This window comes from Equus asinus, chromosome 3, assembly GCF_041296235.1.
Source record: "Equus asinus isolate D_3611 breed Donkey chromosome 3, EquAss-T2T_v2, whole genome shotgun sequence".
NCBI lineage: Eukaryota > Metazoa > Chordata > Mammalia > Perissodactyla > Equidae > Equus > Equus asinus.
In genome coordinates, this window is record NC_091792.1 from 61,669,476 (window position 1) to 61,813,654 (window position 144,179).

General features: G+C 41.5%; 2 protein-coding genes across 4 annotated transcripts; both read left to right on the forward strand.

The window, feature by feature from the left end:
- Positions 1-10,570: 10,570 nt before the first annotated feature.
- On the forward strand, positions 10,571-102,813 carry PINX1 (PIN2 (TERF1) interacting telomerase inhibitor 1). Of its 3 annotated transcripts, none has more exons than XM_014852092.3 (7): positions 10,571-10,736; positions 16,863-16,972; positions 18,722-18,814; positions 20,791-20,869; positions 33,024-33,113; positions 39,146-39,222; positions 102,107-102,813. In XM_014852092.3, the coding sequence occupies exons 1-7, from the start codon at positions 10,718-10,720 to the stop codon at positions 102,578-102,580; spliced, it is 942 nt and encodes a 313-aa protein (XP_014707578.1). In that variant the 5' UTR covers positions 10,571-10,717; the 3' UTR covers positions 102,581-102,813. The 3 variants fall into 3 exon arrangements, with proteins under 3 accessions (XP_014707578.1, XP_070361204.1, XP_070361205.1); XM_070505103.1 differs by having other exon boundaries at positions 10,641-10,977; XM_070505104.1 differs by lacking the exons at positions 10,571-10,736; positions 102,107-102,813 and adding exons at positions 10,764-10,977; positions 42,162-42,540.
- A 34,679-nt stretch (positions 102,814-137,492) lies between these two features.
- Positions 137,493-144,089, forward strand: SOX7 (SRY-box transcription factor 7). The gene is made up of 2 exons (XM_070505105.1): positions 137,493-137,733; positions 141,281-144,089. Exons 1-2 carry the CDS (start codon positions 137,496-137,498, stop codon positions 142,204-142,206), a joined length of 1,164 nt encoding a protein of 387 aa, XP_070361206.1. The 5' UTR covers positions 137,493-137,495; the 3' UTR covers positions 142,207-144,089.
- Positions 144,090-144,179: the final 90 nt, after the last annotated feature.

Here is a 144,179-nt window from a genome sequence, read left to right on the forward strand (position 1 = left end):
CTGCCGGGAAGCCAGAAGGCATTTCTGGACCGGGATCAATGGAGAGCCTTCCCTTCACACTGCTCTTGGCTAGGGTTTGTCTTCCCATTTGAGCTTCCGAATATACAAAGATGGCAAGACAGAACAAGAAAAACTACTACAGGAGGCTTAGAAGATGAGAGTCCTGAGTTGGTATTAACTGGGCGTGCAGACTTCAAAAACAACAGGATCACGGACACATTCTCCTGACTCAAAGGCAGAAGCAACAGACGTCAGGTGGAGTTGAAAGCAAATCGCAGATGGAACAACCTAGCAAAATGGCATACCTTCCCCCCAGGGAATGAGTAAATAAATCCTATCCAGTGTCCATTTCTAGTGTGTTGGGTCTCAGAGTGGGCAGGCGCTTCTCAATTTGTGTTCCTCATGGGGCCCGAGGCAGGCTTCGCGGGGACTGCAGGAGAACTCCTTCAGGGAGAGAGGACTTTTCCATTCTTCCTGAAACAGCAACCAGACCTGCACATTTCGGGAGCTGATGATAAATACAGCTCCCCTGATAACTGACAAAAACAGACGCCACGGGCTGTGCCAGTTCTCCTGAGGTGAATTAGAGAAATATCGCAAAAGGCTGGTGGAGGAAGGGTGGAGCAGAGGCCAGCAGCAAACACCCGTGGCAGAATCAGCTTTAAAGAAATGAGAAAGCAAACTCTTCTTTCCTTTTGGTCTGCTTTCGGTCTCCCCTCCCCCAACCGCCACAATTCTACCGAAATTCAAAATGCTCTTTGAAATGTTTACACTAGTTTTTGGTGGTGTGTGTGGTTTTGTTAATAGCAGTCATTGAGAGCACATGATATCTTATTTTCTGCTTTATGTCATTTCAAGTTTATTAGTGAAAAATTAATTTGAAGGTAAAATCTGGTTTGTTGGCTTAAAACTTTCCTGGTTCTAACTTGCCAGTTACTATATAGGACAATTTTACTTTTTAAAGATTTGACTTTTGTAGGTATACACAGCTGGCACACAAATTGTGGAAAATCTGAAACATGCAGAAAGTATCAGGAATGTCTGCTTCTGGCCATGATGGAGTAACAGGGATTGGGTTCACTTGTTCACCTTAAACAACTACAAACCGGACAAAATCTACAAAGCGGTGGTTTTCAGACCCTGAGCAGTAGGCAGCGAAGCACTGTGACCCCCGAGAGATGCCGTGTAAACGGGGTGAGCCCTCTGATTGCCCTCCTCTCCTACCTGGAGAGAGTTTCCAGGCTGCAGCACAGGGAAGAGGGACCCAAACTGAACCCTGGGGTCTCATGGAGCTGAGGAGACAAAGATAAGGCGGCGGGAATCCGCAGGGCTGTGTACTGGAGAGAAGAGAATTACACCAAGGGAGCTTTCTGCATCCCACTCTTCCAGTGATAGCTGAGGGAGGGACACATGGACGGCAACGACTAGGGAAGAGCTACTGAGAGGAAAAAGCAGAAAAATCCCCAGAGCTTCCGGAGCCAAGAATATCTTGTGTTTCCTGAGCAGAAAGAACTCTGAACACATGCAGCATCAAACAGAATTCTCCGAAGAGTCTTGCTTCAGTAGTGGGACCAGATTATACCTAAATGAAAGACCGTTGGGGGCCCACCAACAAAGCTTAAAGGAAAGTCTGGAAAAGACCAAATTGTTCCCAAGGAAATTAACTGTATCCCAGAACCAAATATTTAAAGGAATACAAAAGCCTCAGCACCCAACAATGTAACACAGAACACCTGGCATGGCATAAAAAGTTACCAAGCGTGTAGAGAAGCAGGAACATACGCACCACAACCAGGAGAAAATTTTGAAAAGCATTAAGAAGATCAAAAGATAAGCACAACCTTACCAACCAGAAATGACCTTGGTTAATGATTCAGGTATTACCTTTTTGGCTTTTATTCAATATATACATACATATATATTTTGTCTGTGTGAGGAAGATTGGCCCTGAACTAACATCTGTGCCAATCGTCCTCTATTTTATGTGGGATGCTGCCACAGTATGGCCTGAAGAGTGGTGCTAGGTCTGTGCCTGGGATCTGAACCTGTGAACCCCAGGTCACTGAAGCGGAGTCGAAACTTAACCACTATGCCACCAGGCTGGCCCCCCAATACAAGTTTTTTACATTTACTATGGAAGATCAAACATAGGTACAATTTGGTATACTGATTTTCTCTCTTTACATATCGTAAGCACTTTCCCATGTGTATTATTCACTTTTTTTGGTTATAAGAACCAATGCTCAGTTGGGTAGCCTCAAATAATAGGAAGTGTAATATAAGGAGATCCCAGGGTAATAAGGAAATAGGATTCTTAGCTAAATTGGCCAAAGGAGAAAGACAAATAATTGGACCCTGCAGGAAGTGAAGGAAGGAGAGCACTGTCGGGATCTGAAAGCAGGTTTACTTGGAAGCAGAGCAGCTCCGGCACCCCAGCAGGAGCTGTGAATATTCCCTCCAATGCCTCACCTTAAGACACCACTCACCAGCTCAGTGTTTCTTCTCTTTGTACATCGTCTTGCTGCTTCTGTTGTACAGAATGGTTTCTGGCCTGGATCATTCAAATCTGTCAATACCTACCTGACTCTTTCAACCAAATTGAGAACACTTTACATCAAAAGTTCAGAACAGAGAAAACAATGACACCCCCATTCTCTTGGCTGTGGTCCCAAGGCAGGATCCCAGCACAGTTAACACATTCTCTCACTCCCTCCACTTCAGGATGTTATGGCTGAAAGTAGAAGCAATGTGGGTGAGTCTTCTTCAGCCATAACTGGCCTGCATTGGCTACTTGTCAAGGTCTGTCCAAGAAAAAGTTGAATGTTGGGTTATGTATTTCAGCATCATCTGAACAGACAGGATATGCTGACGACAGCAACTTCCTTCATGACCACAGGGCTCAACTTCCAGCTCTTAGCCGTCAATAACAGGCCCATCCATATCCAGCAAGGTTGCTCTATTAGAAGCAGGGAATTGTTTTTCATGGGTTATTTCTCCATAAAGTCTTGTAAAAGGAGCGAGGGTCTGTATACTATTGGATTGGTTACTCCATCTTATTTAGAGGTTGGTACAATATTAGCTTTGAATCCTTGTATTTATATAAATGAATACACTCTCAATATCTTATCTTAAACATTGTCAGTGTTATTTTTTGTCCCCAACGTTTTATTATGAAAAATTGCAAACATGAAGTAAAGCTGGAAGAATTTTATAGTGAACATCCACCAAGGTTTTGCTATACTTGCTTTATCACATATTCATATATCTATTCTCTGTCCATCCATTAATCCAACCTATTTGGGGTGCATTTCAAAGTAAGTAGCAGGTGTCAGAATACTTTCCCCTAAGCAGTTCAGCATGAATGTTGCTAGCTAAGTTTCAATGTTTGTCAAGTCTTTTCCATGTATATACACTAATATGTGCAAGTCGTAAGAGTACATTTCTGAGTTCCAAAAAATGCATTGACCTGTGTGATGTAAATGGTTATCAAGATCCAGGATGTCATCAACACCCCAGAAAACCCCCTCATGCCCCTTCCCAGTCAATCTGTGCCCTACTCCCCAGAGACAACTGCTGCTCTTCACACCTAGATTCATTTTGCCTGTTCTAGAATTTCATATAAATGGAATCATACAGTATGCACTTCTTTCACAGAGCATTATGTTTTTGAGATTAATTCAGGGAACAGCAAAACTTTTTCTTAATATTTTCAAGTAGTAAATATTTTAGGCTTTGAGGTCATACAATCTCTTGCAGCCACTCAATGTGGCTGATGTAGCCAGAAAGCAGCCAAACAACAGATAACTTTATTTAGAAACATAGATAGCTAGTCTGCAGGACGGTTTGTCAACCTCATCAAATGTGGTTGTGTGTGTCAGCAGTATTCCTCTTCATTGCTGAGTAGTATTCCATCGTAGAACTATACCACAGTTTGGTTATCCAACTGCCAGTTGAAGATCACAAGATGCTTCCAGTTTTTATGAACAAAGCTGCTATGAACATTTTTGTACAAGTCTTTTTATAAAAACATGTTTTTATTTCTTTTGAGTAAACACCTAGGAGTGGAATTGCTGGTCCTAGGGTAGGTTTATTTTTATTTTTATTTAAACAAACAAACAAACACCTGCCAGATATCAGTGTTGCTTTTACTTTTCCTTCCCCAGGGAGCGATGATTATAACAACGTCCTGTGGGAATTTCTTCTCTCATGGCAACTTCTTTCCCTCTCTTGCCCTTTCCTTACTTCCAAGGGGAGATCATCACAAATGGAAATTTAAAAACATACCTTCAACATCTCTCTCTACTAACTGGCTGCTTCTCTCTACTTCCTAGCTCAAGTTGCCAAAAGGAAGAATCTGACTAGTTCACTCATTGCCATCATCCCATATTTGGCCGGCTTTTCACACCAGCATACTGCAGTGGTTCCTGGCCTCCCACGGACAGGCTGCACACCTCGTTCAATCAGCCGTGGCCTAGCAAAGAGGACCACGGGGTAGAGGTGGGACTTCTAGAAATGAGACAACCCAAGGCTGCCGCTCTTAGCTGAGCAGTTTCCCACAGCAAGGGATGGTAGGTGTGGCTGGCATCTTAATTGACATATAATTACAACATGATTCACTTAGTAATTCCCCTATTTTTGGATACTTAGGTTGTTTTCAATTTTTCATCTCACATCTTAGATTGCAAAAGACACTTTGGAACACAAACATTTGTATAAAATTGGTAACGTTTCCTTCTAGACCTCCTAGAAGCCGTATTACTGGGTATGAACATTTGACATCACTGATTCCCAAACTTTAGCGAGCATCAGCATCACTTGCAGGGCTTCTTAAAACACACAGGAGGACTGGTCTGGTGGCACAGTGGTTAAGTTCACACACTCTGCTTCTGCAGTCTGGGGTTCACAGGTTCAGATCCCGGGCGCGTACCTAGCACTGCTTGTCAAGCCACGCTGTGGTGGTGTCCCACATAAAATAGAGAAGATTGGCACAGATGTTAGCTCAGTGATAACCTTCCTCAAGCAAAAAAAGAGAAAGAGTGGCAACAGATGTTGGCCCCAGGCCAATCTTCTTCACAAACAAAACAAAACAAAAAAACCACACAGGGCTGGGATCCACCCCTGGAGTTTCTGGTTCAGTAGGTCTATCATGGGGCCTGAGAATTTGCATTTCTAAAAAGTTCCCAAGTGTTGCCAACACTGGAAGAGGGATTTTTCTCTCCTTCTGATGCTTCTATAGCACTTTGGGCCACTTTTGAGTATTTAACACAACCTGCCTTGCCTTAGAATTAAGTTGGCATGTATTCATTTCGTCCCCTAGAACAGGAACTCCGTAAGGTTGGGTTCTGTTTTGTTTACCTTTGTATGCATTCAAGTGCTGAGCAGGGATAGTGTGCTTCAAAAGGAAAAAAAAAAGCTTGTTATGTGGTTAATCTGTCACCTAATTTCCTTGTTACTCTCTCCTTCGTTGTATTAATGCTGCCCCAAGCTCCCCCAATTTCATTTGCAGACACTTAAAACTCCTTGCCACATAACTTTTGGTTGTTTGCTTCAATTTTGATATGCAACACCTGCAACTTTTTCGTGTCTGGAATTTACAGTTCCTGGTGTCACAAACTACTCTTGATCCGAGTTTTCCTTGAGGTGGGTGACAGTAGAGGAAGCTTGCGAGGGAAGATAGGAAGGGCTGGCTTGACTTAAACAATGCCAAGAAGGCAGAAGCTGAGCTCTTAAAATTAAATTTTACTGTTAGCATGCTGGAAATCAAAATCAAAATGAGATGTTTGTGAAAGGACTTGAAAAGTAGTAAAGCCCTTTCTAAATTGTGGAATTATTAATACGACACCCTAGGTCATATAATAAGTAGAAGACAGGAAAGCATTTAGAAACTAACTTCCCCAACTTTATCCCCATCACAGTTAGCAGAGACAAAAATCAGACATACTTAGAATATTCAGACCAAAATTCAGAGACAAAAATGGATAAACTTAGAACATTGACACCAAAGTTAGGAGAGCCCCAGTGAGCCCGTATCATAGAAGCCAGAATGGAACTTTTGATTTAGATTTGTGGTATTTTCACATCCAATAGTAAAAGAGTAAGAGGTTGCCAGTGAACTGGCGCAAATGTCTCAAAACATCTTTAAGTGAGATTTTTTCACTCTGGTTTATTTCACCTGATCCAACAACCTCCTTCTTCACTCAAGTGAAGTGAAGTCCTTTTAACAAAGTTTTCCCAGTCATCTCCTGGTAGGATGAACCCTGTCTTCTAGTGGATTCCTGTGTTCTGTGCTGGGGGTCCCATATCTGGTGTATTAAATTAAGAACATACAGATTATGACCTGCTGAATGAGGAGGCACAAACCACACGAGGTCAGCAAGTGGCTCCTTCAGTAGCTGAGTTAAACTCTGGGGTTGTTTCAATTGAAGGTGCAGTTTCAATACACTGACACAAAGGAAGTAGAATCACAAGATTTATTACTTACAGATCCCAGGAGTGGGGAGGCAAGGAACCAGGGGAAGGGCAGTCCTCCATCCCAGCTCATGAGGGAGCAGGAGAGAGTGAGCAGAGTGGCAAGCACCTATTGCATATAAAGTGGTTGGGGTGGAAGTCACCAAACTTTCCACAGGCTCAACTCTAAGTGGTTACTTTAAAAGGTGCCCCAGGAAAAGCAAAGCGGGAACTTGTGGTGGGAATCCTAAGTTCAGGTCTCTATCTAAATGTCCAGGCTCTGGGTGTGAGTAGGGCTGTCACACTGTAAAATGCCCAGGCAGCAACTCGGAATAGCTGTTTTCTCATCATAGTTCCTCAAGAGAGGCTCATGGGTGTAGTATTCCCTGAGTTCTGGCATGTTTAAAACTGGTTTTCTATAGACCTGATACTTTAAGGATAGCTTGGCTGGATATAAAACACCTAATTCATACTTTCTTTCCTTGAGTATCTTGAAAATGTTGCTCCATGGTTGCCTTGCTTTGTACATTGATATTGAGAAGTCTGGTGTTGACCTAATTCTTTTGCTCTTGTCATTTATTTATTTATTTTTTGTTTATATTTTATTATTATGCTGCCTAGGGATTTTCTCTTTGATAAAGCCTAATAATTATACTAGGATATGTCTTGGAGTTGTCTTGGAGTTGATCATTGCAGGTCAATTTTCCCAGGTACTTGATGGACCCTTTTAATAGGCAGAATCAGATCTTCTCTTATTTCCAGGAAGTTTTCTTGGATTATAGTTTTAAATGTTAGTTTTGTTCCATGGTTTTGTTTTTCCTCTTCAGGGACCCCAATTTTATATATTTATTAGATCTTCTTTGTCTGTCTTCCCTTTCAACCACTTTCTGACATTTTTTTTACTTCTTTCTTTACCTCATTTTCACTTTTTTAGTTGTTTTCTTGCCTTTCTTCAATGTCTCTTACTAAATTCTCATCTTTGGATCTATCTCTTTGGGCACCTTTGAATTTAATCCACATTTCTAATACGGTTTTGCTGTTTTACCTCCACTTCTTTCCTGTGTTCAATTAACTCTCACTTCATTTCTTCCTGCTTCTTTTGTCCATTCCTGTTAGCTTCTGAGTTTCTGACTCCAGGTGGTTTTTCACTTCCACATCACCAAGTGATTGTTTATGGATATTTAATTCAATATGGAGTATTATGTTCGGTTTTCTTCTGTTTTGCGGTTGTTTTTGCAGTGATGGATTTTCATCAGCTGAAATGTTTGACTCATTTTCTGTTTTCTTCTTATTGTAGCCTTGTATAGCTGAAGATTGCTTTTGTTTATTAATTTTGCGGGCAGACTGTTGGCTGGGGTAGTTTTCAAGACTCCTAGTTCAAGAGTGCTCCCTTGCTCTCAGTGTAGTAAAGTACCCAGGAAGTCTGGCTTCAGAATCCCAGCTCTTAGCTATTATGCTATTATACTCCCTTTAATGCTCATGTCACTGAGTTATGCTTTTCTGCTTAAAGCAATTCTCTGAAAGTCTTTCAGACCCAGAAATAATCTCAGAGGTCGTCGTTTTTTCATAGATTGGCACATTGATATCAAAAGAGGTGAAATGACTTGCCCAAGGTCACTCTCCAAGTTGGGAGCAGAATTTAGGCTCTGCCATGTTTTCTGACTGCCATTTTAATTCTAGTGCTTGACCCCCTAACCCCCTGCATTGTAACAGAGTGCTGTGTCTTAGGAATGAAGTAAGTTTACCTGGCAAGAGTCAGCTGTATTTCTTTTATAGATAAAATGTTAGTGATATATCTGAAAAATAATATAAAGATATAATGCAACATATGAGGATTCCTTTTTGTGATTGTACAGAATGTATAACTAGCTTTTACAATCGAGTGTGTATGTGTGTGTGTGTGGAGAGAGAGATTGAAACTGACATTCACCAGAGCTATAGAAAAGGAATAGCAACACTCTGTCCCTGATCTTGGTCTTTCCTTGCCTCAAGGAAAGGGACTAGCTCAGATGACGTATCCAAGTACCTTCTAGATTCAGTTCTTCGAAGCATTTTGACAGAGTCTGTCATCTCACCTAAAGGTGTTCTTCATAAGGACTTTTCTTGAGCAGGAAAAAAAACGAGTCTATTTTAACCGTGAGTTCGTTCATACCTTTGGTTGTTTAATGGCCTGATACACAAAGTAAGGTCCATGGATCATCAGCATCCACATCCTCGGAAGCTTGTTAGAAATGCAGAATCTCTGACCCCATCCTAGATGTGCTGAACCAGAAACAGCATTTTAACAAGATCCCTAGGTGATTCGCACACACATTAAAGTTTGAGAAGCACTGCTCTTACAGAGTCTGCCAAGAGAATAAGACTAACTGTCTTATATTGAATCATCTTCTTTTTAAAAGCATAATAACCACTCCCAGCTGGCCATTTAAAATTATAAATATGATTCTGTAATTTTTTAAAAGTCCCAAACTTAACATTTTTTTCCAGTAGATTATCCTCATAGATATTTCATAGAATACTGGAGTGGGAATGCTGGAGTTGGAACAAACCTTAGAAACAATTAGTCTATCCTGCATTCACTCAAATGCAGAGTCCCTTCTACAACATTCTTTTGCGGCCTCTGACTGGACATGTCCAAGAGAGGCAGCTCACCGAATCACAAGGCACAACCATTTGCTGCCATTCACTGCCACACTCATAGTCTTAATTCAGTTTTGACCAGCTATCCCCTGGACCACAACAACAGTGTTGCAAACTTCTGCCTCAATCTTTCTGACCATCCTAGAGACAAAATTATCTTCCTGAAATCATATACCAACATATGTAGTGCTTGAAAAAATTCTGACTTTCTGATAAAGTCACTATTCTCCACTCTATATAACTACCTTCCATTTACTCTGGTCTAATCAAACACATCTGCTAATTATCCCAAGACTTGGGTGATCCTGCATGCTTAATTTTGTGCAAGTCCAACTCCCTATTTTAATCATGTTCCCCATGTCATGACTTACCTGCTCCCTGCCTTGGCTGTGAAAATTTCATTGATTTTGCATCTCCCCATCCATCTCAGTTCCTGGGTATGTACTGACGGCAGCAACTATTCTTTTGTGTTTCTTTTTTCTGATTTTTATGAAACTAGGGAGGTGTATCTTGTTTGTCCAGATTCCTAGTTAAGGGGTGAGTTCATCTGGAACAGGAATCTAGTCCCTCACATAGCTTCTCTTGGCACTTGAGTGGTGCTGTCTTTCTGTGTCAGCACCATCACCTGAGGTTCACTAGAGTCACCTGTCCAGAAACATGTCCTTATTGTCTGCCTAAGATTCTCACTGCCAGAATCTCATTAGAACTCCCCAGTTGACACAAGAACTTTACTTAAATTTCACAAACATCTATGGAGCCTGTACCATACTCAAATTATTTTGCTAGGTGCTGGTATGGACACAGAGATGAATATGATAAAGGTAAAGTTCCAGAGTGCACGTTGGAATGGAAGGAAAAACAAAAACAAAAACCTTTGTCTTGCTGAAAGCATCATCTTCTTTAAAGAGAGGCATTTTCCCCAGATTTAGCTATATGCTTAACTTGGGATCCTCTATCTAATCTATCTATCTATCTTATCTATCTATATATCTATCTAATCTGTCATCATGTCTGTCTCAGAAAGCAGAGCAGGAAGAAAAGCTAGGACACCACGGTGCAGTCTTTCCCTCCAGCCGAGTTTCGCAAACTCCTTTTACGCACCATTTTTATAACGCTGACGGCCCTAAGGACTTTTGTTTACTTCTTTCTTTTCCTCATTAGACTGTGAACTACTTAAGGGCACAGTTGGTGTCTTATTTCCAGAAAGCACTATGCTTGGCATTCAGTAATTAATGATGCCGGTGATACAGGTAATCCTATTAGCCTTTGCTCTGCGGCACTCTTAAGGGTTTTACCTGCGTCCAATCATTTAGTGCAGGAACTTGCCGAAACGCACGAATCCCTGCTTCTCTTTCCACCTCCTTTAGACCTCCGACCCCTCCCCGCTGGGGGTCCGCACTCAATCACCTCACTGACCTCCGCCACCCGCCCCAAGACGGTCCGCGCCACGCCCACTCGCCGCCACGTGGTCGAGGAGCAGGTCGCGCCTCCCTGACGTCACCAGGACGCGCCGTGCCGCTGCAGTCCTCCTGGCGCGTGAGTCCCGGGGTTTCGGCTTCTCCGCGACCCGTTAGCCGTGGTGGCCGCAGTTGCTTAGGACCGGAGGCCCACGGCGTCACAGGCTGGCGACATGTCGATGCTGGCTGAGCGTGAGTGTTGGGCTCGGAGGCCAGACCCGGGCGCAAGGGTGAAGGTGCCGGGTCGACGCTCCGTGCAGGACCGAGTGGCGGGGCATGCGGGGGACTGGAAGCCCGGTTCGGCTGGCCAGGCCTGCCGCAGAGATCGCCCAGCCCAGCCTTCTCCGAAGTTTGCTACCGTCTGCTAGTGAGAGAAACTGCGAGCGTCCGCTTGGGACTCTTGTCCTCACGCGCAGACCTGGGCACGCGCGCGGTGGGTTCGAATGGGAGTCGGGACCCAGGTCGTGGGAACCCGGACTGGGTCTTTCACTTCCTGGGGCCTCCGCCTCATCAGTAAAAAGAGGAAGTTAGGGCAGCAGGATCTCCTTGGTCGCTGAAATGCCATTCTCGAAGATGTATTGAACCCAGTAAAGAAAGGCACAGGGATTAGAAGCATCCAACACAGGAAGTTAGCCTTTTTCTTATGGGGTGCAGAGCTAATGAGTGATTCTAAGTAAGACTGTGGCAGTTTTGACTTTCTTATTCGGAATTATTAACACTCTTCCATAAAAGGAGTGTTGGCCACAATGCCCTATCCAGCCTGTTTGCCGTTGACGTTTACCGTCACTTTGTGAAGGCAAGTTCATTCATTCCCTCTCTGGAGAGGCTAACTTCTGAACGGTACCTGTGCTAAGATTGCCTGCCACCAGATGGCAGTCGTGCTTTGATCCTGAAGAGAGGGCCATAACCTACTGAAAGTGTGTCGTGAGTGACGACCAGAAAAACAGCTGATTTAACAGACCAACAGCAACTGCACAGGGATTTTGTGAAACAGGTGCTGTCACTATCTCTCATGTAGGGAGATGGAAGAGTGGGAGCACAAAAAGAAATGAGTAAGGCTCCATTTTACAGGGGCAGAAATTGAGGTTCAGAGGAAAATAATTGACCCTGTCATTGAGCAGATTTTGTCAAAGTGACAAAATTGATCTAGTCATCTCTGTATCTTGATGTTCTTGCCACTAGGACCAGCAGTTTTCTGTTTTTAAGTAGGGAATCATAGAAAGGAATATGTTACGATCTCTGCTGGTTTTAGTATTCTTCGATGTCTGCTTAATTGAGCATGCACTGGGGAACACTGGCCCTGGCTCTGCTGTTCATTTCTGTCTCTTTCCATGATCAGTTTCTGTGGGGTTATTAAAAACTTCTTTTATTGTCTTCGTGACTGGGTTGGCTTAAAAAAAAATCAATGAGATGGTGAACGTGAAAATAGTTCAATGTATGAAGTGACATACAAATGTGAAGTGCTATTTGTGAACATCAGTAATTCATATTGTATGATTTCAAGAGAATATTTTCAGTTCTCCTCTCCCTACCATGACTCTGAATTTTCAAATCTTTGTCATGATAATACATAATATTTTGTATCTTTTTAAAAATTTTGCTGAGTTAATATCTGTGACATCCCTTGTGATTGGACATTTAGGACTGGTATTCTTATTTTAAAGATGAGAAAATAAAAGCATAGAAAAGTCCTAGTCCCATAATATCACCACTCAGCAATTTTTTTCTCTGATAGTGTATAAAATTGGGATCATTCTATAGCTACAGTTTCGTATCCTACTTTTTTTCCTACTTAAAATTAGATGGTGAACCTTTTCATTAAGTATGCTATTTCCCTTGTTTTCCCTTGCCATATGGACTATATTTTGTTTTATCTTCACCACAGTCACTTACCCTAGTTTTAAAATCTAGTAGTTTTCTTTGTGTTTCTCAAAAACGCTTTTTATCCAGTATTTCTTTAATTATCATATGTTATTTTAGTGGCTCTCTGCTATGTAAGACAAGAATTTCAGTTATCACTCACACTTCCTAGTTTTTATATAATTTGGAGTTTTAGACCTGGATTTTTCTCAAGATATCATCGGATTTATTCTCAAGATATCGGCTGATTCTCTTCAAGATCAATTTTTGGCACTTGGAAGATTACATTTTATAAGCAAATGACAACACTTTAGTTAATGGATTTTAATGTTCATTGCATTAAAGTTTTATGCTGTAGTTTCCTCAATCTTGAATAAGTCTTGAATATATATATATATATATATTTTGCTGAGGCAGATTTGCCCTGGGCTGACGTCCATGCCAATCTTCCTCTACTTTGGATGTGTGTCATGGCCACAGCATGGCTGATGAGTGGTGTAGATCCACTCCTGGGATCTGAACCTGTGAAGCCAGGCTGCTGAAGCAGTGTGCCAAACTTAACCACTAAGTCGTGGGGCCGGCCCCTTGAATAATTTTGTAATAAGACTACATGGGTGGGATATTTTGTGCTCTTGAATATCTTTGGGGGAAAAAAAAAAGACAACGCTTCTATTCTTGGAAGAAGGAACTCAGCACAGCTTTCAGAGAAAGCTGAATCCTGGCACAAGCTGTGCCGTGTTAGGCATGGAGTGGTTGGGAAGAGAAGTCCTTTGAGCTGTTGTATGAAGCTTGATTATTGGGGTTACCCCAAAAGAGTCCTGATGGAACCATTTACAGTTCGATCTCCAAATAGGAGGAGTCACCGCTGGAGGACGGTTAAACACATCGTCCCAGATAGTGATTCTGCAGATTCAGGGCACTCTTCCCTGGGGCCCAGCACTCTCCCTTACACTGCTCTTCCACGTAGTGTCGGGCATCCCCAAGACTGTCCTCAGATTCAGTGATTTACCATGGCTCAGGACTCAGCCTATAGTTGTCCTCATGACTGAGATTTATTGCTGTTAAAGGACACAGAGCAAAATCAGCAAAAGGAAAAGACACGTAGGGCAAAGTCCAGGCAAAACCAGGCACAAGCTTCCAGAGTCCTCTCCCAGTGGAGTCACACATGACACACTTAACTCCCCCAGTATGAGTTGTGATAACACATGTGAAATGTTGCCAACCAGGGAAGCTTGTTAGAGACTCAGTACCCCAGGTTTTCACTGGGGGCTGGTCACGTAGGCAGCCTCTGCCTGGCATGCCCCAGAGTTCCACACTTCCAGAAGGAAAGCAGGTGTTCAGCATTGTTTGTGGAAACAGGCATAGTGAGCCACTCTTATCAGTTCTGAGAATGGTCAGAACCTTCCTGAAACCCAAGTTCCCTGCCAAGGGCCAGCCTTGTAAGCAGGCCTTTTGAAGGACAGCCAGTAGTCAGGCCTGCTCTGGTAGCTCTTTTCTGCATGCAGTATAGCAAAGCTGGCATCTGAGCACAGAACCGTTAGGGAATAAGAATAACAAAGCATGCATAAAAGTTGATCCGTTCTGAACAGACCAAAGATAGTCTTTTCCTTGCCAGGATATCCCAAACCTTAAGCTTCTACAACACTAGCACCAGGAAGTGTTCCAGGCAAGGAGGGTTATGGTCACACAAGTTTGGGAAACGCGAATATGTTTGCATATTCAGAGTTCTGAGGAAGCCTCGCTGGGGAACACCGCAGTCACGTTTGCCCAGTGAAGGGGATGTGTTCTGAGGTATGTGTAGTTGGGTGATTTCGTCATTGTGTGAACGTCATAGAGTGTTCTGAGGGGAACAAAATTTGCTATCCCAAAATGTGTCTCTTTAACATGAGGATTATTTTAGGCTGATTATTTTTAAGAAACAAAGACTTACACAGTTTTTCTTGTTACCTTCCCCATAACCACCTAAAAGAATTAAGATTAAAAAAACCTTTCCTCAGGAAGTGAGTTACCACCTTAGCATAAAGTGAACTAGATGGTAGATGGAGGAACCTAGAAAAGCCCATTTGTTGGGCTCCCCTCTGTGTTCTTCTGTTTCTGTGTGACCAAACACTTGTTCTCCAAACGTTTGCTCCTTCTCACCTACCTGTGAATTGCCTTCCTTCCCTTTGAAGTCCCTGTCCCTCCCCACCCCCAACAGCTTTTGTCTTTAGCTGAGGATGGTATTTAAGGTGAGGGCTTCAGGCCTTCTTGGTGAGTCACTTGGTGGTGGTGGTTTTCCTGGGTTCCCATGTATACATGTTATTAAACTTTGTTTTTCTCCTGTTAATCTGTCTCATGTCAGTTTAATTCTTAGAGCAGCCAGAAGAACTGAGAAGGACAGAGGAAAATTTCTTCCTCCCCTACAGCGCTTACGCAAACCTGGATGGTATAGCCTATATAGTACTGGTCTTATGGCACCATCATTGTATGTGTGGTCCATCGTTGACCGAAACGTCATTTTGCAGTACATGACTGTGTTAAATTTTGTTTAACCCAATGGTACTCTATTTTAATGAGAAGCCCCTCTCCCCATTTAACATCCTCATTTGGGAAACTCTGCCATATGCCATTGGTTGAGGATACTGCCATTTCCCTGGGAAGAGGAACTGACCGTGGCTGTCCATCCAGTCTTTTGTGTTGTAAGCAGTATAGCCTGCTGTATATACGTATGTAACGTAAACTGTATACAGTTCTTATTGCAGAGGGTGGGCTGTCATTCTCCACAATGTCTCCTTTATACAAGCCCCAGTCACATCCCCCTGGCAAGCTCTGCTGTATAGTCATCAGCTCTGACACACACCAGTCAGCAGCCTGACGGAGAGAATGCTGGTTAACAAGGCCTGTCTCGAATGCTGTTCATTAGCAGAGGCAGTGTTACACTGAGTACTTACTAAGATAAGTACAGCATTAACTTAGTCACGTGTAGCATATTTGGGTCACCTTTTTCCTGCAAAACAGTATGAGTTTGAGCCCAACTTGTTTTGCTTTATAAGTAACCTTTTTCTGCCTGCATGTTTGTGAAAGGTTTACTTATTTTTGCTAGGCAGTGTGTAGTTATGGGTCTCTTTATAGATTTGACTTGTAGTACAGTAAGCCTCTCTGACTGAAAAGTTGGGTTATTTTTTAAAATTATGTCATGGGACTGCCAAGGCGTGAGGTTGCTGTTGATAGTGAGGCGCGTGCTTCCATTGGTGCAGAATGTGAGTGATAATGACGCTTGATCTCCAGGTTTCTCATTTGGCCGTAATTTACTTTTGAGTTTTATATTCTTGTTCTGTGAACTTTTGAGATTCTGTATCTGCTGTGACTTTCCTTAAAATGACAATAAATTTGAGTTCATAATGGTCAGTTATTTACATGTATTTAAAAAAATAATGCTTACTTTGAAGAGACCCAAAGCATTTGCCTTAATTCAATTATGTTCCTTCCTTTCTTCCCATCTCCTCTTCTTGTCTCCTTCTTCCTTCCCTCCTTCTTTCTTTCTCATTCATTCAGACATTCATTCATATATTTACTGAGTGCTTGCTATAGGCAAAGTGTTTTTTACTTCTTGCAACGAAGCATAAGGAATAAGACACCATAGTGAGCCGTAGGAGATTATGGTCTAATAGGAAACATAAGAGATGGACATTAATAGTCATAATACAGAAGAATGTAATTAAATGCCAAAAAAGAAGCAGATAATTTATTCTGGAAGTCCAGAGAAGGGGTCATATGGCCTGAGGGCATTTCATTGAGAAGGGATGATTTTTAGTATCCATGGGTCACGTGTGTGGAGGGTACAGTTGATTATCCCCAAGATCATAATGCCTGTTGTATATTGTGGATTAAGAATATAAGCTTTGATATCAGTAGGACCTTGGTTTGTATAGAGGCTCTGGTTTTTGCTTGGAGACTTTGGCACGTTTCTTTCTCTAAGCCTTAGATTTTCTCATCTGAAAAGGGGAGATAAGAGTATCTACCCTCATTGGGTTACTGTGAAAACTGAATCTAATAGTGTATGGATAGCATTTGACACATGATGTATGGCAACGACTATGCTGCTGCAGCTGCTACTGATGGTGAGGATGACGCTGGTGCTGACAGGTGCTTTAAGTTGCTGCCTTTAGCTGAATGTGGAAGGCCTGAATGATGGTATATCCTGTCTCTTGATTTGTCACCTTTGGAGGAAATCTTTTTATTTTTATCTTATGAGGTCAGTTATTATGTTGAGAATACACAGTTGTTGGGGAAACCAGGATAACGATCCAATCTGATAACCTTCCATTGGCTGCTGAATCTGATATCTGCATCTAAGAAAACAAAATGTATGTGATGTTTTATGCAGGCATGTGTGTATGTATTAGATATGTGTGTATTTGTGTGGTGTTTTCCAGATTTGAAAGATAAATTGCTGATGAGATACTTTGTCATTTGCAGGTCGGCGGAAGCAGAAGTGGGCCGTGGATCCAAGAAACACTGCGTGGAGTAATGATGATTCCAAGTTTGGCCAGAGGATGCTAGAGAAGATGGGGTGGTCTAAAGGAAAGGTATTTTGGAAAACAGCAAAAGAAATTGGAGCCATGGAAGGAGATTACAAATCAAGAGAATACATCTTTCTTTGGAAACTGGGAGGAATTTATGTTTTGGATCAATAAGTGATTTTGGAGAAATAACTAAATTGTAGTGACCTTCTGATGATAAAGTTAGAATTCAACATGAATGTCAGCTGTCTTTGTTTATCATTTAACCTACTGTGATTAACATCTTTCATAGACAGTGTCTTTTAATTATTTGCTCTTGGAATCATACTTAACCAGAGTTTTATATTGCTAAGAGTAATATTCCCTTTTATAGCTAGACTACACATTTTCTCTTTTCCCTCACATTTCATTTGTTCCTGACTCAAATAGGATTTGTACTGATATCTCTACACTTAAATGGTTTTTGTCAAGGTCTTTTAACCATCTTGTTCCCAAATCCAATGGACCCTGTCTTGTGTTCACATTACGGAATTCTCTAGCAGCATTGGACATAATTAACTACTCCTTCCTTGAAATACTTCTGCCTTGCCTTCCACAGTACTTCCCTCTTTCCTGTTTTTTTTCTTTCTACCTCACTGGCCACTCCTAAATTTGTTGCTGGCTCTTCCTCCTGCAGACTTTTGAGCTTTGGAGCTCTTTGGGGTCAGCCCCAGGCCCTCTTCTGTACCCTGCTCAGGTGAGCTCATTCAGTCCATCCTGGCTTTGAATTATGTAAGTTCTGAGAACTGTCACTTTTCTGTATCTAGTCCAGATCTGTCCTCTGAGCTCCAAATTTGTAAATTCATCAGCCTGATTGACATTTCTGCTTGAATAAGCATCTCAAGCTTATCATTTTTTATGATATAACTCTTGATCCCCTCAAATATTTCTTTCTCAAGTTTTCCTCATTTTTGCAAATGGTACCCTGTCTGCCAGCCAGAAACCTGGGAGTCATGCTTGGTTCCTCCACCACTCTCACTTCCCACATCCCTGGTCATTATTCCTTTCTATCCAGGGCAGCCTTGTGCTTCAACCACTGCCATTGGTTGCCCTGATCACCACAACAGCCTCTCACCTGCTTCCCTGTTCTCCTTTATTTCCTTTTCTGGACCATTTGCCATATAACAGCCAGACTAATCTTTTAAGATACAGAAATTAGATCATGCATTCCATTACTTAAAAGATCAGTGGTTTCCTGTTGTTTTAAAAAAATGAAATCCAAATTCCTACCATAATTTCCAAGGTCCTGTGAGGTCTAGCCCCTTCATATCATCTTATTTTCTCTTCATTCACTTTGCTGGAGCCATCCTGGGTGCCTTTCAGGTTCTCCAGAACACCAAGCTCTTTGGGACACCTTACAAATGAGCGTTAATTGATGCAGCAGACTTGGAGTCCCTCTCTCCCCACTTCCTCAGTGTTGTTTTGTAAAATTATTTAATAGAGAGAGCCATGAACTTGTAATATTTCTGATGGACTTCTCTTAGTTTGTAGTAGTACTCTGTTTTTGTGCATCAGAAATAAGCACGTTCTCCTTAGTGTTTACATGAGCCTTAAATTTGGTCTCAAGTTGAAGAATTGGCATTCATTAATGTAAGTGCATCCTTGGTATTACAGACGTATCTTACAAGAATCCATTAAACTGTGTCCTCTTTGAGGGCACGGATAATGCCTCATTCCTAGATGTTTAGTAATTAATCAAATGATCGATGAGCAAAGAAAGAGGTAATTTCTATACCTGATAAAGATGCTAACTGTCTTTCTGTTTAATCTCCACAGGGTTTAGGGGCTCAGGAGCAAGGAGCCACAGATCATATTAAAGTTCAAGTTAAAAATAACCACCTGGGACTTGGAGCTACAATCAATAATGAAGTGAGCAACAGTGTCTGCTGGGGGTTTCCTTACATAGTTGACCTTTTCGTAAATATAAAAATTTTAATCCCACCAAATTAATTGACCAATTTTTAACTATTCAAGTGTGTATCATCCATGTTTTGGATAAGTAACGAGCCCATAGCTAAGTTGGCTGTTATCTTGTAACATGCCATCGCCTTGCCTTATTGTCCTTATGGGATTCTTTACTTGATTGTGCCTGAGAGACCCAAAGCAGTTTTATGGCTAAACTTTGCAAAAGTATTCTTTTTATAGAAATACTCATTTCAGTACAGATAAGAATTTTCATCTTTACATGTGTTCTAATATTTGGCTTATATTATTAAAAGTTGTTGGCATTTAGTTTCAGAAATACTACAAGAAAATGGCATTCTTTTCCTGTCGCATTGTCTGTTTCTGACTGTTGGTAGACAGCACTTGAATTTATTCACATTTCCTCTTCAACACTAACACCTTGAAAATATGATGCTATAATTAAAAAATAATGGCCTACCATGCTTTTCATTTTCACTCTTGTTCACTTTAGAAAGTAAGCTGAAAGCTTTGTTCTTAAATTTTTGCAGCCAACAGAATTCTGGTAGGAAATCTGGAGAATTACTTTAGGTAAACTGAATTAGTTTGATTAGCTCAAAGTTTGTGGACTAACAGCTAAACTTTTAAACGACTAAAGAAACAGTTTAATGTATACATATATCAAATCATCATCTAAAACAAATACAATGTTATAAGAGAAAAAATGCTGTAACTAGTATGTCAATTACATCTCAGTAAAGCTGGGGGAAAAATACTGTCACCATTGTCTGCTGACAAAATCCAAAAGTGACACTTGAAAACATTTGGAATTTCACACACTTACTAGATGAAATGTTCAGCATGATCCTCTGTATTTTTATCAATTAGTAAACAGACCTTGAATAATTTTTTTAAAAGTTTATGTAGGGGGCCGGGCGTGTGGCCGAGTGGTTAAGTCTGCAGGCTCCGCTTTGGCGGCCCAGGGTTTCACTGGTTTGGATCCTGGGCCTGGACGTAGCACTGCTTGTCAGGCCACGTTGAGGTGGTGTCCCATGTGCCACAGCTAGAAGGACCCATAACTAAAAATATACAACTATGTACTTGGGGGATTTGGGGAGAAAAAGCAGAAAAAAAAAAAGATTGGGAACACTTGTTAGCTCAGGTGCCAATCTTTAAAAAAAAAAATGTTTACATAAGGTTGGTCTTGAAGGCAGTTGTTGACAGAGAGAGAATACAGATATACTTAATGTTTTAGGAGAAGCATTGCTCAGTAAACCTATTCACTATGCCTTAAACTTAGGCATCCTTTACAAAGTGTGTGTGAGGCAAATTCCTAAATTGAAACCTTGCTTCCCTCTGGTTTATGTTGTTTTAGACATGTTCATTCTCTTAAAGTCAGACGCTCTTTGTTGTAATGAACTTGTTAGCTGACCACCTTGCAAATGGGTGCTGATTGAGTGGGGAAACTTTGAATGCTTCCTCCTTCCTTGTAGAACTGGGATGGATGCGAGCAAATAGAATTGGGCAAGATATTTTCAACTCCTGTGAGCGAAGAAGAGAGCCCTAAGTCCATCACTGCTTTTTTCCTTTGACCTACATAATTCTCCCCTAGTAAGAAAAACATAATTATTTTATTTTGCATTATTTTAATATTTAGCACACAGGTTATGTGTTGATTATTTGGCTATTAGTTGACTGTTGATAAGTTATCCATATTTGAAATCAGGACGTAAGCTTCCAAGAAGCCCATTTTTAATACTGATAGATAAATTACATTTCAAATTTATATTATTTCTTCTTCATTCATATGTATAAAATATTTTGATGAAATGTTTAAAATTTTACATTAACTACCAGATTTCCTTGCTTCCAAAATATATCTTATCTCAGTCAGTGTAGGTAGACAACAGGCTTGCCTCTAATTGATTTTTCGATATTTTCAGGACAACTGGATTGCTCATCAAGATGACTTTAACCAACTTCTGGCTGAACTGAATACTCGCCATGGGCAGGAAACGTCAGGTAGGGAAGCCTTTTCTTTTTATCTCTTGGGTTTGTAGAAGGCATAATATCAGTTTAAAGTATTTTTATCAACTCTTTTTGCTGTAAGCATCGTGTATCTGAAAGTTAATTGATTGAAGCTATTACGAATCCTCATTTCTGTTTACATTTTAATAGTGCTTTCATTGAACGGATCTTTAATCATAAGCAAACACTTTTTTCCCAGTAAGAGTTTGAGAATGGCAAGATAAATCTATTTGGTTTACACCTCAAATAGGAAGTAATCTTTCCAGGGATCCTTAGGTGACCAAAAAGATGTTTTTAAAATACAAAGCCAGAAATATCAAGTGGGACCATAAACTACCATCCAGTGAAGGCTAATAGAAAGCCCTTTCTGTACTGATTCTGCCTAGTCAAATTTGTATTACCTTTTAATTTATGTAAGAGGTATATAATATTTGTTGCAAGGGCCTCAGTACTAGAAATTGTATTCCCAAGCTATTGGAACTAGAAGTGAAACAACTGAACTTTGGGCTTTCCATATGAAATTAACAGAAAGGTAGTACTGTTGGGGGGAAGGGCATGGATGGTATACTCCTCAAACTTGTGGGCCTTTGGTATGATTTTCGAGTTCAAAGGAAGTTTTTTGTCACATGGCTATTTGGAAGGCAAGGACATAACTTCACTTAATTCTGCTGGATGTTCATGAAGAAGTCTAGACTATTATTTCTTCTGCAAACATTTTTAAAAAAATTGTAAAATACACATAACATAAAAATTACCATCTTAACCATTTTCAAGCATACAGTTCAGTGACATTAAGTACGTTCACATTGTCATGCAGTCGTCACCACCATCCATCCACAGTGCTCTTCATCTTGTAAAGCTGAAACTCTGCCTCCATCAAACACTAACTCTCCCTTTCCCCCTCCCTCCAGCCCCAGAAAACCATGATTCTACTCTGTCTCTATGCATTTGACTTCTCTAAGTACCTTGTATAAGTGGAGTCAATACAGTATTTGTCCTTTTGTGTATGGATTATTTCACATAACATAATGTCCTCAAGGTTCATCCATGTTGTGGCATTTCCTTCTTTTTAAGGCTGAATAATATTCCATTGTATGTATATAACACATTTTGTTTGTCTAGTCATTCTCTGATGGACATTGGGTTGTACCTCTGGGCTGTTGTGCATAATCCTGCTATGAACATGGGTGTTCAAGTCTCTCTTCAAGTCCCCACTTTCAAGTCTTTTGTGTATATACCTAGAAGTGGGATTACTGGATCATATAGTTATTCTATTTTTAACTTTTTGAGGAACCACCTTACTGTTTTCCATAGTGGCTACACTGTTTTACATTCCCACCAATGCTGCACAAGAGTTCCAGTTTCTCCACATCCTTGCCAACACTTGTTATTTTCTGTTTTTTTGGTAGTAGCCATCCTAATAGGTGTGAAGTCATAGCTCATTGTAGTTTTGATTTGCATTTTCCTAATGATGGCTCATGTTGAGCATCTTTTCATGTACTTCTTGGCCATTTGTATGTCTTTGGAGAAACGTCTTTTCAAGTCCTTTGCCCATTTTTAAATTGGGTTGTATTTTTGTTGTTGAGTTATTCTGCAAACATTTTTATAAGAAATTTATTTCTATTCCTTGTGTACAGTGTTTGGCATGTAGTGAATAGTCAAGAGATGTTTGTTAAATTGAAAGAGAAAGAACTGTGGAATGAAATTAAAAATTAGACTTGAGTTCAGCAAACATTTATTGAACTGTGTTCTGGATACCAAGTTAGACTTGAGGATATTTAAATGTATGAGAACATAATCCCTGGTTGGGAGGTAACAAGCAGGATATGTTGGTCACGGTCTGGTAAAATTACTCTGCAGCCCTAACTGTGGGAAGATTTATTGCAGGGCTGCGTAAGGAATTGAGCCCAGAAGCATGCAGGGAAAGGTACTCCGTCTTTTCCCTAGTCAGATTGGACTTCTTGCTGGAATCTATGGCTTGGACAGTTTTCTCTGTCCACGGGATAACTGTTAGAACTATCCTAACAGTTCTGTGTGTAGTCCTACTATAAAGGATGGTAATTTGTTAGCCAAAGAAAAACATAAGGAAAATGTTTTGTGAAAACACTGACTGCATGGTATTAGGAAATTCAGGATCTATGCACTCATAAAATTCAAGGACATTAGCCCTTACTAATTATAAACAAAAACATCTTTGTATTCAAGATCACAGTTGAACTCAGTAGAAATACAGAGATGAAGTCAACACGACCGTTTAAGACTGACGGGTTTTGAGTGAAGAAGTAATAGAGTGCACTGGTTTAGAGGTAAACGCCAGAGCCAGCCTGCCTAGATTCGAATCCTGATTCTTACACTTACTACTTGTGTGGCCGTGGGTAAATTACGGAACATCTTTGTTCCTTGGTTTCCTCTGGTGAAATGGAGCTAATAGGACCATCCTTAGAGGTGGTTGTGAGAATTAAATGTATTAATAGAACTAAAGTACTTTGAACACTGCTTAACACATAGCAGGTATTTAGTATTAGCTGCCATAGCCTTTATCATTTTTATTATTTGCAGAGGTAGAACTCCAAAATAGACGATTTCCCCTGATTATTTTAGGAATTAGATACACTGCCACCGTGTAAAAGTGATGCTTTCGGATGAATGGATTTTGTCCTGATTCTTAGGCTATTCCTAGGTGTCATTAATGAAATCAAAGTGCTTTCTCCACAAATGAAAAAACAGAATGTGCTTGAGGTAATGAACATTAATGAATAACCATGCTCAATGACAGCAAGATATAAAATAAAATTTGAAATCTCTATACCACTGATGGGTGATCTCCAATATTGTAAAGTAAAAAAGAGAAGATGAAAAACTGTGTGTGGCATGCATTTGTAGGGAAAAAGGTGGGAAATACTATGTGTGTGTGCTCAGGTGTGTGTGCACAGTGGCTCTCACCTGCGGGGGATTTTGGCAGTGTCTGGAGACGTTTTTGGTTGTCACAACTGAGGGTGGTGGTGCTTCTTGCATCTCACGGGTAGAGGACAAGGATGCTGCTAAATATCCTGCTGTGCGCAGGACAGCCCCCAGCCACAAAGAATTGTCGGGCCCAAAATGTCAGTAGTGCTGAGGTTGATATACCTAAAATGTCTCTAGAATATCTCTTCTGTATATATTTTATATACACAGGATGTCTCCAGAAAAATACTTAAGAAACTGATAACAGTGATTGCCTCTAGGGAGGGGAGCTGAGTGACTGGGAAACAGGATGAGGGGAAAACTTAACTTTTACTACAGTTCCTTTCTGTCTTTAAAATTTTGTACCCTGTGCATTATGTCCTACTCAAAAAATCATTGAAAAACTAACTTTAAAACTTTCTCTTGACTCTATTTACCTCATTTACTGCTACTTCCTGATGATTCTGCGCTCCTTTACTGCCAAACTCCAGTTTTCTATGCAAACTGATTTCAATCCTCCTATTCTCTCTTTTTTAAAGCTTTTATCATTCCTTGAATCTCACCTGTTCTACTTAGTTTCTCAACCTCACAGCTGCCTCTTTTAGAGTTGACACACACTCAACGGGGAAAAAAAGCCCCAAATGTCAGACTTACCTCTCTGGATTTCCTTGTCCCTAATCCTGGCTTTCTAGTTCTTCACTGCTTTGTTAGTTCCACAGGAATAGCTTTGAGCAACCCCACCTCCCCCACCCCCATATTTTGTTCTGGTTTTCATAGCAAGAAATTGCTACAAAATTATGCAGTCAAAATTAGCCAGTCAACCATTACTGGAAGCAGAACTCTGCCAGACATTGCCAAATGTCCCCTGGACAAAATGCCCCTGGTTGAGAGCTACTGCTCTAGATTGATCTTTCTCTATCCATCCATGGACTCCTTTAGTCTGTTCTCAGCGTAACAACCAGAGTGATTCTTTTAAAGTGTGTAAGTCTGTCTGTGCTGCTCCTGCTCAGAAGCTGCCCATTGCTTTCTCCTTTTCATTCAGAATAAAGGCCAAAATCCCTTCAGTGGGCTATGGCCTTATATAATAGGGGCGCTTTCCCTTTCTGACTTCATCTCCTGCCACTGCCCTTCTTCCTAGTTCCATCTCAGCCACTCTGACCCCTGTGCTGGTTTGTGAGTACATCAGGCCTGCTCCTGCCTTAGGGTTTTGCACTAGCGTCTCCCTCTCTAGAACGCTCTTCCCCCACATAGCTTCTGTGCACCTTCTCAACAAGGTCTACATCTGTCGCCAATTTAAAATTGCATTCTGTTCCATTTTTGAAAGTCAGTCAAAAATTGGTAAGTAATAGCAGCCTAAGGGTGTTATTTAGAAATATGGAGTAAGTAAAACCAGGAGAACTAGGTAAGAGTCTAGGGAGGGAGGGGCGGGGACTTGCTGTATTTGTGTTTTAGGAGCTTTGTTGAGATACACCTCACACGCCATACAATTTACCCATCTGTAGTATACAGTTCAGTGGCCTTTAGTATATTCACAGAGTTGTCACCAGAACCAATTTTAAAACATTTCATCACCTCTAAAAGAAACTCTCTACCCAGTAGCAGTTATCTGCCTTATCCCCCTACCACCCTAGGCGACCGCTGGTTTACTTTCTGTCTCTAAAGACTTGCCTGTTCTGGACGTCTCTTATACACGGAATCGTACAACATGTAGTCTTTTGTGACTGGTTGCTTTCACTTAGCTTAGTTTTCAAAGTTTGTTCTTGTTGTAGCATGCACCAGTACTTTATTCCTTTTTATTGCCAAGTAATATCCCATTGTGTGGCTATACCATGGTCTGTCCATTCATTAGTTGGTAGACATTTGGGTTGTTTCCACTTTTTGTCGATTATGAGTAATGCAGCTGTGAACACTGACATGTGAGTTTTGGTGTGGGCATATATTTTAATTTCTCGTGAGTATATACTTAGATTGGAATTGCTGGGTCACGTGCTAACTCTGTGTTTAACCTTTTGAGGAGCTACCAGACTGTGTTAAGCATCTACGCTGTTTTACATTCCCACCAGCAACGTGTGAGGGTTCTAACTCCTCTACGTTTTTGCCAACACTTATCATCTGTCTTTTTGATTATAGCCATGCTGGTGCGTATGAAGTGGTATCTACTCATGGTTTTGATTTGTATTTCCATCATGGCTAATGATGTTGACCATTTTTTCATGTGATTATTGGCCATTTGTATGTCTTCTTTGGAGGAATATCTGTTCAGATCCTTTGCCCATTTTTTAATTGGATTATGTGTCTTTATTGTTGACTTGTAAAAATTTTTAATATATTCCAGGTGCAAGTCCCTTATCAGATATGTGACTTGCAAATATTTTCTCTAATTCTCTGAGTTGTCTTTTCACTTTCTTGATGGTATCCTTTGAAGACTAAGGATACAGAAATATATAAAAAGACTCATTTCCTTGTCTGAAGAAACTTAAAGTCTAGTGCAGAAATTTGAAATCTAGTGTGAGAAAAAGAAATGAGACAAACACCGAAATAACTTGATCCCCCAATTTTTTTAGTTCCTCAGTAATTGAAAGTGAGAGAGTAACAAAACTTTGGATAGTAGGGGATTTATTTGAAAATTTATCCAAATCTCTGTTTCCTAAGCTTTTTCTTTCCCATCAGATATTCATAAGGTTGCATTATTAATGACTGTAGCTGGCTTCTAGCACACATAGGCTTGGATATTGAGTGTACTGTTGGGTTTAGTAACAAAGTAGACATAGCCAAAGAAAGTCTAGAAAATAGACTAGAAGGCATTATCTGGATTGTAGCTGTGAAAGAGGACAAGATGGAAAATATGAAATAGAAGTTTAGATGGAGGATAAAGTGAGAAGATCTAATATCTAATAAATGGTCAGCGGCACAAAGAAGAGAGAGAATGGAACAGAGGCAATATTTAAGGAGATAAGGGCTGAAGACTGTCTAGAACTGGTGATAAAACAAATCCATAGATTCGAAAATTTAATGATTCCAAGCAAATTACATTATAAAAAATCTTCCCTTGCAAACATAATAACAGATGTAACAACGTAGCATCATAGCAGAACATCATACACACCCATATACGCACACATCCCTCCCCCCACACGCACACAAAAGAGAGAAGATTCTTAATGCAGCCGGAGAAAATATACTGATCATCTTCAAAGAAGCAATGGTTATGAATGAAAGCAGAGTTCTTAACAATGGGAGCCAAAAGACGTTGGAGTAATATATTGAGGGACACATAACTGGCAACCTAGAATTTTACATTCAGCAAATATATCTTTCAAGAAAGTAAATGGAATAAATTTTCAGAGAAAAAATGTTTACAACCAGTACACCCTCAATAAAGGAAATTTAGGATGTACTTCAGTCAGAAGGAAAGAATGCTTATAACATTATTTGCGGTATTCCCAAACTGACAGTAACCCAAATTTCCACCAATAATAGAACGGGTAACTAAACTGCCATGTTTGTAAATGCAAAGAAATGAAGTCTAGTTCCATGCCAGAGTACAGAGCAGGGGTCGGCAAACTTTTTCTGTAAAGGGCCTGATAGAAATATTTGCACATGATAGGGTCTCCGTCACAACTACTCAACTTGGCTGTTGGAGTGTGGAAGCAACAATAGACGATATATAAACAAATAGATGTGGCTATGTTCCCATAAAACTATTTACAAAAACAGGTGGCAGGCTGGATCTGGCCCACGGGCTGTAGTTCGTCCCCTGGTATAGAAGCGTCGCATTAACTTAACGTTGACTGAAAGAAGTGGAACACAAAGATAACATCCAGTAGGGTTCCACTTACGTAAAACTTCACATGGCAGGCAAAAACCTGATATTTAGATATCATATTTGGGTGGTAGGATCTTTTTAAAACAAGGAGGTGATTACTTGACTATGAAAGTCACAATAGTGATTCTCTTTCGGGAGAGGAAGGGGTTTGGGATTGAGAAGGGGTCTTGGGGAACTTCTGGTGTGATATTAACGTTGTTTCTTGACCTAGTTGGTGTTACACAGGTATTTGTGAACATGATGTTTTATGCACTTTCTATGGCTGTTACCCCCACACCCCCAAATAAACGGTTAAAACCAAAACAAAAAGCAGAGGGGGGGCTGGCCCCGTGGCTGAGTGGTTAAGTTTGCGCGCTCCGCTGCAGGCGGCCCAGTGTTTCGTCGGTTCGAATCCTGGGCGCGGACATGGCACTGCTCGTCAGACCACGCTGAGGCAGCGTCCCACATGCCACAACTAGAGGAACCCACAATGAAGAATACACAGCTATGTACCGGGGGGCTTTGGGGAGAAAAAGGAAAAAATAAAAATCTTTAAAAAAAAAAAAAAAAAAGCAGAGGAAAGTGTGGTTATCACAAAAATCAGGATAATGGTTACCATTAGGACAGTGGTTCTCAACTGAGGACAGCTTTGCCCCCATGGGACATTTGCCCATGTCCAGAGACATTTTTGGTTGTCACAACTGGTGGTTTTTTACTGGCATCTAGTGGATAGAGGCCAGAGATGCAGCTAAACATCCTACAATGCACAGCACAGCTCTGTCCTGCCCTCCCCAAACAAATTATTATTCAGCCTAAAATGTCAATGGTTCAGAGGTTGAGAAACCCTCTTCCAGGAGGAAGGTGCACAGGGGTGCTGGATGCTTCTAGATAAAGGCAGTGTTCTGTTTTCTAATCCAGGAGCTAGTTGCAAGGGGGTTTGCTTGTAACTAACTGTGCAGACTTCACATATTCCTATGTGTGGTGGCATTTGTCACAACAAAAGAAATCTAGCAATTGCATGGGTCCCTTTCTGGTAGACTTAAGGTAAAGCATGGCAAGTGTAATGTGTGTCGGATGAAGCCTGTCACGAGGGTAGATGAGTAAGAGATGCAGTGATTGGAGGATCAGGGACCAACTTCTCCCTTAATGACTATCGGCTGTCTTTTTCTTTCCCCTACAGTTACAGTGTCAGACAGACTTGATGTGGCCTCTGCCATGACCACAGGTGTGGAGGCAGAAGCTTTTGAGTCTGGGGCTCTTTTCCGAGAGGCACCACACGTTCGTTCTTGAACAGGGAAAGGTGTCGACTTGCACGCTGTGTAGTATCATGGCTTTCTCCTTGATGCGCTGAGTTAGAATACTGCATGCTTCTCAGGTCATGATAGGGTTACCAAGAAGTATCAGCTCCAAGACTCCATAAAGAAAGGAGCTGTGACATTCATTTTTCCAGATATAGAGAAGGGAAAACAGATTTTTGATCAGTTTGCTTTTGAGATTTGACAGTGATAGCTGGAAAGTTACTTTTTCCAATTTGCTGGTATCGTGATTTCTGTTTTCTAATGGACAATTGCCATTGTAGTAGTTAGGAAAACTGTGATTGGGCACAGGTCCACTTTGTCCTGTGATTGCCGAGGCTTCACACAGTCCCTGTAGTCAGGTCTTCCCCACATATTCCCCGAAGTGCTGTCAGTGGAATGTTTCAAGTGACCCAGGGAACCCCGTATTATTTGTCAGGAAGGCAGTGCGTGCATAACAGATTCCACGTGGTGGTGCCGTGTCCTCACACAGCGCTGAGCACAGGTTCATCTGTGCAGGCTGCTTCTTTCTTTTCTGCATAAAACATAGAAGTATCTTAAATCATTGACAGCCTGTTACTAGTCTATAGATTAAGTTTCACCTCAAGACCACTAGAGGGTGCTAGTACCTATCTAGAGCTCAGTACAGTCCAAACCAGGCCTTGCTATCTGCCAATCCCAGTTTACTGAAAAGCCTTTAGAATATTCCTTTAAGGAAAAACCTGTCCACGGAATGGACCTGGAGAGCTAATAGATTATTCTTCTGCTGTGTCATCTTTGGTAAATACAGTATCTTCCTGCAAGGGAATTTTTGGTCATCTTACTTGTATAAAGCTGAAAAGTAGATGACACAATAACCTAGTAATGTATTTTTCTCCTATAATAATATTTTGAGTTCCTTAAGATTGCTTACCAAATTCACACGGTTTGCCTTTTAACTAAGCAGAGATTCCCTACTCTCCTCTTCATAGAATCTTGCAAAGATTCTGGAAATAACCCTTATTCCCTTGTGGGACACAAAGGTCAGTATATTCTTCAAAATTTCCTTTTTAAAAATTATCCTATCTCAGTTAGTTACTCCCTACCAGACTCAACTTAGCTTTAAGATTTAGGAACTTATCTCATGGTTTTAGGAAATGTTTGTTACTTGCGTCAGATATTTTGTCCTTATGACTTTAAGTATTTTTGGAAATAAACTGGAATGCTGATAGCCTGTCATCCACAAAGGTGTGGGTTAGTCCAGGGCTGTTCAGTATTTTTGCTCACATATCCCCTGAGGAAATTTTGAAAAACGGTATGCCCTGTCTCACATTTTTAGATCGACATCTATAATGTTTTCAATCACAACTTTAAATGGTTGCAAAGAATATAATTTCTGGCCTATTGAGAAATATTGGCATTTTAAAATAAAACCACTACACTGGTCTCAGATGTATCCGGTGGATGGTAGAGCCCAGAGCAATTTGATGCCCCTTGTCATCTATTTGGAAATACACAAACAAGTCCTTCTTTAACCATCAGGAATATTATATTTCATAGTTCCTTTGCCTCTGAAATATTTCCATTGCATATGCCCCATAATATTTTATGTTAATATATTTTTTTGCTTAAACTTTTTCAAGTTCGTCACCCTATCATATTTCTCTGCCACAAAATACATACAAATTTTTGGTTTATTTGGAGTAACCCCAAGCCTTTAAGTGTGAATATTTTTCCTTTGGATTAAGTTGTCATTATAACTGGTAGATTACAGTTAATAAAATGAGGCAGTATCTTATAAATTTTGATAAATAATTATTAGAACAGTAAATCTTTTTGGAAATGCAGCTCTTGATGAGATAGATTGGTGTGGGAGGGCGCTGGTTTCGCTGCTTTGATTAAAGGATGCTCCTCTGACACCAGTGCTTTGGCTTGTCCCTTATTTGTCCCTGGTAAGAGGAGAGTTGTGCCTTTCCTTTGTAGAGTGGGAGGAGGACACATGGGAGAGGTGGGAAGAACCACACTGATGCATCTGCTCAGAGTCGGAGCAGCCTTAGGGAAGGGCACTCGAGGACAAGGGGATCAGCACTGGCTCCCCGAGGGCCTGTCCGTGCTCTGCTGTGCTTTTGCACGTCTGTGCTGGGAAGCTCCCCAGGTGGTTCTTCCATCCTCTGCAGTGTGAGAGCAGCTCTGTTAGGGACACAGTGTAGTGGTTAAGAATGTGGATGCCCACTCTTATCTGCCTGGGTTTGAGTCCCGTCATGGCTCCCTCCTGGATGTGCCTTTTTTAACCCCTCTGTGCTTCAGTCTCCTTCTGTGAAGTAAGTTTAATCATCGTAGCAGCTGCCTTATAGAGTGGTTGTAAGGTGAAATGCAAGAATGCGTAGAAAGCTCTTAGTCCAGCGCCTGGTACTTACTAAGCCTTCCATTTATAGTAGTAACTTTAAGCTGGTAACTTGCTAGGTGATTTGTGTTTGGAACAGCAAAATTGAGAATGTTATGTGCCATTTTAGGTGTTTGGTAACAAAAAGAGCAGAAAAATTTACTAACGGGATGTCTTTGAAAAAAATCCCAAGCTATTCTTGGGAAGTGACTGAAGAAGGGGATGTTTCAAGTTGTTGATATAATTAACCCATGCTAGGCGTTGTCTGAAAGCTTGAAACATCTGTCTTTACGTTGTTCAGAGTCTTACTATAGAATTCTCACTTTGCTTTTGAAATGACTAATTCCTGGAAGGGATTACAGGTAACTCACATGTTCAATGGACATATGCTTGTTTTGCTCCAGTATTAAGGTGAAAATTTCCGTTTCTCCCCTTTCTCTAACCCCGTACCTCTATTTCTTTATGACGTAACAATAGGGAAATTCAGTCTCTCTTGTCCCTGAGATACCCTGTGTCTGTGGTACTCTACTACCCGAACTTGGCGAACAGATAAAGGTGAGGGATACAGGCAGCCAGTTACTGTCCCGGAATTGACTCTAATCCCGGACGTACTTGCTCTGATATTTCACACAGGGGACTACTTTCTGGCTCACATTTTCCTCTTTTGTCAGAGGAATAACCACATGAGTTATTTCTCAAGGATTTGTTTTTGTTGTCTTTGCCCTCAAAGGTGAGCCTCTAGTGAAACCTTGAGTCTGAGGCAGTGGCTCAGTGCCAGCTCTGTCCTTGACACTCTACCTGGTTATCATCTCTCATCTGCCTTTGGATTATCATTTAAGGTGTCTAACCTTTATTCGCTTTTTAAAAGAACTTTTTATTTTGAAACAATTATTGACTTACAGAAATTTGCAAAAATAGTACGACCAAGAGTCCTGAATACCATTCACCAGTTTCCCGCAATGGTGACATCTAATACAGCTGGAGCATAATCTCAAAACCAGGACATTGCCACTGGCGTTGACTGTTAACTAGACCACAGACCTTATTCCATTTTCACCATGTTTTTAGCCTTCCTTCACTTGTGTGTGTGTGTGTGTGTAGTTCTGTACAGTGTTCTCATGTGTGTAGATTCATGGAGCCACCACCAGTCAAGATACAGGATTGTTTCAGCACCACAAAAGAGCTGCCTCATGCTGCATTTTTTATTCACATCCACCTTCTAACCCTCCAACCTCCAAACTCCACTTTCATCCCTGTCCCCTGGAGACCATTAGTCTGTTCTTCATCTCTTTGGTTTTGTCATTTTGAGAATGTTATATAAATGGGTCATACAGTATGTCGATTGATCTTTTTCACTAAGTGTGATGCCCTTGAGGTCCATCCAGGTTGTTGTGTTATCACTTGTTCCTTGCTTGCTCAGCCATTCACCCACTGAAGGAATTTCGGGTTATTTCCAGTACTTTATTATTATGAATAAGGCTATTATGAACATTTGTGTGTAGGTTTTTGTGTGAACGCAAGTTTTGATTTCTCTTCCTCAGGATTTTATAAGTTTCTGGAGAATGGCCTTGCCTGTTTAAGAGGAATATTTCTGATCATTTGGTTAGAGTTCACTAATAAATGACAGGGCTCCTACGCAGTTTATTTAAATGAGACCATGTCACTGTAAGAGAATAAATGAGAAAGAATGACAGAGTAATTATGTATTATGTATTAATGTAATACTTTTCATCTTTTTTTAAGACTCCTCAGAAAAGGAAAAGAAATCTTTCAGCCTTGAAGAAAAATCCAAAATCTCCAAGAACCGTGTTCATTATATGAAATTCACAAAAGGTAAAATTAAGCATTTCTTTATTTGTTGTTGAAATCTCTGTGTTCACACTGGGTTTCTTCAAGCATTTTTAGCTCTTTGCCCACATCTCTTCATGTTTCACGTACAAAGTGGGGATTGTGGACAGCCTGACTGGATTTCTGTGAAGCAGTGCGAACGCTGAAGCGTTCATTGCGAATCTCCTGGGATCTTATTAAAGTGCAGAATCGGATTCATCCAATCCGAGGTGGGGCCCAGGTTTGCTTCTAGACCACGTGTGCGTCCTTTGGCAAGGCTGAAATCGGAAGTCAACTTGCTATTTGGAGGAGAAAAGGGATCTTATGTGGCTAGGTCAGAAAATGATTTTAATTTATTCCTCAACATTTTTAGTTATGTTTTCCTGTTTTTGAGAACTTAATATTGGTGTTGAGTGTCTCCTAAAATGTGCCAGTTGAGATAATTGGCTCTATATTGAGATCTCCAGTATGAAAAATCTCACTGCTGAGTTAACTCCTACATTACTCCACACCATTTCTCCATCTCATGGAGTGTTAGCCTCGGTGTTCCATGATCATTGCAAAGATAGAGTTAGAAAACTTGTTTCTGAACTATCTTCCTCCATCACCACCTCCCCACTCCTTTCCCAGTACATGGAGTTAGTTGGGAGTGCAGTTGTCCTCTTCAACCACTAGGTGGTGGTCTTGTATTGGTAAGAAACAATTTAAGTCAAACTCCTCAACGCCCCAAAAGTTTTCCATGGAATAGTATTAGGCATTAGGTGGACTTTCCAGGCAAACAAGACTATTTGTTACATAATATACTTAAGTATAAATATGATTATAATTGTATTATCAACTGTGCATCATGTAATACAATTGTATTGTATTATACTTATGTTGTGATAATCTAGTCACCATTTGATGGTTCTTCTGTGGGATATTGGATGTACATTTCTACCTTGACATACCAGGAAGAGTACTTCTCATTGCTTTAGTTTTGTTGGCATGATTGGGAATTCCCTAACTCCTAGTGCCCATCCAAATAACAGTGGGAGCTGGAATTTCCACTACTCCAAGCCCTTAATGGTGGTTCTCATTTGGGGTCAGGACCCCAAAAGGTGGGCCTGGGTTTGGTTTAAGTGAGAGCTCATGGCAGAGCTGGATGGAGTCGGGAGCCGAATAGCTTCGGGAATGTGCACAAGAGACTGGTACTTCCCACTTCGCTGTCCCTCCTGGGGTTTGTATGGCTGTTTGTGTTATCCCCTCTGCTTTCTCTCAGGCTAGAACCTTCTTTGCTGTTTTCCCTTATGGCTTCTGATGAGGGTTTCTTTCCATTCCTTACCAGCTGCAGAACAGAAGACAGTCCTTGTTGGCCCTCAGTCCTTTTGAGGAGAGGCTCAAGGGTCACTTCATACTCAATCCCTTAAATATCCTGTCTTTTTTCATTAAACCCTATAGAAAAAAATAGAGATACAGCAGAAGGGTGCTAAGCAAATTAGTGAGATTAAAAGTGGCCTGTAACTTTTGGATGATATGGCAGCCTTCTAAGTTTTCACTTTTGCAAATAGAATTTTCTAATTTTCCTTTAGTACCTGACTGCATGCATGATTTCATCTGAAGCATTTGCTAAAGCCGGGATAAACCTCTTTAATCTACTTTAATCTAATGAATGCGGGAGTATCTGCTTTCTATTTCTGGTTAAGCCACCCCCTTGCCAGGTGACCCTGTCCACCTGCTTGGTGTGTTGTGCCTTCATTTTCTCTCTTTTAAATGAGGTTTGCTTGTTTATGAGCCCTGCCTGGGGAGAAGGGGAGCGTTGGTGTGCAGGCAGAGAGTTCAGGAGATGTTGTCAGAGAGGCAGCAGAGGAGGTTGAGCGGGAAAGTAGAGGACATGCCGATTGGGTGAGAGTGGAACAGACGGGAGGAGGAGGCAGAAATCCAGAGAGCGAAGAAAATGATTATTTACCATCCATCTTAACAGTCCTCAGTGAATGTGTATTTTAAAGTTCTTTAATTTACTAAAAGCAATCTTTTCTTGTCGAGCACTTGTCTCTGGGTATGAATGGTGAACTCCGAGTTTCCTCTGAGGTGAACGACCTTGGGGCACAGGAAACCTGGGTGCTGGCCCTCCCTCTCTCTCAGACACATCTCTTAACCACTTCCCTGTCAGACTCAGTTTCCTCTTTTGTAAGATGAGGAGAGGTTTTTAAGTCATTACTGAGTTATAAAATAGGTTCTGTTTTATGACTTATCAGAAATCACCCATTTTATGGAACTTTTGATTGTTCAGTATTATGGATAATAAGGATTTTGCCCATGGGTGTGCTCATAATGAAAGTAACTAATTCACTTATTTGATGAGGACGATTTATATTGTAACTCCATCTGTGGTCCAGGAAGCTAAAACGTGGGAAGCTGGTATTTCATATAGCTTAGTGTGGAGAGTTTAGATAAAAATTTTACTTTAGTGAGATTACAGTAGCAAATAGCATTGTAAAATGTGCTACTGCCTAAATATGAGCTATATCATGTTAGTTCTGATAATAAGTATTCCTTTCTCTAGTCCCAAATTTATAATTGTAATTTGAAATAATTTATATGCTTTTAAAAGTGAATTTCATCCGTATTTGTTTAAAAGCCTAACTTCAAAATGGTTTCTTTTGAGAAATGTTTGGCAAGTCCATATCTGCAAAGAGGAAAAAATAGGGAAAATATCAATTTCTTCAAAACCATTTTTGAAGTTTTTAACAAATCAACTGAGAAGTTGTCTAGAGAACATTGCTTTTTCTCCTCCCAGTTGCACAGTAACTGGATGAAAAGTTGCATAAACTGTAGTTTGCATCTTCATCATGGTAATTTACTCAGACTTTTTATTCCTCTGACAATTTGTAGTGTTTTGTTTCTTAAACAAGGACAGGACGTGCACAGCACGTGTCCCGGTAGTTGGCTTGCTGTCTGGAAACAGACTGTAGTGTTCCCAGCACAGTCAACTTCTCCCACAGTAGGACTCTGCTAGTGATGGGCGTTAAGTTTCCTTTTCTGATTCTTTTGACATTTAAATACAAAATAGCACCATTGCAGGCTTTTAAAAAATTCCGACTATCTTGTTATTAGTTGTGCGCATCTCACTTATTTCACACCCTACTCTGATTCTTGCAGGTTTCCTGGTTTCCTGACAGTCTTTCAGTGAAGTTGCCGTTATCTTCTGTCCTAGGCTTATTATCAGCCCCCTGTGGTTTTTTTTTTAAAAAAAAAAATCAAAATATGATATTGTTTGATTTATCCTTCTTGATTGGGGAATGCACATGAATTTCCTAAGCAAGTGAAGTTACCTATGTAAACCTTAAGTGTTTTTTATTTTAACAATCATATTTCTCAAACCTGCATTTCCTTGCCTTTGCCCCTTTATTCCAAGTAGGAACACGCAGTTTTTTTGAGCCTTAGTTGTAATACAATTTTCTCCCTAGAACTTGCTAGTTCCGTATGACTTTTGCCCTTAAACTGAGAGGCTCCAATTCACCCTGATTCCTGAGTTTTTACGTTTTTTTTTTATAGTTTCATTTGCTTCCCACTTGGACTTCTTGGTGTTGTAAGCATGTCTGGCCATAGCAGTAACATTCCTCCCTTCCAATTTGCTACTCTGATCGACTGGAAAACCTGATAATCATGATTATTAGGGAAACAGCTAAATTGATCATAAACTGCTCTTCTCTGAATGTATCTGCTCAACCCTTCATGGACTCATTATATCAGCTTGACTACTGGAAGCCTTTTTTCCAGGCTCTCAAAATGTTATGGCCAATTGGAGATTAATAGATGAAGCAAATCCAGAGAGAGAACACATATGTCCTACTTTGTTTAATTTCTTTGATTGTCATTTTCTCTAAGATTTAAGATTATCAACAGTATTTGCTGTGATTTGACCATAATTCAGAACTGAGACCAATAAGCTTTCAAACTCATTTTTTTTGTATTTTATTCAAAAGTGGCCATAATTTTATAACATTTATAAACCATTCAACCAGGACCATTAACTAATAACTATTTCAATATCACTTCCATCTTCTCATTTTTATCTACTTTTACGTTACTTGCCATTGGTCTCTGACCCTTAATTCTTCTCTGTGTTTTGTTTTCCAGATCAAATCCAGAGCAAGGCCTGTAACAATCCTGGTTTCTACATTTACTTAAGTGAACTTTACTAAAGGATAAAAATTTCTGATACAAGAACCCATCACCAAAACGTTAGAAACACTTGCACCTTCATTGGTACAGCTTACTCTCTCTATCAGCTTGGCAGTTTTCCCTTTGATTTTTACGTTTGCTTCTAATCTCTGCGTGTTCATATTTTGACATTCCGTTTTAGGATTGTGATCTTGCATGTCCTCTCCCTTCCTTAATCCCCCCATCATTTCTCGTAGTTGAATTGCTGTAGAAGCGATCTTAATTTGTATTTCTTTTAGGGTGTCTGCTCCATTCCGGAAGATAGGTTAGGGATAGATGACCGATACATATTTTGAACTAAGTACAACTCCTTTTTCCGAAATAGAAACTGCCACCCTGAATGTGCTCTGTAGTGCAAAATGGGTTATGCTGATGACAAAGCTAAGAAGAGATCTCTAGACCTCCAAAGGGTTTGTCTACTTCTCCCCATCATGACCAGTTTTAGTCCCCATTTTTCTGGTTCATTTTCTGAGCTCCTGTCAGGGATATGCTCCATTTTGTTCTGAGGTAGGTTTCCTTTGGGGTCTTTGTCTGGATTCTACTTAATCAGTTAGAACCAGGAAGGCTTCATTTCTAGCTCAGGAAGAAAGGAGAGAGCAGCATAGAGCCACAAAGGAGTGTGTCCTGCCTCAAAGGAACGGGTCATACTGACTGGACCATTGAATCTGGTACTGCTGACTATGAAACTGGTTTTGGCACCTGGCTTCGCATTTAATAGAAGGGTGTTTTGTTTTTTAATTTCATGGAGTCACTGAGCAATATCATATTTGAATGCCCCAGTCATACTCAGTGAACTAGAACTTTCTGGGTCATGACATTACTTTGCCAAGTCAGTTTGCTACAGGAAACCAAGAAGACAAGTGAGTCCATGACAGTGGAACTCAGGCTTCCATGAGAACAGAAATTCCTGTGTCTAAACCAGAGCCTCTCTCCCCTGGAGACTCACGCCTGCACATGTAGTAGTTAGATTTAAAATGCATCTACCTCGAAGTTGACAAATGGGAGGAGATTTGGTTGACTGCTCACAGAGAGTTATTGGTATAAGTGGAAATGCCAAAGACGTGAATTTTAACTGAGTTGGTTTGTGGGTTTGAAATTGCATTAAAGAGTTCTGTGTTTTTGGTAAGAATTGTGGATCCTTTGCACACTGCTTTTGCCAGAAGCCATTTAATTTCTTGCTCTTATTATGTATCCTTTTATTTAAAGATGATATAACTATAACAGTAAAAAACATTTTAAAAAGGAGAATCTAAAACCCTTTCACCCAAAATCAGAATTTTTGCTTGCCTTTATTCTTTTTACATTTTTATTCATTTAGTTAATTATTGAGCTTGTATACGTCAAATACAGGATGTTCTCATCCATGTGCGAATGCGAGGTTTTGAAGCTATTTATCTAGCAGCATTTTTTATTCTGCATTTCATAATCCTAAGTAAGTAGCTCATGTCTCCTTGAAAGTAAGATCTAGTTTATAAACGAGGAACCCAGAGACCCAGAAATCATGCCATCAAGGCACACCAGCAGGAGAGCTAGCTGTAGAATTTAATTTTCCTCTCAGTCTACATGCTCTCGGTTGTTTCTGCCACTAAGAGAATGTCACGGGTTCTGGCTCTAAAACACTTACTTGATTTTTCAGTGATTTTTAAATTTAATTAATTTTATTTATTAATTAAAGAGTTGTAATCTGTGAAGGGGAGACAGAAAGTCAGTCATTTACAGAATTATTTTTTTTTCCCAAAACCCATTTGCTGTCTAGAGTTTAGTAGTTCATATCTGTGCTCCTCATTCTAGAAAGAATGGTAATACTGACAGGCATCGCCTTGTTCTTTCAGGGAAGGATCTGTCGTCTCGCAGCAAAACAGACCTCGACTGCATTTTTGGGAAAAGGCAGAGGAGGAAGACTCCTGAGGTAGTAAGCCACGCACCCTGACACATTCTGTTTCAACACTGTTTGATTTTCAGTTGTGGATAAAACAGTTTATATCTGTTACTGATAGTACTTTTCAGACAAAGTTACCCCGAAAACTTTTAGAGGCTTCATGCAAAGTCTAAATGGGATCCTCTTAATAATAATAGTTGGTAGATAATATGTTTTATAAGAAATCTTGAAAAGGATATGTGTTATCTGGGTTTTTTTCTGGTGTGAGAACTGGACTGAATTCGGAAAGAATGCCTGTTGCTGATATTCAAAGGGGAAATCTCTCTCCTGTCTCCGTGAGAGAGGGAGACTGCATGTAGCGATTTTGTTTGCTTTGCTCAGAAAGCATAACTATCTGGAATATGGCTTGGGGAGGCAGATGATCACATGCGTGCACCAGTGCTGGTCTCTTCCATTTTAACAGCATTTTGAGACACAGTTGGATCAGCACTGAGAATCTGGAAGGGATTTAGATGTATTACTTCCTCCATTGGACAATATTGTTAGTTTCAAAACTAGAAGATAAAAATAGGGTGACCCACTGACATCCTAAATGGGATGAATCTGTAATTCATAATCTAATTATTAAATTGGGCTAAATATAGCACAAAATTTTTGGTGTCAGTTCTAACTGTAAAAGACAGCCCTGGATATAGTTTGGATGTCAAAAGATTAGAATTTTTGAAATATGTATTTCTGGAGATAATGGGGCAAAAAATATTTAAAATTGATGTTGTCTACAAAAATCTGGAATATATGGTTGCTACAACTATTACTCAGCTAGTCTGGTATGTCATACTTGTGTTCCTTTATTGGTTCCTAGCCAACGCCCTTGGTGACTATAGAACAAAAAAAGACGTGTTTCATTTATTTCTGACATTTCTCCAGACTGACAGAAATTTGTCAAGGATGGTGGCTATTTGTTACTTAATGTTATTTTTTAAAGACTAGAATTACCAGTTATTAGAAATTTTGTCTTGTGATTTCCTTTCAGGTTGAGACTAAATTCCTAGCCTTTTAACACTTTTCTGTTCCTACCCCTTTAGTAGTGAGGACAGAGGAAGCAGGCCCTGGGCCCCTTGGCTTGCTGAAGGGCAGTGCCTGGAGGTCTCTGCTGAGTCATGTCAAAGACACGTGGGTCATGAGGGCGGAGGTGTTCTGACATCAGGCCGTACTTGGTCTTCACTCACAAGGGGCTGTTGGAAAGAGCCGGGGGCCATCAGACAGCCCTGCTTCTGGTCACACCTCTGCCCCTCTGTCCTTACTGTGTGACCTGGATCAGGCAGGCCCTCCGCATTGTTCCCTAGGGACTTTGCATCTACTTATCTCGGTGTTCCTCTCTAACTCCTTTCCCTTGACCATCCTCAGTACATTCAGTATCCTCAGGGACACTGTCACCTCTGCTCTGCCCTAACCCCCTTTCATGGCCACACCCTGTGCTTTTGCATCAGCTCCATGTCCCACCCCAGACCTCTGACGATAAACCTTTCTGTTCCAGCCCTCTCATCCTGTATTTCCATGGCTCTGACTTTTCCAAATCCTTGCATTCTTGGATTACTTGATCCTCCCTTTTCTCCCTACTGCCAACCCCTACTGCCTCCAACCCTCGTCTTCTCCAGCACCTTTGAAATTTTACAGTTGAACAGATCAGGGAAGGAAATATTATCTATGGGCTTTTGGTAGAACTTTAGAAGAATTTACATGGTGAGCACAGGAAAGCTTCTTGTTGTAGGAGACTCGAAGTTTTTAATCCTCTGGCAGACATCGATTTGAGGGCTTCCTGGTGTCACGTGCCACGAGGTTTTTCAACACTATTTGATGTAGTCATTCATGATCATGTTAAAGTGAGCAACTTGCCCATATTTGAGGAGCTTCAGAAACAATTCCCTTGTCCTAGACCAGGGGAAGTCTGATTTGGTACAATTGGTCTAGAGAAGACCAACCTTGATACAATTCTGTGTTCTGTGCAAGATTTATTTCCATGACATCTTAATCTCTCATTCTAGTTTAATGTTTTCTTCTGATGATGCATTTAAAATCCTGATTGTTTGGTGAGGCGGTTTTCTAACAGAGTGAAGCTCTTGATCTGTAGCAGTGGTTCTCCACAACACCTGCACTCAAATCGCCTAAGGAGCTTTGTGAAAAATGCGAGCGCCGGGGTTCCACCCCAGACCAATTAAGTCCAACTTTGGAGTTAGGGTCCAAGCATAGGTATTAAAAAAAAGAAGAAAAAAAATTTTTAATTAAAAAAAAGAAGCCTACCCAGATGATCTACCCAGGTGATTCTTCTAATGGGTGATAAGGAGTGAGGACTGAGAACCCCTGGTAGAAGCCCTGATATGTAACCGTATTGTAGAGCTTCTGGTGTCAGCGTCACTAATATTGCCCAGGACAGGGCTTCTCAAATCTTACTATGTACACAGCTCATCTGGGAATTTTGTAAAACTGCAGATTCTGCTTCATGAGGGTGTGGTGGGGCCCAAGATTCTGCATTTCTGAGGAGCTCCCAGGTGATGCTGATACTGAAGCTGCTGGTCATGCTGTGCTGCATGTACCACGCTCAGCAGACAGAGCCTCTGCAGTATTTTATATTCCACATATACCTGCTGCATGTGAATATAAGATAGACTTATGCAGTTAAATCTAATTGCATTTTAAAACATAAAATAAAACATCTTTCTGTGAAGCAGTCACTCTTAAATTTTACATACCTGTGAATTTTCATATATAGAGTTTGCTTTCATTGAGGCACACCTGTACCTTCCCTGAATAAACTGTTGCTAGGAAACCTTACTGTGTTAGTTACAACAGCCCTTGTAGCCACGGGCAGGAGGCCTTTGATCAGATTTGTTTGAAAATACAATCTCTTTTGGCTCTTGTTCGCAGTTGGAAGGAATATTGCTTTGTTTTTCCTCCCTTGACCCCCATAGCAACATTGGCCTGCGTTCGTGTCTGGCATTGCCAAGGCGAAGGTGCTGCTGGAGGTCAAATGCCTGAAGAGTCTCGGAAACCATGGCGTAGTGAATGTTAAAGCAGTCACAGCTCTCTGGGGCTCTGGCGGGGGTGCTGATATTGATCTTGTCTTTGCATCTAGATTTAAAGAAGCTTGGGCATTGACCCCACACCTGCACACCGCTCATCAAGCCAGGCTGTGGGGGCGTCCCACATAGAAACTAGAGGAAGATTGCTACAGATGGTAGCTCAGGGGCAGTTTCCTCAAGCCAAAAAAGAGGAAGATTGGCAACAGATGTTAGCTCAGGGCCAATCTGCCTCACAAAAACAAACAAACAAACAAAATATCTCTTCCCAGTCAAAAAAAAAAAGATCATTTAAAATGAACTTTTTCTCTGTGAGGATAGTAGAAGTGAGCCTTGGATTGTGTAGTGGAGCAAACTGCCAAGCAAGAATCTGATTCCTTAATTATCTTGAATATAAACATATAGAAATAAAAGAAAATAACATCAGAACAAAACAACAGTCCAAGCTAAACCCAAGATGTCTAGGACACATTTATGAAATTTAAATTACACCTTCTATCCTCTCTCTGACCTTTACACATCGAATGAAGAAATCGATCCACTGTATTTCACACGTGGACTTTTTCATCCATCACGTACACGGAACTACTTAAAGAGAGAGGACTCGCGTTGACTCACTTCTGGGTCCCCAGCATAAGATTGATTCAGTGCTTGGCACATGGTAGAGATTCAGTAAATTGAAATCCCATTGTACTTTTTTAAAAATGTACTTAATTGTTACTTATCTTAAAAATCATTGTTTGTATAACTTATGGTTGATATTTGAAATGTTTTTTCCTTTGAAACGTTTTGATCAATAAATAAATAACTTTCTCTTCTCTGAGAGGAGGAAATATTCATCAGTTAATTTTTAATCCCATGCCAAGTATAATCCACTGGTGTATCTTGAGAAAGGATGACTGGGTGAATGTTTGCTTATGCCATTAGATGTTTTTCAAAATCAATCGCATTTGCCAGAAATTGGCTTTCAGACATTGCATTTCACTGGAATAGTTTTTCATGGGCTCCACTGTTTTTCATTTCATTGCTGTAGAAGTTAAAGACTCCTCTTTCCTCTGGGACTGTGCTCTGACTTTATTGGCCCTTAGTATTCCCTCAAGCTGCAGATGCTCCTAGAGACACTGTTTCCTTGGCTGAATTTGGCTGCTCAAAACTACTTGCTTAAACAATGAACAGTCATCACAAACTACCGATTACTCAGAAAATTTTAAATAAACTGTTTTGTGTGGGAATGGTTGGTTGTACATTTCTAATTTCCAAGTCCTTCCTTTCCCTCTCATCGTTGTGCTATATAAATTGGAAGGCAATAACTGGATTGGAGTGCACCTAAATTGGAGAGGTATGCACTTTCTGGGGAGACAAAGAAATGATCGAATATATTGAAATTACTGGAGCCCCTTGAGAGCTGCAGCAGGCACTTGTGCCGGCCACTGCCTGTCAGGAGATGTGGGTACAAGTGTGTGTGTCTTTTCTCACTTAGTTTGCAGAGGAGTTGGAGACACTGAAAAACAAATTCCATTAGTTCTATCTGGTTGAACTTCCTGATACTCCTTTTTTTTCCTTCTCTCATTTTTTTCCCTCCCCCACCTTCCCAGTTTCCTTCCTCTATCCAACTTGTTTCCTGATTCAGGCTTATCACTAGAGAAAATACTCCTAAACTGTATCAAGAATTGAGAACATGTTGCCAGCATTCATTCCTACTTGGTTTCTCTAAACAACATTTTTCTGGCCTAGGCTCCTGGCAAAATACTTGTCAATTTCTTTGCCTCTATAACCTGATTGAATTAGAAACCTTGTGAGTATTTCTTATACTCTCCCAGGATACCCAATTAATGATCACTTTCCTTTAATTCTTCTGATGGCTTTTACTTTTTGAACCGAAGCATGACTTCTTTGTGGTTTGTGTCCCTTTGTCATCAATTACCGTGAATCCCCTTTCTTTCCTATTTCTTGCTGATTGTCAAATCTGAAAACTAACTTCCAAGCAGACCCTTCTCTTTTGCTTGGTTGAATTCATGAGGTATTTTGGATCATTCTTGTAGTTCTGTAAACTGCCCTAAGTAGCTCATAGGGAAGATCACTGGGGAAAAAAAAGGATTTCAATTTTTACTTGAAATGTCTTTGAATTGAAGGCTATTTCTCCTTAGTTCTGAATTTTCATGTTAATAACTTCTATTCATGAATTAGATGGAGTTTTGTAAATGGTTTACAGGCTGAAGACTCAAATTCGCGTCTGCCCCTTCCTGCAGCCTCTATCACTCTGCCCTCCGTCCTCACTCCAGATCTGGGTATCAGCCTTCAGAACTGCGGCTGCTCTCCCAGCCTATTGTTTGCTAAAGTAATCTTCTACTGAAGAACCTTTTAGTTAGAGATAAATTTAAACTAAGCTCACAAACAAGCCAAATAATATATTTGAGGTCTAAAGTTTATTTTTTGCATGGAGTGATGACTTCAGTAATTCTTGTCATCATTTTAACCATTGATAAAAGATTCAAAATAATCTTTCTAAGTGGGGACATTTTGCCAAAGTTAAACAGTTGAAATTTTATGGAGATAAGTAAAATCTCATTTAATTCTGGAAAGGTCTAATTTGATAGCAGTTAGATGAGAATTAAATTAGAGGCAAGGGCATGTGACCTGACCACAGATTTCACCTAAGTCAAAATATGTAGTAAGGCAGCTATCCTGAATGCAGGCTTGAGCTGCAGTAGCAGGACTGTGCCTACATGCTGAAAGCAACAGGCTTTTTCCTGGTTTTCTGCACTGGTGACTGACTATTTGAACTGTTCGATTCGGGCCTGGCTGCCATATTTTAAAAGAGTGCGTTCAGAGAATAGCATTAGGGACAAAGGTATCTGGCAAGGATGTTATGCACAGGAACTAGCAGATGAACAATTAAGAAATTCTGCCTGAACTGCAGAGAAATCTTGACTTTGAAGGTTTGATTGGTTTCAGTGGTCCTCTAGAAAAGGGGCATATTTGTTTGATATGTTTCATAAGGAAGAACTAGCACTGATGGATGAAATTCAGGGAAAGATTTCTACTCAGAGAAAGGAAGCAGCATGGGCTGGCAAAGCTGGCCAGCTATAGGATGTACCTTATGGTTAGTTTCTTGGAGGAATTCTTATAATAGCTAAGAGTCTGAACTAAATGCATATGAACCCTTCCAAATCTAAGGTTCCTGATTCTGGAGTAAAGAGAACATGTGAAATACTTAATTTGAAATGGTATTTGACTTGAAGTTTTACATTTGTCTAGACTACAAAGGAAAGCACATTACTTGGATTCCTCTTCTTGATTCTTATGTACTTGGGCAATGTTGGCTTTATCAACTTAGGTTCTTTATCCAGGAGATGAAGGTGAAAATTTTGTTGTCATTTTGCCATTACAGCAATTATAGAGGACTTCTTAGCATATCAATTTTGTTTTAATTAGTATTTAAGATAAGTAATGACTAAGGCAGTAAGCTTTCTTCTATTATGATGTCCTGTACAATTTTGGGTAGAGGTATAGGTATTTGTTTAGAGTGTAAAGTACATGTTGCTTTAAAGAAGCTCTTCATCATCATCATTTGTTGAGTATCCATGGAGATGATGGTACTGAATTTAATAAAATTTTCAAAATAGATTTGATGCTATCCCTATTCCCAAAAGATTTACAGTATTTTAGTACCTTTAGAGTCTGTTTGTTTATGTAAAGGGACAGAAAGACCCTTAAGATCACCTCGTTTATGTCCCTGCACCAGGTAGGACTATTTCTGTCATCATTCTGGAAATTAGTCTGATTCCATTTTAACAGTAGAAAGAGAAAATAGATTTTTAATGTTAGTTTCAGAGATTAAGTTACATATAAGGACTGTTCCCATTTAAAGAGGGAGTGGACAGTACAAATTATCAAGAGGTCATAGAAAATTTAACTTCTGGAGACATTTACTAGTGGAATCAAATGCTATCTAAGAGAATATCTAAGAGAGTATCTAAGAGGGACTGGTCATTTAGGAGGCACTGGCAGACCATTATCCGACCCTTTCCTCTCACTGAAATCCATATGAGCAAGATAACATCCTTGAAGATATGCAAACTAAGACAAATAGTAAATAGTTTACCAAGGATATTAAGTTTGCAACAAGATGATTCTCTGTACCTAGTATGGTCTTCACTTCTATTAATATTCTTGATGCCAGACACAAAAGAAATTGTCTTACAGGTGATGTACAGTTCTGTTGTTGTCCTCCTCCACAATAAATATAGTGTGTCGGTACTTATTTAATAATGGAAAAGCAGGAAAAACTTCAAAGGTTTTAAAAATTTAACCATAACTCTATAATTATTTATTGAGTACTTAGTGTGTCTCAATTATTACTCTTATCGCTGAAGCTACAAGGACAATAGGACTTGGCCCCCTTCATGAAATTCATGGTCCTCTGCTAGGGGGGATAGATGTATAAACATCTTGAACATTATGTAATAAATTCTCTATGAGAGTCTAATAGAATCTTTTCTATAGTGTATTTTTCCCACTGCAGTTTGAGTGATCTTTTGAAAATGTAATTGAGATCATGTCACTACTTTGTTCAAAACCCTCCCAAGTTTCCTTGTCACACTCAGAGTAAAAGGCAATTCCTTACAATGGCCTAAAGTCCTAAATGACCTCCCCGTCTCTCCTCTTTCTCTCTCTCACTTACACACACACACTCACACCCACACTCACGGTTGCTGCCCTGACTCATCTTTGGCTCTTTCCTTATCCACTCTGCCCTGGTTACACTGGCTTTCTTGCTGTTCCTCCAGTACTTCAGGAACGCTCCTGCCTCAGGTTTAAGTATTTGGTGGTTCCTCTGCCCCACCCTTCGCATTTTTGTTCAAATGTCATCTCAGTCAGTCTTCCTTGATTACCCTATTTATAATTGAAAACACAATAAGAACAACAACAACCTTGACATTCTGTACCCTCTCCTTTGCTTTATTCTCCTCCATAGCTGTTATCACCATCTGATGTACCAAATAGTTTACTTATTTACTCTCTTCCCTCAGTAGATAGTAACCCCTGTAAGGTTGGCAAGTTTTGTACTCTCTAGCCTCTAGCACCATGCCTGGCATCGAGTAGGTTCTCAGTGAACTTCATTTGTTGAAGTGGGAACAGAGACCAGGGAGCCATTAACTCTTACTGGGGATGTCAGGAAAAGCTATAGAGAAGAATTGGTAACTGATCTAGGCCCAAAGGGCAGGGGTCTCTGGGTGGACAAGGCATAACGTGAAGACATATCGTGAACAACAGCTTATCCCACATCTCAAACTCACATGCTGATTGGGTCCAGGTGTATGACTGTAAATGTGTAAGTAGTCTGAGTTTAAGACAACTGAGAAGCAGGGAAACATATCCTGTCTGAAAGTATCCAAGATTCATAAAATAATGATGATGTTGATGATGGTAGCAGGGGACAAATCTTCGGGACAAGTAAAACGTGCTTGTGATCTCTTCTGACACAGACTGCTAGTTTGTAATCTTTGGCCTATTTGGGGGTGGGAAAGCTGGGTGCTTAAGTGTGGAATTGCATAGCAAAGACTGGCTGCTTAGACCCATCTTGTTGAGTGTGCTAGGCATCTACTAAACATATTTAAGATGTGCTTCCTGTCTCCTGGATATGTGAATATCCACTGATCTTTGAACTTCTCCTTCTTTGTGCTTTGGTGCCTGTCAAAGGCACAGGGATGGATAAGAAGCTTAGAGAACTTGTAGCACAGTGGGCAGCTGCCTGAGTGGAGATGGGTGTGTCGCGCCTGAGAGCAGGTTACTCGCTGGCCTCTTCTAATTCAGAGAGCAGGTGAAATCATTCCAAGTGAGTAAGAAGCATTACAGGGCTAGATTTTCTATTGAGCACAGCTTTTGATAAAAGGAAGAAGAGCTAGGTATTGACTTTTTGGTGCCTGTTCTATCAGTGGTCTGTTAATCAACAGAGGATAAATTATTGCTCTTCAGAAACAGGAAAGGATCCCACTTGGCTTGAAGGCATTTCCAGCTTCTTTTCTTTGTTTTTTCTCTTTATTGGTAGAGGATCTTTCCTCTAGCCATTTGCTCCTTGGGGGTTTTGTTAAGGAGTGAAGGGAAACTGAAGGGAGCTCTTTTGATTTATCTTCTATCCTTTCCTTTTGGTCACTCCACAGGGCTAAAATAGCCGAGTTGGCTTTAATATGTTGCCATTAGAGACCAAACATTAGCTGGAGTAAACCATCATGCCTCACAATGAAAAATGTCCCCTGATTGGCTAATTAATCAGTCAAAGGGGAATGACATGGCTCTCGGCTTGAGGGACTCTGCTAGAGAGAAACAGGCTGTTGATAAATGGTTTTCCAACAAATTCATATATCAAGGAAACTTAGTCATTTTTTAACTATAGTTTGTGTGACTGTAATTTTTTCTAACTTTTTCTTTCTGCTGCCTTTGCTGTTTAGGCTGCTTTTGTTGTTGTTGTTGATAGAGAAATATAGGATTTTAGATAGGAGAAAATAAATGCTTTCTACTTTTTCACGTCTGTTAACATGATTGGTGTTGACTGTCTAGGTTTATCAATAGGTGAAAATCAGATAACTTTTTCCAAAATGGTTTATGAAATTAAATTTTCTGGCTTCCTTCAAAGTTAAGGTCTCCAGATTCTGATCCACATGCCTGAGTGAATCCTGGCTCCATCACTTGCCAGCAGTGAGATACTGGACAAAATTCTTAACCTCTCTGTGCTTTAATTTCCTCATCTTTAAAATGGGGATAATAATAGCATCACCTAATAGGATTGTTGTGAAAATTAAATGATGTCATCTGTAAAACATTTGGAACAGTGCCTGGCACATAGTGATAACTTACTAAATATTGTTATTTTTTAATCAAAGTAATATATGCACATAGATTTTAAAAATTAAGCTGCATTAGGGGCCGGCTCCGTGGCCGAGTGGTTGGGTTCGCGCGCTCCGCTGCAGCGGCCCAGGGTTCGGATCCTGGGTGCAGACATGGTACCGCTTGTTAGGCCACGTTGAGGTGGTGTCCCACATCCCACAACTAGAAGGACCTGCAACTAAGATGTGCAACTGTATACTGGGGGGGTTTGGGAAATAAAGCAAATAAAGCAAAAAAAATAAATAAAAAATAAAAATTAAGCTGCATTAAACAGCAGGAAGAACAACCTTCTTCAATCATACCTCTCACCTCTTCACTTCCCAAGTCTGCTCTCTATGGCATGTTCTGTTCTTTTTAGATTATATGGTATTTATCTTCCTATTTTTAAATATCTTACATTGACTTTCTTGCTATGTTAATTTTTAACATTTTCTGGATTTCTATTTTGGTGAGGTAGGATTTAAGGCCTTTTGCTGAGCACTCAAAATACTGTTGTATTATAATTATTAGTGAATCTGGTATTTGGTGTTTATATTTTTATCACTATGTAAATGTCATGTTCCCTGCTAAGCCAAGTAGTATACTATAGTTACGTTACCTTTTACAATTTTGCATTGTCTTCTGGTGGGGAACAAAATGTATATCTGTAATTTTTCTGTACTCTCTACTAGCTTCTTTATATAAAACTTCCTGCAGTGTCAAGCATATTGGATAATCTGCCAGCTCTGTCTTTTCCCCAGGAGACTGCCTCCTCGTACCCCCTTCTTCCTGCTCACTGTGGCCTGGCCGTTCGGTTTGCTCCACCCCTGTCCTAGACTTCTCCCTCCACCTTCTCCTCTTACCTTCTCTGTTCTGAATCCTGTGTCTGCTCAGTCGTCTTTTAGCAGCTTTCTGAGAAGGGGTACCGATCTGAAAATCTCCATCCTGCTATCATGACAGATTGTGTGGGCATAGAATTCTGGGTTGAAAATCATTTTCTTTCAGAATTTCCAGTTCTTTGAGAATTTTCAGAAATTTTGAAGAAGATACTCTACTATCTTCTGATATTTTTTGTTGTTATTTCAATTCTTTACACATATGTGTTTTCTTTGTCTTGTCTTCAGGAGTTTTTAGGATCTTATCTTTGAATTTCTAAAATCGTGTGGAATTGTGAGCTGGTTAGGTGTTTTTATTCACCAGGCACTTGGTGGGCCTTCCAATGTGAAGATTCATGTCCCTCCACCAGTTCTGAAAAAATACCTTTTATTCATTCTTTGATGACTTTTTTCACCTGTTTTCTCCTCAAGTCATTGGTTACGTGGTAGACATCTTGGATTATTCCTCAGATTTTTCTTATCTTTTGTCTCCTATTTTTCTACATCTTTGTTCTACTTTTGAGGAGATTTTCTTGAGTTTATCTTCCACCCTTTCTATTAAAATTTTAAGTTTTCCCCTCATATTTTTAATTCTGAAGAGGTGTTTCTTATCATCTGTTCCTTTATATTTACTTGTTTTTAAATAGCATCTTGTTCTTCTTTCATGGATCTAGTGTATTCTCTTGTCTTGGAATGAGTCATGTTATGAGATTTACAGATTGTTTTTCTCTCTTTTTCCTCTGAGCTCCTTTTTTCTCTTGGTTTTGGTTTGTTTCTTTCATGTTGGTGAATTTCCCCTAGGCTGATGTTCTTTGGCTATCTGCTCTGATTTAAGAGTCAGTCAGTGAACAGCTGACTGGGAGCTTAGTTTGCACGGGCAGCACCGCTCAAATGGTGAGTTTTGCTGTGGAGCAATCGTGGTGAGTTGGCCTTTCCTTGGGGAGCCTTCCTGATGTCAGAATATGGAGGTCTTTTCTTTGGTGGGGTTCAGTTTCTCCAGAAAGGCACTCTGGCTTAGGGGACATGGCCTGGGCCTGGTAGGGGATGGGGTAGGGAGATCATTACTGCAGCCTCTGGCCTCCCTCTTGTCACGGGCGCATCTCACCCTGCCCTCCAGCTGCAACTTAGGTCCTACCCAGCAGTGCCACACATTTTTATTTTAGAGGGAAGAATGGCTGTTGTTCCCTGTTCTATAAGTGGATAGGGCCTAATGCACAGAGGTATTCAGCAAATAGTTACTAAAGGAAAGAAGGTTAGAAACACTAAGATAAAACTGTTTCACATCAAAAGAAAAATTTGTTTAAAAATTTAACAAACTTTTCTCATCTGTCTATTTCAAAATGTCGACTATTTTATCTCAAAAGACTTGGACGGGGAGTGTGTTGTTTTAGATCCTGGCCCTAGCATTATTCCCTTTTTAAAACAAAAAACAAACAAAAACTTACCCTATTTGCTACTCAGATTTACTTCCTCATAAGATGTATTTAAACAGAAGTGGCCTAGAAATAATCTAAATTTTAAATTATCCCTGGTCTCTCCTGTGGACTTCCTCTCCTACATTGGCATATTCCCTCCTGCCCCTCCACCACTTCCCCTTCCTCCTCCTTGTGCTTTCTCCTACTCAGACCTTTGCAATACGATCCTAAATGAGATTGAAGAAGCCCCTCTTTGAAGTGAAGGAGGTAGTTTGTTTGTCTTTTCCCTTCTTTCCCTGAGCTCTGGTGTTCGTTCTTCCTGTGAGTTAAGCACAAGCAATTTGCTGAGCGCCTCAGTTGTCTAAAGCATATCGTAGAAATACGCAGTTCCTAATTTAGCCTATAGAAATGTGTGAGTGGGTTGCAGAAAATGCTCTGAGACTCCAGAAATATACATTGTTACCCTGACATGGAAGCCTTTGGGGTGTGAGTCCTGCAGCCAGCAAGCTGCTCTATTGTATTTTCTCCAAGCAGGTAGTGCAGGAAGCCATAGGTCATACATCTTGCTCCTGGCTCCCATTTTCCTCTCCCACAGAAAGAATGCAACGTGTCCTGCCAGGAGAGACAGACTTCCCCTACTGCAGGTTTGCCTTTCTTAGAAATCATAATTGCACTACTATTGGGAAAGATTAATGGAAACTAGTTATGACGTTCAAGTTAAACTGAGTGACAGGAGTATCTCCATTTCAGTCTTAGATCTGTTGGTAACTACCCTTGTGACCTTGAGCCAAGCCTTAACTTCTTAGTCCTGAGTTTTAGATTGAAGCATCAGTGGGGTCACTTCATGTGAGGATGATGATGAATGGATTAAGCACCTACCAGAGCTGTAGGGAAAAAAAGTAAAAGCACTACGCACTGTTTCCATCATTGTGTATCTGGTTTACTAGCATAGTTGGATAATGAACTTGATTGTAATCTTTGATTTCTTACTTTCCTTTGACCTTCATATCGAGTCAGACCGTTATCAACTCCTGTTGATTTTGTATTTTTAATACCTATAGCATTCATCCTGCTTTGCCACTTTTACCAATATCCTGATTGTTAGCACCCTCAATTGTTAATACCCCTGAATTACTCTCCTAACTAGTCTCCTTGACCGCAGTTTTTCCTTTTTTCAGGGCATCCTATTATGGCCTGTTTTCTCAAAATCTCTCTTTTGTAGTGTTACCGTCCTGCTTCAGCCGTCCCCTGGACCCAACAAATGTGCGCTCCCTGAGCCGTGTGCTAGACCCTCCACCAGCCTGCCCTGATCTCTGCGCCAGATGCTTGTGCCCGCTGATCTGTAAGACAAGTCTCAGCCAGCTCCAGACAGCCTTTGTCCTCTCACATCCTAGTTTCCCCGCACCATTGCCTCCACTTTCACTGCCCGCACCCTGTCTTCTGCCTGAGTCCTTCCAAGGCAGCTCGAGTCCTGCTGCCCAGCATTGAGGAAGGAAGAGAAGGAATGCACAGTTTTATCAAACAGTCATTGGTGATTAACATCCTGGCTCATTTGTGTATTCAGCAGATTTTTATTAACGTGCCTCTGTGCTGGCGCTCTTCTAGCACTCAAGATGCAGCAGTGAACAAAACAGACAAGAATCACTGCTCTCAGGGAGCCTGCGTGGTAGTAACGTCTTTGTGAAAGGCTTTCTCACCACGGTCTTCCCCTTCACCGAACTCTGCATCTGTCTGAAGGTGCTTGTCACTGTGTGCCGCCTTAGCTTGTTGTCTCTTTCATTATCTTTTTAATAGTGTATGTCTTACTGTTCTAACCTAGGACCAAGGCCATGACTTCATGTCCCTTCATAGGCCCTGGCTCAGTGTCTTCAATAGTTGCTCACTAGGAAACTGGGTAACTATGAGTTAGTTAGTATAATTAAATGGATAGATAGATTGAACTTTTTTAATACTCATGAGAGCCAAGTGTATTGTTTTAATTGCAGGTTAATTTTCCTTCTTCTTAATTGATAACTATGTATACGAATTGTTAAGTTTCTGGTTACTACTAACAATCCTATATATTATCCACTTTATCAACAGTTACTTAAAATTTACTTCAATAGTAATCTATGGAAATCGATTTCAACAGGAAAAAGTATTTTTCAGTGTTAATAAAGAGCCTACTGTCTGATGGATCAATGTTAGTAATGCTAAAAATAGAACAGTCACACCTTGTGTGCACCTGACATATGCAGTGTGAACCTGTGAAGTATTCTTGCTATAAACAGTTGAACCTAAATCTGATCAAGTCTCTAGAAGTAACTCATTCACAGAAAATAGATTATGTGGTGATACAAGCTTAATGACCTCCTAAGCAAATAAATAAAACATTAAAAATGTGGAAGATTATTTAAGACGATTGACCTAATTTCTGCAATAAGTCAGTGACATGAAAACAAATATGGGATTGCCAGGGTTGGGGAGGGGGCTGTAGATAGAAAGGTCCTAAGACATATAAGTAGCTAGATGTAGTATCTGGGCCTAGTTTGGGACCTGATTTGAACTGTAAAAAGACAGATACACATGAGACAGTTGAGGAATCTGATTATGGATTATGTATTAGAGGATACCAAGGAATTTTTGTCAGTTTTGTTAGGTGTGCCAGTGGCACTGTGATTGTGTAAGGAAATTTCCTTATTTTTTAGAGACCTATACTGAAGGAAGTAGGAGTGAAATGACTTGATTCCTGGGATTTGCTTTAAAATACATTATAATGCAGAGAACACAGACATGATGTAACAATGTGGCAGAACCTTGTTAATTGTTGATAGGAATATTGGAGGTTCACTAATTTTGTGCATATTTAAAAGTTTTCATAATACAAAATTTGTTAAAGAATCTACTAATTATAACATACTGTAACATTTATTTAGCTCTGCATGAAGAATGGTTTATTTTGTATGGTAGGTTCAAAACGTTGTGGTCATCCTTCAAGTACAAAGTTGTTAGTGCCTGGTTTATTTTTGTCTTAATATGTCCTAGTTTACTCCTTCCTTAAATCCTTTCAATAAGTCTTCTTGTCATCTATATTAATATTAATAGAAATCAGGGATGGAAGCCAGCAGAGAGAGAATAAAAGTGGACGAAAGTTAATTGCCCCAAGAAAGTAGTATTTTGATTGTTTCACAGAGTATAATTCCCCTGTTCTTTGCACACCTCACCCCCCCACACTTGGAGGTCTGCCACTTTCCTTACTTATGGTTCATCGTCCTGATCGCGTGGGACAGACATGAGGTGTGGACACAGTAGAGTACCAGATTCCTCCTGGGTCCACTCTCATCAGTCTCCTTTGACTGCTTGGGAAAGCTAGGTCTGGGAGTAGCAAGCAAGAAAGAAGATTTAAGAATGTTGGGGAACTGATAGATTTTTGTCATCATTTGGGTTCTGGCCAAGAGACAGCAGTCCCAGAATGAGAGCAAGTTCAAAAAGTGGTTGTTGGGGCTGTCCCGGTGACGCAGCGCTTAAGTGCGCACGTTCCGCTTGGGTGGCCCGGGGTTCACCGGTTCGGATCCCGGGTACGGACATGGCACTGCTTGACACGCCGTGCTGTGGTAGGCATCCCACGTATAGAGTAGAGGAAGATGGGCATGGATGTTAGCTCAGGGTCAGTCTTCCTCAGCAAAAAGAGGAGGATTGGCAGCAGTTAGCTCAGGGCTAATCTTCCTTAAAAAAAAAAAAAAAAAAAAGGTTGTTTTATCACAGGATGAGGAAGTGGAATGCCAGGCTATCCCAGGTCTGCAAAATCCAAATTTAACAGATTTTCCAGGAGTGGAAGTTGTTTGCATAGAGTGAAGTTTACCCTTGTATGTGGAATGAGAAGTTCCAAGGGAATTCTTTAGTGTGTGAGTAACTCACAGAGGTTTGGCAACTCTCTGAGCTTATTCCTGAGGTTATTCTGTACGTTCTGGAGGAGGGAGTTCCTCAGAGATGGAGGTTACTGGATTTATGACTTGTTCCAAGGAGTTTTTTGATTACTCTAAATCTTGTTCCTCTGCTCCTCCATCCCCCGAGCTGCCTTTTTGTGTGTTCATTTCTTTGAAGTCTTTGGGTTCTTTGCTTTATCTTCATCGCATATTTTTCAGTTTATCGGTAGGACACCATTGTAACTCATAAAGCATACAGTATGTCTTTTACTTCCCTTTCCCGTTGGAGGAACAGTACTATAAGTTGGCCTTATTTCAGTGGCTCTTGTGCATGCTCTGATGTTTTCTTTACCACTTTCGGTCTGTGAGCAGCAGTCTCTCCTGGGGCTATGATGATATCCATGGTCAATGATAGAAGTGCTTTTATCTTTTAGACAAACTCATTCACCTAGAAGTTAGGATTTCTGACATACTGATCACAAGCTCAGAGTGTCCAGGAGTCGGGTGAGAATGATAATAGAAGTTCTATTTTATTAGAAGTGGGTTGACATAGTTCAGTGACTATTGATTGTTTTAAAAGCCAGAAAACTTAGGTGCAAGTTCCAGTTCTGTCACTCAACCCTCAGTGTGACTTTGGGCAAGTTGTACAATTTCAAAGCTGAAAAAGACCATCTGGGCCTTCCCTTGACTTTCAGGAAAGGAAACTGAGGTCCACAGAAGCTGAACTTGACCACCACAGGGCTGGGCTGAGAGAATTCCAGTCTTAACTTCTGCATGAGGACACCATACCACTTATCTGGCCACTTACCTGCTCTGTGCTTCTTTGAGACTCACTTAGGCATAAAGCCAGTATACAGAGCCTCATTTGGAAGGATAGAAAGTAAGTACAAGCAAGTACCCCAATCATACTCATTTTCTCCTACTTTAGCATATGAGAAATAGAACTTGAGGTGCAATTTTGTAAGCCATCACTGGAAATCCAGCCCATTCCTTGGTTTACTCCCACCTTACTTCTCTCTCTGTGAGATTAGGCGTGATTAATCTGTGATACTAGGAAGAATTTACTCAAGTTTTTATGTGTTCTAGGATTGCATTTTTTAGTAGCAGTATGTACATAGAATATATCTATCTCTACCTTGCTGAGCTTGTGATAATAAAATGTAGAGCTGAAGAGACCTATGCCAAGGATCCCGCAAGGTAGTGACTGTCTTATGCAAACTTAGGATCTGCCCGTGCAGGTGGAGAGGAAAGTTGGGCCAGATTTGCCATCCACATACTTAGTTACATGGATTCTGCTAGGTAAGCGCCTTGGTCGAGTGATATGGTTGGAGGCTGTGGGAAAGCAAAGAGAAGAGTGTGGTGTCCTTTTCTCTTGAGACTAGTGTAACATTAAGAATTTGTACTTTATTCTCAACCAGATCAGGTAGATAAACTCCATTCTGTTGTTTTAGTTAACCATGACCAAGAGAAACCCAATTTACTCATAACAGGACTTTCAGTGAAAGAACCACAAAATAATTATCATTGACGTTGTGTAAACCCCTGCAGCAACATATCAGTGCAGTTTACCAACAGGGGCACCCTAGAATTGGACAGGTGCGTTTATACACATGCAGCGTCGAAGCATTCTCTAAACCTTAAGACCTGTGCCAAGTTCTGTATATCACACTCTTATTAGGTAATGTTCCTGTATCCAGGGTCTCACTTTGTATAAGTGACAATGCAGATAGAAAAATGTAATTTAAACCAAAACTAAGAAGGACAAAACTTTTAAAGAACAGAAGTAACAAATGCAAAAACAGTGTAGGATAGTGGGGAGCGTCCAGGCTTTGTACACACCTGGGTCTCAGTCTTGAGTCTTGCCTGATGAGTCATGCGACCTTAGATAGAAATTTAACTTTTCTGAGCCTCGGGAGTCAGCTAGTGACAAATAGCACAGCAAGGCCTAACCTAGACCCTGGTTCAGAACAAGTTCCCTGTTCAGCTTCATCAGAAGTCACCCTAACTTGGAAAAAACCTACTTTGCCCAATAAAATTTCTAAGAGCCATGTTCAAATCCGTAGACCTTAAACATTGCCCTCTGATCCCCTGCCAGCTGCCCCTTCTTATCTTGTGGCCAGTGGCTGCTTGCTCAGATGCCATGTGCCCTCATGCAGATGCATGTAGATGTCTGTTTTGTCCACTGCACCCCAACTGAGAGACGGGCGATGGGTGGTGTTGGACAGTTGTGGGTTTGTTGTCCACTTGGCTTTGGCCTGAGTGGTTGTACTGTACTCTGCATGCTGTCTCCGGGTTAGGTACTCACCTGTGCATTTCAGACCTTGTCAAAGATAGACTTTCATAAGCCAGGCAGATGTGGTGGGAAATGAACTAGAATCTTCTATGGCAGCTATAGAATGTGGAGTAAGGTGAATAGCAGAGCCTGGCTGGAGAAAATGAAACAGGAGCAGACATGTCTATTCGTCTTCTCCCCAGCAACTGTCAGGCCTCTGGGGCCTGGAGGGGACTGTTCATCTTGTAGTGTAAAAGCACCAACACGGAGACACTTCAGGCCTGAACACACCTTTTAAAGTCTTGTCAGTTTTACTAAGACTACCTTACGTTGATTTCATATTCAAATATAGTTAATAGTATAAAACATAAGTGCAGGTTTATGATACGTTTAACTGAGTCTACCAGTTTCTGTAGTTTATTTCTTCTCTCCAAATATAGTAGAATAGATTTCAAATGTACTGAAATAAAAAAATTGAAGACCTTTCTCTAAATATTGTATTTTATTGAAATAAATTTTAAATGTCATTCCATACTTATCAGTTTTCTAAGAAAGTAGGAAGGGTCCTCATCTCTAATTTCTTTTCTGTAAAAATGTGTTTGGGTACAAACTCTCACTTTCTTAGAATTCATGCAATGGAAGGGACACCTTTTCTTAGGGAGAGAGAGCAGAAAATGATGTACAGGCAAAATATGTAACTGAGGCATCAGCAATAATCCCTAATCCCCACTAGGGTAAGCGCATAGCCTCTTCTCTGACTACTGGTACTGAAGATTTGGGTTCCAGTATGACATTGTTGTTCCAGTATCGAATAATTGCTTCTTGTGCATAATTTGGGACAACTGAGTATTTTCTGAGAAGCTGACACTAGGAGGCGCTACTGAGCAGTAATTTAGTCCCTGCCTCCAGTTGTCAACTCCAGTTCTTCGCAGGCACAAGAGTCACCTGGTGAGCTTATTAAAAACACATATTTTAGGCTTTGGCCGGACTCTAGAGATAGGCGTTTTTAACAAGCCCCCAGATAACTGGTGTGTAGTTTCACAAACACAGACTAGGCCATTAGACTTGACAGAATCCACGTCTTCTGAAGTTGGAAAGGGTGGCTTTCCCCTTTTGAGAGACTTGCAAAAGCAATTGATGAGGATGCGGAAGGATTTTATTTTAACCAGCTTACTGCCAAAAGATTTCTCCTAAATACCCACCGATACAGCAACTAATGTCCTATAATACCACCTATATACAGCAACTATTGAATTGCCTGGTTGACTTTTATTAATCAGGAGTCCTAGCTACAAGCTTGGTTGATAACCAGAAATTATAATTTTTCTCTGCTTTCATAGTTTCCACTTTCTGTTTTCTTTTATATATATCAAATGAAAGTATGCCTTCATATTGACTTTTTCTAACTATGTGCTAGTTAAAAACTGGTAAAAGTAATATGTTGCCACAATACCTCATTCTGACTTGTTTCCCATTGTGTTTAAGGCAAATGGATTTGAGGGGGCATGGAAGTCAACTTTCAATAACTCCTTGAGGCTGAGACTTATGCTTCTCTCAGTATTTCAATGGCACACGCGCACACTTTAATGGTCATTTAGCAAACTTTACCCAGGTCAGATGTGCTCCAGGAGAACTTCAGTTAAGTTTTCCAGAAGTTTGACTGATCAGTGTATTCAAAGAAAGCCTACATGTGACGTACAGCCATCTCAGAAGCACATCTGTTGATAAGACAAATCCAGAATGGACTCTGTCTCGCCATCTGGTCTTAGTTTCTAGTATAGCTCTTATTCCTGAAAAATCAAGGCAAATACTTTACGTTTTTCTCTACTTAAAAATGCTTGCTTTTATTTCTGATTAAGTAAAGTAGCAGTTGTTGTTTTGACTTAATTTGTCATTTAGAACTTTATACTTTAGTGCGTTAGTAGGATGATGGAGATTTTTCTGACATTGGTATATAATTGCAGATTTCTTCCCTCCATCAGAAACTGAAAGGACATTAGTTACTGTCATACTTTGGAAATTTCCTAATTACCAAATGTTTAAAGAAATTATCATGAATTTCTTTCTGTGACTGAAAGTATGCTGTTAGTTCTTCAAATTATCAGAAAATTTCTAATAATTTTTCTTCAAATTATTAGAAAATACCAAAAGATGATTTGGGAGCTTTTTGTCATGATGAGGAAGCACTAGAAATAAAAATGAATTGCAGATGTTCCTTGGTCCTAGGCATCTATGCTTAGATTTTTTTTCTAAATCTCTGATTCCGAGGTTCTCTTTTTATTTTGAATAAAAGAATGGTCTTCTTATCCTCCCTAAACTGCAGTAATGGACATGAGTTAGGTCCTGTTTGTCTTTAGAGAGGTTGGTTTGGTTTGTTTGGTAACAACTATATTGCCTCCTATAACCATGTGTTCAAAACTTTGAGATCGGGGCTGGCCCCGTGGCGAGTGGTTAAGTTCGCGCGCTCCGCTGCAGGTGGCCCGGTGTTTCATTGGTTCGAATCCTGGGCGCGGACATGGCACTGCTCATCAAACCATGCTGAGGCAGCGTCCCACATGCCACAACTAGAAAGACCCACAACGAAGAATATACAACTATGTACTGGGGGGCTTTGGGGAGAAAAAGGAAAAAAAAAAATCTTAAAAAAAAAAAAAAAAACTTTGAGATGAGTCAAGCACCCCTTTGGCTGCTTCAAGCTCCACCTGATGGGTTTGAGCTAAATGCTTTAGGTCTGTACTGTGAAACTGGAGCCTTCTTATTAGACAAGGAGTGGTTCAACAATAATAATAATGCCTTATTTTTTATGGAGCTTTTGGTTTAGAGAATACAGTCTCAACATTGTTTCATTCTAGATCATTAGACACTCGAACCCTGAGAGGTGGGCAAGGCAGATATTAAGTACCAGGAAGATTCAGAGAGGTTAAAATAACTTGGTTGAAAATTCAGACTAATAAGTGTCATGACAAAAAACAGGTCTTTTGACTTCAGCTCAGCAGCATTCTTGCTGTTTTCTGCTTTCCTATGCTACAGATTGACCCAGGGGAGCTGTGGTGGGGTTGGGGGAGATGGTCACCTTGAGTTCAGACTTTGGTGCTGCTTCTTCCAGTTGGTTCTTACTGTCAGTCAACGTTGCTGTAGAGCAGGGTTCCCCCAAAAGGTGTTCCTGGAACAACAGATGGTGTTAATAGATGATGTGGGGAAAGGGAGGGGAGGGGGCTGATGGTTGTTATGTCACATGTTCAGATACATTTGGAAAACATCAGATTAAACACATAATTATATAGCAAGTTTGTTTTTTACTGCATCCTTCTTCGAGCCTTTTATGTAACAATGAACATGGTATATCTCCAAAGCTTCTGTTACTTATTTGGCTGTGGACACCTCTTTTTGAAAAACCATCTGTTTATGTACTATCATTTTTTGTGGCTCCCAATACAAAATACTATTCATTGTATTATATCTCTTAGAACAAGCTGAGGAAAGCTGCTCTAGGTCACTAAGAGAAGAAATTACTGATAGAAAAGGGTATGCAGAGTAACCGATTTTTATAACCTATCTGAAGTTAAGAAGTTACTTTTCTAGGACTTCATATGTCCTAAACATTTTATGTTTTAAGGAAAATATATTATCAGAATAAAACGAAGCAAATAGAACAGCAGTGTGGAAGGCATGCCCAGCTAGCTGGGTCAGCAATATAATAGAGAATTATTGTCATTCTTTTCCCCATTCTACTCTCTGAAATGTGATCTGATGGCCAAGTGAATATTACTCTGGAGGCTGGAGTACAAGGTAGAAAAGATATAACTCATCAGATTCTTACAGATTATCTCTACTCTGGTTGAATTTAACCAAATCAAAATTCTTTTAAGTTCCATTTGGCCCAGGGGACCTCTGCGCCGTTCACCTGCCTGGGGTCTTTCACTTCAGGAGCTCTCCTCTCCAGCTGCCCTGCCACCTGGGTTTTGCCCACAATTCCTTAGAAGACTTTCTTATCTGAGCAGACATGCTACCTCCATGCATTCACTGTTTACTGGGTGTGCTTTTCTCACTATTATCTGCAACCCTAGAAATCTTCCACCTCATTCTCATTTGAGCCCACCAGCTCTCCAGATCTCCGAGCTTTTTCACCACCTGGCATTGATAGTCATCAACCAGTTCCCTTTATGAAATACCTTTACCTTTCTCCTGTGAGGATAATACTTTTTCTTAAACACCTCAGGCAGTTCAAGTATTCTCTCCATTATATTCATCCATACAAATTCTGAGTTCAATTGAAAGCATGGGATGCTTAGGCGGCATGAAAAAAATTCAAATGATATTTGTGAATAAGGGCCTCTATGTTGTTTTTGGTGACTATCCTAATATTTGGAATTCCCTACCATAAAGTAGATTTTAATTTAAAAAATGTGAGATCACTTTAATTTTAACTTTACCTATTTGGGTAATACAGTATGCTTTGGGAGTCTTGGATTTTTTTCTTATAAGCAGTGACTATAAAGTAAGTCATGAAGTTATAAGGTAAGGACTGGTTTTTTTTTTCTTAAGGTAACACTGATTGTTGGAAATTTTTGTTGGCACGTTTAGAAAGGACCATTTCTGCCTCAGTGATTATAGCAGCAAAGAAAGCATGGGAGTGAGCCAAGTCCAGGTCTGTAGCCAGCTTGGAGAAATTCTCAGAACTTCGTTGGCCGAGGTGGAGGCTTGATAACCCTCAGGCGTGTAGGTCTTACTTTGGTATTAGTGCTTTCACCCAGCCAAGTGACTTTTGCTGTTGGTGTTGGGTGAATTAATCTTATAATTTTGCACTTATAAAGTCAAGAAGCTTTTAAATTTTATTTTCTGATTCTCTAAATGAGTACCCACTTTCTAGATGGGCATAACATTTACCCTCTTTAAATGTTTGTGTGCGATGTGTTTATTTCTAACTTCCGCCTCCTTTATCACCATTTCTCTTCTTTGGTACTGTTAAATTTCCTATTCTGACATGGGCGAGGAAGCTTGCCCTGAATAAATACATCTTCCCAGGAACAGAAAGATAAATGGTCTTTCTGTTCCTGGGAAAAATTGAGAGCACTTTTTGTATTTGATATCACTGAAAACAAAATGCCATCTTAAAAATAATTATGCTCTCAGATTTTAGTTTTAAATCCTAGAAGTCTAATTTGAAGGCACACATTATCTTCCCACTCATTTAAAAGTAATAGCAAGCAAAAGGTTTGATCCTTTTTAGTTTGTAATATTGTTTCAGCTTTAAGCAAAAACATAATAAAGCTACTTTTTGTGAGAAAGCAAAAGTTGCTTTTCTTCATAGCTTAAAGGAGGTGTGTGTGTGTGTGACTGTTTATTGGATCTATATATTTAAAAATATTTTTGTAATTACAAATTTTAATTGGTAATAAATTACCAATGAGTGAGCATTAATACTTTGGTTCTTATAAGCCCATTCCCGGAAATCTCTCTTCATTCCCTTTCCATAACATTCTTATTTTTGAAGAAAAAAATCAATGAAGCAATTAGCAAATCTGTTTTTTAATAGTTTACATTTATCCAAATTTATTTATTTATTGAGGTCACATTGGTTTATAGCATTAAATAAATTTTAGATGTACATCATTGTATTCTGACTTCTGTATAGACTGCATTGTGTTTACTACCAAAAGCCTCATTTCCTTCTGTCACCATACACATGTGCCCCTGTACCTTATGCTCTCCCTCCACCCCCTTCTCCTCTAGTATCCACAATCTCTTCTCTGTATCTGTGTTTGTTTATTTCCACGTATGAGTGAAATCATACAGTAATTGTCTTTCTCCGTCTGACTAACTTCACTTAGCATAACACCTTCAGGGTCCATCTGTGGCATGATTTCATCTTTTTTATGGCTATTATCCCATTATATATATATATACACACACACACACACACCCCCCCCACATCTTTATCCATTCATCTGTTGATGGGAACTTAGATTAAGTCTTGGCTATTGTGAATAATGCTGCAGTGAACAAGAGGATGCATATATCTTTTCAAATTAGGGTTTTAGAGGCAAAATGAGGAGGCAAAGGAATATATTCCAAGTAAAGGAACAGGACAAAACCCCAGAAAAAGAACTAAATGAAATAGAAATAAACAATCTACCTGACAAAGAGTTCAAATGAAAACTCATAAGGATGCTCACTGATCTTGGGAGAAGAATGGATGAACTCAGTGAGGACGTCAACAAAGAATTAGAAAATATGAAAAAGAACCAATCAGAAACGAAGAATACAGTACTGAAAATGAAAAATTCACTAGAGAGACTCAGTAGCAGAGTAGGTGATACAGAAGAACGGATCGGCAAGCTAGAGGAATGACTAGAGGAAGTCACCCAAGCTGAACAGATAAAGGAAAAATGAATTAAAAAGAATGAGAACGTCTAAGGGACCTCTGGAACAACGTCAAGTGCACTAACATTTGTGTTATAGGTGTCCCAGAAAGAGGAGAGAGAGACAAAGGGGCAGAGAATCTATTTGAAGAAATAATAGCTGAAAATTTTCCTAACCTCAGGAAGGAATCAGACATTGAGGTATGGAAGCACAGAGAGCATCAAACAAGATGAACCCAAAGAGGCCCACACCAAGACACATTATAATTAAAAGGTCCAAATTAAAGATAAAGGGAGAATCCTAAAAGCCACAAGAGAAAGGCAGCAAGTTACATACAAAAGAAACCCCATAAGGCTATCATCTGACCTCTCAGCAGAAACCTTACAGGCTAGAGGGGAGTGGCACAATATGTTTAAAGTGCTGAAAGAGAAAAATCTACAGCCAAGAATACTCTACCGGCAAGGTTACCATTAAGAATGGAAGGAGAGATAAAGAGTTTCCCAGACAAACAAAATTTAAAGGAATTTATACCAAGAAACTGGTCTTGCAAAAAATGCTAAAAGACTTATTTAAGTGGGAAAGAGAAGACCACAAATAAGAATAAGAAAATTATCAAAGAAAAAAAGCAATAAAATCGCTGGTAAAGGCAAAAATACAGTAAATGTAGGAGATCAACCACCTATGAAGATAATATGAGGGTCAAAAGATAAAAGTACTAAAATTACCTATTTCAGTGATAAGAGGGTAATGGTTATATACACAAAAAAAGAAGTTACATATCAAAAACGTAAAATGTGGGCAGAGGGGAGTAAAAAAGAGTAGAGTTTTTAGAAAGAAGTCAAACTAAAGAGACCATCAACTTAATATAGATTGCTATATACATAGGTTATTATATATGAACCTCATGGTAATCACAATCCAGAAACATATAAGGAATATGTAAAAAACTAAGAGAAAGGAATACAAACATAATATTAAAGAAAGCCATCAAACCACAAGGGTAGAGAGCAAGAGAAGAAGAAAGGAACAGAGAAGAACTGCTAAAACACTCAGAAAAGAGGTAGCAAAATGGCAATAAGTACATACTTATCAGTAGCTACTTTAAATGTTAATGGACTAAATGCTCCAATCAAAAGGCATAGGGTGGCTGATTGGATAAAAAAACATACCCATATGTATGCTCTATACAAGAGTACACTTCAGACCTAAAGACACTCACAAACTGAAATTGAAGGGATGGAAAAAGATACTCCATGCAATTGGCAATGAAAAGAAAGCTGGGGTAGCAATATTTGTATCAGACAAAATAGACTTTAAAACAAAAACTGTAACGAGACAAAAAGAAGGGCACTACATAATGATAAAGGGAACAATCCAACAAGAGGATATAACGCTTGTAAATATCTGTGCACCCAACATAGGAGTACCTAAATATATAAAGCAATTATTAACAGACATAAAAGGAGAAATAGTAACACAATAATAGTAGGAGACTTTAACACTCCATTTGCACCAATGGATAGATGGTTGAAACAAAACATCAATAGGGAAACATTGACTTTAAATGACACATTATACCAGACGGACTTAATAGATATATGTAGAACATTCCATCCAAAAACTGCAGAAGACACATTCTTTTCAAATGCACATGGAACATTCTCCAGGATTGATCACATAGTAGGCCACAAAACCAGTCTCAATAAATTTAAGAAGATTGAAATAATACCAAGCATTTTTTCAGACCACAACAGAACGAAACGAAAAATCAGCTACAAGAAGAGAATCAGAAAAGCCACAGATATGTGGAGATTAAACAAAATGCTACTAAACAATGATTGGGTCAATGAGAAAAAGAAAGGAGAAATCAAAAAACACCTGGAGACAAATGAAAACGAAAACACAACATGCCAAAATTTATGGGATACAGCGAAAGTGGTTCTAAGAGGGAAGTTTATAGAAATACAGGCCCATGTCAACAAACAAGAAAAATCCCAAATGAACAATCTAATAGCACACCTAAAGGAACTGGAAAAAGATGAACAAAGCCCAAAATCAGTAGAAGGAAGGAATAAAAATCAGAGCAGAAATAAATGAAATAGAGACTAAAAAACAATAGGAAAAAACCAATGAAACCAAGAGCTGGTTCTTTGAAAAGATAAACAAAGATGACAAATCTTTAGCTAGACTCACCAAAAAAAAAAGAGAAAAGGCTCAAATAAATAAAATCAGGAATGAAAGAGGAGAAACTACAACAGGCACTTCAGAAACACAAAAGATTATAAGAGAATACTATGAAAAGCTATACACCAACTAATTGGATAATCTAGAAGAAATGAATAAATTCTTAGAATCATTCAACTTTCCAAAACTGAATCAAGAAGAAAGAGAGAATTTGAATAGACCAATAACCAGTAAGGAGATTGAAACAGTAATCAAAAGCCTCCCAAAAAATAAAAATCCAGGACCAGATGGCTTCCCTGGTGAATTCTACCAAACATTCAAAGAAGACTTAATACCTATCCTTCTCAAACTGTTCCAAAAAATTGAAGAGGAGGGGAAGCTTCCTAACTCATTCTACAAAGTCAAGATTACTCTGATACCAAAATCAGACAAGGACAACACAAAAAAGGAAAATTATAGGCCAATATCACTGATGAACGTTGATGCCAAAATACCAGCAAATCGAATACAACAATACATTAAAAGGACCATACACCACGATCAAGTGGGATTTAGTTTAACATCTGCAAATCAATCAGTGTGATACACCACATTAACAAAATGAAAAATAAAAATCACATGATCATCTCAATAGATGCAGAGAAAGCATTTCACAAGATACAGCATCTGTTTATGATAAAAACTCTGAACAAAATGGGTATACAAGGAAAGTACTTCAACATAATAAAGGCCAAATATGACCAATCCACAGCTAATATCATTCTCAATGAAGAAAAACTGAAAGGTGCCTCTCTAAGAACAGGAACCAGACAAAGATGCCCACTTTCACCACTCTTATTTAACATAGTGTTGGAAGTCCTAGCTGGAGCAATCAGGTAAGGAAAGGGAGTAAAAGGGATCTAAATTGGAAGGGAAGAAGTGGAACTGTCACTATTTGCAGATGACGTTATTTTATATGTATAGAAAACCCTAAAGAATCCACCAAATAACTTTTAGAAATAATAAATGCATACAGTAAAGTTGCAGGAGAGAAAATCAAGATACCAAAATCAGTTGTGTTTCTATACACTCAAGAGAGTAGCAGAAAGAGAAATTAAGAATACAATCCCATTTACAATTGCAACAAAAAGAATAAAATACGTAGGAATAAACAGCTAATTTTCGACAAGGGAGCCAAGAACATATAATGGAGAAAGGAAAGTGTCTTCAATAACAGTGTTGGGAAAACTGGGCAGCCACATGGAAAAGAATGAAAATAGACTATTATCTTACACCATACCCAAAAATTAACTCGAAGTGGATTAAAGAATTGAATGTAAGACCTGAAACCATGAAACTTGTAGAAGAAAACATATGCAGTATGCTCTTTGACATTGGTCTTAGCAGCATATTTTGAAGTACCATTTCTGACCGGGCAGGGGAAACAGTAGAAAAATAGACAAATGGGATGGAACTATAGCAAAATAAAAAGCTTCTGCACAGCAAAGGAAACCATCAACAAAACCAAAAGACAGTCTAACAATTGAGAGAAGATATTTGCAAACCATATATCTAATAAGGGGTTAATATCCAAAATATATAAAGAACTCATACATCTCAATGAAAAAGCTAACAACCCAATTAAAAAATGAGCAAAAGATCTGAACAGACATTTTTCCAAAGAAGACATACAGATGGCCAACAGGCTCATGAAAAGATGTTTGACATCATTAACTACCAGGGAAATGCAAATCAAAACACAATGAGATATCACCTCACTCCCATCAGAATGGCTGTAATTAAGAAGACAGAAAACAAATGTTAGAGAGGATGTGGAGAGAAGGGAACTCTTCATACACTGCTGGTGGGAATGCAAACTGGTGCAGTCACTGTGGAAAACAGTATGGAGATTCCTCAAAAAATTAAGAATACAACTACCATGCTATCCAGCTATTCCACTGCTGGGTATTTATCCAAAGAACATGAAAACACAAATGCATAAAGATAGATTCACCCCTGTATTCACTGCAGCCTCATTCACAATAGCCAAGACTTGAAAGCAACCTAGGTGCCCATCAAGGGACGAATGGATAAAGAAGATGTGGTATATATGCACAATGGAATACTACTCAGTCATGAGAAACAACGAATTCAGTCATTTGTGACAACATGGCCAGACCCTGAAGGCATTAAGCTAAGGTAAATAAGTCAGAGAGAGAAAGTCAACTACCATATGATCTCACTCCTAAGGAGAAGATAAAAACAACAACAATCACAGAGAGACAGATTGGATTAGTGGTTACCAGAGGAGAAGGGGGCAGGGAGGAGGACAAAAGGGGTGATCAAGCACATGTGTGTGGTGATAGATTGTAATTAGTCTTTGCATGGTGAACATGATGTAATCTACACAGAAATCGACATATGATGATGTACACCAGAAAGTTATATAATGTTATAAACAAATGTCACAGCAATCAATCAATCAATTAAAAAAAAAAAACTAGCGATGCATGTAAAAAAGTAAGAGTTTTCATGTTCTTTGTATTAATACCCAGAAGTGGAACATGTGGATCATATAGTATTTCTATTGTTTTTATAGTTTGAATTTTTTTTTATTGAGGTTATGATAGTTTACAACCTTGTAAAATTTCAGTTGTACATTACTATTTGTCAGTCATATTATAGGTGCACCACTTCACCCTTTGTGCCCACCACCCACCCTATTTTTAATCTTTTAAGGAATTTCCATACTGTTTTTCACAGTTGCTGCACCAGTTTACATTCCCACCAGCAGTGTACAAGGGTTCCCGTTTCTCCAGATCCTCTCCATCACTTGTTATTTCTTGTCTTTTTAATAATAGTTATTCTGATGGGTGTGAGGTAATATCTCGTTGCAGTTTTTATTTACATTTCCCTAATAATTAGTGATGTTGAACATCTTTTCATGTGGCTGTTGCCCATCTGTATATCTTTTGGAAAAATGTCTGTTCATATCCTCGGCCCATTTTCTGATTGGGTTGTTCGTTTTTTGTTGTTGAGTTGTATGAGTTTTTTATATAGTTTAGATTTTAACCCTTTATCAGATAGATGATTTGCAAATATCTTCTCCCAACTGGTAGGTTCTCTTTTCATTCTGTTGCTGGTCTCCTCTGCTCTGCAGAAGCAACCCTGCTAAGACCTATGTCAAAGAGCGCATTGCCAATATTTTCGTCTAAGAGTGTTATGGTTTCAGGTCTTACATTCAAGTCTTTAATCCATTTGGAGTTAATTTTTGTGTATGGTGTAAGATAATGGTCTACTTTCATTCTTTTCCATGTACCGGTCCACTTTTCCCAACACTATTTATTGAAGAGACTTTCCTTTCTCCATTGCATGTTCTTGGCTCCTTTGTGAAAAATTAGCTGTCCATAGATGTGTGGGTTTATTTCTGGACTCTCAGTTCTGTTCCATTGATCTCTGTGTCTGTTTTTCTGCCAGTACCATGCTGTCTTGATTACTACAGCTTTGTAGTATATTTTGAAGTCAGGGATTGTGATGCCTCCAGCTTTCTCTTTTTTCCTCAGGATTGCTTTTGCTATTTGGGGTCTTTTGTTGTTCCATATAAATTTTAGGATTCTTTGTTCTTTCTGTGAAAAATGTCATTGGGATTCTGATTGTGTTTACATTGAATCTTTAGATTGCTTTAGGGAATCTGCAAATTTTACTATGTTAATTCTTCCAATCCATGAACATGGACTATCTTTCCATTTCTTTATGTCTTCAATTTCTTTCAACAGTGTTCTTTTTTTTTTTTTTTTAAAGATTTTATTTTTTTCCTTTTTCTCCCCAAAGCCCCCCGGTACATAGTTGTGTACTCTTCGTTGTGGGTTCTTCCAGCTGTGGCATGTGGGACGCCGCCTCAGCGCGGTCCGATGAGCAATGCCATGTCCGCGCCCAGGATTCGAACCAACGAAACACTGGGCCGCCTGCAGCGGAGCGCGCGAACCCAACCACTCGGCCACGGGGCCAGCCCCTCAACAGTGTTCTTATAGTTTTCAGTATACAGGTCTTTCACCTTCTTGGTTAAATTTATTCCTTGGTATTTTACTTTTTGTTGCAAGTGTGAATGGGATGTGTTCTTGATTTCTCTTTCTACTAGTTCATTGTTAGTGTATAGATATGCAACTGGTTTTTGTATGTTGATTTGTACCCTGCCACTTTAATGTATTCGTTAATTGTTTCTAATAGTTTTCTGGTGGATTCTCTAGAATTTTCTATATATGGAATCATGTCATCTGCAAGTAGTGACAGTTTTACTTCTTCCTTTCCAACTTGGATCCCTTTTATTTCTTTTTATTACCTAATTGCTCTGGCTAGGACTTCAATAAGAGTGGTGAGTGTGAGCCTCCTTGTTTTGTTCCTGTTCTTAGACGAATAGCTTTCAGTTTTTCACCAGTGAATACGATGTTGGCTGTGGGTTTGTCGTATGTGGCCTTTATTATTGTTGAGGTATTTTCCTTCTGTACCCGGTTTATTGAGACTTTTTATCATAAATGGATATTGAATCTTGTTGAATGCTTTCTCTGCATCTATTAAGATGATCGTATGATTTTTATTATTCATTTTGTGAATGTGAGGTATCACATTGATTGATTTGTGAATGTTGAACCATCCCTGCATCCCTGTAATAAATCCCACTTGATCATGGTGTATGACCCTTTTAATTTATTGTTGTATTCAATTGCTAACTCTTTGTTCAGGATTTTGCATCTATGTTCATCAGTGATATTGGCCTATAATTTTCATTTTTTGTGTTGTCTTTGTCTGCTTTGGTATCAGCATAATGTTGGCCTCATAGAATGAATTAGGAAGTGTTCCATCTTCTTCAATTTTTTGCAATAGTTTGAGAAGGATAGGTATTAACTCTTTGAATGTTTAGTAGAAGAGAGAAGTACCAGAGAACCCATCTGGTACTGGAATTTTGTTTTCTGGGTTTGGGAGGTTTTTGATTACTGTTTCAATCTCTTTACTTGTGATTGGTCTATTCAGATTCTCTATTTCTTCTTGGTTCAGTTTGGGGAGATTTATCCATTTCTTATAGGTTTTCCAATTTGTTAGCATATGGCATTTCATAGAGTTCTCTTATAATCCATTGTATTTCTGTGGTATTCATTATAATTTCTTATTTCATTTCTGATTTTATATATTTGAGCCTTCTCTCTTTTTTTCTTAGTGAGTCTACCTAAGGGTTTGTCAATTTTGTTTATCTTTTCAAAGAACAGCTCTTAGTTTTATTGACTTTTCTATTGTCTTTTTAGTCTCTATTTCATTTATTTCCGTCTGAGTTTTATTATTTCCTCCCTTCTACTGACATTGAGCTTCATTTGTTGTTCTTTTTCTGGTTCTTTTAGGTGTTGCATTAGACTGTTTATTTGAGATTTTTTTGTTTCTTGAGGTAGGCCTGTACTGCTATAAACTTCCCTCTTAGTGCTGCTTTTGCTGCATCCCATAAGTTTTGGTATGTTGTGTTTTCATTTTCATTTATTCTCCACATATTTGTGACTTTTTCAGCTTTCTTGTAGTTGATTTCTTGTTTCATACTGTTGTAGTTGGAAAAGATGTTTGAGTTGATTCCATTCTTCTTAAGTTTATTGAGGCTTGTTTTGTATCCCAACATATGGTCTATCTTTGAGCATGTTCCATGTGCACTTTGAAAAATGTGTTTTCTGCTGCTTTTAGATTGAGTGTTCTACATGTATCTATTAAGTCCATAAGGTCTAGTGTTTCTTTTAAGATTAATGTTTTCTTGTTGACTCTCTGTCTGGATGATATATTCACTGATGTAAGTGGAGTATTATAGTCCCCTACTGTTATTGTATTGCTGTCAATTTCTCCCTTTAGGTCTGTTAATAGTTGCTTTGTAGACTTTGGTACTCCTATGTTAGGTGCATATATGTTAATAAATCTTAAGTCTTCTTGGTGGATTGTTCCCCTTATTATATAACATCCACTTTTGTCTCTTGCTCTCTTTTTCCTTGAAATCTATTTTGTTTGATATGAGTATGGCTGCACCTGCTTTCTTTTGGTTGCTGTTTGCTTGGAGTATCATCTGTCCCTTCATTCTGAGCCTGTGTTTGTCTTTAGAGCTGGGATGGGTCTCCTGGAGGCAGCATGTGGTTCAGCCTTGTTTTTAACCCATCCAGTCACTCTCTGCCTTTGATTGGTGAATTCAGTCCACTTATATTTAGGGTGACTCTTGATATATGAGGACATAATACTGCCATTTTCTCCTTTGTTCTTTGGTTGTTTTATATTTCCATTGTTCCCTTTTCCATGTGTTTCTGTTAGCCGTTTCAGTTTGGTGGCTTTCTGTGACATGTTTCTCAGTTTCTTCTTTTTTTATGTTTTGTGACTCTGCTCTAAATTTTTGTTTTTGGTTACCGTGAGGTTTGTATATAAGATCTCATGGATGAGATTGTCCTTTTTCTGCTGATAGCATCTTATCTTCATTTACCTATGCAGATTCTATTCTTTACCTCTTCCCCTTCTTTGTTTCTGTTGTCTCAAATTATCACTTTTTGTATTGTGAGTTTGTTACCAAATGGAAGTTATAGTTATTTTTAGTGCTTTCTTTCTCTTTAGCCTTTATGTTATAATTGTTTACTAACCTATTCTAGTATAGAGTTTCAATTTTCTGATTCTGTCTGTTTCTCACCTTGTTCAAAGCTTTGTAAACCTTTGCCTTTTTGTTTGAGGCAGGGGCTCCTTTTAACATTCTCAGTAAGGCAGGTCTGGTGGAGATGAACTTCCTCTGCTTTCTTTTGTCTGGGAAAGCCTTTGTTTCTCCTTCATATCTGAAGGATAACTTTGCTAGATAGAGTATTCTTGGCTGACAGTTTTTATCTTTCAATATTTAGAATATATGATTTCCCTCTCTCCTGGCCTATAGGGTTTCTGCTGAGAAATCTGCTGATAGCCAATAACTTCCTTTGTAAGTTATTAGTTTGTTCTCTCTGGGTGCCCTTCATATTCTTTCTTTGTCAATGACTTTTGACAGTTTTAATATAATGTGCCTTGGAGAAGGTCTTTTTGCACTAAGATAATTAGGAGTTATATTAGCTTCATGTACTTGTGTATCCAGTTCCTTCCCCAGGTTCGGGAAGTTCTCAAGTATTATTTCTTTAAATAAGCTCTCTGTTCCTTTCTCCTCCTCTTTCCTTCTGGGATACCCGTTATCCTTATGTTGGTTTTCTTAAATGAGTCAGATATTTCTTGTAGAATTTCTCCATTTATTTAAAATCTGAGTTCTCTCTCATCTTCCACCTGAATCATGTCTAGATTTCTATCTTTGAGCTGGTAATTCTGTCTTCCACATAGTCTGCTCTATTTCCAATGCTTTCTACTCCATTATTCTCATTTATTGTGTTTTTCAGCTCCAGAATTTCTTTTTGGTTCTTTTTTAGAGCTTCAGTCTCTTTGGTGAAATATTCCTTCTGCTCATTAAGTTTATGCCTGAGCTCATTGAACTGTCTGTCTGAGTTTTCTTGTAATTTGTTGAGTTCCTTCATGACAACTATTTTGAATTCTCTGTCACTTAGCTTGCAATCTTCTGTGACTTCAAGTTTGTTTGTGAGAATTGTCATTTTCTTTTTTATGATACCATGTTACTGTAGTTTTTCATGATGCTTGATGAGTTGATCCTCTGCTGGTGCATTTGTGGTAGTAAACACCTTTTGTATTTGGGTAAGGCTTTGGTTACTTTGGTTCTGAGCTGCTTCTGATTGTATTTGAGAGCTTGCGCTTTCCACCCTCCACTGCCTCTGCCAGAGGTGTTGTCATTGCCCTCCTTGTGCTGCTTGTGTCTCCACAGTTGCTGGTGCCTTGCTGCTTACGATGTCGCTGCAGTCATGGATGTCACCACTGGGGTCCCTGGGCTGGCAAGCACCTCTGCTGCTTCCATGGCCACCTGGGTCATGCGTTCCCCCACTGCAGCAAGGAGGAGCAAGAGAGTTGGGTGGGAGCTGGGGTTACGGGCACGTCTGTCACATCTGGGTTTGTTGGGTCTGCAGGCACTACTATGGCTGCAGCTACGGGTGGGGGTCCAAAGTTGCAGGCACCACTGCAGCTGGAGAGGCCAGGGTCATGGGCTCCATTGTCACTGTTACCTGGCCCTCCGTAGGCTCTCCATGAACTTGGGCAGTTCTGTCATATGTGTTGCCTGTGCTGGGTATCTAGAGTTCCAGCATATCTAGGGGTGCCCCCAGGTTATCTGGGGGTGCTGGCAATGCTACTGCTGGGGGCACTGGATTTGCAGATGTCACCTCTGCTGCCGGGTGGGCCAGGTTCATGGGTGACACTGCCACTGCCATAGTGGGAGAGTACCTGAGTCATAAGCACTGCTAGGGTTCCTGAAGCCTCTGGTCTCTGGTGCCTGTGCTGTTCCTGAAACCTCAGGTCACAGGTACTGCTGCCATTACCAAGGGGCCCGAGGTCTTGTATGCAGGCCCTGCTGGTAGTAGGGGCACTGTCAGGGGCGCCACTGCCAGAGGCTGGGTTGTGGGCACCACTGCTCTTCCCGAAGGCTCAGGTTGCAGGCGCCACCCTCCATTGCTGGGGAAGGAGGAAGAGCTGAGAGGAGCTGAGTCATGAGTGTGGCTGTCGTTCCTGCAGCCTCTGATCTTTGGCACCAGCATAATTCCTGGAACTCCAGGTCATGGGCACCACCACTGCTGCTGGGGTTATCAGGGTCTTGGATGCTGGCCCTGATGCTAGGCGGTCCAGGGTCCAAGGCACCTAGGGAAGTGAGGGGGGCTGTGTCACAGGTATCCTTGTGGTTCCTGGAGCCTCTGGTCTCAGGCCCACAGTGCTTTCTTGGTGCTGCTGGGAGTGTGGGCGCTATCACAGTTCCTGGTGCCTCTGGTCACCAGTGCAGCCACAGTTCCTGGAATCTCCGGTCTCGGTAGCTGCCACCATTTCTTCCCTGGTTCCACTGCCTCCCAGACGTGCAGTCCACACACCTTCAAATGTATGGACGTATGGATCTCTCAGGGGTTCTGGTGTGCTGTTCAGAGAGTCCTTTGTTGACCTGTGGATGTCCTTTTGGTTGTAACTTCGAGGGGTGAAACAAAGGGAAGAGCTCACTCTCCCATTATGCTGACATCACTTCCTCCATTTGTCTAAATTTTAAGCTGTTCCTAAATCTTTGAATGTAGTTGTTCTCTTACATAAAAGCTGTGCTGGGCAGCATAGCTTTCATACACCTCAATTGAATTATTTTGCCTCTTGTTTGAATCTGTTATTAGATACTCATTGCAATAATTTTTCAGTTTATCTTAAGTTAAATCTTTACAGGTAATAAGGAATACACTAAAATGCTCATAAGTGACTCACGTTGTCATGATTTCTTTCAATAACATTCATTAACTGTATTCATGTTGCTGCTTTGACAGAGATCCCTGAGGCTAAATGACATGTAAACTCACTCTACTTTTATTTTTGAAAATAGAGTTTTTCTTGGTTGGTTATTGAAATTAATGACCTTTCATAATAAAAATTAAAACAAGTGCCAGCATTCCACTGGACACGTGTATTCTTCCTTAAGCCTTAGCCCATTTGAAGCTTTTTGGTGGGAAAATAATTGTCTAGGTCAAAACATTTGGACAAACTGAGCTCAGGAACACAGCTCTTCACTCAGAGAACTTTTGTGCCATAAATAATAATTTGGCTTGAAATTTTTTTTTTGTAGACCAGCTAATAGAGGATTATATAGATAATAAGCTCAGTAAAATAGTTTAGGGGAGGGGCTGACCCCGTGCCTGAGTGGTTAAGTTTGCACGCTCTGCTTCGGCGGCCAAGAGTTTCGCCAATTTGAATCCTGGGTGCGGACATGGCACTGCTCATCCAGCCATTCTGGGGAGGCATCCCATGTGGCACAACTAGAAGGACCCACAGCTAAAAATACACAGCTATGTATCAGGGGGCTTTGGGAGAAAAAGGAAAAATAAAATCTTTTAAAAAAAACAGTTTAGGGGATGCAAACACTAGTAGATACAGGTTTGAGAGCAAGAACTACTCAAGCTTCTTCTAGAAGCTCCTCAAGGGCAAGACATCTACCCCTGGCAAAGTACTAGCACAGAGTAGGCACTCAACAGATGTTGACAAGGGTTGGAGTAGTGAACTGGGAAACACACCCAGGGGAGCATGACTTGGTAAGTGCGTGGAAGCGGGAAGAAGACAGTGTGGAACAGAGCTGGGAGTGCAGTTTGGAGAGTAGCTTCCACATGGGAATGAGAGATGCCTAATTGGCGAAAAGGTTGAGCAGTAACCTAAAATAGGCTATAAGATGGGAGTCTCAAATAATAAAATGGTTTATTTTGTTTAATCACACACATTATATGTTACAACCATATATAATACACTGTATGATGTAAATAATTAACAGGTTCTATCTCTATCTTATAGATAGATACATATATACCTGTATTTACATATATGTACACACATATACAACATAGAATGCCATTTGTTACTTATTCACAGAAAATGTATACTAGGCACCGTATAGCACAACATTAAAGCAATCCTGCCCTGTAATTAGTTAATTTTTTTCTATTACATTCAGCTGTCAATACAGCCATTAGTCTAAAGATCCTAAAAATATTAAACCTTACATGAGTCCCTGTGATCTGCATATGGCATGCCATTTGCAAATCTCTCATGAATTCAATCACTAAGATTATTTCTTTTTTTTGTACATCTGCTTTACTTTATTCACTAATTCCATAAACAGTTTTTGAGCACCTGCTGGTGCCAGGTCCTCTTCAAAGCAGTGGGCTACAAAGACAAGGTATGGTCCACCCTCCCAGGGAGCTCACAGAGCCGTGGAAGAGAGAAAAAGTTGATCATTTCAATGCAGCTTGGTAACTGTTGTGCTACAGGTATGCACATGGGCCTGTGGGAACCCTGATAGGACAGCTGCCCTTCACATGGGCTCCCGTCTTCCCAGAGGAGGTGGTATTCTAGCTTATCCATAAAGGACAAATGGGTTAGTAAGAGAAAAGGCATGGAGGGTTTTTCAAGCAGAAGTAGCAACATGTGCAAACAGGAAGGTGAAAGACAGCACGAAGAGGTACAGAGTGCCAGTAGAGGGCATTGGCAGGCGAGGTGCAGGCCAAGTTGTGTGGGGCCTGCGCTGGTCTGATTACAGATTGATTCTCTAGGTCTCTAAATACCTGGGCCTTTATCCAGAGACTCAGACTCCGAGTGTGACCCAAATGTAAGCAAGCTTCAGTGCTACCTCTCATTCGTCCTGAGCGCTAGAAAGGAAGACAAGGAGTGCTCTGGCCAGCATGGGCAGTTAAGAGTTCTCAGCACACCAGGCAGAGGGTAGAGGGCACCTCTGTGCAGACTGAGACTGGAGGAGGTTGTCCTGAGAGCCACAGGTCTTCCAAAAGCTGGATTTTTCTGGTCTGGCTAGAAGAGAACTCCCACCGGCGTCCCCAGCAGGTGCTACTGCAGCACCACGGGCCAGTTCAAGTCCTTTTGCCTTGGACAGTACTGGAGAGAGGCTGCACCACCCTTGCCATTCTTCTAGCTTCGAAGGTAGACTCTTACTAGGAAGTCATATAGGGACAGCCACAAAGACAGGGTCTGGCGCTCCCAAAACAAAAATACCCTACCGGTCATTTTTAAAGAATATGCTGTGCTTCCAACTTGGCACTGAAGCCTCCATTTTAATTGTAGTTTGACAATTGTAGTTTGGCAAGTTTCACCAGCCAGCTTTCTTTCCCAGGCTGAATTTAGCAGCCAGTGTGCCGTGAATGGATTGCAGGTGTGCTGAGATAGTGATCCCTGCAGCCCTTGGATTGGCCAGGTGGGACTTGGAGCAGCTGACGTCCCTGGGCTGGTCACCTACAGCTGCCACCAGCAAGCAATCCCATACATTTACCCTGAATTATACATATTATTTGTGCTAGGTTCCCAGAAAAGGGGGTATTTTCCCAGAGAACCCTATTAAGATGTATGCTAGGAGCTTAGACTGTAGTCTGTGTTTATTTGGGAGCAGCTGAAGAATTTGAAGCATAGAGGGGCATGATTATTTTTGCAACTTAGAAAGATCCTTTGCCTGCAGGAGATAAGAATCAGAATGAGGGTGGGAGGAGGCAGGACTAAATAGGCAATCCCGTTAAGAGGCTGTTACTCCAGAGAGGCACGGAAAGCCTGAGCCAAGGTTGTTGCAGAAAGCTGGAGAGAAAGGAACAGATTCAGGTGATATTGAGGTGGCAGATGCCGCAGGACTTGGGATCCAACTGATTGTGAAAGAGTTGAGCCTCTTGACCTGGCTGAGGTAGCTGCATGAATAGATGGTGGTGTGATTCCCTGGGATGAGGAAGCCAAGGGAGGAGCAAACCTGTGAATGCTGATGAGGTCAGTGATGCAACCTTAGCCAGCAGACTGTGTCCTCCTGGGCCTCCCGTGCAGTCACACCTTTACTTCGTTCCCACTGACTGTATATTCACTTACCTTTCATTTCACTGCCATTACTATTTACTATTGTTTTCACATTTCACCTGATACTGTGAGGTCCTTACGTAATTTTTTCGTGGCCCCATCCACATCGGCCAAAGCTCTTTCTCCCCTTGAGTCATGTCTTCCTGATAAGACTCCTTCGTTCTCAGTTAGCTGCTTTCTCCTATCAGTCCATGTGATAGGAGGGATTTTTACTGAGCCTCAGCAGGATCCTATAGACACAAGCTGGTGAGGTTTAATGGGGGAAGAACCTTGAGAGAGGCATTGGGACCATCTGGGAGTGAAAGAGATGAGGGAGAGAGCATGGAGCGAGTAGCCGAGGGAACTCAGAAAACTCTGCCTCCTGTGATTAGATCAGAGACAAGGGCCAGCACCACGTCCCTTGAGCACAACAGCAGTCTGACCTACATGTGATTATCCTGGCGGAAAGGGCATTCTGCCCTGAGCTTGTAGGTTTTTTCTGTCTGTGTGTGTTAATTTCACATGACTTTTTTTATTATAAACACAGTAAATATTCACTGTAGAACAATTATTGTCTATAGATATGCATTAAGAAGAAGAAAAAACCCATGATCCAAACACCCAGAGAGAACCATAATTAAAACCTTGGTGTGTGGAGGTGTGGTAGAAATGGTGCCTGTCATTTCCTGGCTGTCTCAAGGCAGGATCATAATGTACATACTGTGTTGTAACAAAAGTCACACATTTTGTCTCTTTAGGAGCTTGCGTTTTTATTTTTAGCTCTGCCACGAAGCCTGTTGAAGTGTGTTGCTTGTGGGCCCTGTGCGGATTGGCAGCATTCCTAAAACGCCCCTTGCCTGACCACTGCTCTCTCCAGTGAGAGGGAGCTGGGCCAGCATGCTTCTCCCTCTCTTGACCTCTTGCTCTTCTCTTTACCTAGGGTTCCCTCAGTTCTAATTGTTAGTTGTGGAAAAGATAAGCTTTTTCATCCCCTTGTCATGTTCTGACAAGGTGCCTGGTAATCGAGGGAAAGAACGAGGAACTGGTTGGAAGGGGCGAGGCCAGCAGGAAGTTGTCCTGGGCTTGGTCCCTTTAATGGCCCAGGAACGGCTTTTCCATTCCCTGCCTCCACCTTTAGCCTGTCATCCTGTCGCACTTCTCTACCCCTCATCCTGCTTTTTCCAGTCTCCTCAGTTCCCTGCTATTACATAATATTCCTGTTAGGATCAGTTCCTGTTTTGCTAGCGAGAGGAATTGTGACTCTTTCAGGGAAAAACCCTGTTCTAACATTAGTAGCAGCTGCTGGTGGCCAATCCATGATCTCATATGGGAAACACACCGCTTTGCTGGCTTCTCTGTTCCTGTCTGAGTCAGCGCACAGATGGGATTACCTTTCTGCCCTCGTTGGGTTCCCCTCCGCTTTGTTTCTTCTGTGGGAGCCCATGATGGTTCTCTTAATGGTGATGGAACTGCCAGCTTCAGTCAGAGTTGGCGATCCCTTTCACATATGCACAGATGCCTTGGGTTACCTACTGCACTCCAGGAAAATTTCTCCTAATATTTTAGGAGATATACATTCACTTTTTAAAACGTTTTATTATGGAAAACTTAAAATGTAAGAATATTAGAGAGAATAATCAGAGCCCCTCCTTACCTGTTCCCAGCTTTGTAGCAATGATCAGTTCATGGCCAGCCTTGTGTCAACTATACCCCACCCACTCTCTCCCTAATTATTGAAGCAATTCCTAGACATCGTATCGTTTTATCTTATTTAGCATTCTGTTATATGTCTCTAAAAGATAAGAACTCTTAAAGATACAACCATAGTACTCTTATCACACCTTAAAAAACTAACCACAGTTCCTTAATATCATCAAATCCAGTGTTCAAATTTCCCCAATTGTCTCATTGTTTTATAGAATGTGTGTATGTGTGTGAATTAGGATCCTACTAAGATCTATATATTGCAATTAATTGATAGTCTTTTAGACTCTTTTAACCTGTAGGTTAGTATTCCTTCTCTCTCTTTTCTTTGCAATTTATTGTTGAAGAAAACTTGGGTTCTTATCTTATGGAATTTTCCATATTCTGGATTTTGTTGATTTCATCTTCATAGTGTCCTTTAATACAATCTCTTTTTAAAGAAACCCTACACTGAATCCTTTGATAACATAAATTACCATCCCTGCTGGACCCCCTTTATCATTAATTTCTCTTGCATGGCTCTTTATCAGGTAGGTGGTTCCTGCCTTCTTGTAACTTAAATGTCATCTGAAAGACAATAGTTAATATTGTAAGCTCTCCTGAAGTACTAAAGTCAAATATAAAATAGAAATATAATAAAATATAATGTTGAATATAGACATTTCTGCTATAACACAATATATGCGTTCCTAAAAAAATGTTAGGTTTTACAAAATTTCACATTAAAAATAATAGAGCTTATGGGGAAAATAAGATGTATCCTGCTAAAATCTCTGCAGTTATGTAACCAGGAACACACGTGTTGCCTACCTCACCACCACCACCTCCTTCTTTCTCTTGCACACAACGCACGCAATAATTGTTGCCTCATGAGATAATTCACTCAAACCAGGGCAGCTACTTAGTGGATCTGAAAAACAACAGAATGAACGTGTTGGCTGGTAGGTGCTGGGTTACTAAGGATGAAAGTGGAGTGCTGGGCTGTGGGGCCACCATTAAGGTGAACAGGGGGACATGTAATCTGCTGCCAGCTGAGAGTTCTTGGAGCCCCAGTGCAAGTGTTGTTGCAGGTTGGTTCCCTGGGAAGCAGATTCTGAAAGGGAATCAATTAACATGAAGGAAATGTACTGGGAGGTGTTTTCAGGATTACCAGCTGGGTAGGGGGGTGTGTAGGGGGAGGAAGCAGGATTGGGTAGGGAGAGAGGTTGGGCTTCTGTGATGTAGTCACATGTCTTCAGCTGACTTCTACAGGGACCTCTTCAAAACCGCCCCGGATCTTTGGAGGCTGGGCCTTTGTGGTCCTGTACTAACCAGTCACCGGGTCTAGCCCGCTATCTCCAGGAATCGGAGTGTGACCTTACGCCAGGTGGCTATTCCCAGAGAGGACTGACAGCTGTGAGTTGTCAGCCCCTGAGGGAGCAAACCCTTCAGTCCTGAAGGGCGGGTCTGGGGGCACAGCACAGCACAGCATTTGCTACCTCTGCTCGTTTTAATTTTCTGAAAATATTGCTGAAGGGGTCCTGCCTGAGCAGCACCCAAGCTGAGACGTTTTGGGTTTTTTTCCTTTCCTTCTAGGAGTGTGATTCTGCTCACACTGTCCTGGCTCTCCTGGCCTTGGAAAAATCACACAACTTCCACATTTTATTGTCACCATACCAGTGACCGATGAGGTACTTGGTGTTACAGAACCAGATGTTGTCAGAGAACAAACTATGTGAGAGAAGAGTAAGGAGTAACATCAGGGCCTCTTCGCTTTTTCATTGCCTTCAGAGGGTCCATGCCACTCACAGACTTGGCCTTGGCGCTTAGTTATCAGGTTTAATTGCCCCAAGAAATTCACCTAAAATTTAAGACTGTTCCCGTGTGACACATGATAAATTGTACCTAACTTACTCATCCTCTCCCACCAAACTATCACAGACTTACATGGTTAGTTACTACAAAACAACAAAGACACTGAGAAAATAATGGATTTCTCTGGCCATCAAAAAATTCAGCTGGCTAATTACTTTTAATGACTCTTTAAATATATTGACAAGGAAACAAATGATAAAGGATAATTCTATAGCATTACAGGGCATTTTGGATTAATGAAAATGTGAAAAAATGACTAAGATCATGAACTCCAAATTGCTTTTTAATAAGTGCTTAAGCTTATTTTATGTCCTGACTTCAGTAACCTATATTTGGTGGGATTTCTATTTCTATAAACAAAATAGCTTACCCCAGGAAGCTGCTTTACCTAAGTACAATTCAAACATTTCATGTCACATAGAATCTATGCACCTTCAGTGATAAAAAGGACAGCCTGATCTTGCTACTCAGCGTGTCCTACTTCTGCCATGTTAGCCATATAAAATCCTTTAATTTCCTAGTTCTGTACCCAGCCCAGAATCTTTTTAGGTACCTGATCCTATCATCTTTAATTTGATTTGCCTGGCAGTAAATCTAAACACTTGTCTAGCTAAGAAGGAAATAACTATTCACAGGACATTGTTGGTGTTCCTTAGTAGTACGCATTACTCCGTCCTTACATGGGGGGTGAGTACCCACATAGAGAGAGAGGGAGGTATACATATACAAGGAACTTACATTCGTAAATTAGGGACTTAAAAATGGATCTTTCAACACTAGTTTGTTCAGTTTGTGAAAATATTCGCATTCAATATTTTCTTTCCTTATTTAAGTTTGGGTTTTAAGAACCTTTGTTCCACAGGAGAAAAACAACTTCAACCCCAGCTTATTATTTAAACTGTCCCAATGGGATTGCTTTGATAATAACTAATTGTAATTAGTCCAGCATATGTTTGTATATAAATGAGCGTTACTAAATTGCTTGTAGCTACCTGAAAGCATTTCTTTTTAAGTAATTTAAATACACATTTCCCTTACCATTAGAAGTTCTTTGTAATTTGAACTATTTTGTAATTAAGTTATTTGGATAATTTATCGCTAAAGCACTATTGGATGGAGTTTAAGAATCTTGTCTTTTGTAGACTTTGGTTCTAAAGTATTAAGGGGGATTCTGATTTGTTATTTGCTAGGCCAGTCCTTCCATAGGGATGTGAGAAGAAGCTTAAATTAACCCAGCCCTAAATTAGTAGGATTTCACTAATAGCTCTAAGTGTAGTTTAGTATATTTCTTGATGTTTATCAGTCGTTAAGTTGTAATCTTATGTAATTCCATTGGAACCTCTGTAACAACCAAAAAATTCTGTTTAAAACTCAATCTTTAACCTCAAACTTTACAGGAATTTTCCAAATAATTGCTTTTTCTTCTATAAGATTTAAATTATAAGTTCTCTATGTTTATTAGGAATCAGAGTTCTGGTAGGTCTTTCATTTATCAAGGTTCTGTTAATTCTTTTTTTGGTCTTTTTTCTGCTGTATCTTCCCAAACCACCTATACATAGTTGTACATCTTAGTTGCAGGTCCTTCTAGTTGTGGGATGTGGGACGCCGCCTCAATGTGGCCTGATGAGCGGTGCCATGTCCGCGCCCAGGATCCAAACCCTGGGCCGCTGCAGCAGAGGGTGCGAACTTAACCACTCGGCCACGGAGTTGGCCCCTGTTAATTCTTGTCTGAAGCCATCTGAGGCTCTAGGAAGTTCATTCCGAGTTTTGTTTCTTCGAACAGCACACAGTCTCTGCCGAGAGCACAAGGTGAAAATGGTTGGGCTTTGATTTGTCATCTGTTGTTCTGTTATCTTCTCTGCATCAGAAAGAATTGGTTTAAGCGAAGTAGCAGCAGTACTGCCCGCCAGCCTCCAGTTCCTTCGGTCCCCTGACGTTTGTCCAGGACTCCTTTTGGAATTCTCATTCCAACTCTTAAAAGCATGTGAACTTCTAAGTTTACTTGACTGGTTTTGAAGCGTTTTGTGAACCTGAACTCCAAATAGCTTTTAACAAGTGCTTAACTTATCTTATGTCTTGATTTCAGTGGACTAGATTTGGTGCAGTTTCTATTTCTATAAGCAGAAAAGCTGACCTGGAGAAGCTACTTACCTAAGTAAAATCTGAACATTCGTGTCAGTGCCCTTTCTAAAAGGAAGGTAGCTTTGTTAGGAAATTGTTGAGTAGACTCTGGAAATCAGTGAAGTTAGTTTTCTTTTATTTCTATGTATCATTGAAACCTGTCAATAGAGCATCAGCTTTAGATATTTATCTAATTGTTATTCCAAAGTTATTCAAGTTTCAGATTGGAAATTGTGTGCCTACTTACTTCGTGATCCTAAGGAAATCTTTTTAAAAATTTATGACTTTATAAAGTTAAACAACATTATTCATTTAAAACAGTCATTCAATTTTAGATCATCATCCTCACGCTCATCCCATTCCTTTCTCCATGTTAAGATGATAAACATATTATTAGGGAGGCAAAAGCATGGCATTCTTATTGTTTTGTTTTGTTATTGAGTTCATAATAGTTTACATCAAAGTGAGATTTCAATTGTACATTATTTCGTGTCTGTCACCACATAAGTGCTCCCCTTCACCCCCTGTGTGCCCCCCACCCCCTTTCCCTGGTAACCACTGAACTGTTTTCTTTGTCCATGTGTTTGTTCATATTCCACATATGAGTGAAATCATCTAGTGTTTGTCTTTCTCAGTCTGGATTATTTTGCTTAGCATAATTCCCTCTAGGTCCTTCCATGTTATTGCAAATGGAGTGAATTTGTCTTTTTTTCTGGCTGAGTAGTGTTCCATTGTATATATATACCACATCTTCTTTGTCCAGTCATCAGTCGATGGGCACTTGGGTTGCTTCCATGTCTTGGCTATTGTGAATAGTGCTGCAATGAACATAGGGGTACATATGTTACTTTGGATTGTTGATTTCAAATTGTTTGGGTAGATACCCAGTAGTGGGATAGCTGGGTCATCTGGTAGTTCTATTTTTAGTTTTTTGAGGAATCTCCATATTGTTTTCCATAGTGGCTGCCCCAGTTTGCATTCCCACCAGCAGTGTGTGAGGGTTCCCTTCTCTCCACACCCTCTCCAACATTTGTTATTTTTAGTCTTAGTGATCATAGCCATTTTAACAGGTGTAAGGTGGTATCTTAGTGTAGTTTTGATTTGCGTTTCCCTGATGATTAGTGATGTTGAACATCTTTTCATGTGTTTATTGGCCATCTGCATATCTTCTTTGGAAAAATGTCTGTTCATCTCCTCTGCCCACTTTTTGATCGGGTTGTATATTATTTTGTTTTTTAATGGACCTCAGTTACTCAGAACTGGATTAATCATGATGCATGACACATTATCATTGGTCACAGTTTATTTTATACTCCTTTTTAGGTACCCTTATAAGGATCTAGAACTATTAGGCTAATGCTTTGGGGCCACTTTCTTAAAATGAATGGGTAAAATCAGCTGTCTGGGAGTTGAAGTTACAAGTAAGCCGTTACCAGAGCCTGTTTTCTAGGCATTTGTGCTTTATCAGCCATAGGATCAGGCTCAGGCTGACTCAGTGTCTTTACACAAGGCCAGAGTCTTGGTCGTGACTCCCTTCAGTGTAATCTTTCATTATTTCATCATTCTTCTAAGCAATGTTATTTAATCATTTTCTTCCTATCTAGTTCCCCTGATCCAGACCTTTCCAATCCCTTTTTCTACTTAACTCAGATGTTTGTCCTTGTCATCCAATAGCATCGTTGCATGACATATGATTAAATGAATAAGACACAGTCCCTAGTTGGGAAGTCAGAGAAGTACACAATCAACTGGAGCAAAGGCCCTGAGTGCTATGCTAGAGGTCTGGGGTCATATAAGATGTAGTGATGAATTCGGCTTGCAGAGAGCAAAGAAGGTAACATTTGTGTGGTGTCTTAAAAGAGTAGCTATTGGCCAGGTTGAAAGGCCTTGCAAGAAGAAAAGAAGACCAAATCCACAAAGACACAGATCCTAGAAAAAAGAAAGGGCCTTTTGCAAGCAAGAAGCATATTGATATGGCTAGACTGTAAAGGTGGCTAGAGAGCACAACTACCTCACCCACCTCTCCCCTCTGTGTTGCTTTGAAATAAATCCCAGAAATCGTAACGTTTCATCTATAAATATTTCAATACTTTGGTATATATCTCTAAAAGTTAAAGGACTTTTTTTAATACATAACTCCAAGACCATCATTATACTCTAAAAAATTGATAATAATTGCATATTATTATTAGTAAGTGTTCAAAGTTTCAGTTTTCATAAATATCATGAATTTTGGTTTTCTTTAGTTCCTTTGTTTAAATCAGGATCCATATAAGGGTTACACATAATAGTTGGTTGATTTATCTAAGCTCCATTTAATCTATGGATTCCCTCTCCATCTCTCTCTCTTTTTCTCTTTCATTTTTAGAATGAAATTTAGAATAGAAATTTTCCCATATCTACTGTTTGATTGTCCTGAGGTAATAAATAATAAATATTTTGTTTCCTTTCTTTATCAGTTTTCAAATGGAGTAGGTTCTTTAGCATTCTTTGAAAGTGACCAATTAGTTTTGCTTTTTTTTTTAATCTCTTGCAGATTGAAATATATTTGATATGTTCCAATGTGTGGCATTTATTATCTTTATTGATGATCAAATTTTCCATCTTTGCTCAGTGGGAACTTCTTCAAGTTGGTAACTGAATTCTTTTGACGTGACCCTAAATGGTATTTGATGACTACTTCCTACCTGGTATAAGATTTTCCAGGCCCAGACTTGTAGTCATCCATTTCTTCCTGATTCCTTTTGGTTGTAAATGATGTTTAGGGACCATAATCTGGGCAGTAGGGTTGCTCATTGCCACTAGGTTGTTCTCTGTTCCCAGGCCTTGTTACATGGATAGAACTATAATTTTTTTAAACTATATTATGAGTTATGTTATGAGTTTATGCTCATATTGCCAATTCAAATTCAGGACCACAAGGACTTAAGCTCATTAATCTTTTATCTTTATTTACCCACAGGAAGAATTCTTGGAATCCGTTGATTCCAGAAATAAAAGCATTAAAATATCACATTACTCATTTGTTTATTTCTCATTATATGCATAATAGTCACAGAATAACACCAGTAACTTGATTATCAAAAAGAAAATAGATTCGGGGTTTCTTTTTTTGCTGTAGTTGTTTTTTTGGCCAGTTCTTTCTGTCCTTTAGGATATATCTCATAGGTTACGTGCAGTCAAATTAGTGTTTTAAAGTCATTTGGGATTTTGTTCTGTGTAGGTATTCACCCAACTGGTAGCAGAATCAGGTTCATTTGTTGCATTTTACTTTTAGGAATTGTTTTCTTAAATTTTAATTTTATTATATGTCCATTGATTCCTGATTGTGTTCTCCATTTTTACTCTCTTGATTATATTACAAATTATTCATTATTCTGTAGTTTGAACTTTGCACAGATTTTTAAGTGGAACCCAATTCCGAGATCTTTCTTCTTTACCCTAGTTATCCCACTGGTCAGACTGTGCAGCTTTTACTACTTGCACATAATGCTAAAAAGAAAATATGGTTAGATTGTCTTAAAGCTCAATTCATACATACTTGGCAAGATTTAGGACATGTTGTTTCTCTGCCACCTTCCATTCCAAGACGTAAGAGTGATTTTTCTGACAAAGCCCTGGAACAAATATTCCCATTTAAATAATGAGATATCTAGGGAAGAGCTAACCTCTTCTCCAAAAGTCACCTAGCATGCTGGTTGTTCGTAACAGAATGCTTGCCTCGTCCTCCTTTTACTTCCCTACCAGGTGTCTGCCATTTTTGTATAAGATACATGGTCCTTTGTTAAAAGCCCACCCCCTTAGACAGACCAAATTAAATCAAAGATTTAGCTACCAGATTTGATCAGGAGAACTACTTATTTTGTCCAGATCATAGCACTATCTGTCTGAACAGACCTTCTCAAAGTAGGTTCAGCAGAATGCTAATTCCACGGGAAGTCAATGGATGTTATACCCAGAAGAGTTCCAAAGTCAAATAAGTTTGGGAAATTCTGAAGTTTAACAACTACTGGATCTCTCAGATGATAATGTACATTATGAATCAAAGGGAAGACTAGCACAAGTTTGTTTCCCAAACTTACTTAACCATGTATCTATCCGAGGTTTTCATAAAGTGGCATGCTACAATGGAAAAGTGCTGTATTAGAGCATAAGACTGCCACTAAATTTAACTTTAAAGGACATACATGAGGGAGAGGAAACTGTTAACCCGTACCTCAGGGATCCATTCAGCAAAATTCATATTCTGGGGGCTGGCCCCGTGGTCGAGTGGTTAAGTTTGCGCGCTCTGCTGCAGGCAGCCCAGTGTTTCGTTGGTTCGAATCCTGGGCGCAGACATGGCACTGCTCATCAAGCCACGCTAAGGCAGCATCCCACATACCACAACTAGAAGGACCCACAATGAAGAATATACAACTATGTACCAGAGAGGCTTTGGGGAGAAAAAGGAAAAAATAAAATCTTTAAAAAAAAAATTTCATATTCTGAGAGAACTCTATAGGACAAATGGCTTGGTTTCATCAACAATTGGAAGAAACAAAAGAGAGAGGTGATGGGAACCTATAGCCTAAAAGAGACAAGAGACATGTCAACTAGTCACAGTATATGGACCTTATTTGGAAAAATGGATTCAAATAAATTGTAATAAATAATTTAAAGGGCAATAAAGGCAATGTGAACACAGACTAGATATGTAGTGATGTTAAGGAGTATTTGCTAATCTTCTTATGTGATATTAGTATTATAGTTATGGATTTTCCTTAGCTGTTATTTTTTGAGATACATACTGAAATATTTATAAATGAAAGTTTATGCTATCTTCAATTTGCTTTGAATTAATGAGAGTCGAGTTGGTAATGGTTATTTGTTGATGATGGTTAAAGCTGGGTAATGATACATCGGGTTCATTATACTGTTCTCTCTGCATTTCTATGTGTTTGAAAATTTCCATGATGAAAAAGTCTTTAAAAGACCTTTTAAAATTTGTATTAGTTTCACATGAGTTCATTAGAAATAACTGAGGCCATAAATTTTAAATTTCTCTGCTTAGTCTAGATTCTTCTCCAGCAGCTATGTTCCCATTCCCACCTCCACCCCCAAAAAGACCAAGATTTGTAAAGCATGTAAGCCTTCGTGGATTCACAGGTGTGATTTATTGCCGAAGTAAAGAGGTCATCAATGATATCCTTCTATATTTGGAGGAGTAGCTCATAGTCTTGCTTGTTTCTTTGCAATATGGAGATGGAATTGTGAGTGCCCCAGCCCCACCAAACACTGCTTGTCTAACTGGAGGCCCGTGTGCCCGTAGAAAGCGCTCTCTCTGCAGCCTGTGGTTTGTGGGCCCCCACTGGAGCATCAGCAGCAGATTAGTCTTGTGCTACGTGCCCAGGAGCCAGTAGCACAAGGCAGTTAGGAACACGGCTCAAAGCAAGGAAGGTAGTGGTGCATTCCAACCAGAAAGGAAGTTCTTATAAAAACTTCTATCCTTGTTCCTGCAGTTTTTACAGAAGACATAAAACATATGTGCTTTTTCTTTTTTAAGGCAATTTTATTTGGACAAAACCATTTTAAGATATATAAAACCTCACTTCTTTTCCTCTTTCTGTTCCCCTTCCTACCTCACTCCCTCCAATCTCCAAGCTGCTCACACACCCAGCCCCCCTTAGGCTAGTTTAGTTTATTGCCAGTCATGGTGCTGTCTGCTCTGGAAAGTAGCAGGAAAAGCTGATAAGGTGCTGAGGACAGAAATCTCTGGTCTTATCTCTCCCTAGCACACGGTGCCGAGAGTGCATCCTTTTCCTGTCCTAGGACAAGAGACATAAACCTACCATCTCCTGGCAGCAAAGACTTCAAACAGGGTTGGGGGCCTGCTTCTACATTCTGTAAGAGCCAGAAAGGAGAAAGTGGGTCACAGCTTCTTTGAAAGTTGTTTTAGTACTAGTAAAAATTTGTTGTCTTGTAGATAACAAATGTAATTTTCTAATAAGGCACTCATTAAAAAAGGAGAAGAAGAAGAAAGAAAAAGAAGTGGGGCATGAGGGAAAGGATTACCAAAACAACCCAAGAGTTATAAGTCACTGGGCTCTTTTGTTTGGTTAGGCTTTTGCCAGGACATAGGTTTGGCCTGAAAGAATTAGATTTGGCTTTTGGTTTGTTGACAGATCAAGCAAATAGTTTTAAGAGCTTTTGTGATAATAAGAAATTGACACACAGATGGCCCAGTGTTAGAGGAGAAGAGTGAAATATTGGCTCATTTTTCCTTCTATGCTTCTGACCTGCCAGGAATGCAGAAATAACATTCTCTCCCAGATTTTCATCCTGTGATGTAATGAAAATAGGATAAAGAGGAACCTTCCTTTGGGTTAGAGCGTGGCCAGTGGCTGGTGAGAAGGTGATGCTTTGCTTCTCCTGCTGTCGTCTGAAGGGGCTGCGGTGGGGATCCCGAGGATGTGGGTCTGGACATTATCCTCTCCCCTCTGGGACCTCTTCAGAACCTTGCCAGGTAAAACCAGAAGAGTAAGCCAAGCTTGACATCATCCTCAGTCATCTGGATCCTCAAGGAGGATCCAGTTTGCACCTTAAGACTTTACTGTGTTGAGGAGACCAGGCTAGGTGCTTTATGTTAACATCTTTGGAAGAAATTGGTCACTGGACAATTCTGACAGACAGCCAGTTGTTGGAATTCTAAAACTTAACGACAACTTTAAGAATTGTGCATATTATGTAATAGTAAAGGTCCAGTTTTATTCTTGAAAGCTTCTTAGTCTCCTATTGCTGAGTGCTGTGAAATAGCTAGGCTACAATGAATGTTAGCATTGTAATGGACCTTAAAAACATAGCTGTTGTTTTCCAGACTGTGTTCCATACAGCCCTCAGAGTTCCTCAGAGATGTCTCGGGCACCTTACGAGGGGGGAAGAGGGTTTAGGACATGAGCTTTGGGTTCCTCCAACCCCAACTCAACCACAGTTCAATATGTACCACTGTGCTGTGTTACATATTGGCCTTCTGTTCAAGATTTCGTTTGAAGAAAGGCATGTGGTGCTAAAACTATGAAAAAAGTCACTGAGTAGCCCTACTTCCTTGTTTTGCACATGATTTATTTTGAGTCCCAGAAAGGCTAGTGATTTGTCCAAGATCACACATTCTGTCAGGGTTTTTTGACACCCAGCTCATTGCCATTTCTATTACACTGAATTCAGCACCTTTTTTCCTTTCCTTTAGTAGCTAATATTTTATACGAGTGCCACTCAAAGTATGGTCCACAGACCAGCCCGCAACAAAGACAGAAATTGAGAGTAAGCATTTAGAAACTTTTATAGTAGTTTGATATTGATTTTTATAAATTGGAACTAGAATTTTATGTCTTTTTAAAATTTCGTTTTCTTAGTAATTTAATTTTTTTTCTTTGTATTTTACAAAAATCTTAGCCCCCAATGGATTGGCGATTTTAAAAAGAAACAAAGATTGGCCCTTCACCCCTGCTAGTTTGAGAAGCCCTGTGATACGAGGCAGTGAGTGTGAGCAGAGGCTGAGCAGGTGGGGCCTACAGACAAGAGGCAGGTCCCGCCTGAGGAGCCTTTGTGGACTTGGAACGGGGAGGCAGGCAGGATTACTTGTTCTTTGTCTGCTTAAACTTTTAACATCTTATCTTTCTTGCTTATAAAATAAAAAAATTATTATAGCTTACATAAAACTGAGATTATATATTAAATATATGTAATAATCTATAAGAGAAGGATTACATATTTGATAGCAGTAATATTGGTTATTTTTTATGAGCTCTTTGGAATTGCAATCCCAACTTAATTGGTTAGGGGCTTTGTTGAATGGAGTTGTTTTGTGGTTGGTTTCCTTGTTGTTTCATTTCTGTCCTGAAAATAAATTCCCCCAATGCATTATTTTTGTTATTTTAATTTTAATTTTTATTTTGGTAAGAACACTTAACTTCAGATCTAACCCAATCTTATTTTTTATTATTCTTTTTTACGGTCTGTCTCCCCCAGGACAGGAGCTCCTATTTGAGCCCCTGCTCCAGTCAGGTAAACCACAGCCACTCAGTGGATGTTTATGAGGGACCGTATGGCCAAATCTTTGGATCCCAGGCACCTCGAGATCTTATTTTTGTATAATTTACTTTTACTACATAACTCAAATGAGTTCAGGATTTAATTTGCTCTTACTGACTTAAATATCCTTTAAATTATTTTGCCCTACCAAACTTACTCCTGAAAGTATTTATTTAAATATTTTTATTTGCTACCTTGATTTCTGGTCATTTAAAAAGAGAGTATGTAAGGATTAACCTTATATGGTATACAAGAACTGAGGGAAGGGACTTTTTTGTTAATAACTTCATTTACCTAAATTAATTTACCTTTCTCTTGAAAATAATCTTGACTATTCTAGATAACTTTTCATACTCTATTCCTAGTTTCAAAATACTAGGTTCTTTAAGATCTTCCAAAAATGCTATGCTATCTATAATAAGGAGCCTAAATTTGAGCTGTCATCATTCTAAGTAATTTTCAAGTCTTTTTGTGGAGTAAGGATGGAAGAGACAGAACCTCTGTGAGCCTTTGCTTCTGTTCTTTGAGATTCAGGTATTAGCCTTCAACCACTTCTAAGAGCTATTTGTCCTGCCTCCAGAGAGCGGGGAAGAGAACTAGTTGACCTAGAATTATAAAATATAGTCAGTTTGGATAATTTTTAGACTTCATTCAAAGAAGTTGGTGCCTATGTCACACAGATCATTTCTAGCTTTGGAGTAGCCTCCTTTATCTTGTAATGGCCACTGTGTTGTGAAATGTTGTCACATGAGTCACTGCAACTTTCCAAGCCCCAGGACTTTTCAGGGAGGCAGGAAACCTGCTCATTTCTTCTTTCCCCTCTTTTTCCCCAGAGGCTGTATGACTCTTGTCACTAGTTCTGATGTCAGTTACTTGAGAAGTTGTTGCCATGGAGAACTATCCTTTTAAAACATGTTTATGTTGGCTTTTCTTAATGAGCAGTAATTTGAGCAGCTGACTAGGCAAGTGGAAAAAAAAAGAAATGAACAGCTTTGTTAGCATTGGCCTTCACATGAGGAATTTGGCATTATTTGTATTTCTCTGCTATTGTCTAGTGAAAAGCAAGATATTCTGTCCTTTCCAGTTCCTCATGATCTTCTCTGAGATGTCCAATTCATTGTCCGAGTCTGTAAATTCCATTCCTGATTATTAGAAAGGCGTCTCTGCCTGCTGAAAGGGTGCCCAAGAGCTCTCTTTGACGGCGGTCACTTCATAACCGCACTTTTTCCTCGGCTACCATCATTTTGCTGCCTGAAGTTAGACACCAGTTAGCAGCCTCTCTCCCGTGTAAGGTACCAAGGGACTGAGACTGAGAACTCCATCAAAATCCAAGCCCTCTGATTCCATGTGTGTATATTTATGTGTGTGTGTATACTTCAAAATCATCTAACATTTCCAAAAAGCAGATCATATTTCATAATAAATTTACTCATTCATTTATTTGTTCAACAAATATTTACTTAGCACCTATTGTGTTTACTTATATACTAGAGAGAAAACAAATTTTCATAAATTTTTAACTGATGAAATTCAAAACTTTATTTATGGACACTGATAGTAAAATTCACATAATTTTCACATCACGAAATCATCTTTTGATTTTTTCCCCCCAACTGTTTAAAGTGTAAAAACTGTTCTTAGCTTGTGAGGTGTACAAGGATCAGCAGCAGGCTGGATTCGGCCTGCGGGCCATAGTTTGCCAACCCTGTTCTAGAGAGAACCCCTCCAGAGTGGGCTTCTGATAGATGCCATGGGTTCCTAGAACCTGTTTGCACGTGCATACACACGCCACACACACAGATCATTTCTGTAGCTGTTTTCCAATTGAGGTGCTGCATAATTCTAGTTCTGTTATTTATTTTTTAACTCCATTTCAAATCAAAACTTCCCTTCAATCAGTGGAGTTTTGTATTTGTTTTTAACTCTAGTGGTGCTTGCTAATGCTAAAGGTGATTATGTTTCCCAGGCAGATTCCCTAAGACTGATTATTTCTGAAACTGTGTTTGTTTAGACTGACTCCAGATGTGAGTGATGGGTATCTTGAGAAAAAACACTAGATTTCACACTTGAAAAACCTTTTGGTGAGTGCAAAACTAGCTCTTGGTCAGTGAAACACTGAACATTTTTAATGATATGGAAACCAAAAAGGTGCCATAGAAAGCAAGAAAAGAAATGCCAACATAGTGGCCCAATTCCTGCTCTAACTAACGGTGTGGATCACTGCTTATTAGCTTAACCTTTGGAGGCAAACCCATTTTGATGACTCCCTAGAATGAGGAGCTTTCCCAGATTGTATTTTCAGCTCAAGCTGCAGTGTTAACTTCCATGTTAACAACTTGCTACCTGGAGCTTCTAGTGGGACTTCCGTCCAACTGTTTGTCTCCTCAGAATGAGCTCCTCCCTTGGCCTCTGATATGCCCTGGAACTCTCTTGCTCACCAACTTTTTCTTTTGATGACAAGAACAAATCAACCCATGCAGGCTTTTTCATTGCTGTGTTCAGCCAGTCCCGCAAAATGAATGTGACAGTTTCCATACAACACAGAACCTTTTTTCCAATTTACTTGTCTCCTTAAAGGTGACTGTGGTAACATGTGGAATAATAGACCAGAGGAGAAATGCATGGCTTGTTTGACTGAGCTCCTCTACATCACTAAGGGCCATGGGGTGTAACTGGCTGATCAAACTAAAAGGCACTCAGATGTACCTTACGGTAGTCAGAGAAGTAATGTGCACCATGAGGTAAGGTGGCTTTTGATTAGAAGCCAATGGCTTCATCTGGATGAGAAGAAGATACACTGCAAAATTCTGGCTCTCTCTTTCCATCCTACCTTTCAAAGCCGCTTCTAGTCATTAGCCCTGCCTGGCATGCAGATAAGTCTGTGCCACAAAGCTTATGGCTCAGTGAGTGGTGGTGGGAGCATTTCCCAGTCTTGGTCCACTTGGGCTTGGTGTCTTTTGTGCTTTCCTTGAGCATTCACCATCCATCTGTTCCTCATTAGAGAGGATGTGCTAAATACAAATGAAATAGATATAGTCTCTGCCCCCCCTCCCCCGCCAGAACTTAAAATTTCCTTGGAAAGATGCAGTTACAAAGCAAATTATACAAAACCAGGAAATAGAAGTAACTAATTGCTAGTCATAGGTGGTAAAGAATGGGTCACCCAAGGGATCAGGCTTGTTGAAGGAGGTGCTTTTGCACTTGGTCTTCAAGAAAGTGAAGCACATGACGACATATAAAGGATCTGGAAGAACACTGTAGGCCAGCATACTGAGTGACGCACCAGGCTAAGGTTTTAGTGCACACATGTTCCAGCGCTACCTTCGTCTTGACAAGTTGTGAAATCACCTCATACCTGAATTTATCTCTGTCCAAGATAGGTGGGTACAATTTCTGCCTCCCAGGAGTACATCAAGACACAATTGTATTTGTCAGAACCATACTGCTGAAAAGTTTGGAAAGATACAAAATGTTTTTTCAAATTACTCACTAGCCAAGCTTTCTTACCTTTTCACAGACTAACCCAACACGAGCTGGTGACAGACGGGCTGGGGTGGAAGTGAGCGTTTGTTCATCACAAGTAGTAGCTATCAGAACTAAGAACTCCCATTGCTAAATTCATTGCCCTTGAGCTCTGGGTGTCACCTTTTTATTTCAATGAGAAAAGTTCATGGAAGGACTACAGTTGCAGCATGATCCCTGTGTCTTAATGTGGAAATCAAAAGGCTTCAGTCATCTTGTCCCTTAAGTGAGCAGTGACTTAAGAGAAAGTCTAGTGAGCTGAAAGGCTTTGCCTTTGAGGTCCATGCCTGGGCTGGTATGCTTGTCCTAAGGTGTGAGAATTTATATTGATGGTGCACCTGCCCCAGACATCTCAGTGAATTCTCCATCCCAACTGCTTCATTTCCCTGCCCCAGAAGATACTGACAACATTCTTCTGAGAATAGTAAAGAGGACTCTGTTTATTTGGGCATTTTACTGTTAATCCCTCTTGGTATACATATTTGAAGGACACAGGACTGGGAACCCACAAGAGCTGGAGCAGAGAGCTCTTGAGCTGCAAAAGCCTCTGCAGAGAATGCATAAAAGGAACAAAGAACAAACTCATAATTCTGTAGACATTTGAGAAAAGTTCACCCACACAGTTTTGGGCATCTTTCAGGCACCTAAGATGATTGTGGTATATTATAATTGATGTCTTAAGGATCTCTCTCTGCAAGGTCTTGTTTCCTTTGCATCCACCCCTTCCCCCCAGTGGTAACTCAGAGTTGCCAGAGAGAGGTTTAGGCCTTAAGATCGCCAGCTCTAATCATAGCACACAGTATACGATCCTGAATCACACTTGAATCTACCTGTTGCTGATGAGAAAACTGAGACAAAGCGAGTTGGTGGGTAAAATGGACCTTTTAATCATTGTCTGGATTGGAAGTGTCCAGGTGGAAGTTGTCCGGCATTGGTCCAGAGGAGGTCTTACCTTATATGGCAGGTTGGACTTGGGTTTTACTTCCTGCTTTAAAACACGCACACCTTGCCAAGTAAATGTACATGCTAATTTGACAGATTCTAAAACTCTTAAGCCCGGCTTCAGGCTATTTTTTATTTATATGAGTTGCAAACTAAATAATAGAGGTTTTTTTCTGTTTAGAAAGTACTATAATATCCATTTCTGGTGACATTTTTTCTGCTAGAAACTTTGTATCAGTTAACTTCTGCCCTCAAAACTTAAGTGTGGACCTTAGCGCCTGAATTATATGAGCAGTTGATGTATATTTCAGTGTTAGGATGATTTAATCGAGTGTGTGTGATACAAGCTAGAAGTTAGGATGCCATGGTAAGGGAGAAAGGGCTCTGCACCTGGCAGCCTTGGGGCCAAATCTCCTTACTGCCCGTTCCTGCCGTGAGACCTTGTGCACAGTAAGTGCCTTGAGTCTGAGCTTCCACCTCAGTAGAAGGGAGAGAAAGCCTCTTCTCAGGTTGCTGTGAGAGTCATGTAAGATGACACATGATAATAAGGGACTGGCATGTGGAAGGCATCCCAGAAATGACACGGCTTTCTTCAGGGACCAGGGGTGGCCACTTTGGGGAGGGTTTCCTGATGGGACTGAGCGCAGCAGTCCTGTGGGCTCTGCTGGCTTTAAACCAGAGGTTCTGTGGCGTGGCGAGCAGGACCTCCCGAGTTCTCACCCGCAGAGTCTTTATTGATCAGGTAGAAATTAAGACCCAGCTAACCATTTTGGAAAAGCGACTGTCAAGTGTTTTTAACACATACTGTACACTTAGAACACACACTATGCATAAGCTCTGTCAGAGCTTAAAGAAATGAGAAGACTGTTTTCTGAGAACAGACAAGATTAACCCATGAAACATTTTAGAACAACTCCAGAAACCGTTTCATTTTATATGTTAAAGAGTAGCTTCTAAAATACATGGAAAATGTTCCAAGATTCTAAATGTGCCTTTGGATCTTTCTTATTAATTAATGAAAGGGGAGATAGAACAGCAGATATATTACAAATTTAAGGAGAGATTTTTAAAACTGGTTTGTTAAACCCCTTACCATTTCTCCTTCTCCTTCGCTGAATTCTTTCTCTGAAAAGCTTCTTCATCTTAGGTATACTGCTTGGTCCTGGACTTGCACAGTTGCATATGACATGTCCCTGCCCCAACCGAGTAAGAAGGTGACCTGGGAACTGACAGGGGACCATGCTCAGCACAAAGACTGAGGGTTCCACAGGGCAGAGCCCTAGCTCCCACACATACAGACTCCCACCTTTATCTTTCACTGTAAAGGCCTACACTTCTCCTCGTATATGTCATTACTCGACAGCTACGAAAACTCTTGGCATTCGAGCAGGACTTCAATAATCTTAGACTGTGGGGGCATACAAGCTGAGGGAGAGGTTGCCAGGCTGTTCAGTCCAGAAGCCCACCACATTTTTAGTTCTAGCTGGATAGCATCATTAGCATTCTCCCCATGTTATGCCCTTTGAGAACACAAATTTAGGGTATGTGAAGGATCTTGAGATTTTCAAGCCAAGGTATATAAAAAGAGAACCCTCAGAACCATAAGTACAGGGGCTGGCCCGGTGGCACAGCAGTTAAGTGCGCATGTTCCGCTTTGGTGGCCCGGAGTTCACTGGTTCAGATCCCGGGTGCGGACATGGCCCCGCTTGGCACGCCGTGCTGTAGTAGGCATCCCACGTATAAAGTAGAGGAAGATGGGCACGGATGTTAGCTCAGGGCCAGTCTTCCTCAGCAAAAAGAGGAGGATTGGCAGCAGTTAGCTCAGGGCTAAACTTCCTCAAAAAAAAAAACCATAAGTACAAAATGAGAATTTATTATCATTTTAAAAAGTCTCAGCTTCTTACCACTTTGCTTAGAAGTATTGGGATGATTTCCGGGACTTAGGTTTAAAAAGATTCAAATTCCAGGTAATAGTCATGCCAGCTTTTTGTTTTTATTGATTTTAGCTTCTATATAATGTTAATTCTCTTAGACAAATTCTTTAAAATTATTCAATACAAATAGTGTTTGGGTCTTTCAGCTCTCCTCAGCAGTATTACTGGATCTGCTCTTGGGCTGTCTGCTTTCTTACAGGTTGTGTGAAAATATTTTTTCCATGTAGGTGAACTGTAGGTGCCTTGGTGTCACTTCTGCATCTTGGCTTGACAGTTGGGGTGATAGTTTTCTATGAACCGAGCTCATCTCTGCTGCTTGCTCGCACTGCCTCACTCCACCTTCTCTGCTCTCTTGTATCACAGAGGAATAGCCAGCCCAAATGTCTGTTCAGAGACTAGTATTTAGACCTGCAAGGAACCTGAAAAGTGGTTTAATTTAAGCTACCCATTTGACTTAATCAGTAACTCAGGCCCAAAGAGGCTGCATGATTATGTGAGGGCCTCCGTTAGTTAACAGCAGGACTTGGAAGTTTTTAACAAGAGATTTTCTGAATCCCTAAGCTTAAAGGAAATATTTGGTAAGATGATGTGATAGGTTACCCATACGTCCCTTGGTAGTATTTTGTACGGAACTGAAAGTTTTCAAGTTATTTTTAAATTTATTTTACTAATTTTTAGAATACTGTTAGCAAATTGGGACATTCTCAAAGTTTACGAAGTAGTAAAAGTCACATTTGGTATTACAAATTTTTTTTTTGAGGTTGTATTATGTTTTAATAGAAATGGGGGAAGAGGCAGGTGTCTCTATTTCAAATTACTGAAAAGTAACTGGTGCTTTTCCCAGCACTCGTTCACTTTGAAGTTGAGACCAGATGTGAAAAGTATTAGTGTTCTTGAAAAGGCATTCATGGCCAAGAAGATAGAAACAGGGATTATAATTGCCATAGTAAAACTGGGTTTATGATTTATAAAATCATAAAATATGAACTTACAAAATACGGGGTCCTGGGCACTGCTTCTACAAGAATCAGATTTGCAACCTATTCCTCCTTGATTGCCGTGGCTTTTAAAACAGATACATTCCTGCAGTGTGAGAGGGTGGCTGCCCCAGCGGTAAAGGGCTTTCACTAGCAAGTCATTGTTTTGCCTTCACTTTCCTCGGGATAAATAGGATTTGAGTGCTGGCACCTCTCTTGCTTGTCTCCATGCCCTGCTAAGCTTGGTGTGCAGTGGCCCGTGGTTATTAAAATCCTTATCACCATAGGAGTCGATTATGAGCATAGCTATTTTCTAGCATTAGAAAGCCCCACTGAATTCAAGTGACTCAAAAATGGTCTTATATTTCTTAATAATTAAAAGTGTGATTAATACCAGCAATTAGTTCCTGCGATTTAACTGTTAAAAGCAGGAAGTCAAAAGGTAATAAATGGATGAGCAAGGTAAGGAGCCATAGGATATAACTTGGATTTGCGTTTTTAAGACACAGACATGCTCCAGAAGACTTGGGCCACATAAAACAAACTCCTTTTAATGCCGCGAAACTCAGTGAGACCTATTTTACATAAACAGGCCACCTTCACAGACTGTCTGTGTGTGGCTATGTGCCCTTAAATGGAAGGCAAGACCTTTCTTGTCTGTCAGCCTGGGAATGACTAGCCCCGAGAGCGTCTTGGGAAGACTTTTCACTCTGGTATGCAAAATTTCAGTTCTTTTGCAGCATTTTGGCAACAAAAAGACAAAAGTGACCTTGTTTTTGTCTCCTGAGGCAGCTATTTTTAAGTTTTTCTGAAAATTACCTGATGAGATTCTAGCCAGAATTGAATGCTGACAGATAACATTGAAACTTCTTCCCAAAGCTCAGTGGTTTATTTTACATGTTCTGCATTTTACATTTTGAAACTTTAAAAATTGACCACGATTTTGTGTTTTTAACCCCAAGTAAAATAAGGTTTGTATTGATTGGATAAGTTCTGATGTTGGTGGTAAGATCCCCTTTAGTGAGAGCTCTCTGGGGCAATGGCCACTCAAAGCCCAGGTGTCCGCTCACACAATACTGATTCTGCCAGAATTTCCAATAGGACGCTACTTTGATTCTCCTGGGTTTTGAGTGCTGCTTATCAAGAAAATGCATAGTCCATCTATATGGGTTGGTTTGTAATAAAGTTAGCTGCACAAAACAGAGCTTTGCCCGCCAAGTTCAGAATAATTTGTAGAATCCTAATTTGGAAACTGATTTATTCAGAAAACTGTTTTCCCACCCTCCCAACATGAAAGAGTCAAACAAGTCTCTTCCTGTGCAAATAAGTGAATATGGAGAAAGAAGCCAGGTAACTATGAACACCCAAGTTTACCATTATTGTTTAATGGCTTATTTTAAAGTCTGTGTAGGCAAAGTCATTCTAGACATTGACTTTACTTAAAGTGTAGTGCTTATATTCTTCAACTTGAAGGTACTTTTTCACACACGTTTTCATCACCTTACTGCCAGACAGCCACAACCTAATGGTGGTATCAGCATTTCATTTTTCATCCCAACCTATCAAGATAGGAATTTTCTCTCCCTTCTCAAGCCTTACAGCTGAATGTGTTTATTTAAAAGTAAAATGTAAACCTCGCTTAATCTCAGCTGTTGTGAGTGAGTAATTCCTCACATTAGAAACAAGACTAACAGAGCCACGAGTATCTGGCCCGTGTCAGAGTAGGGATGGGAGCATCTCCCTTCTCCCCATCCTCAGCCCAGGGAGGAAAGACTCCCCATGCTAACCTGTTCTTTTTGGGAGGAGACTAGAAACATGCACATCCCACCCTGGCACATTCTCTTCAAGAGGGTCACGTTCTGCCCTCAGAGGAGAAAGGTGTTCTCGACACGCCAGGTTCCCGGTTGGCATTTGGTTCCTGTTATAGGAGGAATTAACATAGACACATGACATCTTAGTTTCCAGATCAACGTGCAAAGACCTGTGTATTCCATAACGGAGCTGAAATGCTGGAATAAGTTCAAGGACTTCCGTGTCTCTGTTTTTTATGGGAGACTCTGGGGAACTTAATCACCATCTAAAACATTGTTGCTAAGGAGCTGTTTACTCAGAATTCCATCCAGGTGACTTGCCAGCTAACTTCGGGAGTTAGCTTCTGCCTGTTTGACCTACAGTCCCATGTAGTATTCAACCAAAAGTGTCCACGTCATTCTATGCTTTGTAGTTCAGCTCTACCAGAGGGGCAAGGAAGAGATGGGAGGGGAGCCGGGCACTTAGCTTGGTCCCCTAACTGCTGAGTGCTGGTGGCTCCAGGTGGAGTCCTCCTGGATGCTGTGAGGAGTAAACAGCTGATGCTTAACCAGTGTTAACTCTTTTTCCACACCTTAGGATAATTCCAGCCACACTACTCCGGATGGGAATGAAACCTCCACTACAAAGACCAGTGCCTTTACTATCCAGGAATACTTTGCCAAGCGGATGGCAGAGCTAAAGAACAAGCCACAGGTCACAGCTGCAGGCCCTGGCTTTTCAGAGACCCAAATGGAAAGGAAAAGCGGAAAGAAAAGAAAAAAGGAGACAAAAGATAAAAATGTGGAAAATTACACCCAACCCAAAGCCAAGAAGAAGAGAGACCAAGTTGAGAGGCAGCTCGCAGACCCTTGTTGGGATGAGAATTCTGACACTTCTGCTGCAGGTAGAGAGGATTGTGTGTGCCCACCTGATGACCAGGACATTCCCCCGAAGCCCCCAAAAAAGAGAGGGAAAAAAAAGCTACAAAAGCAAGTTGAAGCAGGAGTAGATCCTATTCTAGATGAAACACCAGTGAAAAAGAAGAAGAAAAAGAAGAAAGGTTCCAAATAAATTCTCTTGAGCCAGGGCCTTCTGAGCACTCAGACGTCAGGGTGCTGTCAAGCTGCTCGGGCCTGAAGTCAGAGCAGAGTGCGCCCAGGGGAGTCGGTGCGCATCCGTAACATGCCCGCCAATTGCTGAGTCTTGCCCTCTTGCCACATTTTTCCCAAATCATATTCCCAGAAGAACTTTTTAATGTTCCAAATGATGGCTCCCATAAAGAAATAAATCTCTTTTTAGACTCAGCCTTGCACCTTGAGTGTTTATTCATATTCATTTGAATACATCAAGTTATATATGTGCATGTGTGTGTAGATACATCACAGTCCATATCTGCATCTATATTTGCTCTTGATTTCCTTCCATAGCAATGAATTGTGCTTCCTTCTGAAGGACTTAGTCTAATTAAAGGATTAAGAGGCAATAGTTTGGATTCAGATTGTTCTTTTTGTTCTATAGCCAACCCTACATTTTTGCCAAGTAGGTATTATATGATTACATTCCTAAATCAAAAGGTTGGTTTGGTTTGGTTTGGTTTGATGGGGAAATTGTTTTAATGCCCTCTCCTCCACTAAGCCATGGCAGCTGTGTGTTCTGAGGTCTCCCCAAGACTCCAGTTGAAGAAGGGAACTGACTCTGGGGACAGCTTCACCTTCCAGCTCTCACAGGAGGCCTCTTGCGGTTCCTCAACAAATAGGCAGACAGATTTCTATTTGGTGGTACTTCAGGACAAATCCCCTATAGTGGGCTCTGCCTTATTTATAAGGACCAGGGGGTCCTCAGAAGGTCAAAAAACTGAGAGTCTAAGGTCATGAAATTCACTACATCTGGAAATCAGCCAGTCCCTAGATTGGGACTGCCTTTTGAAAGTTCTTAAAGTATAAATATTACATAAATAGTAAAAGGGATTTACTGCTCAGTCCGAATGGCGTCACCCGTCGTGTTTATACTGCCTTATGTCGCACCCTGGCCTGTCTACCTGTGTGCTGGTTGAACTCTCCCAATGCAGGTTTACCCAGATAACTGCAGACACCTTCACACCCTCCTTGGGACACAAAATGAAAAAGAAAGTGTGTGCTTAAGATTAGAGGTCCAGCCGCCTTGTTTCCTCAGCCTCTTTCCCCTTCTCTGCTGTCCTTGTTCTCTTTATCTCTTCCTTCTTTTCTTCTTCATCCTTTGGCGCTTTTATTCCCTCTTCCTTGCTCTCCCATATTTTCAGTTCCCAGTTTTTTCCTTCCCCCTTCTGGTTGCCTGCTCCCCATCCTGCTCGTGCAGTCTTGCTGCTGGTTGGCCTGCTTCTGACAGACCTGCCTGCGGAGCTGTGGGGTGCGGCCGGGCGGGGTACGCTCTCCTCCACCCGACTCAGAGGCCGCTCCTGGATAGCAGAAACCAAAACTCACACACGGCCTGCTGACCTTTTGCCCTTGATTTTAGCTCTCTGGGCCCTATGTTAGATATGAAGCATGGCCCCGAGTGTCTTGAAATTGAGAAGTTACATGACAAATGTTTGGTTTTAGTCTCTTAAGAATTCTCAACGGTGCTAATTGTTTAAAAGGACACATACACATACACAAAAAAACCCACAGAGAAAATTTTTGTGTACTCAGAGCCTGAGGACTACATTCTGAACTTAATCATTGCCCCTGGAGTTTAGAATCCCAGCCTAAGTTCCAGTCTAGTAAAGCACCAAAGATTTTTAGTCACTTTTCTTCACTAGAGGGTGCATGCCCAGGTTATTTCTGTTTGTCCTATCTTGTATATGAAACTAGAGTTCCAAAAGGGAGTGAGAATGTATGAAACCTAAAGGGAACTATCTTTAAAAATATATATATTTGTATATATTTTTATATATAAAATATATATAAATGTATATGTATGTATAGAGACTGGATTTGTTTTTTGTGTAGTTTTTTTGCCTTTTTTTGGCTTAACTTCCTTTAGCAATAAAAATGAGAGCCAGGAGAGTATACTGAATTGTGTGCAGGAGGAGGAAGCAAATGGGTGTTTAGGAAGCAGCTGGGATGCATCAGGTCAGATGGGCGAAGGGGCCGACCGGGAAGACCAGAGGAGGGAGGTGCTGAAGGGAAGTTCTTGGCGTTAGGAACGCCAGGGCAGTCACACCGCAAGATTAAATGCAGCTTTCATAGAGAGAACCTGTAGACTGTAGTTACTATTATCTTAATGGGGTACACGATTTTAATAATCGAGTGCATAGCTGAGAAAAAGGTACATGCTCAGCAAAGAGCAGACAGTGTGACCATTTATATTGAAGGACACAGAATCTTTGTTTTCTCTAGAAATCCTCAGCTTTCATTTTTCTCAAGTGTCTCAGGCCACTTAGTTTTCTGGATCTAAGTTGAAGTTAGAACAATGAAATAAATACCCTTGAGACTTGCATTTCATAAGCATGATAGTTTTAAAATTGTTACCATGTGAACCTTATTTTTTCCCTAAATTATTTCACTTGGTAAAAATATATGAATTTTGTATTCTTTAATGCTTTCCTTGGCATCCTTCAGTTTTAAAAGGGAAAGTAGGTTCCCAGGAAAAGATTCATCCAATGAGGAGTTTTTTAAGTGTTGTCTTCTAGTGCCCTTCTTTCCTTTTCTGTTAATTTTAATAGATAATAATTATGACTATATGAGGTCTTATGTGGCTGGCCCTATTCCAAGCACTTTAAATAAATCAACTCATGTAGTCCTCAGACAACCCAGGAAGAGGACAATTACTGTTATTCCCTTTTATAGATCAACTCGGTTTTATGAAAAGGTCTCTTTGATTCTTATATCTAGATTTATGCTGCTCCCAGGGAACCGGTGATGCTTTGGTCCCATCTCTACCCTGGTCAGAAACCCATGCTCCTGTTTTTAGTCTGTGCCCTTGCCACATCCAATTTCACCTGTCCTTAGCAAGATTTTCTGTTGCTGATGCTCTTACTTCACATGTCGATACTTTTAAATGAGAATATATTTGAAAACAGCTGGCAAACTGTTAAAGAGTTTTACAGTTAACTTGAGTCAATATTACTTATATGAGCTGTAGAAAATACTTTTGGGTACATGGCACATTAGAAATTCTCAGTGGATTTTCCCTGCCAACTTGGTCAAGAGGTGGGTGGGAAATTGAGTAAGTAACTCAACTTTTAAAAATCTGTTTGCTGGTCTATGAAAAAAAGACAGATATTTCTTCTAATTTATAGAAAACACGGATGCTCCTGGAAGATGAAACCAAAATGAGCATTTGTTTAATCCCACAGTGCATACCTCTGCTTCTCTCCTCCTTCACCTGTTGGCTGACTCAGACAGGAGCAAGCCAGGACCTGCTTTTTTTTAGAAACAGCATCAGGGAAATGTTTCAGCACAATCTGCCCCAGCGATCTCAGCCTCTGGACCAGCAGGCAGCGGCTGTATTTAGATTTGAGTAAAACCTTGCCCACTGTCACCCTGTTTATCTCGCAGGTTCTGCAGCCACTGCAGTTTGGAGCCTGTTCTTCTGGAGTGTGGGGCTGGGGAGGTCAGATCGGGTGCTCCCATGTATGATTTTCTAGCAGTTGGTTATTATATAGTGAGCAAATTAGTATCATGTCCTAGTAAAGACGATGACTAGACTCCTTGCATACAAGTATGCTGTGTAGTTAGGAAATATTGAATACACTAAAATGACATGCACAGAACCTTTATGGGACCAGTAAGGGAGGCTGGGAGGCAGAGAGAGAAAGAGAGAGCACATAAAAAAGGGTAGGTGGGAACAGGATTGCCTTTGGGTTGCAACGTGGATGGATCCTGGATGTCGTGGATGGTTGGAGTGTGTGGGCCAACACAGACATCCTCCCTGAGCTCTTTCTTCCCTCCTGTGTTCAATTTTTGTATAAGCTTAAACTTTTAAGGAAAACGGTAATGAATTTTATAATTAGTTACATCTTAGATTTTCTGTTCGTATTTCCTGTATTGGATTTCCTTAGAGAAAAATATGTGGGTGCTGAAAAGCAGTTATTTGTCCTAAAAACATTTATGGAGCTCCAACTTTGGACTAAGCCCAGGCCTGAAGGACAGAAAAACTAATCCATTACAGGGTCTACCCACATTCAAGATCTCCCAACTTGTCTTTTGCATGGGCCGCCATATCTTGGAACACTCTCGGTAGCACATACCCAGGACCTGGCCTCCTCGACGCTGGCTGAACAGTGAGGAGCATTTCTGCGAATGTTAATCAAGTTCCGTGGTAATCTGAGAGAAATTCTTCACTAACTCATTATTTGACTTGAATTTGAGGAGCGACGTTCTACTAAATCCCCCTTGTTAACAACATTTCTAATTGTGTGAAAAATAAGCAAAATTATAAGCACATTCCTCCACAGAGGGTGAATTAAATATATATTTTGCCTAAGTGGGGAGTGTGAGAATCGACCCCGGTTTCTCTCTGAACCTACCCGCCCCGGCCCCATCCCTCTTGTCACCAGCATGTCTGCTGAGGGAACTGGTCTGGAAGGACTAGGAGAGGTAGCCTTACTTCACCTGGCAGTCGGGGGTGCCTTTTGAACTTGAATGGAACAAAAACAGATATTAAATATTTGTTAAAGAAATAGAAAACTGCTGAAGGCAAACTCTAACTGCAGTCTTCAAAATTTGGGAAAAAGAGGTTGCAAAAAATCCAGGGGTGGGTGCCATGGCACCTTAGCTGACGGAAGCATCCTCATCTTTTCCCTCATCCTCACAAGTTATGTGGCTTCCTCAGGTGACTGGCTGCGTTCCGGACTGTTTTAGTCTTCCTCTTTCAACTATCCTAGACTCCCTAAAACTCCTTTCCTGGGTGTCCTTTCCTGAATACTCCTTGGCTCTTCCTCCTGCTGTCAACTAAGTGTGAGAAGGAGACAGGAAGTCCTTGAATGTTTTGGAGTCATAGCTTCCATCCTCTCTCTTTCTCTCTCTCTCTCTCTCCCTCCCTCCCTCCCCTTCTCCCCGTTCTCTCTATATACTCATGGCTGACATTTCTGTTTCTTTTTGGACATTCCTGGGTTTGTATCTCTATCCTCCTCTAGTCAATCTCAAGCTTTCCTCCTGCATCTCCAGCCAACCATCCCAAGAGCCCCTCACATTCAATGGGTCTGAAGGGAACTCATGTTCCTCTTTCCCAGCCCGCCTTCTGTATTCTGTTATTGCTGTGGGTACCCCCAGGCTCTCAAATCACTCTGGCTTAACATCTAGGGTTGTTTTCAACAGTTCAACCAATTAAGTGACTGCCATCAATGTCCTAAGTAAGTCCTTGCCTTGGCAAACTCACAACTTAGCACTTCTTCCCTCTTGAGCCCTCTGCCTGCCTCGCCTCCTGTCCCCACAGCTCGCAGGTCCGGCCCTCCTTTCCATTCATCCAATTCACTCTGTAATATTTCTTCCCTGGACCATTGCACCCACTGCTTCAAGGGTCCCCCCAGCCTGTTGTCTCTCTAGCTCTAGTCCATGACGGTGGCTCTTCTGTATGACTGCCCCTCTTTCTCCTGTTGGCCTTCCCTTCTCTACCTACTGGCCTTCAAGGCCTGTCTCTGATGTCATCAACAGTTTCTCCAGCATTTCCTCATCTGGCCCCCTAGAAGGAATCTCTCCCTTTTCTGAATTTTCACGGTGCTTTCTGATTCATCAAAGTCTACCTCGTGTTAGAGCTTTTAGATGTATCATTTTCCCCATTCACGTCTAGGGCCTCTGGAGGTGAAGTTAATCTTTGTTTCCCTACAGCTTCCAGGACAATGCCTTGCACATAGCAGGTGCAGAAGGACTCTTAAATGAAGAAGCAAATGAACAGACCACAGCTAGGCAAGAACTCTTGCTCTGAAGACCAGAAGTGTATCCCAAGATGAGGATGTCTAATCAGGGGTGCACTACTGTGGCCACAGCCCCCACTTGTGGTTCCTTCAGATTCTCAACACTATAACTGGTACATGTGAGACCACCTCACCCAGCTTGAGGGCTTGATTATGAATTCCTCTCCACTTGTCTCCTAGGCCTTCTTTGTAGCTGTCATCTTGCCACTGGCATCTCAAATGACCCCCTCCCAGGGCCTCATTTTCAAGTCTTCCTTCCTTGAGTGGTGACTGTAGGAGTAAATGAAAAAAGGACCTAGCAAAACACCTGACAGAAGGCCCTTGGTAGATTTTACTCTTTTCCTCCGAGCAGAGGAGAAAATGAAAAGAGAAAATTTTGAAAAGTTGGGGACCCCAGTCATAGGAAGGCAGCTGGTGTCCTCTCAGATGAGGAAGTTCTGGTGGCAGCAGTCCTGCCAGTGCTCCGCAGAGCTATCACCAGGGCTCCTGAACCACTTTTTACGTGCTGCAGCAACTCTTCCTCGTGACTGACAAGCTCCAGGATGAAATGCAGGAAGGTGTGGTCAGGTCATCCTGAAGACATCAGAGTCTCAGGAAGGTTTAGGAGGTAACCTGTAAGCAGGCCCTGGGGCAGGGTGGGGTATGGTCACATTGACTCAGACTTCTCAGGTGACAGGCTTCAAGATCCTGCCCTTGCCTGGGACTCCTGGGCAGCCCCCAGTCGAGCAAGTTGTTGCAATTTAGCCTGGAGGGATTACAAAATCCTGCTGTGATGGCGCAAGCCACTGCCAGTCTGAGGTGAACAAATGATGTTAACTGTGCTAAAAAAGGGAGAACAAGTGTACTCTGAACACATAAGCCGGTGGGTCTTCCTTCCAAATGATCATCCCTGAGACAAGCAATTCTGCTCACCTCAACCTTGTAAAAGCTGTATTATTACATTCCTCATTTTATAGATGAAGAAATAGGCTCAGAGTTGCTGAGTACCTTGACCAAAGTCATCACTTCATAAATTAGCAGGTGGAATGGCTTTCTCTCCAATCTCCAGCCCCTTTTGATCCTAGAAAGGTTATGGATACTCTGTTTGATTTTTGTTTTTAATAATTGAATTTATTCTGCTGAATGTGTGATTTAGTCCATTTTGGGATGTAAGGTCCCTTTATAGCAACTACAGTGCAATTCACAAGTAAAAGGAGAGAGATTCAAAGTGATGTGGGAGACCACGGTTAGAGGTACTCATTTAGTCATTCCACAAACCTTAAGTGGATGACAAAGACATGGTCCCAGCCCTCTAGAAGCTCCCATTTAGTGAACCGTGTCATGAAAGTTGGCAGAACTAAAGCCATACGCTTCCTTTGGATATTCACAATTTTATATATCCAAATTCAGAAGGAAGTTGTCAACTTAAAAGATTTTGTAGACTGATGTCAGCATCATGGCAGAGAAAGCTCTCCCCTTAGCCTCTCCCCCCAAGATAAAACGAAAAGGGCATTAACCAACAGAGGACATTCGCACAACACAATAGATGTCTGAGAGATCCACACAGCCATACATCTGAAGGTGGGGATGCTGGACCCTCCCCCCCCAGGAGGCAGTGAAAGGAGGTAAGGAGATCTCATCTCCCAAGTGGCAGCGATCTAGAGCACAGGACCACATGCAGCGGCCAGCGCATGATGCTGAGAGGAGAAGGAGAAAAAGGATGCCCTCTGCAGGAACCCTTGCACTCTCAGAGTTGCCTCCCATCCTGTGGGAATGCTCCACACTGAGACAACTAAGCCATCACAGGGGAGTCCACACCAAGTTGAGCAGCCTAGGCAGGCAGACAGTCAGTGCAGAGCAAGGGTGTGTGGCATCACTCATGTGAAAGAAAATGCCCCTCCCCACCCCCACTTGGCATACCAGCTCAGTTGGTCTGCCATAGCAGGGGATACCCGCCAGAGCAACTGCACATACGTATGTAAAGCAGCAGTGGTCAGTGGGCAAATGCAGATAGGCCCTGGTGGTACAGCTTCCAACAGACAGGCACATCCGCCAGGGGTCACAGTGGGCTCCGAAAACACAACTTCCACCCCCGCCATGGTGGCAGGTGGAATCTGCAACCAGATACTACTACCACTATGTGATGGCAAAAGTCCACACCATCAAATAGCAGGAAGAAATATATTAACACTCCAGACCAGAAGGAAAATGACAAGTACCCAGAAATTGATCATGAAGTCACAGGAATTTACAATGTACAGAAAATTCAAAATAGTTATCATAAAGAAATTCAATGAGCTACAAGAAAGTTCAGAAAGACAGTTCAACGATCTCAGGAATAAAATTAACAGAGGGAATTCTTCACAAAAGAGATTGAAACTATAAAAAAAGTCAGAAATATTGGAGATGAAAAACACAATGAATGAGACAGAGAAAAATCTGAAATCCTTAAAAAACAGAGCTGATATTATGGAGGACAGAATTAGTAATTTAGAGGACAAAAATATAGAAATGCTGCAGTTAGAGTAGGAGAGAGAAATAAGACTAAAAAGAAAAGAAGAAATTCTCTGACAAATATCTGACTCAATTAGAAAATGCAACATAAGGATTATAGATATTCCAGAGGGAGAGAGAGGGGGAAAGGATCAGAGAGCTTGTTCAAAGAAATACTAGCTGAGAACTTGCCAAACCTGGGTAAGAAGCTGGAATTACATGTAAATGAAGCTATTAGAACTCCTAATTACATCAATGTGAAAAGACCTTCTCCAAGGCAAATATTAGTAAAACTGGCAAAAGTCAATGACAAGTAAAAATATTAAGGGCAGCAAGGCAGAAGGAAATAACCTACAAAGGAACCCCTATCAGGCTTTCAGCAGATTTCTCAGCAGAAATCTTACAGGCTAGGAGAGAGTGGAATGATATAGTCAAAATTCTGAAAGACAAAAATTTTCAGCCAAGAATACTCTATCCAGTGAAACTATCCTTCAGATATGATGGAAAAATAAAAACTTTCTCAGATAAACAAAAGCTAAGGGGGTTCATCACCACAAGACCCACCCTCTATGATAAATGATCAAGAACGCTCTCATGCCTGAAAAAAATTGTACAAAGCCTTGAGCAAGGAGATAAATAGACAAAATCAGAAAATTGCAGCTCTCTATCAAAACAGCTTAGCAAACACAATTATAACATTCAAGATAAAGAGAGGAAAGCATGAAAAATAACTATAATCACTTCATTTTAATCACAAACTCACAACATAAAACACAATAAGTTGTGACAACAATAACTTGGGGAAGAGGAAGGGCTAGAAACTGCTTAGACTAAGGAAATAAGAGGCTGTCAGAAAATGAACTGTCTCATCTACAAGATCTTTTATACAAACTTCACGCTAACCACAAAACAAAAAGTCAGAACAGAGACACAAATGATAAATAAAGAGAAACTGAGAAAACCATCATAGAGAAACACTAAACTGAACTGGCAGTCAGAAATACACAGGATGAGAAACAAGGGAAATATAAAACAAACAGAAAACAAGAAATAATATGACAGTATTAAGCCCTCATATATCAATAATCACTCAAATGTTGATAGATTGAATTCTCCAATCAAAAGACACAGAGAAGATGGATGGATTAGAAAAGAAGACTCAACAATATGTTGCCTCCAGGAAACACACCTCTAAAGGCAAACACAGGCTCAGAGTGAAGGGATGGAAGGTGATACTCCAAGCTAATGGCAAACAAAAGAAAGCAGGTGTTGTCATACTTATATAAGACAAAGTAGGCGTCAAGATAAAAAAGGCAGTGGGAGACAAAGAGAGGCAGTATATAATCATAGAAGGGACACTCCACCAAGGGGACATAACACTTGTATATATATATATATATATATATATATATGCACCTAACACAGGAGCACCAAACTACATAAAGCAACTATTAACAGACTTAAAAAGGAGAAATTAACAGCAACACAATAATAGTGGGGAACCTTAACACCCAACTTACATCAATGGATAGGTCAGACAGACAGAAAGTCAACAAGAAAATAGTGGAATTAAATGAAAAACTAGACTGGTTGGACTTAATAGATATATACATAACACACGATCCAAAATCAGCAGAATACACATTCTTCTCGAGTACACATGGAACATTCTCAAAGATAGACTATGTATTGGGAAAGAAGACACGCCTCAATAAATTTAAGAAGATTGAAATCATATCAAGCATCTTTTATGACCATAATGCTATGAAACTAGAAATTGACTATAAGAAAAAAGGTGGGAAAGTGACAAATATGCGGAGACTAAACAACATGCTACTGAACAACCAATGGATCAATGAAGAAATTAAAGAAGAAATCAAAAAATATCTGGAGACAAATGAAAATGAAAATACACCATACCAATTCATAAGGGATGCAGCAAAAGCAGTTTGAAGAGGGAAATTCGTAGCAGTACAGGCTCATCTTAACAAACAAGAAAAATCTCTAATAAGTAATCTTAAATTACACATAACAGAACTAGAAAGAAGAACAAAGCCCAAAGTCAGCAGGAGGGAAATAATTGAAAATAGAGTGGAAATAAGTGAAATAGAAACCAACAAAACAGTAGACAGGATCAATGAAACTAAGAGCTGGTTCTTTGGGAGGATAAACAAAATTGACAAACCCTTAGGTAGACTCACCACAAAAAAAGAGAAAAGGCTCAAATAAATTAAATTAGAAATTAAAGAGGAGAAATTACAACAGATACTGCAGAAATACAAAGGATTATAAGAGAATACTATGAAAAACTATATCCCAACAAATTGAACAATCTAGAAGAAATGAATAAACTCTTAGACTCATACAACTTCCTAAAACTGAATCTAGAAGAAATAGAGAATCTGAATAGAATAATCGCAGGTAAAGAGATTGAAACAGTAGTCAAAAGTCCCTCAAAAAATAAAAGTCTAGGACCAGATGCCTTCTCAGAAGAATTCTACCAAACATTGAAAGAAGATTTAATTCCTATCCTTCTCAAACTATCCCAAAAAATTGAAGACGGAACACTCCCTAACTCATTCTATGAGGCCAACATCACCATGATCCCAAAGCCAAACAAGGAGAACGCAAAGAAGGAAAATTACAGGCCAATATCACTGGTGAACATAGATGCAAGAATCCTCAACAAAATATTAGCAAACCAAATACAGCAATCATTAAAAGGATCATGCACCATGATCAAGTGGGATTTATACCATGGATGCAGGGATGGTTCAACATCCACAAATCAATCAATGTGATACACCACATTCACAAAATGAGGAATAAAAACCACGTGATTATCTCAGTAGATGCAGAGAGAGCATTTCACAAGATCCAACATTCACTTATGATAAAAAAACTCTCAATAAAATGGGTATAGAAGGAAAGTACCTCAACATTATGAAGGCCATATATGATAAACCCACAGCCAACATCATACTCAACAAGGGAAAACTGAAAACCATCCCTCTGAGAACAGGAACAAAACAAGGATGCCCACTCTTGTCACTCTTATTCACCATAGTACAGCAGATTTTGGCCAGAGCAATTAGTCAAGAAAAAGAAATAAAAGGTATCCAAATTGGCAAAGAAGAAGTGAATCTCTCACTGTTTGCAGATGATGTGATTCTATATATAGAAAACCCTAAAGAATCCATTGGAAAACTATTAGAAATAATCAACAACTACAGCAAAGTTGTAGAGTGCAAAATCAACTTACAAAAATAAGTTGCATTTTGGTAACTGAAGAGAAAGAGAACTCAAGAATACAATCCCATTTACAATTGCAACAAAAATAATAAAATATCTAGGAATAAATTTAACCAAGGAGGTAAAAGACCTATACAATGAAAACTGTAAGACATTATTGAAAGAAATCAATGATGACATAAAGGAATGGAATGATATTCCATGCACATGGATTGGAAGAATAAACATAGTTAAAAGGTCCATACTACCTAAAACAATCTGCAGATTCAACATAATCCCAATTACATTCTTCATGGAAACAGAAAAAAGAATGCTAAAATTCATATGGGGCAACAAAAGACCCCATCTAGCTAAAGCAATCCTGAGAGAAAAAAAAAAAAAAGCTGGAAGCACCACAATCCCTAACCTCAAAATATACTACAAAGCTATAGTAGTCAAGTCAGCATGGTACTGATACAAAAAGAGACACACAGATCAATGGAACAAAATTGAAAGCCCAGAAATAAAACCACACATCTATGGACAGCTAATCTTTGACAAAGGAACCAGGAACATACAATGGAGAAAGGAAAGTCTCTTTAATAAATGGTGCTGGGAAAACTGGACAGCCAAATGCAAAAGAATGAAGGTAGCCCATTACCCGATGCCATGCACAAAAATTAACTCAAAATGGATTAAAGACTTGAAGGTAAGATGTGGAACCATAAAACACCTAGAAGAAAACATTGACAGTACACTCTTTGACATTGGCCTTAGCAGCATCTTTTTTAATACCATGTCTACTCAGGCAAGGGAAACAAAAGAAAAAATAAACAAATGGGACTTCATCGGACTAAAGAGCTTCTGCAAAGCAAAGGAAACCAGGAACAAAACAAAAGACAACTGGGAGAAAATATTTGCAAATCATATATCCCACAAGGGGTTAATCTCCAAAATATATAAGGAACTCACAACTCAACAACAACAAAAAACAAACAACCTGATCAAAAAAATGGACAGAGGACATGAACAGACATTTTTCCAAAAAAGGTATACAGATAGCCAACAGATGTATGAAAAGATGTTCAACATCACTATCATTAGGGAAATGCAAACAAAAACTACAATGAGATATCCCGTTAGAATGGCTAAAATTTTCAAGACAAAAAATAGCAAATTTTGGAGAGGACGTGGAGAAAAGGAAGCCCTCATACACTGCTGGTGGGAATTTAAACTGGGGCAGCCACTATGGAAAATAGTATGGAGATTTCTCAAAAAGTTAAAAATAGAAATACCATACGATCCAGCCATCCCACTACTGGCTATTTATTCCAAAGAACTTGAAATCAACAACTCAAAGAGGTGTATGCACCCCTATGTTCATTGCAGCATTATTCACAATAGCCAAGATGTGGAAGCAACCCAAGTGCCCATCAACTGATGAATGGATAAAGAAGATGTGGTATATATGTACAATGGAATACTACTCAGCCATAAAAAGAGACAAAATCGTCACATTTGCAACAACATGGATGGACCTTGAGGGTATTACGTTAAGTGAAATAAGCCAGACAGAGACAAACATCATGTGATTTCACTCATATGTGGAAGATAAACCCTTGGACAAAGAGAAATTTCACCAGAAAGATGCAAGTCAGAGCAGCGATTTGGTGCAGAACTACCCCAGGCAGAAGGAGAGGGACCAGAAGACTTCCTGTGTCCTCTCCCAGTCCGTGGGCTAGGACCTTCTCCTGGCTGGCTCCTGAAAGGTGCATAGGCTACAAAGACCACTCCAATCCACTGTTTGTGATGCAGTGTGAGTCTTGAGTTTCAGGGGCCTCGGTTCTTTCTTCTTCATTCTTAGTGTTTGACTAGGATGGTAGAAAGAGGCTTGTGGTAACCAGGGAAGATGGCTGACATGTGTATCTCATTATCTATTGTTAATGACATCCTAAGCTGGGTGCTTTGTAATTTTCTCATTTGTTCTCAGAACAACCTATAGGTAATTATGATTACTCTGATTTGGGGTTTGGAAAAAATGAGATTCTGCTTGATTGGCATTTTCTCAAGGTCACACAGCTAGTAAGCAACCAGACCAGTACTGGAGCCCACATCTACCTAACTCCAGAGCCCCTACTCTTTCCTCTATACTGCAGAGCCTCCTAGCTATCTCCTAGAATCATTATGTGAACATGTTTTGGAAGAAACACAATACATTCATGATTCAAGATTTAGCTCAGCAGCCACCTGCTTCCTTGACCACCCTTTGTCTGGATTACAAGTCCCTCTCCTGTGCTCCTTTGATGCTGAGTGTCTGCCTTTTTTCCAAACTTATCACAGGAGAAGCTTTTTCCCACTGTATCCCCATCACCTAACACTGCATCTATCCCCTAATGCATGTTTAAGAAATATTTTTTGAATAAATAAATGATGGAATTAATGAGTGAGTAAATGAGGTGATTTCTTCTTATTCCCACATTACTTACATTTTTGGGCAGTGGGCACCTGTAGCCCAAAGAAATCTGTGTCTTGTGCTCGATGTTGTAGTTTTAAAGTCAGACTGATTAAAGTGTAATTTATGAACACTAAATTCCCCAATTTTAAGTGTGCATTTTGATGAGTTTTGAGAAGTGGATAGAGTTATGTAATCACCACAACTATTGAGATATAGAACGTTTCTGTCAGCCAGTGAATTTCCTTGTGCTCCGTTGTGGTAATCTCTTCCTCCCATGCCCTGGCTGCCTGGCAACTGCTGATCTGCTTTCTATCATTATAGCTTTATTGTTTCTAGAATTTCATGTAAGTAGAATCATTTCACCTTAGCATAATGCTTTTGAGATTCAACAATGTTATTGTATTTGTCAGTAGTTTGTTCATTTTATTGCTAAGTAGATTACATTGTATGGATAGACCACAGTTTATCCATTCATCAGAGGAACATTTGGGTTTTTTGAAATTGTGTACTCTTGTGCATGAAGCTGCTATGAACATTCAAATACAAGTCCTTATTTGGACATACACTTTCATTTCTTATGGATAAATACTTATGAGTGGAATGGCCAGGTCATATGATACATGTTTGTTTAACTTAGAAACTGCCAAACACTCTTCCAAAGGCTACCACTTTACACTCTCACAAGCAGTTTATGAGAGTTCTGTGTGCTCCACATCCTCACCAAAACTTGTTTTTCTCAATTTTTTTAATTGTAGCCATTCTAATAGATGTGTAATAGTATCTCATTGTGACTTTAATTTGCATTTTCCCCTTATAACGAATAATTTTGAGCGTCTTTTCATGTGCTTATTGACATTCTTATATCTTCTTTGGTAAAGTGTCTAAATCATTTTCCCACCCTTTCATTGCATTTTCCTCTAATATTGAGTTGTAAGATGATTATCTAAATAGAAAACCCCTAGGAGTCTACTTCCAAAAACCTTCCTGAACTGATAAGTGAGTTTAACAAGCTCACAGGATACAAGGGAAACACATAATTATATTTTTATACTTTAATGAACTATTGGAAATAGAAATTAAAACACAATACCACATCCAATCACTCAGAAAAATTAAATATTGGGCATGTCAGCAAGGTAGCAGACAAGGAAGCTCTAGGCCCTAGTTCTTCCATGAGAACATCAAATAAACAACTAGAGGCTAACTAAAATAACTTTATAGGAGCTCCAGAAAGCAGCCAAAGATCTACAGAAACAATGTGAACACCCAATCAAGAAAAAACTATATTCAAAATAGGAAATTTTGTGATGTTCTTACTTGTCCTTGCCCCACCCCCACAGTGAAATCAAGAGGAAGTGGTCCAGTCCTCAGTTCTGTCCCTTCAGTAAGAAAGCATGGAGTGGAAAATGTAACATCGTAGCCTATCCGTGGGCTGTCCAAGAGACTGGCATTGTTTGAGGGGGAGCCAGACAAGGAATGGTGGCAAAGTTTGGATCTTAGGCTGGAAGAGGAAGTGGTGGGCACCATGGCATGTGAAATTTCAGGGGCACTGCAGATCCACAGATGCCTGGGGGCAAGAGATTGTGGGCAGAGGAATATAACAGAACATCTAAGGCCCTAAGAAGTAGCTGGGGTGAGGCTTCTTGGGAAATTAAGACATTTAGAAACAGCCGGGGAAAGTAGCAGGGGGGAGGGTGGTGGGTGGGGGGAGAGCACATACACACAGGACCAGACAGGACACAAGCCTAGAAAAGACCTAGGAAGCTCTGATGACTTCACCTTATGCTGATCTCCAGGCTCAGGGACCTGCTAATTAGTAAAGTCTCCCATGCCAGTCTGCAAAGATTGGTAGGGCAGCCATTTTTTCAAATACCCAGTTTTCAACAAAAGATCACAAGGCACGCAAAGAAACAGGGAAACATGGCCCATTCAAAAGAAAAAAATTAAATTTCCAGAAACAGCCTCTGAAGAAAGACACGCAGTTGACTTACTAGAAAAAGACTGAAACAACTGTCTTAAATATGCTCAAAGAGCTAAAGGAAAACACAAAGAGCTAAAGGAAGTCAGGGAAACTGCAAATGAACAAAGCAACAATATAAACAAAGAGATAGAAATTATAAAAATAAACCAAGCAGAAAATTCTGGGCTGAAAAATACAGTAACTGAATTTTCAATATAGGGGTTCAACAACAGACTTAAATATGCAGGAGAAAGAATCCATGAACTTGAAGACTAGACATTGGAAATTATCAAGTCTGAGGAGCAAATGAGGAAAAGTTAACAGATCCTAAGAGACTTGTGGGACATGAATAAGCAGACCAAGATAAGCATTATGGGAGTCCCAGAAGGAGAAGAGAGAGAGAGAAGGACAGAGAGAATATTTGAAGAAATAATGGCTGAAAACTTATCAAATTTGAGGAAATATATGGATACAAGTCCAAGAAGCTTAACAACCTCCAAGTAGGTTAAATCCAAAGAGACACACACCAAGACATATTATAATCAAACTCTTGAAAGCCAAATATAAAGAGAGAATCTTGAAAGCAGCAAGAGAAAAATGACTCATCACATACAAGAGATCTCCATTAAGAATATCAATAGACTTCTCAGCGGAAACCTTGCAGGCCAAAAGCCAATGGGATGATATATTTCAAATGATGAAATTTAAAAACACCCTGTCAACCAAGAATTCTATACATGGCAAAACTGTCCTTGAAAAACAAGAGAGAAAGTAAGATATTTGCAGACAAACAAAAGCTGAAGGAGTTCATTGTCGCAAGATCTGTCCTACAAGAAATTCTAAAGGGAGTCGTTCAAGTTGAAGTGTAAGTCTACTAGCAGGTAACTCAAAGCCATATGAAATATAAGGTTCTCTCATAAAGGAAATACACAGAAAAATATAAAAGATAATATTGTTGTAGTTTTAGTTTGTAGCTCCAATTTTTATTTCCTACAGCATTTAAAAGACAAATAAAAATATAAATGTTTGTTAATGGATATACAATATGTAAAGATGTAAGTTGTGGCATCAATAACATAGAGTGGGGGGAGTGGAGCTGTAAAGGAGGAGCATTTTTGTATGTGATTGAAATTAAATTGATATCAATTCAAGGTAGATTTTCATGACTTTAGGGTGGGCTATCTAATCCCCATAATAACCATAAAGGAAACATCTATAGAATATACAAAAAGGAATTAAGAAGAGAATCAAAATATGTCACTACAAAAAGTCAACTGAACACAAAGGAAAGCAGTAATGGAGGAAATAGGAACATAAAGTGATTTGCTTACAGAAAATAAAGTGGCAAAACTAAGTGCTTTCATATCAGTAATTACTTTAATAAATTTAATAAATTCAACTCCTCAATCAAAAGATATAGAATGGGGGGCCTACCCCATAGGCAGTGGTTCCGTTCAGTGTGCTCTGCTTTGGCAGCCTGGGTTCAGTTCCCAGGCGTGGACCTACACCACTTTGTGGTGGCCATGCTGTAGCGGTGAGCCACATACAAAAGTAGAGGAAGATTGGCACAGATGTTAGCTTAAGGTGAATCTTCCTCAAGCAAAAAAAACAAAGATTGGCAACAGATGTTAGCTCAGGGCAAATCTTCCTCAGCAAAAAAACAAAAAAAAAGGCCATAGAATGGCAGAATGGACAAACAAAACAAAAATCAGAATTAAACTATCTGGTGTTTATAAGAAACACACCTTAGATCTAAGAATCATAGGTTCAAAGTGAAAGAATGGAAAAAGATATTCCGTGCAAATAGTAATCAAAAGAGCACAGGGATGCTATGCTAATATGAGACAAAATAGATTTTAAATCAAAGACTGTTACAAGAGGGCCTGACTCCCTGGCCAAGTAGTTAATTTTGGCACATTCTGCTTCAGCGGCCCAGGTTCAATTCCTGGGTATGGACCTACACCACTCACTGGCAGCCATACTTTGGCAGTGACCTACGTATAAAACAGAAGAAGACTGGCACAGATGTTAGCTCAGCACTAATCTTCCTCAAGGAAAAAGAGGAAGATTGGCAACAGATCTTAGCTCAGGGTGAATCTTCCTCAGCAAAAAAAAAGAAAAAAAACTGTTACAAGAGACAAAGAAAGACATTGCATAATAATAAAAGGTCAATTCACCAAGAAGATGTAGCAATTATAAATATATATGCACCAAACATCAGAGCTCCAAAATGCATGAAGTAAACATTGACAGAATTGAAGGGAGAAATAGCTCTACAGTAATAGTAAGATACTTCAATACCCCAATTTCAAAATGGATAGAACAGCCAGATAGAAAATCAATAAAGAAACGGAGGACTTGGGCCAGCCTTGGTGGCCTAGTGATTAAGTTCAGCATGCTCTGCTTCAGCGGCCTGGGTTCAGATCCTGGGCATGGACCTACACCACTCACCTGTTAGTTGCCATGCTGTGGTTGTGGCTCATATAAGAAAAAGAAAAAAGGAGGAAGAGTGGCAATGGATTTTAGCTCAGGACAAATCTTCCTCAGCAGAAAAAAAAAGTCAATAAAAAAAAAGAAACAGAGGACTTGAGTAACACCATAGACCAGTTGGACCTAACAGACATATATAGATCACTCCACCCAAAAAGAGCAGAATACACATTTTTCTCACGTGCACATGGAATATTCTCTGAGAAAGACCATGTGTTAGACCACAAAACAAGCCTTAGTAAATTTTAAAAGACTGAAATCATACAGAGTATCTTTTCCAATCACAATGGAATAAACTAGAAATCAACAAAAGAAGGAAAACTGGAAAATTCACAAATATGCGGAAATTAAACAGCACATTCTTCTACAACCAATGGGTCAAAGAAGAAATCACAGGGAAGATTAGAAAATATTTTGAGACAAACAAAAATGAAAATGCATGCACCAAAACTTACCAGATGCAGTGACAGAAAGCAGTGCTAAGAGGGAAAATAATGTAAATGTTTACATTAAAAAAGAGAAGGGTTTCAAATCAACAATCTAAGTCTACACCTTAAAAAACTAGAACAAGAATAACAAACTAAACCCAAAGCTACCAGAAGGAAGGAAATAGTAAAATTGGAGCGGAGATAAATAAAATAGAGACTAGGAAAACGATAAAGAACATCAGCAAAACCAAGAGTTGGTTCTTATTAAAGATCAACAAAGGTGACAAGCCTTTAACTAGGCTGACTAATAAAAAGAGAGAGAGAGAAGATTCAAATAACTGAAATCAGAAATGGAAGAAGGGACACTACCGATTTTACAGAAATAAAAGGGATTATATTTAATAAATACTCTCTTATAAGAGAGTACTGTAAACAATTGTATGCAAACAAATTGGATAACCAGATGAAATGGGCAAATTCCTTGAAACACACACCCTACCAAGACTGAATCATGAAGAAAGAGAACATCTGGATAGAGCTGTAACTAGTAAGGAGATTGAATCAGTAACCTAAAGTCTCCCAACAAAGAAAAGCCCAGGACCAGATGGCTTCACAGGTGAATTCAAACATTTAAAGAAAAATTAACACCAATCTTTCTCAAACTATTCTAAAGATTGAAGAGAGGGAACACTGCCAAACTCATTCTATGAGGCCAACATTATGCTGATACCAAAGCCAGACAAAGACACAAGCAAAACTTCAAACCAGTATTCTTTGTGAATATAGATGCAAAAGTCCTGAACTTTTACTAGCAAACTGAATTCAACAACATATGGAAAGGATTATACACCATAACCAAGTGGGATTTATTTCTGAAATGCAAGGGTGGTTCAATGTAAAAAAAAAAATCGATCAATGTAATACACACATTAATAGAATGAAGAGGAAAAAAACCACATCATCATCTCAATTGATACAGAAAAAGCATTTAATAAAATTCAACACTCTTACATGGTAAAAACACTCAACAAACTAGGAATAGAAAGAAACTACCTCAGCATACTCAGGGCCATCTGTGAAAAACTCACGGCCAACATCACGCTCGATAGAGGAAGACTGGAAGGCTTTCCTCTCATATCATGAACAACTCAATGATGCCTACTCTCGCCACTTCTATTCAACGTAGCATTGGAAGTTGTAGCCGGAGCAATTAGGCAAAAAAAAAAAAAAAATGTATCCACATTGCAAAGGAGGAAGTAAAACTATCTCTGTTCACAGATGACATGTTCTTATATATAGGAAACCATAAAGATTACACACATAGAGAAAAATCTGTTAGAACTAATAAATTTGGCAAAGTTGCAGGATGCAAAATCAACACAAAAAATCAGTTGCAATTCTGAACACTAACAATGCACAATGCAAAGAGGAAATTAAGGGGAAAAATCCATTTAAAATTACAGCAAAAGGAATTAAATACTTACAAATAAACTTAACCAAAGAACCTAAAGACTTGTCACAGAAAACTGCAAAATATTGCTGAGAGAAATTAAAGAGGACGAAGAAATGGAAAGACATCCCATGCTTAGGGATTGGAAGATTTAATATTGTTAAGATGTTCATACTATCCAAAACGATTTACAGATTCAATGCAATTCTGATCAAAATCCCAATGACAGGTTTTTGCAGAAATTAAAAATCCATGCTAATTTTCTTTTTTTTGAGGAAGGTTAGCCCTGAGCTAACATCTGCCACCAATCCTCCTCTTTTTGCTGAGGAAGACTGGCCCTGTGCCCATTTTCCTCTACTTTATATGTGGGACACCTGCCACAGCATGACTTGACAAGCGGTACTAAGTCCACACCTGGGATCCAAACCAGTGAACCCCAGGCCACTGAAGCGGAATGTGCGACCTTAACCACTGCGCCACCAGGCAGGCCCCCATACTAAAATTTATATGGAATCTCAAAGGACCTCAAATAGTCAAAATAATCTTGAAAAAAAACAAAATTGGAAGTCTCATACTTCCTGATTTCAAAACTTACTACAAAGTTATAGTAATCAAAATAGTGTGGTAGTGGCATAAAGACAGACGTATAAATCAATGGAATAAATAGAGACCCCAAAAATAAACCCTCATATATATGACCAAATGATTTTCAACAAGGGCTCCAAGACAATTAAATGAGGATAAGACAGTTTTTTCAATAAATGCTGTTGGAGAAACTGGATATCCACATGTGAAAAATAAAGCTGGACCCTTGCCTTATACAATATACAAAAATTAACAAAATGCACCAAAGACCTAAATGTAGTGCCTAAAACTAAAAAACTCTTAGAAGAAAACATAGGGGCAAAAGTCATGACATTGGATTTGACAATGATTTCATGGATACGACACCAAAAGCATGAGCAACAAAGAGAAAAGAGGTAAGTTGCACTTCATCAAAATTAAATTTTTTTGTGCATCAAAGAACATTATCAACAGAGGGAAAATGCAATCCATGGAATGGGAGAAAATATTTGCAAACTGTATATCTGAGAATGGATTGATATCCAGAATATACAGAGAACTCCTACAACTCAACAGCAAAACAGAATTCTATTAAGAATTGCCTGGGGTCACCCTGGTGGTGTACTGATTATGTTTGTGGATTCTGCTGCGGCAGCCCAGGATTCATGGATTCAGATCCCAGGCACAGACCTACACACTGCTCATCAAGCCGTGCTGTGGCGGCATCCCACATAGGAAATAGAGGAAGATTGGCATGGTTGTTAGCTCAGGGACAATCTTCCTCAAGCAAAAAGAGGAAGATGGGCAACAGATGTTAGCTCAAGGCCAATCTTCCTCACACACACACACACAAAAATTGCCCAAAGGACTTGAATATACATTTCTCTGATGAAGATATACAAATGGCCAATAAGCACATGAAAAGATGCCCAACATCACTAGTCATTAGAGAAATGCAAATTAAAACTATATGATACCATTTCACACCCACTGGGATGGCTATTATAAAAAACAAAACAAAACAAAACAAAAACCCCCAAAGTTTCAAGTTTCAAGGATGTGGAGAAACTGGACAGTTCACTCTGCTCTCTTCTTGCTTGGATGATTTCTGAAGAGAAGTTGAATGTAATTCTTATCCTTGCTCCTCTGTAGGTAAGACGATTTTTCCTCTGGCTTCTCTCAGGACTTTTCTTTGTCTTTGATTTTCTGCAGTTCGAATATGATATGCCTGGGTGTAAAACGCCAGGCAGTTTTTCTCCCTAGTGTTCTCTGAGTTTCCTGAATATGTGGTTTGGGAAATTATGTCATTATTGCTTCAAATATTTCTTCTGTTCTTTTCTCTGTCTTTTCCTTCTGGTATGTGGGATAATTCCCATTATACATATGCTATACCTTTTGTAGTTGTCCCACGGTTCTTGAATATTCTGTTCTAATTTATTTTGCCTTTTTTTTCTTTGCTTCTCCGTTTGGGAAGTTTCTATTGACATATCCTCAAGCATACTGTTTCTTTGCTCAGCTGTGTCCAGTCTACCAATGAACCTACAAAAGGCAATCTCCACCTCTGTTACAGTGCTTTTGATTTCAAGCATTTCTTTTTGATTCGTTCTTAGGATTTCCATCTCTCTGCTTATGTTACCTATCTATTCTTGTATGTTGTCTACTTTTTCAACTAGAGGACTTTAGCACATTAATCATAATTATTTTAAGTTCCCGGTCTGATAATTCCAACATCCTTCTCATATCAGAGTTTGGCTCTGCTATTTGCTCTGTCTCTTTAAACTGTGTTCTTTGCCTTTAGTACGCCTTGTAATTTTTTTGTTGAAAGCCGGACATGTAATTTTTCTGTTGAAAGCAAGAACCTGGTACTGTTCCTGCAAAGGTTTCTCCTTATGGGTTTCTGCTCCAGTAAGTTGTGATTCTCTGTATCCATCTATCTGTCTCTCGAATCTTGGGGGCATCAGTTTTCCCTGTCCTTTGGAAAAACTTCAATTTTTCTCTTTCTGTATAGGGAAAAAAACCCAGTTCTTCCCTACTGTTTATTTCTTCCCTGTGAGTCTCCTTTAGTACTCACATGAAACACTTCACTTCTGGTCGTCAATTGTGTGGAGTTTTTCCCCACACCAAGCAATTCTCTGCAACACCACTCGAATGTCCTACCATTTAACTCAATTCTGGCACAATCTACCCAGAGACAGAGTCAGATCCCACAGGTTAAGGGCTCGGTCCCACAAGGCTGCCCCCCAGCGCGCGCGTGCGCACACAAACAAACACACACACACACACACACACACTCTCTCTCTCTCTCTCTCTCTCTTCAGATGCCAGTTGTAAGCCCTGTGTTTCTGACTAAGTAATTATAGATCAGAGGTTCCAGTGACCCCCTCCTTGGGTTCGATTAATTTGCTAGAGTACTCGCAGAACTCAGGAAAACTCTTACTTACATTTTCCAGTTTGTTAAAGGATGTGATAAAGGACACAGATGAACAGCCAGATGAAGAGATACACAGGGCGAGGTCTGGGAGGGTCCTGAGTACAGGAGCTTCTGCCCCCATGGAGTCAGGGTGCATCATCCTCCCAGTGTGGATGTGTTCACCCACCTGGAAGCTCTCTGAACACTGTACTTCTGGGATTTTGTGGTGGCTTCCGCATGTGGGCATCATCAACGATTACCTCCATTTCCAGCACCTCTCCTCTCTGTAGACGTTGAAGGGTGGGGCTGAAAGTTACAAGCTGCTAATCATGCTTGGTCCTTCTGGTGATCAACCCCATCCAGGAGCACCCCCAGAGTCACCTCAACAGAACACAAGATGTTCCTAGAGTTCTATCACTTAGGAATTTACAAGGGTTATAGGAGCCCTGCGTCAGGGATGGGGTAAAGACAAATATTAGAACAAGAGATTCTCCTAGTGCTCTTGTCACTTAGGAAATATCACAGGGCTCGGGAGCTCTGTGCCGGGACCCAGGGGCAGAGACCACCAAATATATTTTCTATTCTCTCATACTCTGTGACCTCAATTCTCTGATGGATCTAAGAAGAGTTGTTGATTTTCAGTTCATTTTTTTCTTGTTGTTAGAATGGGATTGATGACTTCCCAGTTCCTTACATGCCAGACTGGAAACAAGAGCTCCCAACCTTTTACTTTTTTTTCTGGGTAGGAAGATTCACCCTGAGCTAACATCTGTGCCAATCTTCCTCTTTTTGCTTGAGGAGGATTGTCCCTGGGCTAACATTTGTGCCAATCTTCCTCTACTTTTTATATGTGGGATGCCACCATAGCATGGCTTGATGAGTGGTGTGTAGGTCCATGCCCAGGATCTCAACCCATGAACCCTGGGCTGCCAACCTGGAGTGCATGAACTTAACCACTATGCTGCTGGGCCGGCCCCTCCCTCCTTTTACTTTTAGTCTACCTGTGCCTTTGTGTTTAAAGTGGATTTCTTACAGGTGCCATATAGTTGAGTCTGCTTCTTTATCCAATCTGACAATCTCTGCCTTTTAAATGAAGTGTTTAGGCCATAAACGCTTAAAGTGATCATTGATATGGTTGAGTTTTAATCTAACTGTTTAATCTTTACTATTTGTTTTCTATTTGTCCCATTTGTTCTTTGTTTCTATTTTCCCCTTTTCCTGTCATGGATAAATTGGATTAACTGAATTTTTTTTTTGAGGAAGATTCGCCCGGAGCTAACATCCGTGCCCATCTTCCTCTACTTTATATGTGGGACGCCTACCACAGCATGGTGCACCAAGCGGTGCCATGTCCACACCCGGGATCCAAACCAGTGAACTCCGGGCCGCCGAGAAGCGGAACATGCAAACTTAACTGCTGCACCACCAGGCTGGCCCCGGGTTAACTGAATTTTTGAGGACGTAATTTTATCTACATTAATCGTCTATTACCACTTTTTTTTTAAAAGTGGTTACTATATATATCTTAATTTACAATATTTATCTTAAACTCATCACAGTTTACTGTTAAATAATGTAACATCACTTCACATATAGAACAAGAACCTTACACTATAGTTTCATTTCTCTCCTCATGGTCTTTATGCTATGGTCATAACATTTTACTTCTATATACGTTATACATGCCATAATACACTGTTATTATTTTTGCTTTAAACAACCAATTATCTTTCAAAGAGGTTTTAAAAATAGGAAAAAAAATCTTTTGTATTTACCCATATATTACCATTCCTTTATGGGGATCCAAGTTTCCATCTGCTATCACCTTCCTTTGCCTGAAGGACTTCTTTCCACATTTTTCATTGTGCTGGTCTGCTGATAATGACTTCACTAAGCTATTTTATATTTGAAAAGTCTTTATTTTGCCTTCATTTTAAAAGATATTTTGACTGGGTATAGATTCTAGGTTGAGAGTTTTAAGATTTTTCTTTCAGGACTTTAAAAATGCTATTCTGTTGTCTCCTGGATTGCATGGTTTCAAGCACAAAGTCTACTGTGATTCTCATCTTTGTTCCTCTGGATGTAATGTGTCCTTTTTCCTCTGGTTGCTTTGAAGGTTTTCAGAAATTTGACGATGATGTGCTTTCATGTGGTTTCTTTGTGCTTCTTCTGCTTGTGCATTGTTGTGCATTTTGAGTCAGTGGGTTTACAGTTTCCATTAACTTTGTAAATTTTTCAGCCATTATTTTTTCAATACATGTTCTAAGTTCTCTTTCCCTTCTGGGACTTCAATTACTTTTAAGACAGGTCACTTAATCTTGTCTCACAGGTTGTCACTTCTCTATTTATTTTCCGTCCTTTTCCTCTCTACATTTCATTGTGGATAGTTTATCTCATGTTCACTAATGTTTTCTTATGTAATGTTTAATCTGATGTTAATCTTAGCTAGTGTATTTTATATTCCAAATATTGTATATTTTATCTTGAAAATTTTGATTGGGGTCTTTCTTAGATGTTTCTTTCTCTCTCAATCATATTCTTGTTTTCCTCTACCTTCTTGAACATATGGAGGATATTTAAAATTGATCTTTTAATATCCTTATCTACTAGTTCCATTATCACTTCTGCTTCTATTTCTATTGACTGGTTTGCATATTGGTTATGGTTGTATTTTCCTCGGTTTTTTTCCGCGAAGCAATACTCTTCTGGACACTACCTGATGCCCTGTGTATTGGGAGGTCTTTCCACCCTGGCTGGTGGGAACAGAAGATTTCTGGCCCTGTGTGAGACTGGGAGATCGTTCCACCTCCTTTTCTCCAGTGTTTTTTTCCACAGCCTTAGTATTTTTCTCTCACACATGTGCAGATGAGTCCTCAGCCAAAGGTTCAAGCAGACCCTTCTGCAAATCTCTGAGGCTTTCCCTCTTTGCAGCTTCCTCTTCTTTGCTTTGTCCTCCCTGAACTCAGAGTACTGTCTCCTGGACACAGCAAAACCACTGGTCTCTGTTTTGGGTTCCCTTCCCTGTGCTGTGGCCTGGAAACCTTCTCCAGACAGTGAGCAGGGGAACTGATTGCATTCACCTTGTTTGTTTGTCTTTTCCAGGATTATTGTCCCACACCATCTGTGTACAATGTCTGAAAACTCGTTTCATACATTTTATATAGTTTTGTAGTGGCTTAAGGTGGGAGAATAAACACGATCCCTGTTACTCCAACATGGGCAGAAGTGGAAGTCTGTAATTTGAAGTTTACTTTCTTACGTGTGACATTGTTTGTTTGCATCCCGCCTCATTTCATTCGAGCTCTACATCTTGTGGAGAATTAAGCAATGAATGAGCGTCACTGAGAGAACCTTGGACTGAGTCATTTTACTAGTTCTGCCACTCACTAGCTGTCATTTAATTTCTATGAGCCTTAGCTCTTTATCTGCAAAACTAGGTAATAATAATAAACCTTCCTTGCTTCCCTTTTAGGATGTTTGAAAATGAAATGAGATGTGATTTGTAAGAGCACCTTAAATTATCCTTTGAGTAAACAGGTAAAAATACCTGTTTACACAAGTAAACAAGACTGTGATCCATACTGCTCCAAACACGTGTTGACTAGATCCAGTGTCAGAGTGAGGGGATGACTGTGGCTAAAAGCCAGTTGAAGAAGAGCTTAGAAACCGTTTTCCCTACCTGCACTTAAATTCTTCTCAAAATATCCTCAACCATCCCCTCCAATAAAACTCTACAAATTCCGGTTCCAAATGGGGATCCATAACTCGTTAAGTTTTTTTCAAATGCAACTTCAATATCCAGACCTAGTTTCATCCTTTAAATTGTTTTATGGCCTAAACATACCTTGCGTCTCAGCATTCTCTATCTTAAAGATGAAATTGCTATTACCCTATTTCTATTATTTCCTTTGGGGAAGCTTTGAAAAACCTCTTGAAGGACTGGCATTGTGTAACATGTGTAGGAGGAAGGCGTACTGAAGAGGGTGACACGCTTCTTTGCCTTGACGCTGGCCTCGGGGAGGGAGGGAGTCTTGTTATGAGTTACTTAGTTACTCGCCAGTTTTAAACCTCAAGTGTTCTCACCACCACCGTCTCACACATACACACACCCTGCGGTGCTTTTAAAACATGGCCACAATTCTTTGACACTCCCCATATTCCACCTCCTTTTCTCCAGTGTTTTTTTTCCACAGCCTTAGTATTTTTCTCTCACACATGTGCAGAGGAGACCTCAGCCAAAGGTTCAAGCAGATCCTTCTGCAAATCTCTGAGGCTTTCCCTCTTTGCAGGTTCCTCTTCTTTGTTTTGTCCTCCCTGAACTCAGAGCACTGTCTCCTGGACACAGAGAACTGGGGATCCATGTTCCTCCCCTTAAATCTGGCCAGGCTTGTTACTGCTTTGACTAATAGAGTGTTATTGGTCAGGGGTGATGCCATGTGACTTCTGAGCCTATGTCATAAAATACCATGCAGCGTTTGCCTTGCTTGTGGAAACACTCATCCTTGGAGCCGAGCTGACATGTAAGAAGTCCATCTACTCTGAGGCCATCATGCTAAAAGGAAGCCAAAACAATATGGAAAAGCCGTGGACAGACACTTTGGTTAACAGTCCTAGCTTAGCTCAGTCTTTGAGTCATCCCAGCTCTGGTGCCAGACATATGGGTGAAGAAGCTTCCAGATGGTTCCAGCTCCTGACCATTTAAGTTACTTCCAGTTGTTCACATCCTTCCAGCTGAGACCTCAGACATCACGAAGCAGACATCCTCAGTGTACACTATCCAAATTCCTGGCCCACAGAATCACTGGGTATAATAACAGCGGTGGTTTGCACTACTAAGTTTGGGGTGGTTTATTACACAGCAGTAGGTCGCTGGAGCAGATCCCGTCCCAGATCACTGTCAGCTGCTAGCAGAAAGGCAGGGTGGTTCAAGGACCAATTAGTCAGGCAGTCTAAGTGGATATGTTGCATGAGGGACGTGTTTTCCAGTGAAGTCTTCATAAGGGACATCTAAGACTGCTGAGACAGCCCAACTTTCTGAGTATCAATCAGGAGCTGTTGAATGGAGTCTCTTCACACAAGTTGCTGTGGGCAGGGAAGTGAGGCTACTGAAGACAGTTCTCTCGTTGACCAACTAGCTAGCCCACTGTCCACTGTTTCCTCTGCCCTCCCTCCCTTCCTGCCTTCTTTCCTTCCCTCTCTCCCCTTTCACAGAGTGCCCGTTATGTGCAACACGTTATTTTAGGTTCTGGGGTGTCGAAGATGAGCGTATGAACCATGCCTTTTATTGTCTGTATTTGATGCTTTAACATCTGGGGCCTCGCCAACCCTGGAAGGCCTGCCCCTCCCAGGACTTGCCAATTCCGAGAGATAGTAAACAATTCCCCTGCTAGTATACTTTTCATGTACAAACCTGTAGCCCATACACCTCCTTTAATGGGTTCTTGCGCTCAGGGCCACTATCCGCCTGTCCTAATCACCCCAGGGCCAGATACCAGACAACTAGGGACAGCCCCTGTGCCCCAGAGCCCAGTCAAAATATTCAGACTAGCTGATCCTAGGCCTGCTTCCCCTGCCCCGCCCGTTCCTTCCCAAGGAAACTACAGTAAAGGTCTTGCGCGCAGTTTCCTCCTCCCAATGCTTCCCCATGTGGCCCCATAGCATGGTGTGCCCCTCTCGGGAACTGGGAATAATTAGCTTTGCAATGGCAATCGTCTCCTGATCTGTTGGCCTTACTGTACCTCGAATTTTCTATGACTATACTATATTTTAAACCAGAATGATCCTGGGTCCCTGCCCTAAGGGAACTTACAGTTTAGAGCTGACAGGGAGCTGTGAAGTGGTAGGGTTGGTCACACTGCTTCGTGACGTGAGCCCAGCTTATGCAGCTGTGGGCACTCTGTGACATCCCAGGCAGCACGCCCCATCTGTGCACTGTTCTGTAGACGCGCTGTACTTCAATGAACAGTGTATTAAAAAACAAAACACAAAGTAATGGTAGTTTGAAGCCCATCCATTAAAGCAATCTCACAAACTAAACAAATATGAAGTGTCGTCGGCTTCTGACACCAGAGTTGTCGGCTGGTGACAAAGCACCGCATGATCAGATCTCCATCAGTGCTACCTCAGGCTGTCAGTCATTACCCTGACACTGTCTCCCCAGAAATCAGACGTGTACAGACAGCCTAAGAAAAGACCTAGCTTCCATTTTGTATTATTTATGGGCAGTTTCTAGTCAGTTTCCCTTCCTCCCCTTAGGCATTTGGAAAGAAGAGACAATAGGATAAAGAGATAGAAACATACCCCCTTGAACCAACTGTTAGTTTTTTCTTGTAATTTGTTGTTTTTTTCCATCTAAATTTTCTGAAAGTTTAGCTTCTGACCAGTTAAATAAAGATCATTTCAGTGCACATACGCCCTTACAGAAGGAAAACTGATCACTGCACAGAGTGGAGTGAGAGAAAATTAAGGTTGAGAAGGTTTGTTCTTGGCTTGGAACTCTCCTGGGCCTCAGTGCTAGGGAGATGCAGACACAGATCCCAGAAGGAGCATTTGCTCACCTCGGTGCTGCCCTCGAGATGCACACAACACGGACACGTCCTTCGTCTCGCTTGCCTCACGAGGCTCTCCACCCAGCGCAGTGGCTAAGTGACGTGCTCCGCGGCGCACAGCCATTACGGCGGATGGGACTGGACTGTGTCTTCTGGCTCCAAGTCAGGGTTCTTCCCACCATCCACTGTGAGACAGGATTAACCAGAGGCGAGCGGACAAGTGTCGAGGGGGATTCTGCAGTGGCCGAGAAGTCGGCTCTGGGCAGTCCCAAGAAAACTTGGGTTCTGTATTCCAATGTTTTGTTACTAAGTCCCTCTTACAGGAGGGTTTTGATGTTGTCAGGGAGTCCACACTACCCACATTCAGGAACAATGTAGTCTGAAAACCCTATTTCTTTTCCGCTAGTCCCCTGTAGAAAAGCTGTTAAACGTAAGATCCTCATAAGAAACTCTGTGCAGGTGTCCTTGTGTCCTGCTTGCCTCCAGTCCACTCGGGTAAGCCTACATCTTAAACCCCTGCTGTGTGGTTTAATACCCCCCCAAATTAGGGACCTTGGTGAATTTCTCCTAAATGACTATGAAGAGATTTCTGGGGTTAAAAGAGAGGAACTCTGAGTGCAGCCTCTGAGAGGGAAGTCAGAGCTTCTGGTTGTTGGACCAGCCTTGAGTGGTGGGGAGAGGGCTGCCGGCACGCCCGGGCCAGAGCTCCTGCTTTCCAGCATGCACCTCACCCGGGGCCCATTTGCTTTTCACGTTACCTTGAACTTCAAGCACCCTTTGGATGAGGAAAGGTCCAATGGCACTTAGAGAGATCAGACTGGAGAGGGCACAAGGGCAGGGGGAGATGCAGAGGCTGGTTGAAAACCTTCTCTCTGGCCTGGGGCCCTGGTGAGGACTGGGCGCTGACCTGGGGCAGCCCCGGAACCAGGGGACAAAGGCATGAGTGCAAGAGATGTGCGCTCAGGCCTCTGCTCTGCCACTGGCATGCTGCCCCCTCACCTGCCTCATCGAGGAGACAGCTTAGTGCTGTGACTTGGGCTGCCTGCTTCACAGAGGGTTGTGTGGAGGAGCCAGTCAGTGACCTTTGCAGAGACTGTCAGTCAAGTACAGATAAATCAGTGTGAGCAAAGATGACGGTGGTGATGATAATTTTGACCTCTAGCCTGGTGTGAGGGACAAAAAGCATCAGCAAAACACATACACAAAACTTGCAGACACAAGGGCCAGGAGCTGAGGCTCCACCAGCCCGGTGCCAAGCTCTGGTGCTAGGGCTGCAGGTCTGGGCAGGGAATGTGTGCCAATTCCCCTCCTCCTTCCCCTAGACTCACCAAAATTCTTCAGTTTGGAATAGAGTAAGGAAAGTTCCTCCAGGGGAAAGTTTTGGAGACCCAACCCTATTAATTTTATTAAAATTTTCATCCATTCTTTATTTTATAACATTTCACAGTTCTTTAAAGCATATGAGGCGCTTTCACATATACTATATCAGTTATCCTGTATTATGCCCATTTTACCCGTGAAGAATCTGAGGCTGAAATCAGGTAAATGGACTACCATCACACTGCTAGTAAGTTGCAGCAACTTACAAACTGACACACGCAGGGGAGGTTTCTGACATCAAGTGCTGTGTTCCTGGAAACCGATGTTCAGGGAACTTTAGAGCTAAAGACAAAAGATGGGAGGGAGGGGGGAGAGAAGAAAAGGGAGGAGGATGGGCAAGCAGGGGAGAGAGGTGGTGGGAAGGAGGGGACGGGAGGAGAAGGAGGGAGGGAAGTGGGGAAGGAGGAAAGGAAAAAGAAAAAAGAAAGAAAGAAAAAGTCATTTAAGAAAGAGCGACAGCGCAGTTCACGCAATACACGCGGGAAGACTAAGCTCACGTCTGTTTGCGGTGCGGTCAGCTGCGTGGTGCCCGCGCGGTGTCCACTGTGCCCCCGAGTCATCACACGCGGACCCACCGCTCCAACTCTGCTTGTCCCCTGTCGTGTCTGTGGGAACCCCCATCCCATCCTTGCCTCGGGCGCAACCACCCGCGGGACCTGGCCCCGCAGCCCCTACGTCTCCACGTTCGGTGCTTGCAGATTCACGACCGATGAGCCTCTGGACCGACAAGTGGCCGCAGTGCTGGGCCCGGCGCTGGCCAGAGCAGGTGTCAGGGATGCCGCGGTCAGCACTAGCCTTGGCCCTTTGGCTCAGCCCCCTGAGCCCAGGGCTTCGGGGATGCTTGGGGTCTAGGCGGAGCTCCGGAGGACTGAAGGTCACAGTGACCAGAGAAGCAGCAGGGTCACAGCGACCTCGCGTCCCTTAGCGCCGCCCGCAGCAGGGCAAGCTCGAATGAAGTTTCCTAGGTGAAGCAATGCATGGGTGCAAATTAATTTTAAAAAGAAGGAATGGAGCAAGCAGAAGAGCCCAGGTTCCCGCGTGCAGGCAGCTCACACACTTGTGCGACGCCCCTGCTAGCTATGTGGCCATTAGCGCCCAGGTCCTGGACAACCCAGGCTCGCGCGCTCTTTCAGGACGAAATGCAAGAAATTAAACAATTGGAAACAACAATCACAATACGTATTCCCTCTGCCTCCGCCCCCGCCGTTTTCTCCATTTTTGCCATCGGTCTCTGGAATCCAACTTGACCGCTCTGCGCGCCCCCAGGCTCGCGCATCCCCCTAACCCGGTGCTCGGGCGCCGCCGCACTGTGTGTGCGCTCTGCTCCGGAACCACGCAGCGGCGGCGCCAGAGGCCGGAGGCGGGAGTGGAGACGTCTGCGGCGGGCAAGGGGGCGCTGTCCCCTAGAGGCCTCTGGAGCACTGGTGGGGTTAGAAAGGGTCGGAGTCGGGTTCTTTCAGGGCCCTTCATTGTTGTGCCAAGTCCCCGTACAGGGATCCCTCTCCCTGCCCCCACCAATGAGATGCTCTCCCTTGGCGGGCGTGGCCCGAGCTCCCCGCGGTTCCCAGAGCATTCTGGCCTGGGGATTCTTTTGAGGGATTTCTGGCAGAGGGGTCCAACACAGGAAATGGCTTAGGCTTCCCGGAGTAGGGAAGTCCTCCTAGACCGCGGACACATTCTCTCCTCATCTCCCCAGTGCCAGCCAGCCCCGACACTCCACCTTGGGCTCCAGGATGCTCTCCCGGCTGCGGGGCACCCGCTTTCCAGCCAGCGCCGCGCCCCGCGCCGGACAGCGGCCCGCGAGAGCAGCGGGTGGAGCGTGCGGGCCTAGAGCGCTGCTCCTGGATCCTGGCTGGAGGGGAGAGGAAAACTAATCAATCTATTTTATGCGGAAAGCCTGTCCTCAGACGAAAATTACCAGGGACTCTATAGGTTAAAATTAGGACTTAAAAACGGCGAAGTTGCGTTTCTCCATTCACATGCCCCGCCGTGGGGCCGTCCGGGAGTGCACGTTGCACACAAGGCGCGTGTGAACCTAGTCACTGAGCTCTGGGACCTTGAAACTCAGACTTAGAACTAATGGGCTTTATGTCTACAGTTTTATCACATCAACCATCACGTACAGAGTTTGAGCTTTCACGTATGTTATCTCACCAAATCTTCACGACCACCCTGTGAGTTCAGCCTTATCATCGATCTCATTTTAGGATTAGGAAAGGAGGCCTAGAGAGAGAGCTGACTTGCCCAGAGTCACGCATTAAGTAACCCAAACACTGACGACAGGTCCTGACTCCAGACAGCCCAGTCCCCCCATGACAATACTACCTCCTTTCAGGGTCACCTCTGCGGAGCCCTGCACAGGGGTGGCGCTCAGTAAATATTTGTAGATTGAATTCCCGGATCTAGTCAAGTCTTCGGACGGCCGTGTTCGATACAGTAGGTTGTCTAAGCCATATTTACTCACTCATTTATTCATTCACTTATTCGGCAGTTCCTAAGCGCCTACTGTGTGCCGGCGCTGATAAGAGCCGGAGGAACAGCCCTACTCACCCGAAGCAGGGTGACGCGGGAGCTGTCCTTGGAGGCACGGGTTCGTCCGCGAGGGACCGCCGTGAGCTCTCAGCTTGCAGCCCTCCGAGCTGAGCGCAGGCGAAGAACCTGCAGCCCCCTCTACCCAGGGGAGTCAGGATGAGGGGCACTCAGGAGCTCCCAGGTCGTGTCAAAGCCATAGGGCACGCGGGAGGGGAGGGCCGGAGCGACTCCACTCCGAGCAGTAGGAGTGCTGGTCAGAGGAGAAAAGAGAAAATCCGATGAGAAGGGAATTCCGCGAGAGAAGAGCTGGGGTGGCGGGGGAGGGCCGGGGAGCTGAGACCCGGACCCCGGAGACTAGGGTGGGGTGGGGGTAGGGGTGTAAGAAGAGAGAAATCAGATGGCAGAGTGAATAAAGGAGAACTGAGAACGCGGCCCCGCCCTCCCTAGAGCCAGATGCTACGGGGCGCTGAGGGGCCCCCGGGTGGGCAGTGCGTAGAACCCGATGCGGGATCCTGCTCCAGCCCTTGCCGGCGTCTGGCCGCTGGAGTTGGCTGGGGGCGAGGTTGCTGAAGCCCGGCGCATTTTAGAAAAATGGTAGGGGTGTCCTCTTAAGGACGGTTCACGGGCTGCTCTGGGGGATTCACGGTCAAGGTTCCCGGCGCCCAGCCGTTCCCAGCGAAACCTGTCGGCTTCGGCACCCCGTAGGATTCCACGCGCGGGGCGCGTTGGTGGAGTCTGGCCAGGCGGGACGGGGCTGGAGGCCGGTTCCCGCTCGCCAGCAAGGTGATTGCCAGCGGCGCCCGCCTCCCGGCTCTGCGGCACCTGCGCCCGGAGCAGGCGGGACGAGAGGCGGCCCCAGGGCGGCGGGGCGCGGATCCCCGGGGGGCACCCGGGAGGGACCCGGGAGGCCGGAGAGGCGGGCCGGGGGCGGGCACAGGGAAGCGGCCCTCCCCTCTCCCCCTCCCGCAGGTCGGAGCGGGGACGCGGCGGCCCAGGACGCAGGGAGGGGGCCCGGGCCGAGACAGAGGGAGGGGCCGCGCCGCCTTCGAGAGTCATTGGAGGACGCGGCCGCCCGAAGCTGATAAATAAGGGGCCGGGCCGCGGCTGCCCGCCAAGTTGGACGCCCCGACCGGTGCGAGGGCCAGGTCAGCGCCGACCCGGCGAGGCGAAGCGAGGCGACCCCTGTGCGGCCATGGCCTCGCTGCTGGGAGCTTACCCGTGGCCCGAGGGGCTCGAGTGCCCGGCTCTGGAAGCTGAGCTGTCGGACGGGCTGTCGCCGCCGGCCGCCCCCCGCCCGCCAGGGGACAAGGGCTCGGAGAGCCGTATCCGGCGGCCCATGAATGCCTTCATGGTGTGGGCCAAAGACGAGAGGAAACGTCTGGCGGTGCAGAACCCGGACCTGCACAACGCCGAGCTCAGCAAGATGCTGGGTGAGTGAGCGGGCGGGGCGCCCCGAGGTCGGCGGGCCAGGGGCGCGGGCAGAGGTGGGCCTGGCGTGCGGGTCCGCGCGGGGAGCCGGGGCGCACGCTGTGCCGGCGAGGATGGGCATCTGTGCGAACATAGGTGTGTGCGCGGTGGCCCGGGTTCAGAGCAGGACACCTGGGCGAGGCCCAAAGTGAAACCGCACGGCCAGCCAGGGTGGCCGGGAGGCCCACTCGCCAGGGCAGGAGCGGAATTTGGGGCCCCAGCGGCCAGGCCCGGGTCGCCTGGCGACGGGGACCTGCGCGCACCGACAGGCCTGGACGGAAACGCCGAGGGAGGGTGGAACCGGCTTTTGCCGGGAGGAATACCGCAGCGGGAAAGCCCATCCTTCCCTGAAGTTTACCAGGGGCACAATCGCAGAGGGAGGTTTTAACTGTTACTAACGAATATTTGTGGAGAGACCTTGCGGGAGGGCATCCCCGCTTTAACTTAATTATCGAACCAACAGCAAGAGTCTACGCAAACAGACTCTATTCAATATCCTACTTCTCAATTGCAGGACTGTAGCTAGTTTGATTCTGATCCGTAGGGCGGCCAGTGAGGGTCTGTCCTGGAGCCCGCTGCTTCTCCAGTGCCGCTGCGCAGTCCCAGCAGGGGTGGCCGGACTGGGGACGGGGACAAGCCAGGCCAGGGCGCCCAGAGAGAGGCTGTTCGGGCACGTCCGAGACCCCGGAGTTGGGGTCGGGGTTTCTGTTCTCTCCCCTGTCGTGAGCTGAGCGTTTTCCCGCTCTGCCCTGCTGTCACCTCCCTGCCCTTCCACGCGGATTGTCTTTTCGTTCATGTTAACCGGTGGAAACCTTTCAAAGCACCGTGTGTGTTCAGCGGGCTCTGGGCCTTGTGAGAAGGGACAGTGTGTGGTCACCGGAGGCTGGCCCTGCCCTCCCCGACCCCACCCGACCCAGAGCGGAGCCGTTTTCCTTTTTCCGTTGGCGCTCTGGGCTCCTTCCAGTCGGAGCCGCGGAGGGAGGCTGACGCCCACCTTTTTGCTGGCTCAGCCGCAGGCGAGGGTCCAGCCTGGGGTCTCGGCTCTGTCAAAGCGGCTGGGGGAGAGCTGGTTTCAAAGAGCCTCGCACCCGGCACAGCCTCTGCTCGCAGTGCCCAGGACGCGTTCGTGCGCCACTGTCTTAGGGAGCACCTGCCTCCATAAAAATGTTAGAAATCCTATTTTATACTGTGTTGGTATAAGGACAAACATATTAATATATACAATAATCAAACATTTTCTTTGACCTAAAAATTTCTGGTTTTCTTCAGAACCGAAAACTCTTTTTTGTGGGCCCTTGAAAGTCTTTTGGTGACCCAGAGCGCTGTGCCTGTGGCCCGAGCGCAGCTCTGGTGACCAGGACAGAGTGGGCTTCCCCTGTAGGCCCAGCCCGAGCGGGGAGAACGCAGGCTGGGAAGCCTTGCAGGATGGAGGCTGCCCGCTCAGGGAAAGGGCAGGTGAAGGGACTGAGGTGGCAAACACCTCCTGTGAGCTGATCCCTGTTGGCACTTTGCACTTGGGCTGCCAGAGGTTAGAGTTCGTTTTTCAGGAAAGACACTGATTCCTTCCTGCTTAACCACACAGCCCCTGGCACTGGGCAAGAGAAACTAACATGGTGTTGCTTTTTCAAATGCGGACTTTCTACTCCATAGGGAGCAGGGTGATCTACTCCCACCCCTGGGATCTTGCCCACTCCTTTCCTTTCTCACCCAGAAAAGGAAAGAGCTGAAGGTGAGAGTCCCGACTTTTCTGACCCCTAGCTTTTCAATCTTTAAATTAAAAACTTCACAAGCAGGACTAGGCTGTTTGGTGTATTATGTATAAGAAAGAACACAAAGACAGTTATACATTTAGTAGCATTTAAAATGAACCTATATTTTATTAATGATACCACATTCAGGTACACTTAGAAACTAGAGTCACATTTTATACTCAGTCCACAGACAGGGTGTGGGGTGCGTCTGGATCTTGGGCATCTTGCAACAACTTTGTAGCCTCAGCCGCAGGCTGGGAACTCTTGACCAACCCCAAATCTGGAGTTTCTAACACTTTCCAGTTGCCCTTTTAAGTGACAGGTAATTACATTAATTGTCAATTCTGTCAGAATAGTTATAAACTTTCATCCCAATGGTAGAACACCTTTGATAGTCGCCCTTCTCCAGCCTCCTCTGAGGGCCTGGCGTGCAGAGCCAGCCAGCACAGGCACCGAGGGTGGCCGTGCATACTGCTCCATACTCAGCCCTGTGTTGGGTGCTTTGGGTAGATGTGGCCCCTTTCCTTACAGGTCTTGGGGGCCACCTGCCCTCTGGGCTAGTTGGTCTCAAACTTCAGGATATATTAGGGTTATGGGGGAACTTGTCAAAGTTGTGAAATCCCAAGTCCACCCTAGAAGATGACCGTTTAAGGGGTTCAGAAGCGGCCTGCAGAAAACCTGCAGTCGAAGGGATGTACAGTGTACTGTGAGAGATGAAAGAGATGCTAGAGCGATTTACCAAACACACAAGCGAGTAAGGACAAATAGAAAATACAAGTGAAACCAGCATCTTAGCACCAGCGGGTACCAGAGTGGGATGCTTCTTAAAGAGAGAGTTGTGACTTGGGTAATATCACAATATATTTTATAGCAAGGAAACTAGAGACCCAGGGCAGGTAAGGAATTTGCTTCTGTAGGGAGGAGTCAATGGATGAGCAGGTGCCCCTGCCACAGTCAGAGGGTCCTAAGTAGATGGCTGGAAGCCGTAGCTTGTGTGTGTGCACGTGTGTGCATGCATGTGCAAGCCTGTGCGTGATACATACATGCATGTTGCAGGCAGATGCTAGCATTTTGGCCACTGTCAGGTCTTAATATGGCAGGGTCCTACTTGACTTTCAGATGTAATGGACAATTGTCTAGTACCCTAAGTGAGATCCTGTAATTTACGTACATCTGTGAAACTATTGACTGTGCCCAAGTTCCCTCACAAGAAGGCCAGTGAGATTTAGGCCATAAATGAATATTATAGTATCACCTCCTGAGAGGCAGCGATAATCAATGATCATCAATGAAGGCAGAGAGTTTTCATTAAAATGATTAGGACTGGCCCTCCGAGGGTAAAAAGAGTCCAAATCAGTGTTGTCGCAGTTACCTGTTTTTGTGCTGTGGCTGACATTGGGTCAGGTGGGGCTTTCACTGTGAACCCCGCATGGTTTCTATGCTCATGTTATCTGGTGGCGTTGGTATGAGTGGTGATGTGACTGTGTTTGTAGTTGGCATGAGATGGTTTTGCGGGATGCAGGTGGGAGCGGTGGCTTGGCCTCATAGTGCCGGCAGGATCTGGGCTGGGAAGAGGGTGCGGGGAGTGCAGTGTTGTGTCCTTGTTGGAGAGCTGGGGGCCAGCGGGTGGGGTGGGATGAGGGAGGGAGGCGGACTGCGTGTGCGTGTGGGACGCTTGGAGGCAGGAGTCTGAGCCGGGGCAAGGCCGGCCCAAGCAGCGCAGATGCTGAACGCTGCCTTCTCTGACTTGTGTGAGCAGGAAAGTCGTGGAAGGCGCTGACGCTGTCCCAGAAGAGGCCCTACGTGGACGAGGCGGAGCGGCTGCGGCTGCAGCACATGCAGGACTACCCCAACTACAAGTACCGCCCTCGCAGGAAGAAGCAGGCCAAGCGCCTCTGCAAGCGCGTGGACCCCGGCTTCCTCCTGAGCTCCCTCTCCCGAGACCAGAACGCCCTGCCTGAGAAGCGGGGCGGCGGCCGCGGGGCACCGGGGGAGAAGGAGGACAGGGGTGAGTACTCCCCCGGCGCCACCCTGCCCAGCCTGCGGGGCTGCTATCACGAAGGGCCGGCTGGCGGCGGCGGCGGCACCCCGGGCAGCGCGGACACCTACCCGTACGGGCTGCCTACGCCCCCGGAAATGTCGCCCCTGGACGTGCTGGAGCCGGAGCAGACCTTCTTCTCCTCCCCGTGCCAGGAGGAGCATGCGCACTCCCGCCGCATCCCCCACCTGCAAGGGCCCCCTTTCTCACCGGAGTACGCCCCCAGCCCCCTCCATTGCGGCCACGCCCTGGGCTCCCTGGCCCTCGGGCAGTCCCCGGGCGTCTCTATGATGTCAGCTGTACCGGGCTGTCCTCCATCTCCTGCCTATTACTCCCCTGCCACCTACCATCCTCTCCACTCCAACCTCCATGCCCACCTGGGCCAGCTCTCGCCCCCTCCCGAACACCCCGGCTTTGACGCCCTGGATCAGCTGAGCCAAGTGGAACTCCTGGGGGACATGGATCGCAATGAGTTCGACCAGTATTTGAACACTCCTGGCCACCCGGACTCTGCCGCAGGGGCCGTGGCCCTCAGTGGGCATGCCCCGGTCTCCCAGGTGACACCGACGGGCCCCACAGAGACCAGCCTCATCTCCGTGCTGGCTGATGCCACAGCCACGTACTACAACAGCTACAGCGTGTCATAGAGCCGAGGCAGCCAGTCCAGCCCTGCCTTGCCGCCCTCTCCTCCAGCGCTCTGAGCCCAGCGGACCCCGCGCAGCTACCAGCTTTCCTCCAGCTGCCCCGGGGTCGCAGGTGTGAACTGCCGGCCAGAGGAACGCGGCTCTGCGGCTCCAAGCGCCCCCTCCGCCCCCTTCCCGGTGCCCCCACTCCCTGCAGCCTGCGTTTTGAGTATATTCCTTCAAATGAGTTTTCATTGGCTACAGCCTGGGAAGAGGGCGAGGTGGTTGCTGAAAGACGCTGTTTCCCGGTAGGTAGGTTTTCACTGCACTCTCCCCCCTGTCCCCGTCAGGGAAACAAACGTGTGAACAGCCCAACAACATTTGCGCCTCTCCTGCTTCGGACACAGCCGCTAGGGTCGGGTACCTGATCTTTGGGTCCTTCAGGTGGGGAGAGCCTGAGCTCGAATGCAGGGCCCCGGGATCCCGTCCCAGTTCTGCCTCAGAGGGCTAGTGAAGCCCCGACTAGCCTTTGCTCCCCTTCCAGCCCTTTCCCTCATCTGAGGTCCCTTCTGCTCTAGGTTTTCTGATTTAGGATTCTATCAAAGCTAGCTAAAAGGAAACCAAAGTTTGACTGGTTAGCAAGCGCGTTAAAGTGCAACCTGGTGATAATTCAGTGTGCACAGCCCAAGGACGTGAGGCCTCCTGCACTTGCACTGCCTTCCAGAGTGATCCCAATCTTCCAAAAGGACTCTTCCAATTTGAGAAAAAAATACTCATCTTGATTTGGGAAATTAACCATTAGGGTTGACTGTATCACCGAAAATGAGATTGAATTCAAGCTGTTTTTTAAAAAATACGTTTCTTAGGTAAGTTATTTTTTATTACACACACATTTCAAGAGAATATACACAGCCTGAATATATGTAGTCGGAGTGTGTGAGACACACACAGCACGCACGCCTTCAGGCACAATCTTAAATGCGTGTCTGCATCTTCAGTCAGGTACTCTTGTTGACGTGGGCAACTTCTTGTCAACTCCCCGGTCCTAATGACCCCAAGAGCAAGGCACCTAAAAGGAATTTCATCAAAGCAGCATCGCTTTCCACGAATGAATCAGCGTGTGTTGATTTCTTGAGCTAGGTTTCAGCACACCCTCCCTCCGCAGAGACGGAAGGACGCTCTTCCCGCTGTGTCGGTCTCCCTTCCTCCCTGTCCTGGCATTTCTCTTTCTCTTCTTCCTTCGTTCTGGAAGTGGCCACTGATTCAAACACCCCCTGCCTGCACAGTCCCAAGCACAGTTCCTGCCACTGAGAAGGGCATTTGCTTTCCGCCCCAGCCTGCTGGTTCTTCAGGTAACATCTCCCGCCAGCACTTCAAAACAGCTTCCCCTCCGTCACACTTCCTTCCCAAAGAACAGAAGCACACTGTGATCCACAGAATGGTTCTGAGCCCTGATCCACCCCAAAGACATTCCATCCTTCTCCCGAACCTCCTTTGAAGGAACATACCTGGCAGTGAGCTAAAAGACAGTTGTCTGTCTTTTGCTTCTAGTGTATTATTGCCTGTATGAACTATGTAAGTGTTTTTATATATTCTCCTATTATTTTCACCTTATATTTTGTATTGTTGACTCTTTTTTTTCCTTCCAAGGAGTCCAATTGTAAAATCACTTATAAGATATAATTAATCTTTATGCTGTTACTGTATATGCCATGGTAATAAATAGCAAGTCATTGACAATATGATTGTGGTGCAGTCCAGAATGTCTATTAATGACCTTGTAAAACAGTATCGCAGACGTTAAGCTAAACTGTTCCATTTTTTGTAAGAACTACACATGCTTTGGGACGGTTGTAGATATTGATTTGTCTAAAATATTTAATTTAAATAAATGTTTTGTACCATGACCATTTTATCATTTGAAACAGAGTTTTGCAAAAAGAAAAAGGTTTCAACTGAGGCATAGATATTATGCCCAGTGCTGCTTATAGTATTGG

Coding starts and splice junctions, on each gene's coding strand:
- PINX1 (XM_070505103.1), top strand. CDS start 10,821: ATGCGGGGGACTGGAAGCCCGGTTCGGCTGGCCAGGCCTGCCGCAGAG. Junction 33,114..39,145: donor TTATATGAAATTCACAAAAG/GTAAAATTAAGC, acceptor TTGTTCTTTCAG/GGAAGGATCTGTCGTCTCGC. Junction 39,223..102,106: donor AGAGGAGGAAGACTCCTGAG/GTAGTAAGCCAC, acceptor TCCACACCTTAG/GATAATTCCAGCCACACTAC.
- SOX7 (XM_070505105.1), top strand. CDS start 137,496: ATGGCCTCGCTGCTGGGAGCTTACCCGTGGCCCGAGGGGCTCGAGTGC. Junction 137,734..141,280: donor CGAGCTCAGCAAGATGCTGG/GTGAGTGAGCGG, acceptor TTGTGTGAGCAG/GAAAGTCGTGGAAGGCGCTG.